This window comes from Physella acuta, unplaced genomic scaffold (assembly GCF_028476545.2).
Source record: "Physella acuta isolate Inbredline_101_S28 unplaced genomic scaffold, ASM2847654v3 ptg000872l, whole genome shotgun sequence".
NCBI classification, from domain to species: Eukaryota; Metazoa; Mollusca; class Gastropoda; family Physidae; genus Physella; species Physella acuta.
The window spans coordinates 1-124,783 of record NW_026732389.1 but is presented as its reverse complement, the minus strand read 5'-3'; the positions used below and the strand labels follow the sequence as shown (position 1 = coordinate 124,783).

The 124,783-nt window shown below is 38.2% G+C and overlaps 7 protein-coding genes across 8 annotated transcripts; 4 read left to right on the top strand and 3 right to left on the bottom strand.

The window, feature by feature from the left end:
• The first annotated feature begins 2,843 nt into the window (after positions 1-2,843).
• LOC131952386 (uncharacterized) lies at positions 2,844-8,852 on the top strand. The gene is made up of 4 exons (XM_059315012.1): positions 2,844-2,944; positions 5,616-5,695; positions 7,121-7,208; positions 8,054-8,852. The coding sequence occupies exons 1-4, from the start codon at positions 2,896-2,898 to the stop codon at positions 8,695-8,697; spliced, it is 861 nt and encodes a 286-aa protein (XP_059170995.1). The 5' UTR covers positions 2,844-2,895; the 3' UTR covers positions 8,698-8,852.
• Positions 8,853-21,921: 13,069 nt separating this feature from the next.
• On the top strand, positions 21,922-29,869 carry LOC131952390 (nose resistant to fluoxetine protein 6). Its single transcript, XM_059315018.1, has 17 exons — positions 21,922-22,042; positions 22,650-22,858; positions 22,953-23,049; positions 23,490-23,589; positions 23,675-23,836; positions 24,107-24,305; positions 24,873-25,125; positions 25,364-25,540; positions 25,737-25,830; positions 26,040-26,165; positions 26,542-26,707; positions 27,043-27,122; positions 27,511-27,609; positions 27,844-27,970; positions 28,507-28,699; positions 29,009-29,151; positions 29,530-29,869. Coding segments are annotated over exons 1-17 (2,397 nt in total). The 5' UTR covers positions 21,922-22,041; the 3' UTR covers positions 29,701-29,869.
• Positions 29,870-32,824: 2,955 nt separating this feature from the next.
• LOC131952394 (uncharacterized) lies at positions 32,825-39,450 on the top strand. The gene is made up of 2 exons (XM_059315023.1): positions 32,825-32,854; positions 38,464-39,450. Exons 1-2 carry the CDS (start codon positions 32,825-32,827, stop codon positions 39,448-39,450), a joined length of 1,017 nt encoding a protein of 338 aa, XP_059171006.1.
• Positions 39,451-74,914: 35,464 nt separating this feature from the next.
• LOC131952392 (bZIP transcription factor 8) lies at positions 74,915-79,506 on the bottom strand. Its single transcript, XM_059315021.1, has 4 exons — positions 79,453-79,506; positions 76,867-77,010; positions 76,173-76,292; positions 74,915-75,520 (listed from the first exon to the last, which is right to left on the bottom strand). The coding sequence occupies exons 2-4, from the start codon at positions 76,973-76,975 to the stop codon at positions 75,141-75,143; spliced, it is 609 nt and encodes a 202-aa protein (XP_059171004.1). The 5' UTR covers positions 76,976-77,010; positions 79,453-79,506; the 3' UTR covers positions 74,915-75,140.
• Positions 79,507-88,017: 8,511 nt separating this feature from the next.
• Positions 88,018-96,530, bottom strand: LOC131952389 (profilin-1). Of its 2 annotated transcripts, none has more exons than XM_059315016.1 (4): positions 96,395-96,530; positions 90,803-91,010; positions 90,234-90,336; positions 88,018-90,039 (listed from the first exon to the last, which is right to left on the bottom strand). In XM_059315016.1, exons 2-4 carry the CDS (start codon positions 90,998-91,000, stop codon positions 89,933-89,935), a joined length of 408 nt encoding a protein of 135 aa, XP_059170999.1. In that variant the 5' UTR covers positions 91,001-91,010; positions 96,395-96,530; the 3' UTR covers positions 88,018-89,932. The 2 variants fall into 2 exon arrangements, with proteins under 2 accessions (XP_059170999.1, XP_059171000.1); XM_059315017.1 differs by lacking the exon at positions 96,395-96,530 and adding an exon at positions 94,107-94,226.
• On the bottom strand, positions 92,372-92,761 carry LOC131952393 (profilin-1-like). Its single transcript, XM_059315022.1, has one exon. The coding sequence runs from the start codon at positions 92,759-92,761 to the stop codon at positions 92,372-92,374; it is 390 nt and encodes a 129-aa protein (XP_059171005.1).
• Positions 96,531-109,843: 13,313 nt separating the features above from the next.
• On the top strand, positions 109,844-124,698 carry LOC131952405 (ataxin-7-like protein 3; the record flags this gene model as incomplete). Its single annotated transcript, XM_059315034.1, has 12 exons — positions 109,844-109,977; positions 112,088-112,190; positions 113,107-113,222; positions 113,391-113,407; positions 114,078-114,246; positions 114,769-114,860; positions 115,000-115,071; positions 115,657-115,734; positions 116,443-116,468; positions 116,732-116,775; positions 123,849-123,917; positions 124,562-124,698. Coding segments are annotated over exons 2-12 (868 nt in total), but the record flags the coding sequence as incomplete, so codon positions are not given.
• Between the last annotated feature and the right edge of the window lie 85 nt (positions 124,699-124,783).

The window sequence follows — 124,783 nt, the reverse complement described above, 5'->3', positions numbered from 1 at the left end:
TGTGATGTTCCTCAAAATGGCGGGCTTAGCTTCTCCTGTCTTTTGCTGTCGAATGTATGGGTTTAAAGAATTTCGTTTTTTTTGTTTTGTCTTTAGAAATGTGAAGCTGTTTCTGGCAATGTCGCAGGTCTATCTTTAAGCAGAGCTACACTTATTAGAAAGGGGAGGGGGTTGGCAGTGATTTCATATAGCTTTAGCACAATTCAATAAGGACCAAAGTACTTTGTTTTTTGTGGTGAGAAAAATAATACCCACCAATTCAGCGCCACTCCCCTACCCATTAACCTTCCAGACACAACAGAACGACCACATCTCCCTCCCACGACCCTCCCCCCCCCCATGACACTACTATTTTCAAACTCAGTCATGTGACTTATATGTAACACATTTCACGAATAAATATAGGTTAGACGTATTTACCATAACCAAAGTACGAGTTTCGAGCAAATTTAAATTTAAAAAAAAAAAAAGCAATTTGGGAGAAACAAGATTAAAACCAAGATAAGCAAGGGTTGGTAAGTACGACGGGCAAGCGTCACACAATTGATGTTTGAGAACTTGTGTCTGTCAGGATTCGAGGCAGTGGCGTCACTAGGTTGTCTGACGCCGAATTTGGTGGCACCCCCAACCCTAATGTCGCATTGCAGCTACAGAAGTATAAAATCTTAATAGATTTTTAAACTGACTATGAAAAAAGGAGTTTCTCGTTAAAATTAGCAGTGTATCGGTTTGGTGTCACCCCCTTGGATGATTTCATCTCCTTGGATGGAATCACCATGGTGGATTGTGTCACTCCCTTGGATGGTGTCACCCAGAGGCGTAGCGATGGGGGGCAGGGGGGTACATATGCCCCGGGCGCCGACCTTAGGTGCGCCAAAATGGGTTGTAAAAACAAATTAAAATGTCATTTTCGCTGTATTTTTGCAGTTTTTGCATAGATGGAATCACCATGTTAGATGGTGTCACCATGGTGGATGGTGTCACCCACTTGAATCCTTGGATGTCGTCACTCGTACGGTTTGCACTCCCCACACCAGGGGCGGAACTACAGTGCCGCCAGACCCCGCAATGCGGGGGGGCCCACGCCGTTTAGGGGGCCCACAGCCGGCCAAAATAAAAAATTTTAAGTTAAAATTAATTTTCTTGCCTTTTTGACCTGATGGTTGTTTTGAAAAAGAATAATGTAGCTGCGGTTGGACTTTTTTATTCTATAGACACCATCCCAAGCTCTTGTATATTCTTTTTCCTACAATCAAATACAAGCTGTTGTCGGCAAAATTCTTTTGAAAAAAACATCAATTGCGCGAGAGGCCGCTAGACATTAAGACGGCTTTTTGAGACCATCCCAAATTTGGTACTGATGGATAAAAGCACATCGGTGCTTTGTTGTCCCTTTAAGTTCCTTTCTCAGACCTCCCCTCCCGTTCTTAGCCTTACAAGAAGCGAATATATAGCGCCTCAACAACTAAGCTGGCTCGTATCGGTGGTAGTGTAGACAAACTAGCGCTCCAACAACTAATATCCAAGAAATAAAGTGCCGACATTGTTTACATTTAATAACCACTGTTCTAGAAAACAAGGCAAACGTCTCAAATAAATACACGAATGATAGCGTGTTATATATATATATATATATATATATATATATATATATATATATATATATATATATATATATATTAGTTTCGTCACTGGCACCTTGATAGTGGTTTTGTAAATAACAAACAAATAACAGATCGAATACATTAGTAATAATATATTGTAGCTAAGACATGCTGTTGCGTATAATTTTTTTTTAAAATATACACATGAGCTGTAGTGTGAAAGATAGGCAAACGTTCAAACCACTTCCATAAATTATTTCCCTTTTTAAAATACTGAAAAAGGGCTGCTCATAAGCTCCTTTTAATAGATTTGTAATAATCAAATTAAACAGCAATTACTTTTCTTAATTATTATTTTTTTAAAAATAAGTACTAAAGAATGGTATAGTATAATAATGAAATGTAGTTAAATCTAATAATATAAATAAAAAAAAAACATAAAAATAAACATAAAACTAGACACCATTACTTATACAAAGCTTCATGATTTATATACTTTTGACCGACTTCATGATTAGAAGTATTAAAGCAAACATAAATGAAAACAGATTTTCAATACAGACCAATCCACTCATACACATGACATGTTGTGATTAGATTTCATTAAAAAAAATTTTCAAAAGCCGATCAGGCCAGAAATGAGTATCCTATGTTCGTATTGTATGTTTATATATATATATATATATATATATATATATATATATATATATATATATATATATATATATATATATATATATATATATATATATATATATATATATATATATATATATATATATATATATGGAGGGGGCCAAAAAAAAATTTTTGCGGGGTGGCCCATTTTTTCTAGTTCCGCCACTGCCCCATACCCACCTTTCGAAGCTACTGGTCCGAGGTTCTAAATCTGCCCAGGAAAGTTAATCAATATTGCTACACTCAACATTTTCATAAGCGTAGTCCGAGTAGAGTGGACCTGATTCTTCAATCACCTCCCAACATTTAATGTATGGCTAAACTACCACAATATTGTCTGATGACCATATGCTTCTTATATTAATTAATTGAATAATATTTTTGATTCTCTGATAAATTATATATATATTTGTTTCACTTTTCTGCACTGTAAGTTTAGAGTAAACATTCCTAATTTAGTTTTATATTTTTTTACAATCATACACCATAATGTAGGATTTCACGATAAGAACGGTCACGATTACATTTAAGTAGGTCATTAATTAATGATTGACGAAGTAACTCAAATCTTCTAGATCATTTCACCTGGACCTTCTTCCAGAACTACACCATCATGCATGTTACTGTACTCACGCTGCTGGCGTGTGCTCACCTGTCTATAGGTAATATGTTCACTCACGTGTAGGTTATATGTTCACTCATATGTAGGTTATATGTACACTTACGTGTAGGTTATATGTTCACTCACGTGTAGGTTATATGTTCACTCATATGTAGGTTATATGTACACTTACGTGTAGGTTATATGTTCACTCACGTGTAGGTTATATGTTCACTCACGTGTAGGTTATATGTTCACCCACGTGTAGGTTATATGTTCACTCATGTGTAGGTAATATGTTCACTCATGTGTCGGTTATATGTACACTCACGTGTAGGTTTTATGTTCACTCACGTGTAGGTTATATGTTCACTCATGTGTCGGTTATATGTACACTCACGTGTAGGTTATATGTACACTCACATGTAGGTTATATGTACACTAACGTGTAGGTTATATGTACACTCTCATGTAGGTTATATGTTCACTCACGTGTCGGTTATATGTACACTCACGTGTAGGTAATATGTTCACTCACGTGTAGGTTATATGTTCACTCACGTGTAGGTTATATGTACACTCATGTGTAGGTTATATGTACACTCACATGTAGGTTATATGTACACTAACGTGTAGGTTATATGTACACTCTCATGTAGGTTATATGTTCACTCACGTGTCGGTTATATGTACACTCACGTGTAGGTAATATGTTCACTCACGTGTAGGTTATATGTTCACTCACGTGTAGGTTATATGTACACTCATGTGTAGGTTATATGTACACTCACATGTAGGTTATATGTTCACTCTCGTGTAGGTTATATGTTCACTCATGTGTCGGTTATATGTACACTCACGTGTAGGTTATATGTACACTCACATGTAGGTTATGTGTTCACTCACGTGTAGGTTATATGTACACTCACGTGTAGGTTTTATGTTCACTCACGTGTCGGTTATATGTACACTCACGTGTAGGTTTTATGTTCACTCACGTGTAGGTTATATGTTCACTCATGTGTCGGTTATATGTACACTCACGTGTAGGTTATATGTACACTCACATGTAGGTTATATGTTTACTCACGTGTAGGTTTTATGTTCACTCACGTGTAGGTTATATGTACACTCACGTGTAGGTTATATGTATACTCACGTGTAGGTTATATGTTCACGCATGTGATTAGGAAAAAAAATTTGATTTTTTTAATGTCGAAAAAATAACTATAACTATACAACGGTCTAATTTTTTTAAATTCGGCTTTCTGTATTTTTTATTATTTAATCAAATGTTTTTTTCTTGATTAATTTTTGTAAACTAAGAGCTGTTTTTAATTTTTATTTTAATGTAGAAACGTTAATCTATAATATAACGCTGCTGGTAGTGTGTCAGTCCTTCCTTCCTCCCTTCCTTCCTTCCTTCCTTCCTTCCTTCCGTCATCGCTATAGATTTTGGAACCATAAAAGTAAACATTCGCACCATGCTGTGCTTTTCAGTGCACCGCAGTGTCTTATTATAAGTATTAGAGTAGGGTTTGTTTATATAGCGGCATAGAGCTATTTTATAATTGCCACGGTTTTTACTCTTTCGCATAACGTCAAGAAAATATTAAATACACGCAAACTGCTAAAACGTATTAAAAAGATTAATGTCAAATATCATTTTCGTTTAGGTTCCCAGAAAAAGTGGATACATTTTAATAAGATAATAACAGTACGGTAGAAAAATCAAATTAATTTAACTCTTTTCTAATTTTGACAAAGGAGGTAATTTAAAAATACATTAAACTCACGCTAATAAAAAATGTAAATGCAAATATAGGACCTACGTTCGTCATAGAAGGAATTAGTGTTGCAATAATATAATTAGCAAAATGTGAATGCAAATTATTCGGATGTGTAAGAGGAAATTATTGTTTGAAAATTATAATTAGCATGGATTGATAAAAGGCAATCTTTTATTTATTTTATTCACTGAATGTAGGCCCTACTGTTTATTACTTATAATTTTTAATCAACTATTCAGCACTATTATAGACGCGTCATCACGTTCATTAGGTGCGCAATGGTTTTAGTTATGAAACTCTATTGTAAATTTTTAAAATTTAAAGTACTGGAAAAAAAATGCGTGAATGGGTAAAGTGAAATATTGTATATATTATAGATACTGCCTATTATTTATACTGTTTACTAATTATTATTCTATCTTTCGGGTTTTATAGGAGAGGCGTAGCGAGAGGGGGGGGCATATGTCCCCGGGTGCCGACCTTAGGGGGCGCCAAAGTGGGTTGGAAAAAATTTGCGAGGGGGGAGGGAGGTGGTGGAAATCGAAAATTTTAGGGCGGGGGGGGGGAGGGGTGCAAATCGAAAGTTTGAGGGGGGTGCAAATCACCGGAAAGGGCGCGATTTGGCGCTACGGGCTAGACTGTGAGCAATATGCCTTTATGATTGCATTTAAATTGTGTTTATGTTATGAGTGTTGTGTTTGTTTTTTCGTTTTTTTTTTTTTTTTTTTTTTTTTTTTTTTGCGTTCGTTTGTTTTGTGTTTAGTTTTGTTCTGTTGGTACATTTAAAAAAAGATTTACCGTGGCGGAGCACGGGATGCAGCTAGTGTAATATATTAGTAATGTTCGAGTAAAATAAAAGTTTATATGAATAAAAAAATATTTTAAAACTTTTCTGAATTGTGCCAACGAATGTGATGTGACCTTCATGATTTCATTCAACAGCTTCTAAGATCTTCTTCACCACCACCTCCAGCACCATAGTCCAGGACGCTGGGAGCGTCAAGCTGAGATGTGCCCTGCTGGTGAGTTACAACTCAAAGTTGGTTCTAGACCAGATCTCATTTTTTTTTTCTAGACCAGATCTCAGCTTCTTTTTTCTAGACCAGATCTCATTGTCTTTTTTCTAGACCAGATCTCATTGTCTTTTTTCTAGACCAGATCTCATTGTCTTTTTTCTAGACCAGATCTCATTGTCTTTTTTCTAGACCAGATCTCATTGTCTTTTTTCTAGACCAGATCTCATTGTCTTTTTTCTAGACCAGATCTCAGTTTCTTTTTTCTAGACCAGATCTCATTGTCTTTTTTCTAGACCAGATCTCAGTTTCTTTTTTCTAGACCAGATCTCAGTTTCTTATTTCTAGACCAGATCTCATCTTCTTATTTCTAGACCAGATCTCATCTTCTTATTTCTAGACCAGATCTCAGTTTCTTGTTTCTAGACCAGATCTCATCTTCTTATTTCTAGACCAGATCTCAGTTTCTTGTTTCTTTGTCGGCTGTTGCTTGTGCTTTTTTTTTAAAAAGGCTTTTATTTTTAGCTTGCGCAGTATGTGTGTGTCTACGTGTGCGTGTGTATAAGTATGTGTGTGTGTGTGTGCGTGCGTGCGTGAGTTTGCGTGCGCGTGCTTGTGTGTGTGTGTGGCTCCACAAATATTGGAATCCTAATTAAAATCTGAGTTGTTGTTTTTTGCACAGTGGTAGATTTAGGGAGACAAAGCAAGAATATCGAGTTTTTAATATAATACAATAGACCATAAGTTATTAAAATGTGATTTAAAAATGTAAAAGTTACTTTATTTTAAAGGTATATTCCACAAATCTTGGAACCTGAATTGAACCAACTACACATTGTCCGACTGAGTTATAATTTGTATGATGACACACTTTTACATTTTAAAAAAAAATAATGTTAAAAACTTAATTTCAGTGATTATTTCAATTTTTTTTTTTTTTTTTCGTAAATTTTAAACACAGTTTGATTAATATGTAAACCCTTACAAAGAAATCACTATTTTTACAAAATTTAAAAATCAGAGGGGTGCTAAGCTGGGAAGTGACTTCATTTTACAAGGAAATGGGGGGGGGGGGGGGGTGTTTGGCTTTTTCTGGCAATATGTAATAGTGAGTAAGGGGAGGTAAAAATCGTTTTAAAAAGCTTGACGTAGTTGATTGACAATCCCTTGGCCCTTACCACTAAAATAATGCCCTCTGTGTATGACGTTTTATTTAAACCTAAATCTAGAGCTATATCGATCCAACTTCTGCGAACAAAACTCGTAGTGAAAATTCTAAAAATATGTATGTCTATAAATAGGTGCTAAATCTGACAGGATGTGAGAGGATATAAACACGTTGCGTGTTTCCTCTACCGTTGGCGGATATAAGCACTTCCAACAAAACTGGACACGTTCTATTTTTATTTATTTTTAATTTTTAATGTACCCCAGGAAACGGGAGGAGAAGCAGTTGTTGGAAGAGCCGTATCTAACACCAGCTATGACGTACAGATTGTCAATTCCATCATTGTGCTCAGAGGTCGGTAGCTTTTGTTGGTCTTTTTAGGTTTTATTACGACATCAAAAAATGTCGATGTCGTAACTATGGCAACAGTGTATAAACTTCAGCAAAACAAAGATAGTTTTTAACTATTAAATCCTTTTGAAATTTTAAAAATAAACACACTAAATTCTACGATAGCCTAAAATTAAAAAAAAAAGAAGCTATTTTTAAAAAATGGTAGGCTTTATTCAGTTTTATTCTTTCGGCTGCTAAGGCATAGATCTAAATAAAATGTAATTGGTTATGCTGGCTGCTTTCTTGTTTATAGTTTAACAAAAAAATTTGACGTGCAGAATACAATTTTGTTGTTGTTGAGTATTGTCACTCACAAGTCTTAGGCACCAAGGTAGTTTAAGCGTAGGCGGAACTTGAAACAAAAATTTGGTAATCTGTCAAACATCATGATGATTGACTAGTTTGTCTTACCATCCCCAATGGTTATCTCTCAAACATCACGATGACCAGACTGCCCAACCATTGGCTGTGGTAATCTGTCAAACATCATGATGTTAGACTAGTTTGTCCAACAATCGCCTTACATCCAATTACATTTGTGACTGTTAACTCACCTTACATTTGCTTACACGTGTGACCAACTCACCTTACACCTTACACCTGATTACACTGGTGACCAACTCATCTTACATCTGCTTACATGTGACCAACTCACCTTACTTCTACTCAAACACGTGACTGTTAACTCACCTTACATTTACTTACACGTGTGACTAACTTAGCTTACATCTGCTTACATGTGTCACCAACTCACCTTACATCTACTTCCACACGTGACTGTTAACTCACCTTACATCTGCTTACAGGTGCGAGTGAGATCGTCGCCACCATCGTCACCACCAACCCCCCTGAAGTCAAAGCAGACGTCGGTCTTCTAACCGCCACTGGGACCCTGCACCCCCAGGACCCCTCCGACCCCGAATACCTCGAGCTGACCTGGTCAAACCCCGGGGTGAACCAGGCCAAAACCTACACCTGCGAGATCAACGCCCTTGACCTTCTCGGGCGAGCCGTCACCTTTGAAGAAACCTTGACCTTGGACTACAAGCCCGCCGACACGCACGTCAACGTCACTAACAGCACTGACCTTGAGACCACGGTCAACCAGCTGAAGGCCGAGGTCGCGGAGATCAAGGCCGCGCTTGAGGCCCTCAAGGTTCCCCACTTCGAGGAAGGGTTGGTCGCCTGTGAAAACTCGGATTCTTGGAGCTCCACAGGGGTCAGCGGGTACAAAGGCATCACCAAGAACGTGTTCTTCAGGTCCCCGTACAGGACCAAGCCCATGGTCAACGCCGGGGTCACGGTCATGGACATCACCTCCAGCCTTGACATCCAGTACAAGGTCATCGTCCGTGACGTCACGACCGTTGGGTTTCATCTGGTCTGCGAGACATGGGGGACAACCAAGGTTAATCTTATTTCAGTAAGATGGACGAGTAATGTCGCTTGAACTGTCTCCCCTGTTGTTGTGCCGATATGATGCGCACATGTCTAAAAAATGCCGTGTACTACTCAATCGTTGGTATATTTTATGACTGTAAATTGTGAATGTTCGCTCTCATTTATATGCGGGTAAAGGATCTTAATAAAACGATGACGAATCAATATTTATATTGAATGAGAATATGCCTTTGTAGCATATGAATGATTTTTATGTGTATGTATTGTTATTGTTGCAATATACTAGACTAGTAAAAACTTAACATTAGTTTTTATGTGGCCAGAACAAACTGGGCAAAACAAAGCCACACACAAATAACATAGCAGAAAAAAGTAGAACAGTATAGTGGTCTGCAGTGTTTCTTCCAGACTTTTTTCTCCCGGGGAGGGGGCGGGGGCACTTGAAAATTTCGGGAGGAGGCGGACTAAAATTTAGGGGGGGGGGCGACACTGTTAAAACTCTGATGGTCTGTCTTTAGATGAGCATGCAATAATTCCCGTTATTTGCAACTGCATGGTTGATAGAATGTAATTACAAAGTTGTTGTTTGGCGGAATGAATAGAACAAAACAAAATACAGAACATACTATGCCAGAACAAATTTGTTGAAAACAAAACAAACAGAACAATTAAAAGAGAGCTGAACAATTAAGAGAAAACAGATTTACTATCTATTGGCAAATGAGGTAGATAAATAATTATTTTGGATTTGGATATCAATAGGGCAGATGAAGTAGAGTTCACCTGTTTCTGTGCACTCGGTAAAGGGATAGTGTGTTCAGTTCCATGCTCAGCCGCTCCAACTTTCCATTGCGTGAGTGGGATGCCATTAGAGCTGGGTGGCCTCATGGCGTCTTGCAAATACGAGCCATGGGTTTAAACCTAGAGACTTTCGGGTTAGCATTGGACGCCCTACAGTCCGACCCTGAAGTCTCATAACAATAGATTTTGTCAACTTTGTCAGATCTACGGGTGTTAAGGACTTCATCCAACTTTAGATAAAATTCATTTTAATTCTACAGTTCTTCAGTTGTTCAAGTGAAGCCCTACACTATATTTGTTTGTGTTACGCTTAGTGCATCAGACTTTTTGTCCCGGGTATATTGTGGACCGTCTTTGTATTTAACCTGAATTAATTCAAGCGTGACACCTTTAAACTAAACTGATTAAAAACCAACAACAAAAAACTACGGCAAATGTTCATGTACTATTGTATTCACTGTACCTAAACATCACTATCCACGAAATAAAAAAGTATTTAGCAACTTCAGTTATGATTATACTATTAATACTATTTTATGTTACGAAACTTACTACATAATCAACCAACATTATAACGACCTTTATTACTTTCAAGGTCAAACATCAAAAAGTCAAGGTCACGTTTCGGACAATGTGACTCAAGTCACGTCGAGTACCTTCACTAAGCTCATTTAACAAAGGAAGTGAAAACGGGCAGTGAACGAACGGAGCGACCTTTGACCGAGCCCTATTGTGCATGTCTAACACAGGGGCGACAACGCCGCGAGTACGCCAGGAGATCAATCAAAACAAAGGGAAACAACCTACGTCCGGGACTTAAGGGGAAACGACTCGAGTCACCTTGACAGAGAAAAACAAGTCTAACTACCTCTACATTGTCGTCGTCCCCCCCCCCCCCCCCCCCCCCACCGTTCTTTAAAGTCGCGTACAGTGGTAGTTTAAATTCTACCCCCCCCCCCCCATCCCCAAATAGGGGGGTTTAAATGACAGACATGAAATAGAAGAAGAAACGTAGTACCACAGGCCTGTCTGAAAACCACTGTTTCCTTTCGTTCCGCTTGCCTAGAAAATCCGTTCGTTCAGCACGGGAAGGTTAGTGGGGTGATAACGTTTCGCCATTTCCACGGGAAGAATTGCGCCAAGTGTACGTGTTTTTAGGACACAGTTTTTGTACATCCAGGAATATCGCAACTACGGTATTTCTAGGATTGTTGCAGTTTTAAATTGGATCTAATTTTCGCATTAAAACCTGAAGATAGGTAAGTAATGTGCTACTGGTATACAAAAACCACGTGATAATCCCGCCGATATTTGTGTGAATTTTCGTTTTCTTTTGGTGTAGCTACTTAGGCCTTAGTTTACACTACAGTTATCACAAAACGTAACCGCTCTTCAGTTGACGGAGTACCGATTTATGCCACTGGCTCTTCAGACAATAGAACACTAAATGTTACAAGTGATTGTTAGTTTTAAAATATGCATAGAATTAGAGGACAGGCTAGATTTATTGCTTTATTCAAGTACCTGGGTATAGCGGCGTCGCTAGGTCGGGTGTCACCCGGTGCGGCATTTCGTGGTGCCACCCTCCCACAAGAAACAAAGTATATATATATATATATATATATATATATATATATATATATATATATATATATATATATATATATATATATATATATATGTCGGTCTACATAGGCCTATAATTTAAATATGTACCACATCCGGGACATCCGGGTACATAAATGTGTATAAGCTTTAATCACTGCAGACTTAAAAGTAACGATGTTTATCTATAGCTGTTAATAATACAGTTGGATGTACCATTGTTTTATTTATAGTTAGCACGTGTTTACGTCATGTTGTCCCGTCCCCCCCCCCCCCCCCCCCCCACCTTTTTGTAATAATTGTCGATTTGTATTGAAAAGACTTTAATTAATCACTAATGGATAAAAGGCATTTTTCTTCTTTACATTTTGCAATTTTTTGCCTTGGTGTCACTCCCCCCCCCCCCCCCAATGGTGTCACCCGGTGCGGTCTTCACTTTGGTTGGTAAGCCTGAGGGTAGGGATCTAGAGTCAAGTCATTTTATAATCTTTTTTAGCCGTTTATTTCGAATAAGCCGACCCGCGGCATATCATACGCCACTATTTAGTTGTTTTATTTTATACTTTTCAGTAATTCATAATTTGTGAATTCAACAGTACCAACGCTGCCACTGAAAATATTTCTTTAAAACACTATAAGTAGCTCGTTAAGGACGATAACCCCCCCCACCCCTCCCCTCCCCTCCGTTAAAGTAAACTCCACTTAGTTACCCCCCCCCCTACGTTTAAAATCGTTTCAAACTAAATTATCTGCCCCTAATAGTCGTCACTAAACCCGGCTCTGCTTGTAAACATTTAGCGTGAACCACAGCTCACCAGACCATGTAGGGGTGGGGGTGGTAGGGAGCGCGCTTACAGCTTGTAAGAGAATTATATATATAGATAGATTGTCTGGTTAAAGTTTTTTTAGTGGTTATGAGTTGGGAGACAGAAGATTTACCAAAATTAGAACCCGCGTTTCATCAACAATGAGACGCTTTCTAGCGCAAAGAGTTGCGCGGAAAGTTGAATATAAAATGTAGGCTTACAATCTACGAGAATAAGAATCAAATATAAATAAGTTTCTTAGATTATGAAACAGCGGCACCTGGTAATATAATGGATGTATAATTATCCACACACATTTTTCGGGTGTTTTCATCTAATTTAAAAATGGCATCACAAGCTAGGTTTGGTGTGAACACATAGGGTGACACCATTCAATGCAAGACACCATTCAATAGGGTGTCACCATTCAATAGGGTGTCACCATTCACCTCATTCAATGGAGTGACGCCATTGAATAGGGTGACACCGTTCATGGAGTGACTCCAGTGAATAGAGTGACACCTTTCAATAGGGTGACACCATTTCATAGAGTGACACCATTAAATGGAATCTCCATTCAGTGAAGTGACATTATGCATTGACTGACACACAAAAAATGGCATTCTTTAATGCGAGAATCCGCATTAAGTTTACGTAGCAAAGCATTACAGATGCATACATCAATCAGAAATGCGATACGGTCAGGTATAATGAGAGGGGGGGGGGGGCAGCACAAAATTCTCTAGTTTTACTATGGTTTGCTAACTTAAAGTTTTGTAACACAATGCTTAACGTGTGTGGGTATTGGCCCGCTTACAAGTAGAAACATTTGGGGGAGGGGGGGACACAAGATGTTTTAGATTTTCACAAGAGCTGCGCTAACAAAAAATTAGATGCTGTAATGGAGGGCTTAAAATGCAAATAGTTAAGAAAGATTGAAATTCAAACAAATGAGGGGCTGGGGGGGGGGATGGAAATGATTTTGAGAAAGCATAAAGAAGTCTCTATTCGCTATGATCTATTTATGTACATCACGAATTCCTGTCAAAAAAAAAACCTGAGGCTTTTCTGTTTATCCCTAGATCTAGTTCTGCGCATGCCCATCAAAACTGCACCGATCACGTGAAGAACGGCTTTAAGACAAAGTGCACGCACCCTGTGCGTAAGTGCAAGTGCAGCCCAATTCTTTAGCTTTGAAACTCATCGTTGCTTCGGGAATTCCCACAGAAGCTGTTGGTGACGTCATATCATACCTCACATTGCTATAGAAAACGACCTTTGGTTTTTACATTCTATTATCTCCTAATATTCCTGTTATTTAGCCTACACTTTCTTCATTTTAAACACAGTAGTAGACCTTGCAATTGGTTACAACCTAATATACAAACTTTTATTTCTTTTTAAATGATTTGATGCTCATATTATATTTATAACAACACACACTTTTTCTAGTTCCAAATGTGTTATAGGCTAGAGGGTTGTTGACATAAATATGTTATAAGACGTGCAGTCGTGAGAGACATATTAAGTAATGTTGAGTGTGTTAAAATATATCCTGTTTGTAAGATTAGTTATAATCAACTGTATGTTATAGTATCTCGTAAAAACGGGTATATAATTATAATACAACACATAAAAAGCTTGCAGTAGGTAACTCTTGCAGTTTAGGTTGTTGTTTTTTATTTCAGCACAAAAATTAAGTTTTGGCTGATTTTAAACGTTTCTTGGCTTTACGCAAAGTAAGGTTGGAATTAATTAGACGGTAATTAAACGGTAGACGACATCAAAGTAATGGCAGCATCGTGGAATGGGTGGGTGTGGGGAGGGGTGTTAACAGTTCTGTTCTTCATCCCTTAGTTATCTAGGACAAGGTCTGGCTTTCGTCAACAGAAGTAGGGGTATGTAGGTCACAGGTAGGGGTGAACTGCTGGGTAACATATGTCTTGGTTTTATAGATTTGTGTCGGCATATGTGTCTTGGTATTAAGGATTTGTGTAGACATTTGTCTTGGTATTATGGATTTGTGTAGACATATGTCTTGGTATTAGGGATTTGTGTAGACATATGTCTTGGTATTATGGATTTGTGTAGACATTTGTCTTGGTATTATGGATTTGTGTAGACATATGTCTTGGTATTATGGATTTGTGTAGACATATGTCTTGGTATTATGGATTTGTGTAGACATATGTGTTTTGGTATTATATATTTGTGTAGACATATGTCTTGGTATTATATATTTGTGAAGGCATATGTGTCTTGGCATCTAGATGTATGTAGGCCACAGGCATGTGTCTTGAAATCTCTGTAGGCTACAGTCATATGTGCCTTGGCATGTAGGCTATGTCTAAATAATCGATCCATTATAGACTACTATTTTATAGCTTTCCTTAGTATCTGTTATTTCTTTATATTTTATCTACGTGATTCAACATTGCGTAGCTTTTATACAATAGCAGTCTTGCTGTGTGCGTTGAAGATTCCATTCATATGTGCCATGGTATTCCGTAAGCAACAGTTCACTGCTGTGTACCATATGTACCGTGACATTCTCCTCCCTACCTGCGCGTCTATCCCCTGTTTAAGTTCCCTACCTTATTATAACCTATCACGTTCTTCAATGATGCTAAGTTCCCTAACTTATTATAACCTATCACGTTCATCAATGATGCTAAGTTCCCTAACTTATAACTTATCACGTTCATCAATGATGCTAAGTTCCCTACCTTATTATAGCCTATCACGTTCATCAATGATGCTAAGTTCCCTACCTTATTATAATCTATCACGTTCATCAATGATGCTAAGTTCCCTACCTTATCATAATCTATCACGTTCATCAATGATGCTAAGTTCCCTACCTTATTATAGCCTATCACGTTCACCAATGATGCTAAGTTCCCTACCTTATTATAGCCTATCACGTTCACCAATGATGCTAAGTTCCCTACCTTATTATAACCTATCACGTTCACCAATGATGCTAAGTTCCCTACCTTATTATAGCCTATCACGTTCATCAATGATGCTAAGTTCCCTACCTTATTATAACCTATCACGTTCACCAATGATGCTAAGTTCCCTACCTTATTATAGCCTATCACGTTCATCAATGATGCTAAGTTCCCTACCTTATTATAGCCTATCACGTTCATCAATGATGCTAAGTTCCCTACCTTATTATAGCCTATCACGTTCATCAATGATGCTAAGTTCCCTACCTTATTATAGCCTATCACGTTCATCAATGATGCTAATATCACACCACAAGCCTTATAGTTCTAAACGGTGTCTCAGACCAGCCACCTTAGAAAAATAACCTTTGTCGCCCCCCTCCTCCTCTCTAAGAACGTTCTACCCTATCACGTGCATTCAAATGAATGACAACCACAAGTCAAGTTTAAAAAATGTAATGCTCTTCAGTGCCAAGAAGTAAGAATTGCATTGTTATATATATTAATTATTGTGTACTCATTTTTCACAGACCAAAAAAAAAACATTCGTTATTAGTCATGAAGTGAGTTCAATTTTAATCAACAATTATTTTTTTGTAAAGAAAGAGACATAACTAGAGGATGCTTTTAAAAAAAAGTATCGTTTAAAGCATTCGCACATTAATAATACATAATACACATTGGCGTAGCTTGGAGAGGGCGGGTGGAGTTGCCGCCCCGATGCCGACCCCTAACGGGGCGCCAAAAACGTTAGAAAATAAATGTAAAAGCTCATTTTAAGCAGGGTTATTAAATTATATGCATAATTATTCATCAGTTGTGAGGTACCACAATAGAAACCTTTACGGATAGTTAAAATTAAAAGCGCCATCTACCTTTCCAACTGGGTGTGGGAGATAGACCTTAATATGAGATTTTCACACCAACAACGTTTATTCCCTAATTCACAACTCTTTTCCTACAACAATTCGTGTCTTTATTCTCGAGGGGCGTTGGTCTAGTAAATATCATATCACGTTATATGGGGTAGGGGTGGGTAAACATGTCTTATTTTTCTGTTATATAATATGTACGTGACTTGTAAAATGCGCATCCTTGAAATTTTATATACACGTTCATTGAAAATAAAAACATATGGCTATGTAATAACCGCGAGTGTGAAACTCAAGTTAACCACATTCCTCGTATAGATTCAATAGGATTTGTTTAAACGAATACCATCAATGTTAATAGCAAGTCAACGCGACATTGGTAGTTTGTGAAGATACAATTAAATGTAGGCTAATCTTATAGCATCAAGCGGACGGGCACTTTTACAACAGACGTTCATAAATTCATGAAATGTATTTGGGTTAAGGTTGAATAATTATTATAGTACAAATAATACTAGTGCACAGTTGTTGTTTTAATAATAGCTTTTTTGTTTTGTATTTGATGAAATACGCAGGCCAAATAAGGGGCGTGATGACGTGAATGTTGATTGCTTTTGTTTTGTTTTTTAAACTATGCGTCAAACCTACGCCTGGCTCCAAAAATAACAAGCTCTACTTAGCCTAATGCTTATCTGTGGCTGATTAACAGAAGGCTTTTTATTGCTCGTTAATAGCACCATCTTTATCTAGCTCATTCCAAGTCCGCTTAACGGGCGATGAATCAGTTTTCCTTCTGCTCACTCACTCACACACACGCGCACACACACACACACGCACACACACACACACACACATCTTGCCCCCACATCGCCAAACAATCCCAGACTTCCTAGCGCGTGCAGCCGTATGACGTCAAGTGTCAGCGCGTGAATTTTTTATTCAACAATTCATTGTAATCAAATTTTCCGAAAGCTATCCCACGTTTTTCGCACTCCTCCAGTCTTTCTGTTTCTTTATTTCTTTCTTTCTTTTCCCTCTCTCTCACTCTCTGTCTCAAAACTTGTACATAGAGCTTTATGTTATTCATGATTTTTGTTATATTTTAAAATTATCTTTGTATGTGAACTTAAATAAACTGAGCAATTCACTTATGAATAATTTTAAAAAAAAAACGAATCTGGCGTGGTCGAATGGTAGCGCTTACGACTGTTAACCCAAATGTCTCGAGTTCAGATCCCGGTCTCAAGACTGTAAGAGGTCATTGAGTCACTGACGAGCACACGGTTCACGTTAGGGGAAATAAAGGCGGCTGGGCTTACTTTTGCCAAAAATATTCTCCTGTATGCCGAGGTCATTGAAACAGATGCCCCGTATGCACAAAAGGGAAAAGTGATGATGAATACAATTTAAAAAATCATTATTTTTAAAATAGTGATCATTACGCGCTTGTGACCATTTATGTGTTGTTAAGATTGCGTGACTCACTTATCTGTTGATAAAAAAATGTTTGACCTACTAAAGTGTTGAACACATCGAACAGTTTGTGTGACATTTAATCTGTTGATAATATTATTATTATTTTTTTACCCACTTAGGAGCCCTCCCCCCCCCCCCCCCCCCCCGAAGAAAGTCTACCGCCCCCCCCTGCCCCGAACGAGATGGATTTTATATAGTAAACATATACTTTTACTAGTGTCCGTCCCCCCCCCCAATGTTGACCCCCCCCCCCCCCCCGAAAATTTCAAGTGCCCCCCCCCCCCCCCCCCGGAGAGAAAAGTCTGGAAGAAACACTGCCAACTAAATTATTGGTGACATTAGTTGTGTGTTGTGTAGGTAATATATAATACGAGCCGACCCGCGGCGTATCATACGCCGCTATTTAGTTGTTGTTTTTTTTCTACTTTTCAGTAATTTATAATTTGTGAATTCGAGAGTACCAATGCTGCCACTGAAAATATTTGCTTTAAAACACTAAAACCCTTCTTTTCCCCAACCCCTACCCCCCCCCCTCGTGAAAGCAGCCTCCTCTTAGTTACCTCCCCTAAGTTTAAAATCGTTTCAAACTAAATTACCTGCCCCTAATAGCCGTCACTAAACCCGGCTCTACGATTGTAAACATTTAGCGTGAACCACAGCTCACCAGACCATGTAGGGGTGGGGGTGGTAGGGAGCGCGCTTACAGCTTGGTGTTTTCTATCGTCTCCAAGAAGAGAATTATATATATATATATATATATATATATATATATATATATATATATATATATATATATATATATATATATATATATATATTAGACCTGTGTCGCCAATAATTAATTAAGAATCAATCTTAAGTTGTAAAATATCATTTTTACCAGAGTTTCTTCCAGTCATCTCGACCGCCCCCCCCCCCCGAACGAAATGAAATGTATATAGAAAATATATACTTTTAACAGTGTCCGCCCCCCCCCCCCCCCCCCCCCCCCGAAAATTTCAAGTGCCCCCCCCCCCCCCCCCCCCCGAGAAAAAAGTCGGGAAGAAACACTGATTTTTACACGTAATGCCTTTATACTTTCAACTACAGTAAACGATACACAATTTTATAAGAAACTAATTACCGATAGTAGACAAAAGATGGGCGTACGCTCTGCAATAGGTTAGGTTAGGAAAAGTGTGAAAACAGGTTGACATTTCAAGAAACTATCTTGCCAAGAAAACCAAGGACGCGTATTCTCCAGTTGTGACGTCATAGCATACATCATTGGCGTGTTTCATTATCGAGACATTCTAGTTACTGAGGGAATGATAACAGTCCCCAAATACTAGTGGCGTTTCCGTGGGGGTGTTTAAAGGGGGGGGGGGGGACAGAAACGGAGCGACCCTTCCCGGCGCCCGGGGACAAACTTTCGACTTGCACCCCCTCTATTTTTCTATTTGCAACCCTTCTCAAACTATAATTTGTTTTTCCAACCCATTTTGGCGCCCCCTAAGGTCGGCGCCCGGGGACATATGTACCCCCCCCCCCACACCCCCTCGCTAAGCTTCTGAGGGGGGGGGGGGCGTTTATAATGAGGAATACGGGTCATACGACACAATGCACAGTGCCTGTTTGAGTAAGGTGATAATTTGGTTATGGGGGGTACTTAATTTGTGGTCTGAACAAGTGTACCAACAATAAAACAGGTTCTAAGCTGTAGTCTACCATTGAACACAAACTCTTTTGGATTTAATTGTATTTTGTCAAACTTTCTGTCCATGTACAACGTCACAATTTTAGACGGAGGGGGGGGGGTGAAATTTTGTGACGATGTGTGAGGAGGGGGAGCAGTGTTTCTTCCAGACTTTTTTCTCCGGGGGGGGGGGGCACTTGAAATCTTTGGGGGGGCGGTATATTTTCTATATAAATTATATAAATTTCATTTCGTTCGGGGGGGGGGGGCGGTAAAAAAAATTCGGGGGGGGGGGGGGCGAAGCCCCCCCGAAGAGATGCCTGGAAGAAACTGAGGGGGAGAGGGGTGTACAGAAGGTGTGACAACACAAATTTGCATTTAAGAAGCAAAGTTAGAGACTAAAATGTAGCCGTTATTTCGCGTTTTAAAGGCTTTTTTTTATAAATTGTAATATGATTGATTGATATACACAATGTTGACTGAGTTCAGAGAATATTTTAGAAAAAAAAATTGTGTTTTATAAAATAAAACTTGTGGGGTGTAAGCTGAGGTGTGACGCTATTTAGGGAGTGTGGGTCTGTCTTTTTGTGGCCTTGTTTGACGATGGGGAGGGGATAACATTGTCCAAAAAGCATGCCATCATTTATGAATGACCCCCTACATAGGCAGAATTCTGAACAGAACAGAAATAATAAAACAATCTGTATTAGCCTCATCAGTATCTAAGCCAACAATGCCGTTACATCTAGTGGTCAGTGTGTGACTCGCATGTTAGAGCGGGTCATTTCACGACAGAAATCTTTACCCTATAGAGTGAGCATGCGCGCGAATTCGTAGTGAGAATCGGGGAATGCAATTTTCCGATGCAAATAAGGGTGGTAAGCGCGAATGAATATACATAACATTACAAGCAGTTGGATTTTGTTGCTGTTTGGGCCCAAACTAACATTCCTTCGTGTTTTGTTTTTTTTTTGTAGAGATGGTGTCGTTTTTTTTTTCCTTTCTTTATGTGTATGCTGCGATCTAATTAGGCTACTTTTAAAATGTTTATTAATAACGTTTATTATTTATCACACTAATTTTAATCGCATAATACGGTGATAATATTAATACGACTAAAATGCATAAGGTTAATCACCTATCAATGAATAGTTTCAATATTAGACTAGTTGCACAATACTCCACAGAAGAAATGTGAATCTAGATCGAGTCTTTATAAGGTTAAATGATTTTCATTCGCAGTAAACGTCAGATAAACTAAATTTAACCCCAGCCCTGATAAAGAAAATGTGGTGGGGCTGGGGAAGGGCTGAAACAGCTCTTGTGCAATGTGTCGTTTTCTTTTTTTTTTATACAAGGGGAAGGAACTCTCGCTAACTTAATGGGACACTGAGTTCACATTTCGGATCGATATCATATTAATGTATCATGGGAATTATTTTAGTTACAGAATTGTATAGGCTTCAAATTTTAATTATAATTTACGTTTAGTAAAATATATTTATTCAAAATTGTTCAATATTTATATACTAAAGTTTCTACTGACGCGTGTCTCGAAATCTAGAAATTTTGTAAAAATTATCAACATATCGATTACGTAAAGATTTAGAGCGATATTTGTACTGTTTGCAGTAACAGCAGTGCAAAGTTGGCAGTCTTTTTAGCGGCTGCTGTCAATCTTTTAGTCTCTGGGGACTGCAGTTATTCGAATCTGCACAAAGAGTAGTTTATTACAAGATCTAATTCATTTAAAATATAACTTGCGGTCAAATTAATTATAAACTAGGCTTAGGTAGCTCAATTTATTATTAATTAGTATTTTATTAATTAATTTGATTTGAAATTGGTAGAAGTCTAGAAGACTACTCTTTTCTTGTCTACTCTACTAGATCTAGAATCTAGATCTAGATCTAGATTCTAGATCTAGCTGCTAGCAGAGTCTAGATCTAGATCTAGATTCTAGAGTTTTTTAGTCTAGACTAGAGCCTAGAACTAGAGTAAATAATATATTAAGTTCTCTTAGTCGTCTTAAGTTACCATAGGCATAGGTCTAAATTAAAATCTAATATAATTTAATTAATAATTAAATTTAAAAAAGCTGCATTTTTGCATTATATAAATAGTTTGAGGGGGAGGTGCAAATCTAAAGTTTGAGGGGGGAGGTACAAATTGAAAGTTTGAGGGAGGGGGGGGGTGCAAATTGAAAGTTTGTCCCCGGCCTCTGTTAAAATGTTAAGGCTTTAGAGTCTAGTTTATAGATCTAAAATCTATATCTAATAGATTACAATCTAGATCTAAGATTGTTATACTCTATACCAAAATGTTACAGTATTTCCATCCATAATAGCTGCCAACTCTTAGATAGGCCCTACAGCTTAGTAATAGATTTTATATTTTGGACTACAAAATCTTCATATCCATGTAAAAGGCCTATATTATATTATTTCTATTATTGTGTATTGAGATTAAAGAAAATATTGACTAATAATAAAAATGTGATTATAACTGATTACTGACAATTTTACATTATTTTTCTTCAGAATATGAAAGAAACTGGAGCTCAGTAAAGATGATATCACTTGTGTTCTGCGTCATTCTGTTTTTGGGTCCCAGCGTCTGCAAAGCAGAGGCTTTTGACAATTTTGAAATACCCAGGTTTGATGTCATAGCAGATTTAAAAGAAAGAATCGATGAGCATAGTTCAGCCAGCTATTTAGTACTGCCGCATATCTACAGGTATATCATTTACTTTGTATTAGGGTTATTTATACGTCTTTAAAAGACACCGGCTAACTTCATTAAGGGGTTTAAACTAGCAAGACTCCAACTTAACTTTAAATTTTTAGATTTTTAAAGGACTATAGGTAGCATTAATCAGGGCATAAGCCTTATTATAAATGTTTACAATTGTTAGGGATTAATTTAAGGCTCGTTTAACGTATAACATGTTAGCACAAAAGTTTATTTTAATTATTGGTGCAAAAAAATTTAAAGATTCTGGTGTGTTTGTCATGTTGGAAAATGTGTTGATGTATATTCTAACTAATTGTGATTAAATATTAAAAAATCTTATTTTTAAGAGCATTCATACATGCAGGAGCAGCGGAAAACAATACCCACAATTACACTGCATCAGAGAGCTGTCAGAAAAGTTTAACACAGTATTATCATGCCTTGCAGAGGAAAGAAACATGGGCTTGGAAAAGTTAGTTTTTTTTATTAAATGTATTCAAGTCATCCTTATGTAACTATTTTTATACAATTACTTTTGATTTTTAGATGCTTTTAATTCCTTTTTTACCTGTACCATTGAGTAATTTTATTGAAATTATCATAAATGTCAGTTTGGCACATCCGCACCACTATCCCATGTTTTAACAGCTGGTTAATCCATAGATTATCCAGCATGTTTTATTATCCATTTTAGAAAACATGATGTTTATTGCATTTGAAATAACCCTAATTAAGTGTTGGTCATGTATGTCAAATTAGCTTTAATCAACTATGGTAATTAATGCATTCATTTATTTTAGCCTGATGGATTATAATCATGTGTAGTTTTAAATTTGTCATAAAAAAATAATATGTCTCTAAAGTAGTAAACTTGATATAACTGTATAGAATACAATTTTAAAATTTAAATATTTTACTCCAAGTAGACATGCTATTGGTTTTGCTGAAACATTTTTTTCTTGTGTGACCATAACTGTTACACTTATTTTCCTTAGTTGTTTCATACAGGTACCCAAGTTTGAAGAACAAGTCCCATCATGTGAATGTATTTACTTACTAACATGTACCACATGTTTCAGTGTATGATGCTACAGGAAAGCAGTCTTCTGGAATTTTCTGGGGCGCCACCACCTGGACTGGCAACTATGAGGAGTGTCTGAATATCATGGTCGACCAGTGTAAGATGTACCAGGGTGGGGCTTGCTCCCACTTGTCACAGCCCGCCCCCCATTTCTGCAGCATCCACATGAAGAATGCACCCTGGATGCCAAAACTCATCTCATCTATTGTAAGTTAGCTTACCCTTTTTTACTTGTACTTGAGACACAGTTTAAACAGTATAAAACTCATTAAACTTTTAACTGTTTTCTTCTCCATTTTAGCACCTGCCATTCCCTGTCCCACCAAGCCCATTCATTGTTGATGCATGCCTACCTGTCAACTGTACCTCCAAAGATATTCACAGTATTGTGGATGCCTGTAAGTTAATCCCTGTTGATTATTTCATAGATATTGTGATATATTTATGTATAATATGTCAATGCTATATTTTCTTTTTACTTTATGAGCTAATGCAAGAAACCCTTTGAAAGCCAGCAAGATTTTTTTTAACTTTAGAGTATATTTAAATCATTAATATAATGAATGTGGTAGATAAATTCAGCACAGTCCAGTTTATTTACCAATGCATGAACTACATGTTCATTTTTAACAAACATTAGCTGACATGCAAGAATCATATCGATTAATAATCTTTTAAGCCTTTGAATTTTAAATTTTAAAAAAAAAACAGTTTGTTGAGTATTTTCTATTTACAAATATTAACATTTTTTTCACTGACTCACTTTTGATTTGCCTCTTCAGTTTAGAAGAGGATGTTAAAATAAAAACTAATAATTCATGCATATTTTTTTCCCCAGTTTTAAGAATTGATGATTTTAATGACAACATCACAGTGAAATCAGTCCTCTGTCACCATAAGACTAATATAACAGAGGATGCTCCAGCTTTTATTTGCTTGTAAGTATTGTCAAATTAACTTGACCTTGATTAATTTCTGTTGAAAAAAACTGAAGAACATTGTTCATTTTTTTTATCTATTTAGGATTATTTTATGCATAATTTTGGCCATGGTTGTGTTTGGAACAAGCTATGATATCTATCGTCGTCGAAACAAACTTCGCATTAAACATGGCCCAGAGATCACAATAGGATATGATAAAGAATCTGAACATTATGGGATTTTAAAGATACTAGTGAATCCAAGGTATTGTTAAGTTATAATTTTGTACTAAATCAAATCTTTCAATTATTGTAATAAAACTATATTAATTGAATCTAAAAAAAATGCACTTCATTTTAGACCAAATTTTCTTTACTCGATGTACTTTTTATTTAAGTTTTTAATCTATTTTTCACGTCTATAAACAAATGCATTAAAACAACACTTCAGTTTTAGAACATATAATAGTTAAAAAATTGATTATTAATTTAATAACTTAAATGACATTATTAATCACATCTAAATGTATTGCAGGAAACGCAGACGCCGCCGAGCTACACTATCATCATCTGATCACATGGATCATGAAGTAGACAAAAGCCAGCAGGGAAATGGCGGGGCAAGTTTTAAAAGTATATCAGAGGCCATCACAGCAGAAGAAACTGTACAGCTGACATCTTACAACAGATCCTTGAGCACCTCACCCCCTCATGGTGGACATTTTGAACTTGAGGTAACTTGTTTAACATCCATTACACAAAACTGCTGATCTTATAAACCGAATTCATCTAAGAATACATGTAATCAATACTAACTGTTGGACCTGTGAAGGACAAGTAAAAATGAGTTAATTTATGTATCAAATTGTAATTTCTATTTTCATCACTTGGAAATTATTGTTTAAGAATAAATTTTTCATAAATTTTTCATACTTTATTAATCTGTAAATGCTTTTTCAGCAACATAAATACCCATTTTCACCAAAGCTATTGCTTTAATATATCATACCTGCAATGAATTAAATCACGTTGGTTAATTCCACTAGATTCTCCTTGAACCATTTTTTTCCCCAGAGTTCATAAATATTTTGGTTTTATATTCCTTTTATAACCCCTACTGATTTTAAAAGTTGATGCTTTAGTTGTACGTAAAAATTGCCACTAAACTTATATTTTTCCATTAACAAAGTGTTATCAATTCATCCTCCTATTTTTGTTTCTTACTTTTGTTTTTCTAAAAAGTATAAAAATGAAAAGTCAGAGGTTAAATTTCTAAGAGCAACCAATGTCTTGTACCCTAGGACATTCCAGAGGGGAGAGAACTGAAAGACAAAAACCAGAACACCACAACATCTATGAACAATGTCAACGGCGCTGATGGTGATGGAATTGACATGATGTCAGATGACGGCTTCAGTGATGTCACTGATACCACAGAGAAATCACCAATGGCAGGTGAAAGAAACTCCATTGTTTTCACACCTAAAGTCAACAGACAGCATAGTATTGTTGAGGTCAGGCCTTCACATCGGTCCAAGAAACTTTCATCCTCAGGTCAGTATTGTTTACATTTTTGCTGCTATATTTAGTGTATATTGTGTTAACATAGTACATCAAATTTGTATAAGGTACATTTTTATAACTGTTGAGATTATGCGTATATCGCTTTGCATAGTACTAGCAATCTAAAAATTTATCACAAAGATTCTCTTTATTTTTAAAAGGATACAATTTACTAAAAATTAAAATTTACCATATTTGTACTAATTTTATAAATGTTTTTTTGTTTCAGATAATATTTTTACTGACCTGCTTTTGTCATTCTCATTTCGTAAAAATACCCGTCACATATTAGCCGATGGCTCAGTGGATACGTTGTACTGTCTGAATGGTATCCGTGTGTTGAGCATTGCCTGGATTGTGTTAGGGAATGTGTATGGCACAATTTTCCAGAACCCTGATATTGTAGGCAAGTCTTTTAATATTTTTTTAAATTCTAATTAAAATGCAGGCCTTATATTTCATTTTTTAAGTCATGTGTACAAAATAAGATAATTTACATATGATAAATACAACCCAAAGCTTACTGATAAATGTATGATCCAAATGTGTATGAATACAATATTTAATTTTTTTTAAATGTATGAAATTATTTTAAAATGCAGACAACCATGTTTCCGCTATCAAACTAACCCAGACTTGGTGGATGCAACTAGTCATCAATACAACTCTAGCAGCAGATTCCTTCTTTGTTTTGAGGTATTTGTTTACTTACTGGTATTTCTTTACTGTAGTTAACTTGAAAATATAGCACAGTTAACCCAATTAGTATAAATTTAAATGTACTTTTTTTAGATTATGTAACAATTTCTTTTATCATTATTTAATAAACGTCATAAATGTTCTGCTTTTAAAGAAATCCTTAAATATCCTTGTGATAATTTTATTTTTGACATGGCATAACCCAGTGGCACCCTTGGAGCTTACAACTTTTTAAAAATCAAAACAAAGGCTGGTAAAAACAAGGAGAAGGACTGGAGGAAAGTTATGAGCATCAAGGAATATTTCTTCATGATTGTGCACAGGCTGGTCAGGTGAGGGGCTTTGTACAGCATAGAAAGGGCAGTCGTAATACATTAGTTAATTAGAATAATAAATGTAGGTTTAACATTAAATTATATAGTAGTTTTAATTTTTTATTTTGACTTAAAATTTTCTGTTTGTTTATACAAATCAGTAAGAAAATTATGTTACTCTTACTTAAGTAAATAAATTAAAGAATAACTTGAAATATGAATAGAACTAGTTGCCTACACAACTAACAAAAGTTCAAACCATAATTATAGTTGTCTTGATTATCTCCTACTACTAACATTATTTGACAATAAAGAGCCTTTTGTTAGCAATAAATTAGATTGTCTTAAATGTTATGTTAAAATATTTTTAAAAAAAATCTATTTGACGTTTCAGAATCTTACCATGCTATGCTGTGCTGTTGATGCTGGGGACCAACATGATGCCGTATCTGGGTGAAGGACCTCGCTGGTCAACTGAGATTAAGAACGTCCAAGTCTGTAAAAAAAACTGGTGGTCAAATGTTCTATTCATCAGCAACTTCTACCAACCTGATGACATGGTAAGCCTTGTGTTACTCTTGTATTGTTACTGGTAATGTTATCTCTACTATTGCAATCTGTTGAGGCCAGTTGTATACATATTCCTAAACAAACTTAGGAGCTTTCAACTAATATCTTAACAATACATCCTTTAAAGCTGAATATATACTACAGATTAAATTGATTATATACATATATATTTTACTAAAAATAATTTAGATCTTAAAAATTTGGGATACATTCCTCCAATACCGCTAATTAAATTTACTATCCATTAGATTTTGTGTGATTATATTTGTTGTGTTAAGTTTGGTGATGCCTTGCTAACAAAAAGTTGTATTATTTTCTTCAACAGTGCCTTCCCCACACCTACTACCTGGCTAATGATTTTCAGTTCTTCCTATTGTCACCACTAGTTCTTATACCACTTCTAATGTAAGTCTTCATTTGGTCTTAGCGCACATGCTTATTAAGTCAAGGTATTTTAGGTTTATAAATTAGTTAAATGAAGTTTTAACTCATTCATGTTGACAGAATCAAATATAATAGGGTCAAGTTTACATCAGTTTCATGAAATTCTGTTATTAAATACCATTATTTTTCTACTGATTATTCAGTGGTTTGGAACTTAGGCTGTGTATATTTTATCCACTAATTCTAGTAAAAATGAATAACTGCTGACAAGTGCCCTATAGTAAACAGATGGAAGAGCTAATATCTAAGTTACAAAGCGAGAGTGTAAACGAATATTTTTTGTCTTACCATACTGCATTGAATTTTCTATTTGCTAATAATTAGCTTCTGTTTTTTTCTGTCCCTGTAGCTATCCTAAAATTGGATTGTCCTTGATAGGATTTTTTGTAACAGTCCAGATTGTTGTGGTCAGTGTCCTAAACCAAGGAATCAATGGCAATGTGTTAAAGTAAGTCAACCCTTTCTTTCCTGTCCACTTCTCTACTATTCTCTTAGAATTAAATACAAAATACTCATTAATTAAAACCAGTTTTTTGTGTTAGATTGCGCATGAACAACTACTGGTCACTGGTCTATTAAAACAATTTTTCGCCAATCTATTAAAAAAGTTTTTTTTTGCAAATAGGTTGCACATGAGTAACTACTGGTCACTGATCTATTACAACAATTTTTTTGCCAATAGGTTGCGCATGAACAACTACTGGTCACTGATCTATGTGAAACCTTACAGTCGCATTGGGATCTACTGCATTGGTCTTGGACTGGGTTATTTCTTATTTGTTTGTGATAGACAAATGAAGTTTAGGAAGGTAAGTCCTACCTTTTTGTTGCTAGCTTCTACTGCTTGTATGGCTTAACTCTGTAGAAGAAGCGTTGTGATAGTACTGTAACATAGTCAGTTTTTAGTCAAGATATATATTTTTTTTCTTAATGCTCTTACAATATTGCCTTCATTTTAGAAAGATATAAGGATGAATAGATTCTGTACAAGGTATAAACTCTTTCCAAATATACATAGGTCCTCTCTCTTTTAAAAACGCCATTATACTTTGCTGGGTGACATTAGCTATCTGCAAGTTTGTCACAAAGATAGGTTAATGTCTTAAGATTGGTTTCTGAAAGATAAGTTTAATGCCTGTACTTCAAATTCAAAATTATTAAGGTGGTGATAAAACATTCCACTAGTCTGATCCTTAATAACGTGTTGGCAAAATAAACTTGACCATTTTTAAAATTATTTAATCTTTCATTTATTTCTAAAGTTGTACATTCCAGTAGCAAATATTTTTAAAATTTAATGTGTTTGTGTGTCAATTACATTGACTGATGTATCCATTATCCATAGTTTATCCTGTATGGAGGCTGGATACTGTCCTGTTTAGTCCTGTTCATGTTGCCCTACATAACCCACGTGGAGAACAGGGAGGGTGGTCAGCCATGGACTGGCATGCAAACAGCCATGTACGAAGCTTTCTCTAGACCTGCGTGGGCTTTTGCTCTAGCCTGGGTTATATTTGCCTGCAGTACTGGACAGGGAGGTAACTCATTGTTTACTTTGGAGGAAGCCTATATTGCCAAAACAGAAGTTACAAACTGATTTAACCTTTAAAAAATTATTAATTTAATACAAGGTATTTTAAAGTATAATTTTAGCAATTTCTGTTCTGATAGTGTAACTACACCTCATTAGTCTTATTCTAGTCAGTTATTCACTATTTTAACTATATCTACTCATTTCTAAAAAATTAATGTTTAATAATGGCAAGGTTATGGCAATTTACAGAATTTTATTATTTACATACTACGTTTTTACCTGTGTACAAGCTAATTTCTAGTTCTGTTTCCAGCTTTTGTGGGAAAGTTTTTATCATGGAACCTGTTTCTTCCTCTCTGTCGTATCACATATGGTGTTTTCCTTCTTCACCCCATTCTGATACACGTGGTCATTGAGTCTTCATATCATAACTTCTACTTAAACCTTGGACAACTGGTAAGTTGACATATTTGTGTTTAAAGTTTATCTAGCAAGTATTGTAAAAACAAATATTTGAACAAGATTCTGAGTTAATGGTGTAATAAAGCTGTAGAGTATAATGTTCATGTTTGTTAATTTTGTAGTATAGAATAGGTTAAAAAGGGGGCTATTGGGGAGAGGGGGATTAATGTCCTCAACCTAGTAGCCTTATTCTAAATGTTTATCAAAACATGTAACATTCTAGTATGGTATAATTCAATTATCTATGTGAAACATTAACTAATTTTCCAAAAACATTCCTCCTGTACACCTACATCACACTGTTTCTGTGTTACTATTGGCTAACCTTTCTCTTGTTGTATGTAAACATAAATGCCTTATTTCCCTCTACAGTTATACACCTACATCGCACTGTTTCTGTGTTCCTATGCACTGGCCTTTCTCCTGATCTCATGTGTGGAGTGCCCATTCACAACCTTTGAAAGCCATGTCCGTCTGAGGTTCAAAACCTGGAGAACCAAAAGAAATTTCAAAAATCTTCAGCGCCGTTGCGACCCAGCTTAGAGTAAGCAACCAACAAAGTGTAAAAGGGTATCAATATTTGTTTGTGTTAAGCTATTCAACTCCTAAGTTATTTACTAAATAACTTTGTGTGCTGTATCATACTTAAATTGTTTTCTGATTTCTGTTAGATGTTTTTACAAATGGCATTTTATACATCTATGTAAGTTTTATGCACTGTATGTTCATGTTTTATTCTTGTATTCAAACAAAGGAAAAGAATATGTAAAGATAAGTTGTTTGTTTTTAAATTTTATCATTTAAATTTCTAAGGGTTCAGCTTTTTATCCATGTGTATTTAAGGTAATTTCCTTTATCCTCTTTTGTGTCAGATTACTGAAGATTTTATCCATGTTCAAAGTAATCTGAATAAAAGGAATACACAATAAAAATAGATAAATACTAAAAATATTTATTTGGATGAAAAATAAAACAAGTGTCCAAGTTTGTAAAAGAAAATTACAAATGAAGATTGAATTTGCTTGCATATGCTAGCCTCACTGTTCCATTAGTCTTCCATTTTTAGTCTTCTACAGGTAGGTAACTCTAAAATACTGCTTGAGTTATCTCATTATGTTTATTTACACTGAGAGATAACTCTAAATTACTATCTAGAGTTATCTCAGGCTGTTCCACACTGTTTATTATTATCTTTTCTACTCACCATTGCTGCCTTCACTGTTGCACTGTTCATTCCATGTGTAAAGCACTTCTATGATAATCTAGTGGTTTTCTTTTAATCCCACTTTATACCGGTACCTAGAATTTTCTACTGTTAGCACATTCCAATCCAGGTTTTTTTTTTCTATCTCTCTTTAATATTTTTTTTTAGTTTCACATTTGATAATTAAATTTATATTTTTATTTTCTTATTAAAAAAAATGATAATCATAAAAAAAAAAAGTACATTTCTTTTTTATTTCTAAATCTATGGGATATTGACATATAAATTCAATTGTTTTTGGCTGACGCAGCTTTCTGGTTTTATTTAACTATACAAGATTGCTTGATAGGAAAAGTTAAACAGCTGTTGTGTCACTGAAATGGTTGACCAAGAGTGGTCTCATTTATCAGGGTAAAACCTATCACCCACTGTCTCATATTTTAGCTGTAACTCAGCTTGCCACTATCTCACTCATAGTAAAAAGGTTATTTTTTTTTAATCTTAAATTATGGTTTTGTTTCACCTAAATTTCCAATCTGGATAAATCCTATGTCAGCTCTATGGCACTTATCCTCCCACTTGTGAGTCATGTTATAAGTTTTACAAAATGTTGACCAGAATCAAATGATGACCTGTTTGATTAACACAGAAATCCTAGCATGCTGTATCCTCATTTAAAGCTATGTTATTGATTTACTTTTTGTTATCTTGTATTTTACAAACATTAACAAAGTGTATCCATGTAGAGACTTTACTCTTTTGGTATTTACATAGCACTGTATGAGTTGTTTTAATTCTGTGTTTAGCTTGGCTTAGCAAAATTTTAAAAAATGTCTTGAGTTTTAAAAAAAATGATTGCATTTCTTGATAGAATGAATGTTGATGATGTTAACGTACAACAAACAATAGTAGCTTGTCATATTTTTATTGGTTATGTTGGGTTAGGTTTTAGAATGTTTTTCTACTGCTTATAATTGTTTAATTTTTGCTTCTTGTATAATTATATTAAAATCAATGATCTTATTTGTAGATTGGAAATGTGACTACATTTTTTTATATACAGCTGAACTTTGTTGTTATTTGGCCAGTCCGACATATATCTGTAGACTTCAGTAGTTGCTATAGAAAAAAAAATATCACCACCTTTCTCATTCAATACATCATACATCTCCACATTTCTCATGCAAACACATCACACGTCAACAACTTTCTCATATAAACATCTCCACATTTCTCATGTGATGTGAAATTGATTCCAATTACCTTACCTCCACATCTCACAACCACCACAGTTTAACCGCACACAATCATCACAGTTCAACCATACGCAACTGTTAGTTTAACTAGAAATCTGTCATAGTTCAACCATACAACAATCAACTATTCAAACACACAACCTTTATAGTTTAACCACACAACAATCAGCTTAAGCTAAAAACCATCTCAGTTTAAACGCACACAATCATCACAGCTTAATCATAAAACTCATAGTTCAACCATACAATGATCACAGTTTAACAGTACAACGATCACAGTTTAACTGCACACAATCATCATGGTTAAACATACACAACTGCCAGTTTAACCACAAAACTATCACAGATTAATCTCAAAACATCTCAGTTTAACCAGACACAGCCTATATTCAAGCAGCATTTATTTTCACAAATTTATTTAATTTACTTGTTTGTTTTTACTTGTTTGTTTTTAACACTGCTGGGCATTTAATTTTGTACTGTACTTCATATAAATAAAATCTAAGCGTTTGTATTTTCATATTTTTAAACTGTATTATGACTTACGGGAACGCGTATGTGGTTTGTATGGCAATAATGAAATCATAAAATAAACAACGAAAAAAACATGTAATTCTGAAAGATAATTTCTTTAAAGCAGGTCTAAAAACAATTTTTTTTGTTTCATTTTTTTTCTAGGTACTTTTAGTAGTGTATTATTTAAGTTTTATCTTTTGAGTGTCAGCTAACACATTCTCTTAACTTTTATCAGTGGCACTATTCAACATGATGTCTTTATGAGAAAATAAATTGGAATTCTACTCACATTTTTGCGTTTTTGTCTTTCTTGTGTGATGAATAGTTGTTTTTTTTATCAATGTTTTAAGAAGAAAAAAGTCCCCTGTATTTGATATGTTAGTCTAACTATTTGAAACATTTTGTCATGTACTGCTTCCGTGAACCTTTATTTTAAACATGGGGTTAAATTTACGTTGCGGATAAATCTAAATTAGAACCTCAAGGGAAGAAACACAGTCCTATTTCTGTGATTCTTACAATGTTGATAGCCTCCCTTGGAAGTTAATACGAGTTCACGTCGCCATTTGAACACCCTTGTTCAACACTTACAAAGATAGATGAACACCTCTACCACCCCCGCCCTCCTCAATAGTCTTTCCTAATGCATCCGTGAGAATTGTTTATTTTTTTGTACAATGAATTCCCTAAAATGCCTAAAAGATCCACCACGTACAAAAAGGTAAATTTTTAAAATTCAGGGGAGATAAATCTAGCTGTTCTTTTTTAGTTACACCTCTCCATTTTATTTTTTTTTAGCTTATTTTATTCTCGATGACGCGCAATCTGTAAAACGAAAAAACCGGACGTAGAACTCTGTAGCTTAAAAACTTTAACAAGGTTTAAAACCGCGGAATAATCCTTAAAGACTTCATACAAAATGCATTGCTAGGGCTCGGCAGCGGTCTGCATCCATTTTCTTTTTGCCCCAAAGACTAAAACGTTTGAATCTAATAAATGGTTGTAAAAGGGATGAGTTGTCGGTCCTGGAAAGCCGATTGCTCGCCCCTTTCTGGCGCTTAATCCCCCGCGAACCCCTCGTAAGCCGTATTAAGTTTTTTCCCGCCGGGCCGATCCATAGTCCGGTCGGCTCCGGTTATCGCTGGTTTAAAATGTTGTTCGGATGCCCCGTCTTCGACCATACATTACCGCAAGCGGCTGCCAGGCGCTAGGGACGGGATCAGATTTGGTGGGGGGGGGGGGAGGGGGGGCTCGTATTAGAGTTGGAATTTTAAATGACAAAAATAATTGCCTGGAAAATTTGGTTAAATTTATTTCTTGTTTTTAGATTTGCATTGTTGTATGTAAGAATGGAAGCAGGACATTACCCATTACACTCATTCGTCCCCCAACCCAGCCGTTAACCCCAATACTATTAACCCAATTTTGATTACCCTCAAATTTGATAAATTTTATTAAAATAATGTAATATTCACGTTAGGGAAACTAAAAGCGGCTTGGCATAATGCTGACCACACTATCCCTTCATATGCCGAGGTCACAGAAGCAGGTGAACTCTACCTGGCCCATGATTCGTCAGGTTCGAAAAGGAAGTTTAACTTTATTTTACGCAGCACGCTGTGCTCTGGTTAGGCTTATAAATAAACCAGACTAGACTAGGTCTTAATGTACCATAATCCATGGATTACAGTTTTATAATTAACTGTGTATTGATCAGATCTAGTCATGTTTGTTTAATTCTATTGAATCAAATAGGCCTATTCTAAAAGTTGGTGGTAGACATCATACAATGTAGGGGGTTAATGTGAAAGGTCCGTAGGTATACAAAGACTATCGCCTTCTGAAAAATATGTGTTACATGTCTAGTGGGTTGGGGGGAGAAATATTACTACATATCTTTCTTATAGTTATCATAGATCAAAAACAAGAAAAAAAATTAAAAGAATTCTGGTATTTTGGTATTTTTAAGTATATGTAGAGCTTTGGGGCGATATTTTAATTTTATGGAGATTTTTTTTTTGAAGGTGGTAGAAGGTGGTTGGGAAGGGGTTCTAAAAATGTTAAATTTTTTGGTGTTGTGAGTTATGGGTTACCCTATAATTTGGTAATTGTTTAAATCGTCGATAAGAGGCAGACAAGTCTGTGTTTTTTTAACACGTAAACCCTAATTCTTTTCTTATCGCTAATCTTGACAATTTATAGCGTTATAAAATGCGATATTATTGGGTGTTTTTCTTTTTATGAACCACAAATGTCCAAAAGGTACGTAAAATAAGAGGACATCCATAAATTTCCAAACATTGAATTTTTTTTTTTTGTCAATATTTAAAATTTTAATTCTGATTACAAAATACAAGGTGTAGTATTTCCAAATAGACATTTAATGGAATCTCGCGATTTCATGAGAAGGTAAGGGGATGTCAGCTTATCGTCTGATCCTCCACCCCACCCCTCTTAATGTTTGTGCTCTTATGTTAAATGCATTTTCCCCTTATCAAAACAAGAACTGGAGATACCACCATCAAGCTATGAACTATGATATCCATTATTGATTTTCTGACCGATCAGTACAGTTTTTAAAAATTACATAGTTAAATTCACTACTCACGGAGAATCAAATTGAATACCAACCCATGGGGTACAGTTCGAGTTCGCGAGACTAGCAATGTTCCCTCTAAGTTGTGTTATTTCTTGGCCGCATACTCATTCGTAAACATGTTACGGGTTTTTTTTTTTCAATTTTTTTTTCGTAAAAATAAATAAAACCCCGTATAATCAGAGCACAGTGCACATTATGCATATCAAGCACACAAGCATTTTTCTCGTTGGAGTGAGACAACTTTTTAAACATTTACGGTAATTCACAATTTTTATTTTAGTTTTTTTTTAAAACGTGGATATATTTTGTTCCGTTCCCAAGTACTGGCATGAAAGTTTTTGTTTCACCAACCAATATTATTCAACTATTCCCCCCCCCATCCCCCCCCCCCTCCGACCATTCCCCAGTCTGTTTTAGGAAGTTAATAGTCTGTTTATTTTTGTCTCAGGCACACGATGAGTAAATCACTAGACCGCGAAATGACGTAATGAAACGAGGGCACAGCGACATGGGGGAGGGGGAGATGTGGCGTAGGCGCGTACAAAAATAGATTTTTTTTTTACACGTAAGTACGCGCAATACCCACAATGACCCATATGGCCCACTTGATAAACGACTGACAAGACAAGCGACACATGAATGGCCTATAACACATCAAATACAAATGACTTATATGACACACAAGACAGATATGACACATGACCCAGATGACACATCCCATATGACACATGTCCCATATGAGGCATGACTCATATAACATATGACTCAAATGATGACACATTACCCGATGACACATTACCAATATGTCGCGTGACCCATATGACACACAACCCTTACGAAAAATTAACTACACAGACTACTACTTCAGATCAAATTTAAAGTCGAAAGATTCAACCAACAACATAACGATGTTAGCCTCTGGTATATAAACATCACGATGCTAGCCACACAACTAACAACATCACGATGTTAGCTACAAAACTAACAACAACGCGATGTTAAACACACAATTAACAACATCACGATGTTATCCACACACTAAACAACACCACGATGTTAAACACACATCAAACAACACCACGATGTTATCCACACATCAAACAACATCACGATGTTAAACACACATCAAACAACACCACGATGTTATCCACACATCAAACAACATCACGATGTTATCCACACATCAAACAACATCACGATGTTATCCACACACCAAACAACATCACGATGTTATCCACACATCAAACAACATCACGATGTTATCCACACATCAAACAACATCACGATGTTATCCACACACCAAACAACATCACGATGTTATCCACACATCAAACAACATCACGATGTTATCCACACATCAAACAACATCACGATGTTATCCACACACCAAACAACATCACGATGTTAAACACACAACCACTTCGCTATTGACCAACATCTCTGAAACAGACTCTAGCTGCGCCGCACGCTTTAGCAGATAGCTGCTCAATGCTCTAACACATTGTGGCACGTTTAACCATCACCCAACATCTTACACAAACTACACAAAAACTGAAAAACAAAACCGCGAAAAGGGAAGACAACTCCGAAGCACGACCACAAACCACTGACATTGATCTTAGTTCAATTGGTGCTCCATAGCTAATGCGGTGATAGCTAAGGGCAATACCTCTACATGTCGATACATGAAATGGTTTGAAAAATAAAATTGGGCAATAAATTATTCCTAATAGCATGATATCATGTCTTCACTTATTTTCTCTGTTTACGGGGGGGGGGGGGGGGGGGGGTATGTTGTACTATCAATAATAACGATATTTCCTAACACGGGGGGGGGGGAGATTACTAACCAATCATCGTTGAGAATCTATGTCACGTGACCTCGAAGGGTTGCCCCGTGTTGTAGAAAGTCGAGCAATCTCCGAGGTTTGTTGTTGCTGAAATGTGTACGTGAAAACTACGTTGTGTACACATCAAATCGACTCAATTGTTGGGTGGAAATATGCCATACAGTAACACGACCAGTGATTCTTTCAGGCTTTTTTTTTCTCCGAGGGGGGGGGGGGGGTTCACTTAAAAACTTTCGGGAGGGGGGTACACTGGTAAAAGTATATATTTTCTAAATATATTTATATTTCGTTCGGGGGGGGGGGGGTAGGGGGGCAGCGTTTCCCCCGAAGTGATTCCTTATAAGACACACTAGACACGACCAATATGACATATGACATGAATGGACACGATCCACTTCACACTTACAACCCCAGTCCTACACCCCCATCCCTACACCCCCATCCCTACACCCCAGCCCTACACCCCCATCCCTACACCCCCCATCCCTACACCCATCCCTACACCCCCATCCCTACACCCCATCCCTACACCCCCATCCCTACACACCCAGCCCTACACCCCCATCCCTACACCCCCATCCCTACACCCCATCCCTACACCCCCATCCCTACACACCCAGCCCTACACCCCCATCCCTACACCCCCAGCCCTACAACCCACCCCTACGCTTCCTGTCTTGCACCCCATCCCACTCCTACACCTCACCCCTCGCCCCACCCAAAAGTCGGATGAATACAGAAGTACCGCTTGATAAATCTTTTGATTATGTTTTAGCACTAACCATACATTGGTATCGCTAATTACACCAGTGAAGAAACTTGTACCCCACCATTAACCACATTCAAAAGACTGAAGTATCATCAGACTTGAGTACGTGAGTCTTGCTGATCTTTAAAAACAAAAATGATTTACAGTAGTCATAAATTGCTAAAATTCAACGTTTTGCTTGTTAAAAATCTTAACCTAGAAGCAATTGAAAGTTTAGAAAAAAAAACCTCAAAATCTTTTCAATTTTCAAATGCGCAACGCAGTTTTACATTGAACATTGATAACATGATTATAAAAAAAAAAATCTTTCAGAGAAAATCCCCCTACCCCCACGCACCCACCCACGCTTTTCTAGTTCCATCTGTCTCCTTTTCATAAGAGCGCAAGATGCAAACAAAATGGAGATGAATTGACCAATGAGAAGAGGTTTCAACCATTTCTCCTCACGAACTGTAAAACTGCTAAAAATTTGTTACGGCTTGAAAAAATTTAAATCTCCAAAAGAATTAAAAAAAAAAAAAGCAATGGCATTTTTTCTTCTTTTCCGTTAGGAGGGTTAAAAATTTAGTCTCGAACCACTGAGTCTTTCGTTACACTTTTAATTAAATTCTTAATTATAATCAATGATTAACAGGCTGCTGAATTATTAGAACATTAATTCGGGAAATCTTAATCAGGAAAGGAATGTTCCATTTCTAACCAATGATTTCATTTTATAATCAGTCACTGCGTCATTTTGATATTTAGGTAACGTCATCACAAAGTATTTTGGTAAAAGTCGTCCTTGTGGTAGTTTGGTTTAAGCAGTTATTTTGGTATTTCGGTAACATCGTTATTTTTGGTATTTAGACAACGTCGTTGTTTTGTTTTTTAACGCCGTCAATTTGAAATTAGATGATGTTGATTTAGATTACCACTGATTTCTGTCTTTCATTTAGTTGCTTTGTGTACCTAGTAGAAGAATAGCAACATTAGACTCATTGAGTAGCGGGGTAACAGTAAATTAATTTTTAAAAATTAATGCCAAATTTGAATTATCACATTGTGATAAATGTGAAACTATTATTGATGTTTCATAATCTGATGCTATACCCCCATCCCTACACCCCCAGCCCTACACCCCATCCCTAGACTCCCAGCCCTACACCCCAGCCCTACACCCCAGCCCTACACCCCAGCCCTACACCCCAGCCCTACACCCCAGCCCTACACCCCAGCCCTACACCCCAGCCCTACACCCCAGCCCTACACCCCAGCCCTACACCCCAGCCCTACACCCCAACCCTACACCCAACCCTACACCCAGCCCTACACCCCCAGCCCTACACCCCCAGCCCTACACCCCCATCCCTACACCCCCATCCCTACACCCCCAGGCCTACACCCCAGCCCTACGCCCCCAGCCCTACACCCCCATCCCTACACCCCCATCCCTACACCCTCATCCCTACACCCCCAGCCCTACACCCCAGCCCTACACCCCCATCCCTACGCCCCATCCCTACACCCCCAGCCCTACACCCTCATCCCTACACCCTCATCCCTACGCCTCCAGCCCTTCGCCTCCAGCCCTACGCCCCCAGCTCTACACCCCCAGCTCTACGCCCCCAGCCCTACACCCCAGCCCTACACCCCAGCCCTACACCCCAGCCCTACACCCCAGCCCTAAACCTCCAGTCCTACACCCCCATCCCTACACCCCCAGCCCTACACCCCAGCCCTACACCCCAGCCCTACACCCCCCATCCCTACACCCCCCAGCCCTACACCCCCAGCCCTACACCCAGCCCTACACCCCCAGCCCTACACCCCCAGCCCTACACCCCCAGCCCTACACCCCCATCCCTACACCCCCATCCCTACACCCTCATCCCTACACCCTCATCCCTACACCCTCATCCCTACGCCCCCAGCCCTACGCCCCCAGCTCTACACCCCCAGCTCTACGCCCCCAGCCCTATGCACCCAGCTCTACACCCCCATCCCTACACCCCCAGCCCTACACCCCAGCCCTACACCCCAGCCCTACACCCCAGCCCTACACCCCCCAGCCCTACACCCCAGCTCTACGCCATTGTTTCATGCTGTTCCAAGTTTAAACACACCTGCATTGTGTTCTACCTTGAGATGTTCTTGACGCTACTCTGTTCTAGAAAACCCCGTTGCCCAATGCTCAAATAAAGTGGGTGGAGAAGCTTCAATATAAAAACCCGTGGGCTGCCCTTATCAGCCGCGCAGTTTAACATTCCTGTGTTTCACTGGCGCAATTTGCGTAGCTTAAACAACGCGGAGTTTGTACGAAGGAAACGGCCGAGGAAGCTTGGACCTTTGGGGTCGGACGCCAACGATCGTTTGCCTGTTACTATCTTGAGCGAGGGAAATCTATCAATTAAGGAACCGGAAGTGGACGTTTTGTGATGGGATTCGGGTTGGGACACACACATTCTGCGCATGCGCATTAGATTGGTTTGTCGGTGAAGTTGGATCATTTCAACACAAATGTGGGGGGATGGGTGGGGGGTAGAGATTTGCCTTTGGTTATGTATGTGAGTGTGGGAGGGGAATATAATGTTATATATAGGAGGGTTTTAAGTAAGTGTGTGTTGATTGCATTAAAATACGCAATTTTTTTTTTAATTTAATTTAAAATTTTAATTTTAATTTAAAATTGTTCTTATCAATTGCTTATTGGCCGTCTGGTAAGCAGTGATATTTATAGATTTTGTTTAACAGCTTGTTGTATAGATATGTTGTCTAGACATGTTGTTAGTTAGATATGTTGGCTAGTGAATTTATCTAGACAAGTGAACTAGACATGATGTCTAGACAATTTGTCTAGACGTTTTGTCTAGACAAGTTATCGAAACAAACTGGCTACAATTGTTGACTAGACATGTTGGCTAGACAATTTGTCTAGACATATTTTCTAGACGTGTTGTCTAGACATACTGACTAGACATGTTACACTTGTTGACTAGACATGCTGGCGAGACAATTTGTCTAGACATATTTTCTAGACATGTTTTCTAGACATACTGACTAGACATGTTACACTTGTTGACTAGACATAGACAATTCGTCTAGACATGTCTAGACGTGTTTAGGCATACTGGCTAGACATGTCTAGACGTTGTACTTTTCCAACTAATGTATTATCACCACTTGCATTGGTAATACCAACAAGAAGTTTGTGATATGTAAGATCTCGGAATGTAAAACTCTACAGGGATTGGGTTGTGTGGAAGAGGTTACCACTCTCTGATAAAACATGTCAAACATTAGACAAGGTACCAATAGCACTGACAACATTCTTGCAGCTTATTACGTGGGCGTATTTTTTTCCTCCCCCCCCCCCCCCACTCCATTTTAAAGATCCCCCCCCCCCAATAAAGAAAGGAGAGAGCGCCACCTTCCGGTTCATCAACACGATAATTAGTCGAACCCGTCGACGTCACACACGCTCTTATCGTTGATTGCTCAACTCTGTAAAAATATCGTTTTTTTTTATCAAATAATTTTATTTCCTTTTCATTCATTTCTCATTGCTCAGTTCTATTGGGTCTTCATTTGTGGAGGGGGGGGGGGGTGGGTGGGGGGATCTTTGAAATAAAAAATAATAGGACATGGTTTAAGAAGGGGCCGCTCACAAAGATATCGTTGAAAATACATAGGCCAGGATTTGATCTAGATCTATATAAAAAAACCGCGAGGAATTTTTTTTTTTTAGAATGAACGTTTCCTTTTTTTACGTTGATGTTTAAGTATATTTCTATACCGTTTTAACAAAATAAGACATCGTGAATAAATCGACATTGGTACACTTTTAAAATTGAAAACCTAAATTAAATAAACAATCGAAACAAATACAAAAAATATCAACTGCTTGCACTAAACATACAGTACATTTGTTTAGTTTAACTGCAACCTCTTGTTGTTTGATAAGTGTCCACTGACACACACACACACACACACACACACACACCAGCTTTTAGTGACCGTGTTAGTTTAATGTCAAGTAGCTGGACTACAGCCAGAGGCGTCGCGAGGGGTTCGGGCTGCGCCGGGTGACACCCGACCTAGCGACGCCACTGACAACAGCATAAGGTCAAGCTTCTCACTCGCCAACACTGCAGTGCCCAGTTGTAACCAGAAACGACACTGACCTCCAATAGGTCACCAGTAGGTCAGTGACCTCGATTACAACGTCCGGTAACTCAGTGACCTTGAACCCTACGTCCACTGGTCAGCGACAATAAATCTGTCGTCGCCCCCCCCCCCCTGTCAATCCCCCTCGCATCACAGAACACGTGACACTACATTACTCATACTCCCGAAATATCGAGATGTCCATTACGCCACGATTTATCGCCTGGCAACTTATTAAAAAACATTTAGGACACGGGAGAATATTAAGTCTTTCCGCCTAGCCTGTGTCTAGATGGAGGAATATTTAAGTCTTTCCGCCTAGCCTGTTTCTAGGTGGAGGAATATTCAAGTCTTTCCGCCTAGCCTGTTTCTAGGTGGAGGAATATTCAAGTCTTTCCGTCTATCCTGTGTCTAGAAGGGAGAAATATTCCGGTCCTTCTGCCTAGCCAATTTTTAGTAAGGGGGAACATGAATCATATATAAGCACGGTTTTAAATTTTAAATTTAAAAGTTGTCCAATGGTTAGAACAAATTTAAATTGTGATAAATATAAACTTGGTACATTTGTTCAGTTATATTTGGACACTAAGGGCTCGGCGTGGTCAAGGCGGTAAAGCTCATGGTTGCTAAACTGAAAAGTATCGAGTTCGAGCCCTCGTTAGAGACTACACCAAAATCAAACAACTGCTGCCTTGTAGTTTGTTCTTGGTTGGACTAGGCTATGGCAGCAAATCCAAAAAGAAAGTAAAAAAAATGTCAATAGTCTCAATGGCGCATAACCATTTGAGACGTTGGAGGGGACCCTTCACACTAAAATTAAGAACGAAGAAGAAAGAAGATTTGGAAACCTTCAAATGTGTTGCATACGCCTAGATACGTGAAAGCAGAGAGGGACATGTACAAGTAGGATTGTGGCCTATTTTTTATCTGATTATTTTAGCCCAAAAATTTTTTACTTTTGTTATCAAGGCAGAAGTTTAGTAGCCGATGCTTTTATTTACTTTTTATAACCCGTGATGTCGTGGGCAAGAAGACAATCGTAACCTATTGGTCGGCGTGGTCGAGTCGGTTAAGCTCATGGTCGCTGCACCGAAAAGCCCCGAGTTCAAATCCCCGGGCAGATGAAGCGCAAGAGCTGGGGACAGCAACTTTTCTAGGAGAGACAACTCCAAAATCAAACAACTTCTACCTTGTAGTTTGTTCTTGGTTGGACATAGGCAATGGAAGCAAATCCAAAAAGAAAAAATACTTAAAAAAAACTTTTTAAAAAACCACGTTTTTCTTGTGGACTAAAAAGTAGAAAATAACTATTTACATACATTTGATGACAAAAAACGTGGGTACGTTCACCATCAAATTTCCCGACCCATCTGCCCGACCCACGTTTTTTGTCATCAAATGTATGTAAATAGTTATTTTCTACTATTTAGTCCACAAGAAAAACGTGGTTTTTTAAAAAGTTTTTTTTAAGTATTTTATTTTCTCCTTTTTAGTCCGTTGCTACACATGAAAAACGTGGTTTTTAAAAAAGTTTTTTATATAGTTTATTTTCTACTTTATCTAATGACTTGATTAAGTATGAATTGACTAAGTGTTTATAAATACACGGACTAAAAAAATCTTGAGCGACCAGGATTCGAACCTGGGTTGTCGCGGCCACAACGCGAAGTACTAACCACTATACGATCACGGCCAGCGCGCTCACATCGATTGGGGCCGAAGTAACTGTGTCAACAAGCCTCCAGTCTTGTCGGTATCTTTAGAAATCATGTCCTCAATTTTATGGTCCTTTGGGCGTAATTAAATTAAGCTAATTACGGTCTCTAATTGCTAGTTTTTATGATTGCATCTGAAATTGTTAGGCGAAAGTAGCATGCATGCCAAATTTCAGGTCTCTAGAGCAATCAGAAGTGGGCTAATTTTCGATGTCAATTTTAACAACAAACAAATCCACACATCCACAAACGCGAAGCTGAGTTAAGAATAAAATACTTAAAAAAAAACTTTTTAAAAAACCACGTTTTTCTTGTGGACTAAAAAGTTGAAAATAAATTTTTCTTTTGTGCTTCCTCGAGCTGTGCAGGTTCTTGTGATGACTGACAAAAAACGTGGGTGCGTTCACCATCAAATTTCCCGACCCATCTGCCCGACCCACGTTTTTTGTCAGTCATCACAAGAACCTGCACAGCTCGAGGAAGCACAAAAGAAAAATTTTTTCTCTACTTTTTAGTCCACAAGAAAAACGTGGTTTTTTAAAAAGTTTTTTTTTAAGTATTTTATTTTCTCCTTTTTAGTCCGTTGCTACACATGAAAAACGTGGTTTTTAAAAAAGTTTTTTATATAGTTTATTTTCTACTTTTTCTAATGACTTGATTAAGTATGACTTGACTAAGTGTTTATAAATACACGGACTAAAAATCTTGAGCGACCAGGATTCGAACCTCGGTTGTCGCGGCCACAACGCGAAGTACTAACCACTATACGATCACGGCCAGCGCGCTCACATAGATTGGGGCCGAAGTAACTGTGTCAATAGGCCTCCAGTCTTGTCGGTATCTTTAGAAATCATGTCCTCAATTGTATGGTCCTTGGGGCGTAATTAAATTAAGCTAATTACGGTCTCTAATTGCTAGTTTTTATGATTGCATCTGAAATTGTTAGGCGAAAGTAGCCTGCATGCCAAATTTCAGATCTCTAGAGCAATCAGAAGTGGGCTAATTTTCGATGTCAATTTTAACAACAAACAAACAAACAAACAAACAAACGCGAAGCTGAGTTAAGAAAAACGTGTTAAAAACGTGTTAAAAAGCAGGATGTTATGGCGCATAACAAGTTGACAAGTAATCATCATTGTGTTGGAGGAAATCCTTACCAACACTAAAATTAAGAACGAAGAAGAAAAGAGCTTCCAGCAAATGGTAAAGGGTAGGCCTACATGTTTTACTTCTTAAAAATGTAGAATGCAAACTAAATAAACAGCTATACGTTTTTAAAAAAATAGGAAAAATGGAAAATTTGAAACTTTATAAACCAGCAAATTGAAAAAAATTATTCTAGAAAGTAGAGAAGTTTCAATTATAGCAAGTAGAAAACACTAAAGTAAGTGTAAAAGATTTATACTGGCAAGTAGAAACGTTTAAATTTCAGCAAGTATAGACATTTCAATGCTGCAAGCATAAAAGATTCACCCTTGCAGGCATAAAAGATTCACCCTTGCAGGCATAAAAGTTTCAACATTGCAAGTATCAAAGTTTCCGTGGTCTGTATAAGTTGCTGTAGATCACAGCAGACGATATGAGTATTATGAGAGACACCCAGACGAAGCCCGCGCGCCGTCGACATGAGCCCGAGTCGATGCTGCTTTCTGATTGGCCGGTTCATCGCGCATGCGCTGACGTAAAACCACCTTCCTCTCCAGCCGGCTTTTATCCGGCGACCCGCGTCTTGGCAGAACAAAAGGATAGTTTAGTCTCTAGCAGTCTCTAGCAGTCTACTAGTTAACCATGTTTCCAGATTTTTTGCTAGGGCTGGCGAAAAGTTTATTGTTTCTCTGTTTCCATATTTCTCTGGCCGCCGTGTGTTTCACTTCTCACTTCTCACCTGTGGTCAACTGCTCTGAGAACCAGGTAGATCCAGAGTTTATTCTTCCAGACAGACCAGGTCCGGATGTATCAGACGATAGGAACCACCTACACAGAACCGTTGCCGGGGGTGAGGTATTCACACCTGACGGAGTCGGAGACCCAGGAACGAATCCAGTTTTAGCGGACTTGATTAATTTCTTACAAAACGAGAATTTAGACACGGTTTTTAATCCACTTCAAGAAATGGATAACTCAAAAAGTACCTGGAGACAGCGAAATTACCTTACGAATTCGTTTACCTTCGATGGCGCGGCTAATCAAAACAAAGGTGAGTCAGGTCTAGACGCCGTAGACGTGCCGCTCCACAAGAGGTCGTGGTTTCATTCCTGGAACGGGAAAAAACGGAGCCACCCGACTCTCGAAGAAGCAGGCGCGAGGTACCCCGACCCGCCTGAAGCAGACGATGATGATCTGTCGCCCCAGATCGGTGACAACCGGGAAATAATTGACGACGATTTCCGCTCCCCCGAAGTTCGAATTCTGGATCGTTACGACCTACCACTGCCGTTGGTCGTCACGCTCTCGCAGATTCTCGCCGACCGTGAAGTTCACGAGAACGGGTTTTTGTTGCACGGTGTAAACAGCAAAAGGTCGGTCGGGTCTGTCCTAGGTTCGAATCCCCAGCTGAAAGACATTTTACTGAGCTCGCTCGGCGGTATTCGGGTCAAGGCCGCGACCTTGCGACAGCTGATTCCATCAACAGAAAGTCGTCTGCGGACTTTGGCTATTTTTAAATCGCTACTTAACAGAATGTCTAGCGGGGAAGTGAAAACAGAACCAAACCGAAACGAAAACGATAAATTCGATAAAACCACGGATTCTGATTTGAAGGACATGTCCGCGACATACTGGACCCACCGAAAAAGGCCCTCGTTTCACTCGTGGAGCGGCAGAAAAAGAAGTTTGCTCGGGACAAATTCAATCACCAACACGGCGGCAGCGGAGGGCGATGGTAAAACCTTATCAACTGAAGAGCTCCTGGCGTGGCTCACCCCAGACCATAAAACACAACTCAGGTCCAGGAGAAGTCCGTGGACGCCAGGCCAAAGTGACCCCAACACGGTCATAGATGACGGGAGCCGCGGTGATAAATCTGATGACGTCACGGGAAATTTTCCAGAAATTGACATTTCGCCCGCCGCGCTCAAACAGCCGAATACAATTGTATACGGCGGTAATTCCCAAAGTCAACACAGTAAAAGTGTCCGGGGGACCTCAGCCAATCAGCGCCAACTTGCTGTCGTCACTTCCGGCGGGGATCGGCTCACGTCTGACAACTTCAACTCCAACGATAATCGCGATGGAAACAAACAGTTCCATGCGGTTGATAAGGAACCGGCAGAACTCACCGGCAATGACTCTGGAGCAAGCACCCGACCGGAAGCAGCTAAAAGGTCAATTCGGTCTTCAGAAATGAAGAGTGGCGGGCTGGATGCAAAAGACAAATACGACATCCGCGCGCAGATAAGGACACAATTACCAGAGTCGGTTGAAACAAAATCTAAATCGGACAATAAACAAGATAAATTTCAACTTAGAATTGTGAAGGTTTGGACAGAAGAAGCAGGGAAACAAAATACTTTAGAACCACTTAACAAAGCTGAATCTACCAATGAGAACAGTTCGCACGCTAAAGACCAGAAAAACGGCTTTTTAAAAATTGGAAACAGCGAAAACACTAAACATGAACTCACGCGGGAAAAACGAGATTTCGAAGAATCGGATAGTTCTAGAACAAAAATAGGAGAAGAGCTTAACGATGATTTTCAAACTTCTTCAAATACCTTTGACATTATTGCGAACGAGGGTGATTCTTTAGATAATAATTACGATGAAAATTCTTCAAACGGGAGTCCGGAATTTTTGACGTCCGCTCGTGCGCCCGAAAAACGTCCGGCCTTCCATTCCTGGTCGGGGAAAAGAAATGGCGTGGTGAGATTCGTCGACAAGCGCACGGCCTTCCATTCTTGGTCGGGAAAACGGGGTGTTGGTGAAATTATGCTAATTAAAAGGCCATCTTTCCACTCATGGTCGGGGAAACGAAATGGCCAAACGGTTGGTATCTTTAAAAGGCCATCATTTCATTCTTGGTCAGGAAAGCGGGATTTATCAGAAATACCTTTTGAGAAAAGGCCTTCGTTTCATTCTTGGTCAGGAAAACGGGATTTATCAGAAATACCTTTGGAAAAACGTCCATCATTTCATTCGTGGTCAGGAAAGCGGGATTTATCAGAAATACCTTTCGAAAAACGTCCATCATTTCATTCTTGGTCAGGAAAACGGGATTTATCAGAAATACCTTTTGAGAAAAGGCCTTCGTTTCATTCTTGGTCAGGAAAACGGGATTTATCAGAAATACCCTTTGAGAAAAGGCCTTCATTTCATTCTTGGTCAGGAAAACGGGATTTATCAGAAATACCTTTTGAAAAACGTCCATCATTTCATTCTTGGTCAGGAAAGCGGGATTTATCAGAATTACCTTTTGAGAAAAGGCCATCGTTTCATTCTTGGTCAGGAAAGCGGGATTTATCAGAAATACCCTTTGAGAAAAGGCCTTCGTTTCATTCTTGGTCAGGAAAAAGAAGTTTTTTGGAATCAACCCTCGACAAAAGACCCGCCTTCCATTCCTGGTCCGGCAAGCGGTCAGGAACCCGGACTGACCTCCAGGATCCTGTTTTCTCATCGGTGCCGGACATTTCCGGCGCTGCAGACGACACCCAGACCGGACAAGAACTCTCCTTGAATAAAAACAAGACATTGGATTTCACAAACCCAGACAAATTACCGCAGACAAATGTCTACTTTAGGTGAGAGGTTCATTCAGTTTTTTCATTCAAAAAAAATTCGATTTCAATAAGGTTCAAAATTGTCTACCGTCTTTTAATAAAAATGTCGATTCGGATAGACAAAACTACGGCACCGAAGCTGATTTGATTTATATGGTGTCAGTGATTGGAAATTCTGCAGCCAAATATAGAAACAGATACATTTGATGACTTGAAATGTGCCAACCAAAATTTCAACCGATAAATTGGGTGTTTGTTGTTGGAGATTCAGTAATAGAGACTGAGTTCAATAAATCTTTCGTTCATAATGGGCCTTCTTGTTGTTGGCGTTGTAACTGTGTGATGGTGTGATGTGGTGATGTCATGTTGTTCTGTGGTGATGTTAATATTGTATGATGATGTTATATTATTGTGTGGTGATTTCATGTAGCTGCGTGATGATGTCACTTTGTTGTGGGATGATGTCATGTTTTTGTGATGATGTCATGTTGTTGTGATGATGTCATGTTGTTGTGGTGATGTCATGTTGTTGTTTTGATGTCATGTTGTAGTGATGTCATGTTGTTGTGTGGTGATGTCATGCTGTGTTGTGATGTCATGTTGTATGGTGATGTCATGTTGTGTGGTGATGTCATGTTGTTGCGGGGATGCCATGTTGTTATGGTGATTTCATGTGTGGTAATGTCATGATGTTGTGGTGATGTCATGTGGTGATGTCATGTTGTTGTGGTGATGTCATGTTGCTGTGATAATGTCATGTGTGGTCATGTCATTTTGTTGTGGTGATGTCATGTGTGGTGATGTCATTTTGTTGTGGTGATGTCATGTGTGGTGATGTCATGTTGTTCACTATCTGTTCGATGTTTAAGTATACCTTCCGGTTGATATACTACCTGAAAACGTAAGAAACATTCACAGATGTCATTTCTGGAAGGTACCTGTAGTTAAACACTTTGAAAAATAAATTTCTTCATTAACCTATTTGTTTATAAATAGTTGCATTTTTTGTTGGTTGACACAGTGGTGTATCCAAGATATTAGTTCGCTAGAGTTTGTAGCTTTCTCTAATCCTAAGACTAGACTTAAGCTTAACCCTAGTCTGATCCTATCTCTCAGCTTTGGCAAAAAACAGTAACCTTATAATCGATACTGTCAGAAAAGCCTCGATACGATACTTTATTGACAAACCACGTTTGTAGATAACTAAATGCTATTTATCGTCGGAAAACAATGTTTGCTTCATAGAACTTTTTTAAAAATTCCTACTTACTAATTTTTAAGTTTTCATAGAGCCCTCAAAATATTGAAAGTCTCTTATATTACAAGATGTTCCAATGTTTAATCAACTTGAGGAAAACAAATCCAAAGTTTAGAGAAATTTTAGATAAAATCTTGAATCATAATTCTACGGAAAATTTCAAAACAAACTTTGGTAAAAATATTTTAAAGTAAGAACTTACTTGTATAATACAGTTTTATTCCAATTTTAAATTAAATGTTTATTCAAATTTAAAAACTAAATTTGAAACCAAATTTAAAATTAAATTTAAAACCTAATATAAAACCAAATTTTAAAATAAAATATGAAACACTCTAAAAAAATTGAACACAACTTGAAACAAATTTTGAAACAAATTTTAAACCAGGTTTGCAAAAGCGATCTCGAGTACGTTTTTTAACAAAAATTCGAGAACAAAACTGGCATTGACATGAATCTTTAAAAATATCCAACAATTCTTCAGAAAAATATTTTTGTCTGACAAAAAGCGTGACACTTGAATTTTTGTCAGACAAAAAGTTTGACAAATTTCTCGTTGAAGCGTAGACACAGAAGGGCTTCCGCTTGTGACGTCAACAATTTTATTAACAATTTTGTTAACATTTTTGTTTTACACTTTTGTCAACATTGATCTTTTATTTAATTTTTTTTTACATATAATTAAAAAGGCGGCTATTATGACGAAATGATCACTTCTAAAAGTCTTAATTCAACACTTGCTGTCTAAAAAGTGGGAAGATGGGTAGAGGGTTGTCATCGGGTCAAAAATGTTTGAATTCAAAACGTTATGCACACATTACTTTAGGCCGCTCATTGTACATGATGTTAGAAGATTAAAAACTAAACGTAATGTGGCTAGTCTAAATAGTTGACACAATAGTTTGGCCAGAAATATATTATGTCTCTGTTTTCTTATCAGTTGTTACATAAACTCACATTCATATATAAATATATAAATATATAAATATATAAATATATAAATATATAAATATATAAATATATAAATATATAAATATATATATACGAGAAAAATGGCCCGTTGAGGAAGGGTACAACGGGCGCTAGGCTGATAGTGCTGTCTCTTTTCTCTAAACTAAAACCAACCCACCCCCCACACACCACCCCCACCCCACCCCCCACCCCACACACCACCCCACCCCCACCCCCCACCACACACCACCCCCACCCCCACCCCTCACCCCCACACACCACCCCCTCCACACACCGCCCCCCACCCCCCACCCCCCCAAAAAAAAAAACATGTCTACCGTCCCATTCAACGAAATATAATTATATACTTTTTCCAGTGTCCGCCCCCTCCCAGAAAATTCTACCCCCGCCCCCGAAAATTTCAAGTACCCCCACCCCTCTCCGGGGAGGAAAAAGTCTGAAAGAAACACTGAAACCAACCCACCCCCCCCCACACACCACCCCCCACCCACCCCCCCACCCCCCACCCCCCCCCACACACCACCCCCCCCACCCCTCCACCACCCCCCCACCCCCAAAAAAAACATGTCTACCGTCCCATTCAACGAAATATAATTATATACTTTTTCCAGTGTCCGCCCCCTCCCAGAAAATTCTACCCCCGCCCCCGAAAATTTCAAGTACCCCCCACCCCTCTCCGGGGAGGAAAAAGTCTGAAAGAAACACTGAAACCAACCCACCCCCCACACACCACCCCCAACCACCCCCCCACACACCATCCCCCACCCCCCCACACACACCACCCCCACCCCCCCCCCCACACACACCACCACCCCCCCCCCAACCCTCCACCACCCCCACCCCCAAAAAAAACATGTCTACCGTCCCATTCAACGAAATATAATTATATACTTTTTCCAGTGTCCGCCCCCTCCCAGAAAATTATACCCCCGCCCCCGAAAATTTCAAGTACCCCCCACCCCTCTCCGGGGAGGAAAAAGTCTGAAAGAAACACTGAAACCAACCCACCCCCCCCCCACACCACCCCCCCCACCCCCACACACCACCCCCCCCCCCCCACACCCCCCCCCCCCCACCCCTCCACCCCCCCCCCCCCCCCGCCCAAAAAAAAAAAACATGTCTACCGTCCCATTGCAAGAAAACCACTTTTTAGATTAGACACATTAATTAGGCGGTAATTTTATTATAGAGTATCGATGAAGAAATTTCTTTTGAGTTGGGGAGGGGGGGGGGGGGGGGGGCTCAGACGTTCTTACGCGGGGGGTGGGGCTTCGCCCCTACCCGAAGAATTGTATGCAAGAAACTCTTCACGCAAACCATTTAGATTAGACAACATTTCCTTGTTTTCAATGTTTACGCGACAATCAATGACGTCATATGACTGTGTGCACTCTCTGGTTTGAGATTATGTTCTACTCTACGCTAAATGTGTCGACGTCATATTTCGTTTTTCGAATTACTGTGCATGTTTTTATTTTGCTTGTGTTTTCTCTAGAGCGTTCTTGTCAGACAGAGCGTTCTTGACAGACAGCGAAACTATTATTATAGACTAGATAAATGGCCCGTTGAGGAAGGGTACAACGGGCGCTAGGCTGATAGTGCTGTCTCTTTTCTCTAAACTAAAACCATCCCACCCCCCCCCACACACCCCCACCCCCCCCCACCCCACACACACCACCCCCACCCCCCCCCCACCCCCCCCACCCCCCCACCACCCCCCCCGCCACCCCCCACCTCCCACCCCCCACCCCCCACTCCCAAAAAAATCATGTCTACCGTCCCATTCAACGAAATATAATTATATACTTTTTCCAGTGTCCGCCCCCTCCCAGAAAATTCTACCCCCGCCCCCGAAAATTTCAAGTACCCCCCACCCCTCTCCGGGGAGGAAAAAGTCTGAAAGAAACACTGAAACCAACCCACCCCACACACACCACCCCCACCCACCCCCCCCACACCACCCCCCACCCCCCCCCACACACCACCCCCCACCCCCCCCCCACCACCCCCACCCGCCACCCCCCACCTCCCACCCCCCCACCCCCCCCACCCCTCCACCACCCCCCCACCCCCAAAAAAAACATGTCTACCGTCCCATTCAACGAAATATAATTATATACTTTTTCCAGTGTCCGCCCCCTCCCAGAAAATTCTACCCCCGCCCCCGAAAATTTCAAGTACCCCCCACCCCTCTCCGGGGAGGAAAAAGTCTGAAAGAAACACTGAAACCAACCCACCCCCCACACACCACCCCCCATCCCCCCCCCCACCACCCCCATTGCAAGAAAACCACTTTTTAGATTAGACACATTAATAAGGCGGTAATTTTATTATAGAGTATCGATGAGGAAATTTCTTTTGAGTTGGGGAGGGGGGGGGCTCAGACGCTCTTACGCGGGGGTGGGGCTTCGCCCCTACCCGAAGAATTGTATGAAAGAAACTCTTCACGCAAACCACTTAGATTAGACCAAATTGCCTTTGTATTGAATGTTTACGCGATAATCAATGACGTCATATAAATGTGTGCACTCTCTGGTTTGAGATTATGTTCTACTCTGCGCTAAATGTGTCGACGTCATACTTCGTTTTTCGAAATACTATGCATGTTTTTAAATTGCTTGTGTTTTCTCTAGAGCGTTCTTGTCAGACAGAGCGTTCTTGTCAGATAGACAGACAGACAGCGAAACTATTAGTATTAACTAGATAAATGGCCCGTTGAGGAAGGGTACAACGGGCGCTAGGCTGATAGTGCTGTCTCTTTTCTCTAAACTAAAACCAACCCACCCCCCACACACCACCCCCACCCCACCCCCCCACCCCCCCCACCCCCACACACCACCCCCACCCCCACCCCCCACCACACACCACCCCCAACCCAACCCCTCAACCCCACACACCACCCCCACCCCCCACCACACACCACCCCCACCCCTCACCCCCACACACCACCCCCTCCACACACCGCCCCCCCACCCCCCACCACCCCCCCAAAAAAAACATGTCTACCGTCCCATTCAACGAAATATAATTATATACTTTTTCCAGTGTCCGCCCCCTCCCAGAAAATTCTACCCCCGCCCCCGAAAATTTCAAGTACCCCCACCCCTCTCCGGGGAGGAAAAAGTCTGAAAGAAACACTGAAACCAACCCACCCCCCCCCCCACACACACACACCACCCCCCACCCCCCCCCACACACCACCCCCCCCCCACACACACACACCACCCCCCCCCCCACCCCTCCACCACCCCCCACCCCCAAAACATAGAGGTATCGATGAGGAAATTTCTTTTGAGTTGGGGAGGGGGGGGGGGCTCAGACGTTCTTACGCGGGGGTGGGGCTTCGCCCCTACCCGAAGAATTGTATGAAAGAAACTCTTCACGCAAACCACTTAGATTAGACCAAATTGCCTTTGTATTGAATATCGATAATCAATGACGTCATATCAATGTGTGCACTATCCGGCTTGAGATTATTTTCTACTCTGTGCGCTAAATGTGTCGACGTCATAGTTCGTTTTTCGAATTACTGTGCATGTTTTTATTTTCCTTGTGTTTTCTCTAGAGCGTTCTTGTCAGACAGATAGATAGATAGATAGATAGATAGATAGATAGACAGACAGCGAAACTATTATTATAGACGAGAAAAATGGCCCGTTGAGGAAGGATACACCGGGCGCTAGGTTGATAGTGCTGTCTCTTTTCTCTAAACTAAAACCAACCCACCCCCCCACACACCACCCCCACCCCACACACCACCCCCCACCCCCACCCCCCACACACACCACCCCCTCCACACACCGCCCCCCCACCCCTCCACCCCCCCCCCCCTAAAAACATGTCTACCGTCCCATTCAACGAAATATAATTATTTACTTTTTCCAGTGTCCGCCCCCTCCCCGAAAATTCTACCCCCGCCACCGAAAATTTCAAGTACCCCCCACCCCTCTCCGGGGAGGAAAAAGTCTAAATTAAAACCACCCCACCCCCCCACACACCCCACCCCCCCCCCTCCTCCCCCCTCCCCCCCCCCCTCCCCCCCCTACCCCCCCCTAAAAAAACATGTCTACCGTCCCATTCAACGAAATATAATTATATACTTTTTCTAGTGTCCGCCCCCTCCCCGAAAATTCTACCCCCGCCCCCGAAAATTTCAAGTACCCCCACCCCTCTCCGGGGAGGAAAAAGTCTGAAAGAAACACTGGTGTTGCGCTTAGCCACTACGCGAAGAATTGCATTAAAGAAATTGCGAGAAAACCACTTTTTAGATTAGACACATTAATTAGGCGGTAATTTTATTATAGAGTATCGATGAAGAAATTTCTTTTGAGTTGGGGAGGGGGGGGGGGGCTCAGACGTTCTTACGCGGGGGGTGGGGCTTCGCCCCTACCCGAAGAATTATATGCAAGAAACTCTTCACGCAAACCATTTAGATTAGACAAAATTTCCTTTTTTTCAATGTTTACGCGAAAATCAATGACGTCATATTACTGTGTGCACTCTCTGGTTTGAGATTATTTTCTACTCTGTGCGCTAAATGTGTCGACGTCATATTTCGTTTTTCGAATTACTGTGCATGTTTTTATTTTCCTTGTGTTTTCTCTACAGCGTTCTTGTCAGACAGATAGATAGATAGATAGATAGATAGACAGACAGCGAAACTATTATTATAGATACGAGAAAAATGGCCCGTTGAGGAAGGATACACCGGGCGCTAGGCTGATAGTGCTGTCTCTTTTCTCTAAACTAAAACCACCCCCCACCCCCACACCCCCCCACCCACCCCCCACCCCCCACACACACCACCCCCCACCCCCCACCCCCACACACACCACCCCCCACCCACCCACACCCCCCCCCCCTAAAAAACATGTCTACCGTCCCATTCAACGAAATATAATTATTTACTTTTTCCAGTGTCCGCCCCCTCCCCGAAAATTCTACCCCCGCCCCCGAAAATTTCAAGTACCCTCACCCCTCTCCGTGGAGGAAAAAGTCTGAAAGAAACACTGGTGTCGCGCATAGCCACTACGCGAAGAATTGCATTAAAGAAATTGCAAGAAAACCACTTTTTAGATTAGACACATTAATTAGGCGGTAATTTTATTATAGAGTATCGATGAGGAAATTTCTTTTGAGTTGGGGAGAGGGGGGGGGGGGCTCAGACGTTCTTACGCGGGGGTGGGGCTTCGCCCCTACCCGAAGAATTGTATGAAAGAAACTTCACGCAAACCACTTAGATTAGACCAAATTAGACCAAATCAATGACGTCATATCAATGTGTGCACTATCCGGCTTGAGATTATTTTCTACTCTGTGCGCTAAATGTGTCGACGTCATACTTCGTTTTTCGAATTACTATGCATGTTTTTATTTTCCTTGTGTTTTCTCTAGAGCGTTCTTGTCAGACAGATAGATAGATAGATAGACAGACAGCGAAACTATTATATAGAATATATATATATATATATATATATATATATATATATATATATATATATATATATATATATATATATATGCTTATTTATATATAGCCTATACATATTCTGCGAGGACTGTGAGAAAAAAGACAATGTTTTAAGCCTGCGAAACTTAGAACAATAAATCGATACCAAAGTGCCGTGTAACCTATCACTAGACCTAACGTGAGAGAGCTATCATTTTAGGGGTCAATTGGGGGGATGGGGGATCTACTGGTTTTGCTCTTAATATTACGTAATTTATGTTTGTATAGGTATGGGCGAATTTGAGAGGGTCACATAGGCTTCCTCCACCCACAAATAATCACTTATTTTAGGAAATATATTGTCCCCACCCCATACGAAGAAAACTGAAAGCTACATCCACGTCTGCTTAAGGCCGTCCTGTTCTTATGACACATTTCTAGGAGCCACCGCTCCCCACACATCATCCAAATAATAAACAAACCAGTTCTCTCAACCACTTGGTATCAACCAGTTTTGTAAACCACTTGTGTCAACCAGTTGTGCCAACCAGTAGTATGAACCAGCAGTACCAACCTGTTGTATCAACCTCTTGTATGACCCAGATATTTCCAGGTTGAGTAGCTCGCGCATACTTTAACCTGCCCTTATGTCACATTCATTTATCGCTCAGCTAATTACACATGCTCAAAACAAACAAATGAGAAAATATTTTTGTTTGCAACCAAATAACGACTAAGATCCAAAAGATTCAGATTGCGAATATTGAGTAGAAATTAAAATATATAAGCAATTAACTAAACATTTATTTTTGAAATATGTACATTAGAGATAATATTTGTTACAAGAATAACAAATCGTTCAGTATTATTTAGACACAATTCAATATTGAAAAATAGTTTTGCTTTACATTGAAAATTACTTTTTGTAGCTACTTCCCTTTAATAAGTTGAAAATAAACATGGGAAATTACCTATCAAAATAATAGATTTCAAAAAATTACAGAAAATAAAAAGTATGGATCATTTATTTATATACTATGAAACACGTACACTGCACAAATTGTAGTACTGTTTGTCTAGTGTTTATATCTCACAGATTGTCTCATTTAATTTATATTTTAGCACCAATACAAATGTTGAAGCTAAAATACTTAATCTCTACACAATGGTGTATTATCTGTTTGTAGTGATAACGTTTATGTTGTTTTCTCGCCACCATAACAGTGAGAAAAATAAGCTACAAGTTTAAGCCCATACCCCTCCTCACCCCACTGGCCCACATACACGCATACACACCACAACATTGCCTTTATATATCAGGTTGCGACTTCACCAGAACCCTTCCGAATATCCACGCAAATTAAATCACCATTTAATAAATTAATTACATTTTCAGCTTTTTAAAATTTAAATTGAATTCTGCATAAATAACTTTCAATAAATGAAAGTACGAGTTGGAAACAAGTATTGCTATTTCTAAATCTGACGTCTTTCACGATCTCTATGTTGTCACTATTTTAGATCCAGTAAGCCTAAGTATGCGTCTATTCCGTTATCAACGAGCAAATTCAGAGTATGGATGGGGGTGGGGTTGGGGGGGGGGGGGGGGGGGGGGGGGCAAGGAGTGGGGTAGTGTCAAATTCACAAATTATGAATTGTTGATAAGTAGAAAATAAAACAACTAGATAGCGGCGTATGCTACGTCGCTGTTCAGCTCGTACCAGGATAATTTTCTAAAATAGGGGCCTACCAAGTTAATAATTTGCATCTAAATGTTAAGACAATGATTTAATTAAAAAAACATATCAGTTTCTCTTTCGCCTTTCGCGAATTACACTCTCGTTTTTTTTCTTCGTTTCTGACATTTTGTTTTGTTTTCATTTTTTATTCCAAGTTTTTATTTCGCCTAGTTTTTACCCTAAATATTTTTTGTCGTGTTGTAAAGTTCCTCCCCTGAAGAGTTTCGTACACTTGAGTTCCGACAAGACTTGAAATTCGTGTTCCCATTTTTTTTTTCTATGCGAAACCATTCGAGTGTTCCATAGAAGCCTTCACGGAGTAACAGCCAAAAAGTGAAGTTATGAATCAAGGGGTAAAATTTTCAAAATTTGTGACATCACTAGGTTGGGTGTCACCAAAGTTCCATTTAAGGGAAAAAAGTTAGTGTGCAGCGTGTATTTTGTGTGCGCGGTGTTCTAAAAGTCTTGTACAAGGATGTTTGTATTTTACAACATGACTGCGGCAGGTTGCATACTCATGCGTGGCTGGGCGACTGCGCAGCTTAGAGGAAACAGCTTAGGGTGTCTCTTGGTGTGGTAACTGAGTGTTCCACCCCACCCCATTTCCGTCAGTTTTACGATTTTTTTTAATTCAGTGTCTCCCCTCTTCTACTATCTTATTATACTAATTGGATTAAAAACTATTGTGACAGTAAATTTTACAAATGTTCTATGTGATGTCAAATGGGATTTGCGGACCACACCCCGTCCCTTCATTAAGATTCAACTAAGTTGATACCAATTAGTCTGTTGCTAGTGGTCGCCGCTAAACGTAACTTAAGTAAGACATACACCCTCCTCCTCCCCTTCCCCCCCCCCCCCCCTAAAAAAAAAGCTGCAATAATTCAAGATCATTAAATTTTTTAAAAAGTGCGTTTTGAAAGAAAACAAAATCGAAAGATATACAAAAACATCATAGCGCACGTTTTTCAGCCTACGCGATGTTACGAATTTAAAAAAAAAACATACATAATGAACCAAATGCAAGGTGTACATTTTTGCACATTTTTCAAAAGCAAGAGAAGAAATAAAATCTACATACAGAAACTGGCGTGCAGACGATGTGTGTGTCGTCTGCTTCCTGCAACTACTGGATCATGCTTTCTGCTTCAGTGTGTTGGTGGGTTCTACATCATCATACGTCAGCATCACCATCATCATCATACTTCAGTAAGTTCAACACCACCACCATCCGTAAGAGACTTATACATCGTCACTATTGGGTTGTGTTGTTCTGTCTTGGGGTATTCAGAATAACATAACGTATTATGTACGATACAACATAATAAATAACACTGATGATAATGTTAAATAATACTAAGGGGTTTAATATATCTATACGTAAACAATACTACAATAATTATAAATAATAATAAAAAGTATACGACACAAATTACGATACATAATACTTAACACACTCAACGTCCTCCTCCTAACCCACACACCAACCAACAGCCACACACCCTAGCACACGCTCTGTCGCCCGTCAACTGACACACCTCACGTGAACACTTCTCACTCCATGTAAACACACTCAACCAAGGGCGACAACTATATACAAAAAAGGGTACCTATTGTTCTAGTACACAACATACACAATCTGGGGACGCTACTTGTAAGGGAAGTAACTGTCACCATCCGACGGAGACTTAAACATCATCACCATCCGTCAGAGACTACGACAACATCACCATTCATCAGAGACTGAAACAACATCACGTCACTATTTAGTTATTTTCTACTTCTCAGTAACTCATAATTTGTGGATTCAACACTACCAATGCTGCTACTGAAAATATTTTGCTTCAAAACACTATCGGTCGCTCATGAAGGAAGATTATCCTCACCCCCCCCCCCCCCCCCCCCCCGTGAAAACAGTCGTCCGTGACGACAGTTTACGGTGACAATGGAAAGACCAAGCAAAACTTATTACCTCCACTTCGTTTCAAATGTAATAGTTTAAAAACTAAATTATCTGCCCCTAGTAGCCGTCACTAATTCGACCCGGCTCTAAGATTGTAAACATTTAGTGTTAACCACAGCTCACCAGACTAGTTGGGGTGGGGGTGGTAGCTATACCTAGAGAGCGGGGGTGTAACGGCGTGCGTTTACATGGTGGTGTCTCGCATGGTCCCCATGAAGAGAATTATATATATGGATAAGAAGTGGAGAGTCTAGGGGCGTGGATCCGGTGGATCTGAGAGTTTGACCAGAACTATTATTATATCATTTAGCGTAATGCATTGTCCAGCTGTCCATTATGTCGTCATTAGATTTGCTAAAATATAAATTAAACTTCCCCAGTTGAAGAAAATAAATGCTATATACGTTATAAGAAATGTCGCGCGCACTTTTCTTTTAACCATTACGTGATAATCGAGTCCAATTTATCGTCGGAAACGATACTAATAAACAAATCGTATCATAGCATAATCATAAACCTAATCTTGTAATGTTTTCTTCTCTTTCGAATATATGGAGCAGTCAACGGAGCAAGCATGATATCGACGATATAATTAAACTTTACAGGTTTGAGGTAGGTCTACAGAACCGATACAACATTTACACTGTATTAGCAGGATTTAAGGGACTAATACCTTTTTTCCTTAAGAGATTAAAGGTGGGGATAGTGGGGATTAGATGTAAGGGGCGGGGGGATCTTTGTAGCTGGTTTCAATACCAAGCCTCTCTAAACACAGGTAAGGATAAGATGAAATTAATTACAACTTGTATTTATCACCAAGCATACAACTTTATTTTTTTTTAAAGAACCAACACATTTATAGGAATATTTTATAGGTCAGATTGGCAATTGAAATATCTTTGAAATAAACAGTGTTCATTTATTCCTTTAGATTTAAACTAAAACAGTGGTTTCAAACTAGACTAAATTATGCTTTCAGGCTAGACTAAATTATGTTTTCAAATTAGACTAAATTATACTTTCAGACTAGATTAAAATATGTTTTCAAATTAGACTAAATTATGCTTTCTAACCAGACAAACTTTATCACTTTAAGACTAGTTCAATACCTAAATATGATGACTCAGGTATGTAAAAAATATGCTGTCTTCAAACTTTCAGAAAGGTTTGTCTGGCCGGTATATGTAGGGAGGGGGGGGGGGGGGGGGGGGGAGAGGAGTGGGTTGGTCGTGCGAGGCATGCAACTAGATCACGTGACCATGTCATACACTATGTGCCTGAAGTGTAGACATTGGCTCAGATTTCAACTTTACCTTACACGCGATAAAATGTTTTCCCAAACAATGACAGGTGAGTGATGTTAAAGGGATTTGCGGACATTGGCTTTCACTTCTCATGTAACACGTTTTCCTTGAGATTTAAAACACATTTGATGCACACGTTGAACCACCAAACCCCCACTTCTCAGTCCATCCTGACCCACCGAACTCTCGACAGTCTACCCTGAATCACCCAGCCCTACCCCCCCCCCCCTTGCATACTGAACCACCCAATCCCTAACACTCCATCCTGAACCACCCAACCCCCTCCCCTCCCACTGCCCATCCTGAACCACCCAACCCCCTACCCTCTCACTGCCCACCCTGAACCACCCAACCACCACCCCACAGTCCATCCGGAACCACCCACCCATACCCTCTTCCATATTGAACCACACAACCCTCCACAGTCCATCCTAAAAAACGGTTTCTCCTCCCCCCCCCCCCCAGTCTATCCTGTACCACCCAACCCTTCCACAGTCCATCTAGCCATACAAATGTCAAACCAATAATAAAAAAACCAACTCCTCGTCACATTTAAAATTTTATCTCCATATCGTTCGCCCACCAACAGAATCCCATCATAACGACACTCTTAGCGTCTTTAATTTCCCTCGTCAATTTACACGCGTTTTGCCCAAATGAAGTTAGAAATATGAAGATAAAAGACGCCCTAGCAATGCCCAATCACTTTTTCTTCGAGCGGCCATTTACGATGTGACGTCATCAAATCGAAGTATGATGAAAATAAAAAATATTTTGATCAACTTTTGAAGACAAATTGGATGGACGTTTAATTACCTGGTGATCGATATTGATGGACGTAATGTCTTTGATCTTGTACCTTCTGAGCGTTGAAATGGTTTCATTCTGTCGAGAAATTATGGTGTTTATTCCCTGACTTATCCGCGATAAACATGAAATTGTGACACATTGATACGTGATAAAGTCGTTTCACACACTGAGCCGTGTCAACATTACAAGTTGTTTTTTTTAAAGTGTCAAGATGGTCAGTGGTCGTTCAGAAATGACGTCACACGTGGGTGTTGCTATATTAAGATTTTAAATTAGCATATATTAGTTTATCTTTAAGGGGGAGGGGTCGTCAATAAATGAAGTAATGATATTTTTGGGCTGATTATTAAATCCCCCACCCCCAAAATAGTCACGCACACACACACACACATATATATATATATATATATATATATATATATATATATATATATATATATATATATATATATATATATATACTCGAGTGAAGCTTTTTCTATTATGAAAAAAATATCTTTGTTTTACCCAGATTTTTTTTTTTTAGAAAACCCTGTTCATAATTAGGTAAAGTTCCCTTTTCGAACCTGACGGTCCATGGGGTCAAGTGGACCTGTTTCTGTGACCTCGGCATATGAAGAGATAGTGTGGTCAGCGCTGTGCCCCGCCGCCGTGGATTTTCCTAACGTGAGTTAGGTACTCATCCGAGTTGGGTGGACATTCTACTGACTTGAACACGGATTCGAACTCGAGACTTCCGGGTTAGTAGTCTAGCGCTCTACCGCTAGATCACGCCATCCCATAATTAGGTACACTTATAAATGTGTATATTACATATATGGTGACAGACCCAGAATACATATTTCTCGCATTTTAACCCCCCCACCCCACCCCTTTAATTAACCTTAAATACTTGGATGTTAATTACCTTGTTGGCTAGCTGTAGAGGCATGAGTTATGTTTCTTCATCAAGATTTGTTTCTTAATCCAGAGTTATTTTTCTTTATCCAGAGTTATTTTTCTTTATCCAGAGTTATGATTCTTTATCCAGAGTTATGTTTCTTTATCCAGATTTATGTTTTCTTCATCAGACAAAAATATGGATGACGTGTGCTATCATTTAAATGAGGGAGAGATGCCAATTTTTTCAGTGTAAGAGGGTGTCACTTTGTGTACATGTACGGCGTGTCAACTAGTGTACATGTGATAGATTGTAGTCCCGCGATCGAATCCAACTAGATTGTAGTCCCGCGATCGAATCCAACCCAGGGGAACGTGGCATTTTGCTGTGACTACATGTCAAGAGTCACATATGACACCAGACGGGGGTTACGTATGTGGACTGTTCTTGTGATGGCGTCACAGCTACATACGTAAATTAGATGTACGTCTACCCCCAAATCCTCATGCCCCTACTCTCACATATTGTTTATGCCCCTGCTTCCCATCAATTCCTACTTATCATTTGCTGGGGTTTTAGTCCTGGTTAAGCCATCGTACTAGTCCCTTAGCCCAAGAGTCCTAGGGTCCCCGAGTCCTTGTCCTAGAGCCCTATAATAATAGAGTTCTAGCCCTATCCCTATCCCTATCCCTAGCCCTAGCCCTAGCCCTAGCCCTAGCCCTAGCCCTAGCCCTAGCCCTAGCCCTAGCCCTAGCCCCCAGACCCACACCCAGCCCCTGCCCTACCCCTAGTCCCCCCCCCCCCTTGAACCAATAGAACCCGACCCTATTATGATAACAACATCAACCGCCGTACCCCGCCGACGACTCTCTGAGTTATGAAAAGCTTCAAACCCCAATTTAACGGCTTCTGAACTCATGAAAAAAGCAATTTCGTGGCATCACTGCCCATCCCCCCTCCCTCCCTAGTCATCCAACCCCACCCCCGGGTTTTCTTTATCCCACCCATCATGTCGGTGTTTTTATTTGTGACTCCCATAATGTTTTAAACGTAATCAATTAGAGACCCTTGCAATCAATCTTTAGGGGTCACAAGAGTCAGAAGAGATGCCTCTTGTATCACTGACGTTGAAGCATCTGTCACTGTTCTTGTGTCACTGACATTGGAGCATCTGTCACTGTTCTTGTGTCAGTGACATCTGTCACTGTTCTTGTGTCAGTGACGTCTATCGGTCACCATTCTTGTGCCACTGCCATCCTGTTTCAAGCATTTTTTTTACAAATTTTTGTCGTTGACATTTCAGTTATAGTTTGTGTTTTTTTGTTTTCTTCTATTCTTTGACATTTGGAAGCCAATCCATGTTTTTTGTTTAACTCTTCCGCGTCGTGTATCTCTCTCTGTAGGTGAGTATTGATCAACACAGTGGTGAGATACGCTACGGCTCACCAGAATCAATGATGTGTGTCCAACACGTGACCATCTGTATGGGGGGGGGGGGGGGCATCTGTGTCATATATGTAAACATTACCTGCTTAGTATCCCTACATATCGCGAAGTCATAGAAACAGGTGAACTCTACTTCACTTGCCCCGTGGACCGTCAGGTTCGAAAAGGGAACGTTACTTTTTACTTACAAGGGTTGGCTTGGTTGAGATTGTGTGTTGGGTGGGTTGGTGTGGGGTGGGGTGTACATTGTGTACTGATAGCAACATTTTTTAATTTAAAAAGTGGGCGTCAAATTCTACGTCAACTGTCCTACACACACTCGCAACGTCAGAACGTGAACTCCAATATCAACGTCACAACATCAATTTTAATATCAACGTCACAACATCAATTCCGACACCACCAACGTCACAACATTAATTTCAACACCATCAACGTCACAACATCAAAGCCACAAATTTTTCAGACATAACTGATTTCTCAGTATGTTTTTTAAACTCGCTAATAACAAAATCACATAAATTTGACTCTAATAACATCTCCCACTACCAATTCTAACATCTGTTACACACAACATCACTTGCAATAAGTGCTAACATCATCACATCTATTCTTATATCATCAACCACCAGAATTCCCTACACCAACATCTCACTCTCCCACACACAAGCCCTCACCCCACCAGAATTCCCTACACCAACATCTCACTCTCCCACACACAAGCCCTCGCCCCACCAGAATTCCCTACACCAACCTCACACTCTCCCACACACAAGCCTTCGCCCCACCAGAATTCCCTACACCAACCTCACACTCTCCCACACACAAGCCCTCGCCCCACCAGAATTCCCTACACCAAACTCACACTCTCCCACACACAAGCCCTCACCTCACCAGAATTCCCTACACCAACCTCACACTCTCCCACACACAAGCCCTCGTCCCACAACAAGGAATCCATACAGAAGAAAATTATTCTAAAGACAAAAATTATTTCTAATGCTCGTGAAATGGCCGCAGGGGCGCTAACTCTAAGTGACTGGGTAATTTCGCGCCAGGTGAAATAAAATCACAAGCGCGTGGCCCACTGATCATGTGACATACGCCATTGCTAGTCGCATGCTGAGGGCTAGGATGATACAGTAGAAAGCTGCAGGAAAGATTTGTTTCTTTTGTTTGACTGATTTGCTTGCCAGATCAATCAAGAGTTGTCCGTGTGGCAACTCTGCTCTTTAAAGTTTTTATTAGAACTCTTGACTTTAGAAACTAATTTACGTTTACTTTTATAGCCGTTGTTTAAACGAGAAGAAAGGAAAAGCCTGGTGAAAACAAACAGATCACAATGGCTGGATACTTAGTTAAAATAAATTCTCTATGTACTATCATGATGCGGTTCGCCTGTTTTAAGTGTATAGTTCAAACTGGAAAAGAGCAAATCTATTATTCTATTGGGTAAAAAATGGGGGTTTTTTTTGTTTTTTTTTATCCTCTTATTTTGATTAGGAGCTGATTATCTCCTTGTATATTATAGACTAACTGCCAAATAGGAACATGCTCATTTTCAGACATTTTCTGAAGCAACAGTTAATGACACAAATCTACATCATTAATACAAAATAAATTATTATGTGCAATAAAAACCTACATCATTAATGCGAAACAAATTATTGTGTACAATAAAAATGTAATCAGCCTAACTGTAAGGTGTAGCTAGAGTCCTAATATATATCAAGCGCTTTCTGCATTAACTGGTTTATTTATCAAGTAACAAGTAGGCCTTGTAAGCTGGGGGGAAAACGATAGACGAAATTTCAAAGATATAATTTTTTTTTGGACATATCACTATCACCCATTAATATCACTATGCTATCAATAATTCTTGGTACTGTAAAGGCAATTATTATACAATATCAGTGTTTAAAACATAACTGTTGCTGTTATAACTGAGACAGGAAGATTTAAAAACATAATTGTTGCTGATATAAGTGAGAGAGGCAGACCTATTATTTTACAACATCGGTCAATGGGATGCGATATTAGCCAATGCGTGCATTGGCCGACTTCGGGCTTTGACCGTAACATATATATATATATATATATATATATATATATATATATATATATATATATATATATATATATATATATATATACTTATATAGAAGATATTACAAATTCGGCGCCTTTTTTTGCTATTTTCGCTCCCCCTACACCAGTGGTCGGCAGCCTGCGGCTCGCGAGCAGCATGCGGCTCTTTTGGTGTCACGGTGCGGCTCTCTAGCTCCTTGCACAAATATTAATAATTATATTATTTAATTTTCAAAACTCGTAACAAATATTATACTGTAAGGATACACAAGTTTAAACAGGATAAAAACACTCAGCCCTGTGATAACAAATTCCATTCTTGCCACTGCCCAGGTGCCGACTTTTTCGAATATAGTTAATTGGGAATGTTAATTTAGAATGCATTTCCCTATCTGTCAGTAATCATTAATTTGACGTGAGTAACGTAGTTATAATTAGCTTCCTACTGTTGAGCCGGGTACAGGTCGGTGGGGTACGAGCCTACCCTTGGCTCTGTGGGGTGGAAGATAAGCCTGGTGAGAACCAAAGGACAGAAGGGACCGATACTCGGTAATCAAGCCGATCAGAGTTTCTTCCAGGCATCTCTTCGGGGGGGGACGAAGCCCCCCCCCCCCTGAAAAATTTTTACCGCCCCCTCCCCCCCCCCCCCAACGAAATGAAATTTATATAATTTATATAGAAAATATATACTTTTAACAGTGTCCGTCCCCCCGAAGAAAGTTTACCGCCCCCCCCCCCCCCCCCCCCCCCGAAGATTTCAAGTGCCCTCCCGGAGAAAAAAGTCTGGAAGAAACACTGAAGCCGATATCCAAGCCAGTAGGTCGGCGTTTGCCGTGTTGAGGCCTGCCTACTAATGGAAGACACCTCCTAAACCGGTGTTATCCGTAAAAAAATTTTTTCTAATTAACAGCTTCTAAAGAGGATTGGGATAGTCCAGGGGTCGGCAACCTGCGGCTCGCGAGCCGCATGCGGCTCTTTAGATGTCAAGATGCGGCTCTCCAGCTCCTTGCACAAATACTAATAATCTTAATAAAAAAAAAATACTTGAAATAAAAAATTGTTAGTGGCTCTTTAACACCAGGGAAATTTTGAAAATTGTAACTTTTGGCTCTTCCGCTTCAAAAGGTTGCCGACCCCTGGGATAGTCCTACATTTTTTTATTACTAATTTCATTATTCTGCCGAAACATGTGTATGTTTTTTATGAATAAATATTATTTCATATTTAAAGCTATTTATTTTAAATAACAAATCATTTTTTTTTACCTAATCCAAATAAAATAATAAAATATTGAAATAAAAATGTCAGTGGCTCTTTAAAAACTGGGAAATAGTCAAAATTTTAACTTTTGGCTCTTCCGTCTCAAAAGGTTGCCGACCCCTGCCCTACACCGAAAACCTGGATACGCCTCTGTACGGAGTAGACTACATTTTTTTTGTTTACATTTTTTGTGTAAGTTCAATTCTTTTTTTTCCGATACATTTATTAAGAGCAGACTGGCAAAAAGGCCTCGAAGAAACATACCTCCACGTGTGAAGTAGATTAAAAATGACTTTTTACTTATTTCTACATACTAGAATTTGTCAAGACTATTCGTTTTCTTTTTTAATTTATAACAACTCATAATTCTACAATTTATAAAATATTAAAAGCAGACAAAGATTAAATACAGGTTTATATTATATTTTATTTTATAAATCGTATATAAAAATTTAAAAATTGTATTTGTCAATATTGAATCAATTAATATTTTAAATCAATTTTGGGAATTTCGTAATTGGTGATTTCCCTTGGAGCTCTATGTGTACAGATGGGAAGTAATCAACAGCAATTGTTAGTTAATTTTTATTTTATTTTTTAACATTACGATGCTTGAAAACATTATACACTGACGTATTGAACGACTGTAATGATTATTGAATTTAAAAAGTGTCAAATTTATAATCGAACTATCATTAGATGTTGCCATTTTATTAGTGGTTCTGCAAACTACAGTATAATTAAAATATTTTAAAATCTGTTAATTAGTAGATATGTATCGAAAAAATCACGCAATAAAAGTTCTCTGGGGCTAAAATGAAAGTCAATAATTATTTTATTGCTAATAGCATGTAGATCTAATCCCAATTTACTATGAAACGCGAATGAAATGTATGCCACCTTGTGATGGAATCTCTGTGTGTTCTAAAACAATGTGATGCCCTCAAACACGCCAGAGCTATTGAATTTACTCACAGTTCTGACGGCTAACAGCCAGCTACATTTTGCGGGTAAAGATTCGGTGTTTAGAAGAAATAATCCGGGGGTGATCTCCCCTTACATGTGAAATTTCATTTATCTATCTGAAATAGTACTCAAGTTATAGGCTTTTGAAAATTTCAAAGTAGGAAAAGTACCACTTCCGGTTATCGGAAATCTCTCAAAAGTTGATATGGATCTACGATATTGATAAAATACTTATATATGAAATTTCATCAACCTAGCTGTAACGGTACTCAAGTTATCGTGTTTACACACACAGACACACACACAGACATACAGACAAGATTGCAAAATTATGTTTTTCCGTATCAGTGAGGTGTCAAACGTCCAGATTTGTAAAAAATTCGATATTTTTTTTTGCACGATTACAAGACTTTCTCTATACTTCGTATATACGAGAAAGTAAAAAAGGCTGTCTTTCATGCGCACACTGTCGTTTTGTCTTACGCAGGGTGCCGTTTGCTTGTTTTTTGTAAAGATTAGATTAAAATGGCATGATGATAGGGTGGTGGATTAGAGGTGAGAGTTCTGTCTCGGTTGGCAATTTGTATGTGTATAAGGGTGAGTGTGTGTGTGTATGCGAGTGTGTGTGAGCATGTTCGTGTGTGTGTGTGTGTATGTGTCTTTATATGTATGTGTGTTCGTGTATATGTGTTCGTATCGCTGTTTTCGTGTGTATTCGCCTGTGTGTGTATGTATGTGTGAGAGTGTGTGTGAGTGTGTGTGTGTGAGTATGTTCGTGAGTGTGTGTGTGTATGTGTCTTCATGTGTGTGTATGTATTTGTGTGTATGTGTTTGTATCTCTGTTTTCGTGTGTATTCGTCTGTGTGTGTGCGCGTGTGTGTGCGTGCGTGTGTATGTGTGTATGTATGTATATGTGTTTGTATGCGTGTGTGTGCGCGCGCGTGCGTGTGTATGTGTGTGTGTGTCAAGAATGGCTAAAACGACCCAGATACAAAACCTACACCTATAACGATCATTCAATTAAAATAAACGTATATAACATGCTCCTATAGTAAATCAGATGGTACACATAACTTAGTAAGGAGACAATGTTTCCACTTCACCACGTCCAGAGCTGTGATTCATATCCACTGAAATACATCTAGATCAATGGTTCTCAACCAGGGTTCGATCGAACCCCAGGGGTTCGTTTAGTTAATCTCAAGGGTTCGGCGGAGATCAAGACACACATCCGACTCCTATGATTCAAGGTCGGATTTTGTCAGCGGGGACTATAAAACTAGAAGGTATCGGTGAATGCGTATATGAAACTGGAGTGGTTCAATACCTCCAAAAAGATTAAGAACCACTAGTCTAGATCAAGTATGATCCACTGCATGAAACTTTTGGGGAATTTTTTTTTCTCGCACGGCCCAATGTGTTGATTTATTTGTATGCAGATCCAGTTCACAGTGACCATTTCATGTCCGGGTGAAATGCTACCCATAATTCCATTTCGTCACTGTCACATGCCTAATCATATTTGCTCTTCATTGACGGATCGGACTCCGAAAGGGGAAGCAATTCACCCAAGTCCCGTAACTCCGAGAGAGAGTGAAAATTCTTGGACTGCCAGTTAGGTCCCCGAACGTTGATACGATAACGCGGCACACATTCCGAGATTCATGTCGTGTCACCCCCCACACAATAGTCTCAGTTTCTTGTCTCCAAGATGGCATTACTCGGCTCTCACGTCGATCGCATAGTTACTTCCCCTGCTTTTGTTTTTTTTATTGTTTTTTTTTTTGGGGGGGGGGGGGGGAGGGGGGTTGCTGATTGGAAGAATATTTTAGTTGCTTTTTTTCCACTCCCACTATCTATTGTTTTTGCATGTATTTGTTATATATTTCCTAGATTCCACCCCCCCCCCCCGTTTCCTCCACCTAAGCCCTTCCCCTTACAAGAGCAGTATTCACTCGCCTCCACTGTATTTCTTTGCCCATTAGATTTGTCCTCAGCGCTGAACTCTCGTACCCTCACCCTCCTCAATTGCCTGGAAGAAAAGTGAAATTATTTGTCCAGAAGAAAAGTAAAATCATTTGTCCAGAAGAAACTTGAAATTATTTGTCCAAAATAAAAATGAAATCATTTGTACAAAATAAAAATGTTGCTCACCATGTTTACTAATTTCACCGCCGACGGAGGTAAGGTGGGGTCAAGGTTGTAATTTTTTGGACAACTATGATCGTTTTTTTTTTTATCATTATGAAAGGTCAGTAATAATACTGGATAGCCAACAATACTGAATGGACAAAAATAATGGATGGCAAAAAATACCAAATGACCAACTGGATGGCTAACAATACTGGATGGCCAACAATACCAGATGGCCAACAATACCAGATGGCCAACAATACCTGATGGCCAACAATACTAGGTGGCCAAAAATAACAGATGGCAAACAATTGTGGATGGCCAACAATACCAGATGGCCAACAGTACTGGATGTGCTGGGTCCTGCATGTGACCTTGTGATGTATCCTACATATGACTAAGTCCTACATCTGACCTTGTATTAGGTCCTGCATGTGACCTTGTGATGTGTCCTATATATGACCTTGTGATGTGTCCTACATATGACCTTGTGATGTGTCCTACATATGACCTTATGCTAGACTCTGCATTTGACCTTAGGCTACACTTACCTCCCACTTGCAATCTCAGTCAACACTGCATATCAAGTTCATTAACCTAATTTATATTAAATTGAAAGTTAAAATACAGGTTATAATACAAGTTAAAATACAAGTGAAAATAAACGTAACAATTACTTAGAGATAAAAGTACGATACTGCCTCCTACTGGCGATTTAAAAATCTACAAGTATATCGTTAAGGTTTTTAACCTTACTTCACCAATTACTAAGGCAGTTAATGTCGTCGTTCTGTGGCCATTGTTTTCTCTATGACATTTTAAAACACAACAAACAACTCCTACGTCAGGGTGTCATGGCGGCGGATCACGTGTCGTCCATTGAGAAAATTAGTCCTTGATTGATAACTCAATATCACAGACTACATGTTAATAACTAGACTCTACTTCACGGGGTTAAAATGGCAATCAAGCAGGGTAGTAACTAGCTTATAAACTAGCATTAAAACTTGGTATTTTCAAACTACGCTATCGAAAAATAAGGGAGGTAATTAATATTTTTTTATGATATTGACATTCATATTAACTGACTCTTATTAGTTATATTTAAAAACAAAGTTTTGAATAAAAAAGATTTTTATTATTTTTGTAAATATAATGTCTGAGATAAAGTAAAGATTGGAGTGGGTTGTAACAAAAATGTGTAGTTATATTTTAGGGAAATAAGTAAGTTCATTACCTGTAAACGTTTAAAGATGAATGTACCTTGAAGTAATCAATGTTGCAACATTTCAAGTGATTAGTAGACTGAACTCAAAGATTACTTCGTTAAATTTGGACTACATACAAATTAGACTTTATATTTAGACGTTTTGTATTAGATCTGTGTATAAGTAAACCATCTTAAATGAATAAAAGTAGGCTACAAGTGCGAAAGAAATATTACTATTGTAAATCTGTATCCGTCCTCACAAGCCGATGATGAAAACTGTAATACTAAAGCGAACACACAACTGACGCTATAAATTACGTGTCTGAGGCAAAAAAAAGAAAGAAAGAAAAAATACAAATTAGACATAATATGGTACCCTTACACTGAGTGAGCACTAAACCTTTACGCCACGCCTCCCCCCCCCCCCCACACACACACACACCAACCCATAAAACATGTTAAATAGCTAAAATTAAATTACAAATTATCGTTTTTTTTTTTTTTAAAATAGTAATATTGTTGGTCGTTCTTACCCCTCACAAACCAACTTCACTCAAAGATGCATTCATTAAAGATGTTTGTCTTACATGTTGGTCTAAATGTTGGTAGTGTCTATGCGTGGAAGACACTGATGGGATGGGTGGCACACTTGGGTGACACGTGACAAGACGTAGTTGGCTCTCGATAATTTGCAGCTGTTGGCGTCTTATATTTATTTATAAATTACCAATGTCATTTTAACTACAATTTTACTCTCTAAAAATGATTAGAGATTTTATATATATGTATGTATATATATATATATATATATATATATATATATATATATATATATATATATATATATATATATATATATATATATATGTGTGTGTGTGTGTGTGAGTGTGTGTGTGTCTAATATTGAGTAATTATTTGATACACTCCTCATGTCCAATAGCTGCCTACGCCATTGCGTGTGGCCCATGGTCAAGGTGGGTGGTGACAAACTGATTTACCGCCCCAGGTGACACCTGTTCCCTAGCGACGCCCCCGTGTGTTTTTTCCCTCGACATCTGATTGGCCAGGTGCTCGCTCACGTCGCGCGGTTAACCGGCCTAAAGGGCAGTAATCCTCGATTGATGTATGGTTGAGTCACGTGATTGTTTTCCCCTCTACTCTCTAACCGCGGCAGCTAATCTATAAATAGTTGATTTATTGACCCATGACCTAAACTAACTACCGTGAGTGGTTGAGTGTAAATGCAGACTATCCAAGAAGATCTTAAATCTGAGTAGTCCCTGGTTCAAGTACTGCCAGGGCGGAGTTTTAAGAAAACTGTTCAAAACAATTTCTCTCTATGCTTTCGCTGGCATAAATCAGTAGAAATCTGCCACTTCACGCCAAATAAGTAAATCTGATGACGTAGAGATTATCTGTTTCTTTGAACTCAGCATATTATATATATATATATATATATATATATATATATATATATATATATATATATATATATATATATATATATATATATATATGGATATGGTAGTCGGCACTATGCCCGGCCGCCTTTACTATCACCAACGTGTCACATACCCATCAGCTGTGTAGATTCAGAAAGCTCTAGACTCAGGATCCAGACTTGAAACTTTCGGGTTAGCACTTGTTCGCTCTATAATTCGACCCTTGCGCCCGTGAATCAAACAAAATAGTGCTACTGTTTCTATGACATCTGCCTATGACAGAGTTGCGAGGTCAGCTCTATGCAGTGGCGTAGCGACCCTTCCCGGCGCCCGGGGACAAACTTTAAATTCGCCCCCCCCCCCCGAGCAAATTTTGAATTTGCACCCCTCCCCCAAAAACTTTCGATTTGCACCCCCCCCCCCGAAAACTTTCGATTTGCGCCGCCCCCCCCCCCCCCCCTCCTCTCAAACTATTAATAATGCAAAAATGCAGCTAAAATGACATTTTAATTTGTTTTTACAACCCATTTTGGCGCCCCCTAAGGTCGGCGCCCGGGGACATATGTACCCCCCCCCCTGCCCCCCCCGCATCGCTACGCCTCTGGCTCTATGACCAGCAGCCTTTATGACTTAACACAAACTCTAGCCCAGGAGCTGTGGAGTCTCCTGGTCAATGTGGTAGCACGTCTATCTCGACGCCTTAAGACTGCTTGTTAAAGGCTCTTTTAAAAAGTCCCCCCCCCCCCCAACCACAGAAGCAAGTTCACAGCACTACGAACGAATAAAAGATGTATATAACTTAACCCGGAAATTTAAGATCGCCCCCACCCCACCGCAAATAAATGTCAGAAAGAGACATTGATCAAATAGATCTATAGAAATTCTATTAGAATACAGATATTTTTGTTTAAGAAATGGACTCATTGGCGCCCGCTGAATGCGAATGACAGCTAGAGGGAGACAACCGATTTAAATACGAACCTGAATAGTTTGTGAAGTAGGTTGCCTCCCTTAAAATGACCATGAATGCGCCTAATGTTTTTGACAGGGGGTTACTGCTTTGACGTCCCTCGGGTTATGACCCTTTCAGTGGCGTAGCGGGGGGGGGGGACGGGACATATGTCCCCGGGCGCCGACCTTAGGGGGGGCGCCAAATTGAAAGTTTGAGGGGGGGGGGTGCAAATTGAAAGTGTTTGAGGGGGGGTGCAAATGAAAAGTTCGAGGGGCGTGCAAATCGAAAGTTTGTCCACGGGCGCCGGGAAGGGTCGCTAGGCCTTTGGACCCTTTACTAAATTACTCTCCCTTTCAGGTGGTGACTTTAACAGTCTCTGGCAGGCAGTGACTGGTCAGTTTACACTTAACCTCCAGAACTCAAGAAATCAACTTTACAACTAACATATGGTTGTGTCTTATGATAAAAGGCAGAAATGACACTTCATTGTTTGATTAAAATGTAAATATAATTTTGATATTACAAGTAATATCTGCTAATTAAATAACTCATGAAAAAAATTGAGAGAGTATGTCAAGGTCAATAAATTAAAATTTTATTTTGAGCAGGGCTGGCAGCTAAATGTAAATATTTGATACACTAACAGTTTCATGCTACAGCTTCTGTTAGATAACTGAAAATTTTTTTTTCAACTTTTAAAAAAATTTAAAATATGGATTCAGAATGTAATTATGTTTTACAAAATAAAAATAAAATTATCCCACAGCACTTGTGTCAATAAACTGTTACAGTAGGTCCAACTAGTAATACATTGTATATTGTGAAAAAACAATACATTAAAATTAAACATTAAAAATGTACAGGGTCAAAACAAAATAATAGCTGCTGAAAGAAATGAAGGCCAAACATTGTTTAAAAAATACACAATAACAAAAAACTTAACCAACAATATTCCAAAAATACAATTCAAAAAAGCTGATTTTTTTATTTCTAAAGAGCTAAAATTTTAATTCTTTAAAAATTATCTTTTATTTTATATAATTATTTAGTTTGTTTTATTCTAAAAGTTTTAATAATATTTTGTTATACTACTAGATTAATAACAAAAACAATAACATATGTACACATCATCTCATCAATGTATAACAAATATAATTCTGAACATTGAGCAAAAATACCCGTAACTCCTGAATATATTAAGGCAGTTTTAGTTAGATGAAAGGTTGTTTTTTTTTTTGTTTAACAGAAATGTTTAGGGTGGGAAAGTTTTAGAAAAACTGTGAAACTACCTAAGTTTAAGTGGATAGAAGTGTGGGTGTCTGTACAAGAAACATGGAATGTTTACCTCCCCTGATTTGACCCACTTACAGGCACAGAGCTTTGGTTGGCCTGCAGGTTTTGTTGTCTGCCCATGGCCAGACCCTGACATTTGGCCACCCACAGCTCCCTCAACTTCATGGCCTCCTCCCTCATCGAGACGATCTTGACCTTGAGGATGGAGTTGTCCCTCTCAAGGTGACTGGCCCTCATGGCTAGCTCATCCTCCCTCTGTTTTCTTGCGTCTCTGGATTTCTTCGCCGCCTCGTTGTTCTTGCGCCTTCTTTCGTAATATTTATCATCTTTCTGCTCATCGGGTATGGGTTTTTTCTCACCTCGTGGTCTTCTGTTTTTGTCTGCGTTGAGAGCGTTCAGAGCTCTGGCTAGTACAGGGCTAGAAAGGCCTAGGATAAATGGTTATAAGTTAATTATTTTTTGTGGGTTTTTTATAGCACACGAGCCGACCCGCTGCGTATCATATGCCGCTATTTAGTTGTTTTATTTTCTACGTTTCAGTAATTCATAATTTATAAATTCGACAGTACCTATGCTGCCACTGAAAATATTTGCTTTAAAACACTAACCCCCCCCCCCAAACCCCTACCCTACCCCCCCCCCCCCCCCAACTCCCAACCCCTACCCTACCCCCCCCCCCCCCCCCCCCCCCCGGTGAAAGCAGCCTCCTCTTAGTTACCTCCTGTAAGTTTAAAATCGTTTCAAACTAAATTATCTGCCCCTAAGCTCTACGATTTGTAAACATTTAGAGTGAACCACTGCTCACCAGATCATGTGTGGGTGGGGTGGGGGTGGTAGTGATAGTGATAGAGAGGAAGAGAGGGGACTGCAAAGGCGCGCTTGCAGCTTGTTTTCTAACGGCTCCCAGAAGAGAATTATATATATAGATTGTTAAATTATGTTCTGTGATAATATAGCCATTCTTTAATTGCTTTTTGAAGTATATTGTCAATTAGTTGGTCAACTTATTTTGTCAATCAATTGCTAAACTTATCAAGTCATACAGCTAGTCAACAGGTCCACGTAATCCTCACTACTCACCATGCAGTGATGATCCAGGATGGTACCTGAACAGATCTGGAGAGGATGATAATGAATAATGGTTGCCTAGGTGATGATTCAATGACGGACCACCATCACCAAAATAATAGTCTTGATTATCTGAAGATAAAGTATTGCACATCTTAAACAATTATTTAAAAAATAGCTAGATGTACATTTTTTTTAAATATCTTTTTATGCAGCAGCTCAAACTCAGGGTCAACTATGTCGACTATGTGTTTAACATTTTTTGATAAAGGGAGGCTACTAAAATTTTAAATTGTGATAGCTTCCCTTGATTTTTTCAAAGTAGCTATCTTTCTAACATCAATATCCTTTTCTATAAGTTAAATTACCATATAATATGGATGCTTTCAATAATACTGCCGATTTAAGTAGTCATGTAGTATATACTTTTTAAAATTCTCAGCCTACAAGTTTAATTGTATACGGTTAAATAATTTGAAATATAAACAAGCTTCTCTATAAAAGGGTAAACTAAAAACCCCTTGTATTATTATGTAAATTTGAAAGCTCTGTAATGTAAATATGAAAGCTGCGAAATGTTAATATGAATGATGTGTCACTTTGTGTAATCTAAATATGAATGTTGTGTAATCTAAATATGAATGTTATGAGCTTTATGTAGGTATGAATGTGAACTTTATGCCATGTAAACATGAACGTATCTCACAAGATGAACACGACTCCTGCTCCTTCAGAAAGCTGCTGTTGGAGCTGTTGACAAAACTGGCGGTGTTGTTCAAGAAGTTGTTCACAGAAGATGCCGTGTCATTGTTCATTCTTGTTTGACCATCAGAGATTATAGAGCTAGAACCTGCAAGATTTAAGGAATTTTTTTTTTTAGTAAAGGGGGTCATCCATAAAATAAATGATGTCACGCTTTTTTTGGACGATTTTTACCTCCCCCCTCCCCTCCGTCACACAAAGCCAGACCCCCGCCCCCCCCCCCCCCCACCCCTCGAAAATGACGTCACACCTCAGCCTACAACCCCCCCCCCCCCCAAAAAAAAAATTTGCTGTTGAGTTTTTCTTAAAACATCGTTATTTTTCCCAAATTCTTGTCAGAACTCTGTCACCATCGAGTATTTGAATCAATTCATGTTACAATTTATTAAAACCGTGTCCTAAAACGCGAAATAACGGCTAAAACTCGTTTTCTAACATTGATTTTTTATAATGCAAAAAGTGACGTCCCACCCCCTTCCCCTCATCACACACCGTCACAAAAATACGGACCCCCCCCTCCTCCCCCTACGAATGTGACGTCATTTTAAGGACGACCCCAAAGTTGTGACTGGTATCCGTTTTATGTCGCTTATGATGATGCGCAAGTTTGGGGAGGGGTCGTACATAAAAGATGTCACACTCCTAGAGGGAGGGGAGTTGTAATTTTGAGACGATGTGTGATCAGAGGCATCAGAGGGAGGGGGTTCGGATAGTGTGATGTCACACTTGCATTTAAAAAAATTAAAGTCAGAAACTGAATTTTAGCCGTTATTTCGCGTTTAGTAAATATTTTTGTAAATAGGAATAGAAATCGATTAATATACTCAATTACTGAATGAGCTCAGTAAATATTGAAAAAAATAAAATCAATGTTTAAAAAAAAATTAGACTGCAATCTAGAGGGGGGGGGGGGGGGGGTCGTAGGCTCAAGTGTGACGTCATTTTAGGTTGATCTGACTTTTTGTGACGGTGTGTGATGGTGATGTGATGATGATGTGGTGGTGATGTAACGATCTGTGATGGTGATGTGACGATGTGTGATGTGATGTGATGTGATGGTGATGCGATGGTGATGTTAAGGTTGATGTGATGGTGATGTACGATGTGTAATGATGATGTGATGGTGATGGTGATATGACGATGTGTGATGGTGATGTACGATGTGTAATGATGATGTGATGGTGATGGTGATATGACGATGTGTGATGGTGATGTACGATGTGTAATGATGATGTGATGGTGATGGTGATATGACGATGTGTGATGGTGATGTATGGTGATGTGGTGGTGATGTGATGTGATGGTGATGTGGTGGTGATGTGAGTGGTTATGTGACGATTGCGATGGTGATGTGACAATGTGTGATGGTGATGAGGGAAATAAATCGCTGCTAGAACAGCAGGGTTTAAGTAAGGCTGAGACGATAGATAGGCAGTTGTATAGAGGTCAAGGTCAAATAAGGGTGATTTTTCTGATGGATTTTCCAACACTGCTACAAGCCGAACCGAGTAAATAGAATAGTAAATGCCATTAACGTTGAACAGAGGGTCTTCTCTTAACTCTAGTCATTAAAACCAAAAATAGACGGCCTATGTAATATTTCATGTACTGAATACTACAGAAGAATAGCTGGTTTGTGAGAAAACATCAGAAATCGTACACTAAAATTTAAAAAGTCGCTAGTAAGAGCTTTTTTTTTTAAAATAAATAAAAGGCTACAAGCTAAAAACCCGTAGATCACGCGTATTTTAGGTAGATAGAGAAGGGGAATGGGGTGGGGGAGACACAGGTCAAATGACTGAAGTCTGCCCTTAATGTGTCCTGTAGTAAAGACCGCTGTGTCCTTGGCTTATTAAGTAAGATTATATGGTGTTATTATAGCAGACACGTTCACTACGAATAAGATTGTAGGCAAACAGTCGCTACAACTTGACATAACCAACGACGTTGGTCAAATTTTAGAGTTCGGCCGAAGAGCTAAGCCAAGTTGTAGCCATGTAGACTAGCAGCCGAGTCGGTGAACCTGATTGGTTCATTCGTGTTGATTGTGTATTACAGTATAATTCATTGAATTCAGGCATTTGTTCGGTGTAAAGTTGAATTAAACATGTAATTAAAAACGTGTTAAAATGTTATAAGAAAAGTTTTTAAGCAAAAAAGTACCTGTTTTTTTAATGAACACACAATGGTTCGAAATGTGTTACGTCGAACTTACCCAACAGTCAACAACCCGTGCTGAGTGTGTAGCGCTGACCAGTGGTCAGACCTTGACCTGTTCGCCTAACATTGCGGCTTGTTACATTACAACCGCGCCGTATAAACCGACGCAATTGGACTCCAGCACTTTTCCAAATAGGGGAGTCAGCTTGTCCGTATCTACCCCGATCTATTTTTATCTTTCTGTCACAAAGGCGCCGTTAAAAATTCTTAAAATAAAACTTTTTTTTTAAATAACATTTTTTTACGTCTACTTTAACAAGTTAAAACATTTGAGAGATTAATAGATCTACCTTGTTCAATTCAAATTTACCTGAATAAATACAATATTTCCATGTGTTGCTGATATTCAGTCGCCCATCGAGTAGTGTCAAACGCGAGAAAGGAAGGTGGGGGGGGGGTGGCATTACACTCTGGTAGACTACACTGACTACTTTTTTTTCCAAATGGTAAAACATTTATTAAAAGACAGTTGATTAATTCACGTAAGACATTTATCAAGAGAACGAGGAATCGGGCCATCCCTTTGGTGATCACTTTTGTAACTAAAGCATTGTTGTTGACATGTGCAATTTTCTACTTTGCTTGCTTGTTGTTGGTTTTTTTTTATTTTTTTGGTAAATTTTGTTTTCTGTGTAACTTTGCTTTTTTTAATATTAAAATTAACATGCAGCGTCAAAACGGCTAGTGACAATACGGCCCCGATAAAGAACAAATGGACCCCGTCATAAAGGCTCCCGACAAATAGATCCTTGTCATTACAGTTCCCGTAGAGACTAAGTCTCCTGGCGAAACGGTCTCATTGTACACGACACCTGGCAGTGGGACCCCTTCACGGTTAGCTAAGCCAACATCCGTCAATAATACAACGTATTTAACTCTTGTTCGTTACCAGTGGCGTCGCTAGGTCGGGTGTCACCCGATGCAGCACTTCGTTGTGTCAACCCCCCCCCCCCCGCAAACAAAGTATAGCTATATATATGTTACGGTCAAAGCCCGAAGTCGGCCAATGCTAGGATTGGCCGGCCAATCCGCGCATTGGCCAATATCGCCTCCCATAGGTCGGCCAAAGTCCGAAACTTTGCTTCATTTCGGCCTTTGGCCGGCCAATCCGCAGACTGGCCATTGTGGACCGGCCAAAGTCTGAAATAGCTCTTGATTTCGGCCTTTGGCCGGCCAGTCCCGGCCAGTCCGCGGACTGGCCATGGTGGACCGGCCAAAGTCTTAATTAGAAGATCATGAGCAGATTTTGGTTTTTTTTATGCCGGTAGGATCATGCAATTAAGTCTTTATTGATTATTAATTAAAGTAAATGACATAAACATTCAAATTTTTTATTGTACTATAGTCTCAATCAATCAATATTATCATTTGTTACAACAAGTTGAACTTTTGTGGCATTTAGAATTACATAGCAGCTTGTTATTTTTACACTTGCAGCGATTTGTTGTACACTTGGTTGTGCAATTGCAGCGAGTGTAGCCTTGGCCCCCAGTCAATGATTGTGAAGATGCGATGAAGATGCGATGGTTCGTAGTGATTTTTCCTCAGTGCCAACTGACGACAATAAGAGCAGTTTTTCGTGAAGAATTGAAAACTCACTTCTAGCATACAGTTGTTTTAGAACACCATGTTCGGTTCCTAATTTGTAGAAACCGCCCTCGACGCTCATGACAACTGCAATCACGCTTCGGGGATCACCGCGACCTCTGTCAACATCTGGAACAGGGATGCGTACATTGTCACCCACTTCACCATCTTTAAATTTTGTATTTGATGTTTTAAGCATCTTAGCACCTTGATTTTGCAAGCCAGTATGAGCTGTGTTCCATGATGTCTTGTTTGTTGTGACACAATCTGCAGGTAATGTTCCCTCCGTACCCTTCGTCTGCTTCATTGGGTATTCCACAAATAGCATGGACATCTTTGCCACAGGATCCACAAGAATGAGCTGCACTACAATGTTTTTCACAAACTATACAGAATCTGTTGGCCACATTATTATCACGCAACTGGTCTGGACGTTCCGCCACGGCAGTAGATGTGTGAGCTGAGGATGTAGTTGCATTTATGGCAACCTCCGTTTCTTGTTCAATGTTCTCAAGATCTTCCTCAGTAGCTATTTTATTGAGAGCCTCTCTTGGTAGATTTGAAGTGCTAAGTCCCACTTTTGCTTTGCATCCAAACAAGGCTTCGTATGGTGATTGTTGGATTCCTTGATGAAAAGAACGATTTTTCATAAATTGAATGAATTTGAGACTCTCAGCCCAATGAGCTGATTCATTTGTTTGCATCCATGTCATCATCATGTTTTGAACATCTAGGAACGCGGAAAAGTCTTTTGAACGTTCCGTCTTGTTGCACGTGGTCGGTGACGCCGACTGTCTTTTGTTCTTTGATGATTGTCTCACCTCGTCATCATAGAGGAGGCTGTCACATACAGTTGTAGCCCATATATTGAAACTAACATGGATTTACATTTTTTTTCTTTTGACAGCCATTTGCTATGTCTGTCTCATGGTCTGGCGGCCCTTTTGATCCATGTCGCCTTGCATATATAATGCTATACAAACAAGAGCTAAACAATACGTTACTCACAATGAAACCGCACCCAGAATAATTAAAACGCGCTCACAACTTAGTCTAGATACAACATTGGCCAGGTCATCCCGGCCAATGCGCGCATTGGCCGGCCAATGTACAAAATACGCTGTCAAGTTTAAGTACTTCGGACTTTGGCCAGTACGTCCCGGCCAGTGCGCGCATTGGCCGGCCAATGTACGAAATACGATCTTAGTTCTAAGTTCTTCGGGCTTTGGCCAAGAGAGCCGGCCAATCCGCGCATTGGCCGGCCAATCCGGGGTTTGGCCGCACTTTGGGCTTTGACCGTAACATATATATATATATATATATATATATATATATATATATATATATATATATATATATATATATATATATATTTGTGTGTGTGTTTATACGTCGGCCTACAGACTTAATAGTAACGATGTTTATCTATGGTCTGAGCTTGCTTTTAAGCAACAACTATTTATGGGGTTAATAAAAAATTTAAATAAGTGGCACTTCTTTATGAATTGCTGTTGTTTCAATAAAAAAATGCATTCAGGCATTTAAGAGAGCTTTAAATTATAATGGTGCTGGAGGCAGAGGCGTAGCGAGGGAGGGCGGGGAGGGCGGCCGCCCCGGGCGCCGACCGTAGGGGGGCGCCAAAAGGGGGTAGAAAAAAAAAATTAAAAGCTCATTTTGAGCTGCAATTTTGCATTATAAACAGTCAATAAAAGACATTTAACGGCGGGGAGCCTTTGCATACTGATTTAACTGTTTTCTACATTGGTTGTGTAACTGTAAAACGTATATTTTTAAAAAACAGTGACCGGAAAAACCGCTTTCCAGCTTTACTAGATGAGGGGGGGGGGGCCTTTTCGAAGACTAAAATCTGAAAAATTCACACCGGATTAAGGAATAAACCGATATAACCCAGAAAAGAAACCCATTGAACTAAAGAGTATTTTACGATTGGGTAACATAAAAAAGATTAAGCAGACTGTCGGAGCGGGTGGATGGGATGTGACACTCTTTGCCAAAATTTTAAGAGAGAAGAAAATTAGTATATTGTACTCAATGGCGTAGCGAGGTCGGGAGTCACCCGGTGCGGCACTTAATGGTGTCACCCCCAGAGGTGTAGCGACCCTTCCCGCGGACAAACTTTCAAACTTTCGATTTGCACCCCCCCCCCCTCAAGTTTTCGATTTGCACCCCCTCCCAGGGGCGGAACTACAGTGCCGCCAGACCCCGCAATGCGGGGGGGGGGGGGGGGGGCACGTCATTTAGGGGCCCACAGCCGACCATAATATATTTTTTATATTTAAATTTTTAAACATTTTCTTGCATTTTTGACTTGATGGTTGTTTTGTAAATAAACCGGGAGTGATCTCCCCTAAACTTTCTCGAATATTCTTATATAAAATAACAGGGGATGGGAACTCGGGCTATAGACATGATTTTTAATCCATTTTAAATTACTTAAAGTTTTAAAAATAGAATAAAATCTCGTAGACAAATTAATTGCACACCAAGTGAACGCCAAATAAAAAAGCGCATAATAGTGCGCAATATTATTAGTACTTTTAAAATTTACATTAGTTTTTTGAGAAATTGGAAGTAGCGTAAATTACTACTTCCGGTCAACGGAAATTACTCAAAATTTAACAGAAGGTAGAGAATTAGATCTTTTACTTACATGTGAAATTTCATTTATCTATCTGAAATAGTACTCAAGTTATAGGCTTTTGAAAAATTCAAAGTAGAAAAAGTACCACTTCCGGTTATCGGAAATCGCTCAAAAGTTGATACGGATCTACGATTTTGATAAAATACTTATATATGAAATTTCATCAACCTAGCTGTAACGGTACTCAAGTTATCGTGTTTACACACGGACAGACAGACAGACAGACAGACACACAGACATGCGGACAAGATTGCAAAATTATGTTTTTCCGTATCAGTGAGGTGTTAAAACGTCGAGATTTGTAAAAATCTCGATTTTTTTTTTTTTGCACGATTACAAGACTTTCTCTATACTTCGTATATACGAGAAAGTAAAAAGATCACCGTAGCTGCGATTGGATTATCTTAATTCTATAGACACCCACCCCACGCTCTTGAATATTCTTTTTCCCCCTTGTTTTTAAATCACTGTGAAAGCCGAGTCCTCTTTCTCCTATAATAAAACGTATCAAAGACAAGCAAACGTCCCAAACCACTTTCATGACTTATTTCCCTTCTTTAAATTGTCAATGGGGGGTGCTCTTACGATCCTTTTAATAGATTTGTACTAAACAAATTAAAAAACAATTACTTCTCCTTATTTTATTTTTTTATAAAGTACTTACTAAAGAATGACATTGTATAAAAACGAAATGTATTTAAAATTAATAATATAAATACGAAAAAAAATAAAAATAAACATAACACGACATACCATTACTTATACAAAGCTTTCACGGTTTATATACTTTTGACCGACTTGAATTGAATTTGTCTTATAGCAGAAATAAAATAAAACTGATTCTCCAAATAGACTAATGCGCTCACACAAATAACAAGTTGATGTAATTTGTTTTAATTGAAAAAAAAAACATTTGCGTTTGTATATATATATATATATATATATATATATATATATATATATATATTGGGGGGGGGCCTAAAATTTTTTTTTGCGGGGTGGCCCTTTTTTTTTCCAGTTCCGCCACTGCCCCCTCCTAAAACTTTCGATTTTCGGGGGGGGGGGGGGGGTGGGGGGGGGGCGGGGAGACTTTCTTCGGGGGGGGGGGGGGGGGGGGGGCGGACACTATTAAAGGTATATATTTTCTATATAAATTATATAAATTTCATTTCGTTGGGGGGGGGGGGCGCGGTAGAATTTGTTCGGGGGCTTTGCCCCTTCCCCGCTAAGAGATGCCTGGAAGAAACTCTGGTCTTGACATCCGCGGAAGCCCTGAGACTGAATTACCAAACCTCTCGGGTTCGATGGAGCCCACTGTTCTAAGCTCTTTTGATTTTCTACTTTTTATTCGTTTCGGCATCTTAAGGGGAATTTAATTGGCGTCCAGTGAAGTTTTAGGGAACGACAATCAGCGTAATTGTTAATTTTTTTTTCAGACAAACACACACGCATATATATATATATATATATATATATATATATATATATATATATATATATATATATATATATATATATATATATATATATGGGGGCGCCAAAATGAAAGTTCGCCCCGGGCGCCGGGAGGGGTCGCTACGCCTCTGGCTGGAGGTAGGAACTGCGTGTGGTTGGTGGGTTGTATAAAATGGTTACGACAGAGGCGTAGCAAATGGGGGCCGGGGTGCGGACCGCACCGGGGTGACATCATTTAGGGGGGGGGGGGGGGGTGACACAAAGGGAAAAAATAGCAAAATTTATAGAGAAAAACGAGGGGGAGTGCAAATCGAAAGTTTGAGGGGGGGGGGGGGTGCAAATCAAAAATTTTGAAAGTTTGTCCCTGGGAAGGGTCGCTACGCCTCTGGGGGTGACACCATTAAGTGCCGCACCGGGTGACACCCGACATCACTACGCCACTGGGTTAAGATTATACTAAATGTGGTCCTAGTATTTATTTGACGTGAACCAATATGTCGTGAGCCCATTTGTCGTGAACCAATATGTCGTGAGCCCATTTGTCGGGAACCAATATGTCGTGAGCCCATTTGTCGGGAACCAATATGTCGTGAGTCTGTATATCACGAGTAAGGGATCATCCATTTATTTTACGTCCACATTTTTTTGGGATTTTGCCGCCCCCCCCCCCCATAAAAGTCCACACAATTTCCTATTAAAAGTCCACACGCGTCCGCAAAAGTCAATTTTTTTCGGGACCCCCCCCCCCCCCCCCCCCCCGTCATTATAGGATGACCCCTAAGTATAACGGGGGCTCATTTCACAGGGCACAATATGTCTGTGCCCTTTTGTCAGGGGCTTATTATACTGTGTCGTTCTGTCGGGGGCTGGTGTGACAGGGTCGTTAAGACGAGGTCGTTTTGTCTCGGGCCGTTTTGACGGTGCAACAAAGACACTATGAAACAGCCTACTGTAACACTCTGTAACTACTTACTACTTAGTTTGATTGGTTGTTTAATTACACCCCCCCCCCCTTCCCCCGATACTTTTGTGCTTATCTCTTCCAGTAATTTAAAGAAAAATGTTCTGGCTCTATGTAACGACAGAAGCGTTAGGTGATTAACAATAATCGTTTAAACGCCCCCCCCCCCCCCCGAGTTTCTTCCAGGCATCTCTTCGGGGATGAACGAAATGGAGTTTATATAGAAAATATAACTTTTACCAGTGTCCGCACCCCCCCCCCCCCCCCGAAAATATCAAGTGACCCCCTATAGAAAAAGTCTTGAAGAAACACTGTCTCCCCCCCCCCCCCCAATACCAATTTGCTTCATTGATAAATTTATAAGACACCCAATCAGAATTCAATTTAAAAAAAACCCAATCACCTCCATAGTCCACAACTTTCCCACGTGAGACCATAAGTTCCATTGACTTCTTTGTGTAAGGCAGGAAAGTGATGACTCATCGCCTGCGCGCGTGCGTGCGTGCGTTCGTTATCAGCGCTGACGAATGGTATTCCGCCTCAGGAATGTTACTATTTTAATTTTTACCCGGGCCTGTACTGTGTAATGAATTCCACGTGGTTTTCACTTCACCGACACGAAGCCAGGCGATAATTTGACCCACCGGGGTGTAGGTGGGAAAAAAACGAGTGCTGTCAGTTATTTTTCATCTATTAACTGTAATTTATTATTTTAAACGAATCACCTCCCTAAAAGAAATAAACCGGGAGTGATCTCCCCTAAACTTTCTCGAATATTCTTATATAAAATAACAGGGGATGGGAACTCGGGCTATAGACATGATTTTTATTCCATTTTAAATACTTAAAGTTTTAAAAATAGAATAAAATCTCGTAGACAAATTAATTGCACACCAAGTGAACGCCCAATAAAAAAGCGCATAATAGTGCGCAATATTATTAGTACTTTTAAAATTTACATTAGTTTTTTGAGAAATCGGAAGTAGCGTAAATTACTACTTCCAGTCAACGGAAATTACTCAAAATTTAACAGAAGGTAGAGAATTTGATCTTTTACTTACATGTGAAATTGCATTTATCTATCTGAAATAGTACTCAAGTTATAGGCTTTTGAAAAATTCAAAGTAGGAAAAGTACCACTTCCGGTTATCGGAAATCGCTCAAAAGTTGATACGGATCTACGATTTTGATATAATACTTATATATGAAATTTCATTAACCTAGCTGTAACGGTACTCAAGTTATCGTGTTTACACACGGACACACAGACAGACACACACACACACACACAGACATACGGACAAGATTGCAAAATTATGTTTTTCCGTATCAGTGAGGTGTAAAACGTCGAGATCTGTAAAAATCTCGATTTTTTTTTTTTGCACGATTACAATACTTTCTCTATACTTCGTATATACGAGAAAGTAAAAAAAACAACCACTGAATCGATTTGATAGTATGCGTCAGTGATAGTCTCCCTTTGTTTAGCTATGGAATGCTCTCATCCTATGAATGAATCATTTCTCATTGTGTATGCCCTTGTTATTTTTACCTGAGTGTTTCGAGTTGAATATCTGTAATGTAATGCCCAAAGGAAACTTTCCTGTATCACCACTTCTGTCGGTCTCTAAACTAAACACTGGTCCTTTTTACGCTTACTCATCACAAATCAAATGTTTCTTTTCTGCTTATTTTAGTTTAACTAACGGGACTTCTATGTTCGGATACCGAGCACGCACATTATTGGTGTGAAATTCTCCTTGTTCAAATTCGGTTGAATATCAAAAAAATGCCCCCCCCCCCCTCCTTTATCTGGGCTGAGAAATTATGTTGATTTTTTAAAGTATTTTTCCATCAAGATTTCAATAATTTATTGGTACAGGGTAGACATAAACAGACAAAAAATATAATTACTCCTATGTCTGATTAGTAAATTAGCTTGGTTGATTGTAATTTATTTAGCTTTTTAGTCAACAAAGTTAATGAAAAATTTTCCACTAGTTTTTAAATCCTGGTTCAATTGAAAATGGGTGATCAAGTTCATCAAAGATCAATAAATACACCAGGGTGCTGGTGAACTTTGTTGTCACTGAAACAAGTGTTTAAGAAGAGGATACTATACAGGTCTAACTAGAAGTATCATGGCAGTAATTTGTGGCTTTATATTTTTGACAGTGACACATGCATCTTAAATGACTATAACTAAGTAGAATAAGAAACCATGTTTATTTCTGAACCAATCAAAACAGCTGTTACAAAGTTTTAATTTTGAAAACAATGTTTGTGTAGCAGTAAAAAACAGGACTTTACCACCAGCCTAACTACCAATTGGCTATCTGCCTACAAAAGCAATTTTTTCAAGCACAAACCAGGAATTAGCTTGAACTATGAGTTTTACTGGGAAATTCAAGCCTCAATCTGGAATAATGTACACACATGTGCTGTATACAAATTTAGCAACATTAATATTAAGAAACTTGAAAGTTACAATTTATAAAGAGAACCCAAGAACACTATTGGTATGGATAGATATAAATAGGATCAGGAAGCATTAATGCATAGACCATTGTATATTACTTTAATACATTTCATCTAGAATCTAGTATTTTTTCATGAACGGATTTGCAGTCCACTATTTGAATTTGCTCTAATTGAACAAGTAACTAGATAATAAAACAAGAGCAAAATTTGATTAGCTGTTTACTTTTATTATAGCTTTTAAGAGTAAACATTTTACTTTAGTGTTGGTATGCTGTTAAAAAAAGCTATCTGGTTAGCATAACTGAAGATAGCATGAATCCTCAAACAGATTTAAGAAGAAGCACTTATACAAAAAGTTGAAAAGACAAAACACAATTTGTGACTGAATATTTTCACTCTCATTCATAAGCATGTTTATTTTTTTTATTGTGTCTGCATTCACTTTGTGTTCAATAAAAAAAAAATTACAATGATTCAGAAATGAGAACAGTGTTCTCTACTACTCAAAGTTTACAAATGGTGGAGTACAGATAAGATAGTTGGTTTATCAAATATGTGAGCAATATTGTACATGAAATAGAAATGGCAAAAAAAAATGAACAGAGCTGTCAATTTTCTTTCAAAACGTCCGCGCTACATGCAAACATGTGGAGGAGGCTTCATTAGAAGAAAAACCTGAGCATCAACAGGCACAGCGCAAGTAGGTCAGGGTAAAGTTTCCAATAGGTGATTAATTTAGTACTAAACGTGATGCAATTTTCTTTTGCATATTATAAATTGAATTTTTTAAAGATATTACTTTAAATACATTTAATCAACAGGTAAAATTTAGAAAATACACTATGAGGTATGATTTAGCACTTAAATATAAAACCAGATGTATGTAATGAATGCCTCCAGTCAAAACATTCGTTAAAACCATGCAGTCACAAACAATAGCTATATATAGTTCTAATAAAGCCCAGAGATTGTTTTTTCCCCCAGGAAAAAAGCAAACAAGTGAAGCATAGAGCCAGAGGAACAGCACGTGAGGCACCTTCACACCAGATCTATCTACTTGTGTCCCTTGTTCAATCAACACAGTCTGGCCAAAGTTTTCAATACTGGACGTGTCTGTCTCCACTGATTAGCTCGAGTTTTAACTTCTATGCCAAAACAATGCCTTAAATACTTAAAATCTGGTACAATATTAGCATATGTCATATAATAAAAAGAAATGTAAGTAACGCATATAAATTATATAATGAAAATTTTTTTTTTGTGTTTAAAAAGATACAGCTAATAGGAAACTAAAAGCTAAAAATGTTATGAATTACAGTGAAATGTATTTACTTCTTATTAATTTAAATAAACTAGGTACATAATAAATAATCTATGCTATAAACCCTCCCATAATATCCCAGGATACAAAATTTTGAAAAGGACCTGCTGAAGGGCATTGAGTAAGAAATATTGAACTAAAAATAACTATTCAAACACAAACTTGTTAGATTAAAAGTACATCACCAAATTTACCAAAACTTAAAGAGAAAAAAAGATTATATTTTGTTTGGTTCCTAAAAAAAAACCGCCCTTACACAAATACTACAGTTATCAATTTTTAAATATTGGCTAGCATTTAACATGTTAAAACATGGGCGTGAATCAATAGCCAACACTCTTCAAGTAATCTTTCATTACTTCTACAGCCTCGCGCACTTGGGCAGCCTTTATATCTGCATCAGGATTAAAACCAATGATACCTGCTTGGTCTGGAATAAAATAAAAAAAAATTGAAGTTCAGATGGCTAACCATAATTAAACTGGAAGTACCAAAATAAACTTCTTTGCAAAGTTTATATCTTGAAAAAGTTGCATTAATAACATAATATTGATTGTACATGCTATTAGATTCTTTAATGTCTTTAAAATAATATGAAATAGTTAAAAATTTCTTGTTACTTACTTGAGAGACTTACTACTAAACTATAATCTTTGTAATCGCCTTTGCCCTGACAGATAAGTATGTCTGGTTCCATTCGCAAACATGTGAATTTCAGACCCCCCATCTGAAAAAAACAAAACAAATTGAAACATGCATTTCAAAGCCCCCCATCAGACAAAAAAAATTATCACTAACATTTGTGTTCATTGTTCTTCAACACAAGTGACCTGCTTGGACTTTGACTACATACAGAAATGCGAACAATGTCAGAAAGCAATTTAACTTATAATGAATAAACATAGGTGACTGTACAGTTAGAATGGAACTAAGGTTACATACAGTGCAGGCTATGCTTATTAAGTAATAAGAAAACTATATATAACACTACTTTCTAAATATAAGATTATAAGAAGATAGCTGCAATGTTTAATGACCACTACACATTATAATAGTAAGCTTAATTTGTAGAAACAAAAGCAGGTCCTGCACTAGATCTTTAATGGTTTCTGGACATCAAATAAACTGGCAATAATTTATAGATTTAAATAATAATTTTAGAGAATTGATAAAGCATATCCAAGATCACTTACCGTAATACCTGTGCCCATTACATTCATGTCTTGATTAGTCACAGCACGTAAGACGTTCGCCACCTCATCAGCAGTTACTGGGAACATAGATTTGTCTGCAGACTCTGCCCACACTCCTCCTTGCTTCCCATAAATACCTGCATATTTGCACCTTCCCTTTCCAGTCTCAAGATTTGTTACATAAGCACCCCAAGACATGATGATTTATCTGAAACGAAAATAGTTTTTTTTTAAAAAATAACAGATTTTTTTCATAATTATATTGTTCACTTTTTTCCCTTCAATTTAACAACCACGTTAAAAGCTAAGAGTAAGTGGGTACATGAATATAATTTTTCTAATTTGAATTGTATATATTAATTTAAGTGTTAGTGACTACAGTACCAGATCAAAAAATAAATTGATATTTGCTACCTTATTCTGGAAGTTACAACCAGCAAGCACATCATGAACAAAACATCCTACACATTTTAAAAGTTTTTCAGTGCAGTAATGAGTATTATTATACACAGTTGTTTAAATAACACAGCTCTTTATAAGAGCCTTGAAGTGAAACATCAGACTTTTGTCAATTTTTAAGAATTGAGTTTTAGTCCATGGTACAACACATTTATAACTTTGATAGAACTTAAGCTAGTAGTACAAGAACAAAAGTACTTTTGAAAACAAAAATGGCATAAACAGTTTATGATACAAGCTAATGACTTGTATCTATGAATTTTAACAAAACAAAACATAAATTGACATAAAAAATGAAAAAGAAACCAAATCACAAGACAAGTGGGGTTTTTCTATCTTTAATTTTAAGAAAATATTGGCAGAAATAAAATGTATTGGGTTTAACAATAAGGAAAAAAACATACACAATGAAAAATAGTAATCAACAATTCAATCATTCCATAAACCATGTTTACAGAAGCATTTTTACTATTTTCAAAGACAATAAATTACAAAGACAAAACATGCAACTGAGAATTACTTGGTTGATTGAATGTTCTCGATAGATGCAAATTTGTTCCTTAAAAACTAAAATAAATACAATCTCTGTATTGTAGAGCAATACAAAAAATAAATTTGATCTTTTAATTTTTTTTAAAATCAATCAAACCAAAATAATTATATCTGTAATTGCCTAAAATTATTGTTAGTTGTTATTTTTTTAAAAACCTCATCATAAAAAAAGAATACCTTACCATAAAAAGAATAGTCAGTGAATTACAAAAGCTAAAATCCTCTATACCAGGAAGTTAATTAAGTAGCCTACTAGGAAGTGTTTTATTAAAAGAGCACATCATGACTATGCTCTATGTCAGTAGAGATAATGACAAAAACAGAATTCAAACAATTGCTGATACTTTAACAAGATATAAATGATAGAATTGTCTTTTTTGTCCACTTCAGACTATCTTGTAATAGGCATGGCTAAGTAGGCATTACTATATAGTAACAAAACAATTCATAACAATATAAAAATGTTAAAATTAACTCAGCAGACCTCATTAGTATTACAGTAAACCTACTGATCATCTAATTACAGAGAATACATAGTACTAATGACTGCTAGGGTCTTCAATAGTTACTCTTAACCAAGTAATCCCTGATGTCCTCTACTAGTTTGGTGGTGTCACGCTCTGATGGACCACACATCCCCCCAATAATGATGCAGGTTTTAGCTAGAGCAGCATGTACAAGGTAGTTTGCTGAGGTATCTTCAGCACCTCTGCACTTGGCTGTAACTGTGTCAGGGAGCATACGAATTACAGTGTAGCGTAGACCACCAATGGTAATACCATTGGGGAACTGCTGGCCTTGTATCCCTGTCACAATTGCAGCGACCTCTTGTTGTGATGCTTTCATCTGTGGTGACTGAGCCCATGGCCCTCCTTCAAGACCATATATCCCACAGATCTGAAGACCTGAGGCCTGCATGTTGGTAATGTATGCATCCCAAGCACTCATTTCTAGGTGATTTGACTAACCAAGGATAACAGAAAACTATGCAAGTTCCAGAGCTAACAAATAGTTTTTTGCTGAAAAGACAAAAATAAAAAATTATAAGTAACGGTATGCAGAAAAGTTGTGAATCTAATGTACAAATCAATTATATGCAACATATCCTTTACGGGAAAAGTGCCAAGAAAATTTATGAGAAATGACTATCAGTAAAATTTACTTTAAAAAAAAAATGTATTATTACCCTTCATTCTTTAATGTTAAATGCATGCATCGTATAAAAACTAATAATAATATAATTTCGCAACTATACTACAGTAAATATATTACCATAGATCTGTGTATAATGTTCACTACTAAAAGCTAGTAATAGAGCATATTAGAAGCTAATAATTTCTAATTAAATATGGTAAAAAAATATATAAACCAAAATGTTAGTAAAAAAGTAGTAAAGAAAAAGCTGTTTACAATAAGTAGTTCTTTTAGTATAGATTAAAAGTGTCCAACATCCAACTATGCAGTTAAATTTTATACAAGAAATAGAAATTAAAAATCAATAAAAATCATGCAACAGTGAAGTCAATACAATAGCTGAATACAACAGAACACAGACTACACATTAATTTACACTGGATTGCATAAGACAAGCAAGAAAAATCTACAACCACTAAAATTTCAAGCAAGAAATCGGTCCCAAATATGTTTCCATCCATATGTCGCCAAATATCTTACACATTTTAAGTATACATAAGCCATGCATGACAAAAAGCACGAAACTTCCAGCACTATAGAATGTTACAGAATTTATATATAGTGCATGCAATAAAGTATAATTACCTGTAATTTTATTGGACCTCAACAGCAGCGGAAACCAGCATAACCAATTCTTAACAAAAAAATATCTAGCACGCACATAAATTTTTACAAATGTATGTCAATGTTGGACCATAGACATAATTGTGTGTGTAACTAATACATACACTGCAAAACATGATTTAAAATAACTAAAGATAGTATGTAAAGTTATAGCATTGTTTGGTGAAAAAAGCAACACCAACAGAATAATTCAAAATACAATAACAAAAAAAGTCCAGCTGTGACAGTATTCACAGCTCTGTTAACTGCAGAAAATTCAGTTCACACCAAAATACTAATAATTAGAGAATACTTATTTACATCTATTTAGTTATAATAATATTCTAATGGAAACAAGCTATTCCACAAAACAGGATTCCAAATAAGCACATGTCCAGCTCACACTTAAGAAGAATTTCAAGCAAATACATTGGCAGTCTAAAAATAGATGCTCCTAATCTCAAAGCAGGTGAACTTTCTGTAGCATGAAAGTTACCTGCAGGATTCATAGCATGAAAATTACTGTAATGAGGTGAAATGTACTAAATGACTTAAATTTCCTCTTTAACAAACTGTGAATGTTAGAAATAAACTTTCAACACAGACATTGGTAAACTACTAATTAACAGATACAATTTTAGTACCAACTTGCTCTACCTTCCACATTTCCTGCCATTGTTTAGTCCACTTGTACTATTTCCTAAGCAAACTTGAAAAACACTTTAGCAATAAGAGCACACAATCCAAAAAGAAACTTTTACACTTTTTACAGAATGTTAGTTTTAATCAATTGGTCAAAACAGCAAAGTCATCAGAACAGTGGCACAGACAACCTCACTAGAAATAACTAGCTTAAACTTTGGAAAAATATTCAATGAAAAAAAAAAAAACAAGTTACAAAACTGATAAAAATACCACAATGGATTCATCAAACTGTTGGTATAATGGTTTTCTGGGAGTAAAGAAAGCACTAAGAAGTACTTCTTTAAATATTTTAAATTATTTTAATGCAAAAGTACATGGTCTATTTATTACTCTAAAACAGTGCTTGTGCCTTCCATATTAATTACTTTTAGGCTACATGGCAATAACTAAAAATAAGATAAATAACCATAATTCTTAATCTTTAAAAAAAAAAACTATTCAGTTAACATAATTAAAATTGATTAATGAAATAATATCCAGCTTTAATATAGGCTGTTTTTTTGTGAAGGATTTGTATTTTGCCATAGTAATCTAATTATTGGAATTTTCTTTTTAAAACTCAAGTTAAAAAAAGTAGGCATACCTATTCCCTAGGGGTATTCCTATTTGTATTCAGCAAGGAATGATTGCTGCCTGAGAAATGCTCTATCTGGGCTATTCCCAGTCTGTTGAGAATAGCCTTTGCCTCAGTTTAAAGCTTTATAGGAATATATTAATAACTAACAATAAAACACCCATACATTCAATCTTTAATTTAACAATGGTTCTTGATAAAAAACACACAAGTTGGCTGAACTTATGTCCGTAAAAGGTGTAACTATTGACCTGACATTCAACCAGGTTAATAATTATAATTAGGCTAGACCATGATGAATAAACTTTTTCTAGCTATTGTTAACAAAAATCTAAATTAATGAAGATCAGTTACCTAATGATAATTAAAAGATAATATAACTGCAGCCAAGTTGAATACTAAATGGCCTACAGCCTGCAGTTTAGTAATTTGTGCTTTATAAAAAAAAAGCCCTATGTGATGAAGGAATGAACATTTCTGAAAAATCATATTGTTTGACCATACAGAATGTAATGAAATAAAGGTGGTTGTTTGCACATTGTAGAATAAATCAGCCTTGAAGTTTGACCATACAGTCACATCATATTGAGTGTGGCTCTTATTATACCACTAAGTCAATGCTACTGGCCTAGTTAGTTCAAGACCAAGAGGCAGGCCAACACATAGTGAAGTTTTTGTGTAGGCCCTAATGAACAATGATATATATTTTCTAGATGTAGATAATAGGTATACATGGCATGTCCTAAGTCTTAAGGCAAAGTGACAAAAATCTGTATAAATTTTCCAAACCTAGAATTTTGACAATTTGGATCTAGAGATCTAACCTAGATCTAGACCTAAGACTAGAATTAAAAGAATTGACTAGATTCTAGATCCAGATCTTAAAGAATTAGATTCTATTTAACTAGACTAACTTAACTAACAAGTTCTAGGCCTAGCCTATGCCTATACAAAACTTGTGCAAATACAATACTTTATTCCTGTGTGATTGTGATAAACAAAGGACAACCCTAAAAATAGATGTTTTAAAAAAAAGTGTAGTTTAAGTAAACAAAAGTCAGTGGAATCAATGGCTGGACAGAAGTTCAGGAAAAATTACAATTAAAATTCCTTGTCTGGGTCCTTCCCTTTTTTAACACCTCTTCCGGGCTCCAGTAAAGAGATTAGATCTTGACTAAAATAGATCTAATTTATCTACAGCATCTTACGATTGCTACAAAAGTGTAACTAGATCACTTTTGTTTCCAATAAGGGTAATTATACAATTCAATTAAGTATAATTATAACTGAGAAATGTAATAATTTAAAGTGGTAAGTCAATCATGATGAGTCAGTCGTGGCCAACCGGAACTACTCATGTGTAGTCTAGTAGGAAGGTCTACCTTCTTGAGACATTTTTTCCTTGGATGTTTTACGGCAATACACTAGTTAATTCTATCTTATATGAGTAATAACATTCTAAAAAAGATGTACTGAATTAAAACTTTAAATACAAAATAGCTTACCGTAATAGCCTTTTAGAAGAAGCCCAACAATAGAGTCTTGTCTAGGCAGACGAAGGCAACGATGAATCGGTGTTCGTCAAAGATGGATGATCGCACACCGGGCAGCGAATAGAAGAGTGGCACAAATGGCTAAATAATATCCAATCGCATTGCAGGACCTTATTTGCTGCCTCAAACTTGTATTCCCTTGGCCTAGGCCTAGTGGGTTGAAATGAATAAGAGAATCACATGATCTTTCAAGTGCCAAGGGGTGGGTTTTAGCTGGTGTTAAAAGTCACAACACAGTTAATAAGAAATAGTGTAGGCCTACTTTGTTGTCACCATTATAAAAAATATTGACAAAGTAATATACATAGAGAAAAAACATGCAACATTTTAAAGCGGAATTAAATTCAACAGGCCACATGTTTCTTCTTTTTAAAGTTGAGCTAACAGTTGTACAATATACAGTAAATAATGCGCATACGCCGCTATAATTAAATAAAAAAATATAGGCCTAATCTTAAGGCATAGAATCTATAGATCTAATATTTACCGAATTAATCTAGTATTTAATAATAGAAAACCTTTTCTATGACTGCATCATTTTTTTTTCAACAAAATATCCACTCCTTCTTTGAATTAAATGCAGAGTTTCTTCCAGGCATCTTCGCCCCCCCCCCCCCCCCCCCCCGCGAAAATTTTTTACCGCCCCCCCCCCCCCGAACGAAATGAAATTTATATAATTTATATAGAAAATATATACTTTTAACAGTGTCCGCCCCCCCCCCCCCGAAGAAAGTTTACCGCCCCCCCCCCCCGAAGATTTTAAGTGCCCCCCCCCCCGGAGAAAAAAGTCTGGAAGAAACACTGATTAAATGTTTTAATTCAGTTAGATCTAGATCTAAATACTTTTCACCAAAACCAGTATTATCAGTATGGTATTTATAATACGTTTGAAATTCATTTTAGAATATATTTTTTAATCTCCAAAATCTAACGAGAAGAAAAAAAAAATTAAGAATCACGCTAGTGACACAAGTCTTATATTAACAGCTCCCCGCTACCACCCCGTTAACATTAAAATATTTTTTTTAACAAAATAGGCTTATGAGAAAAGTGATCTTGAATAGTCTTGAAAATCTGGTTCCAAATGGTTCCAAATTTGTGTTACCAGAAGGCATATTTTAAAAATAAAATTGAATATTTTATAACATTTGTGTAACAATATTAAGTACAGTATTTTATCATGGTAAACAATTGTTCTGAGTTTTATTGTTTTACTACCCTGGCCCTTCCGGTTGACTTCAATGTGAGGTTGAGGGCAGTTTTTGAAAACATCAGTTTAATCGATGGTTCCCAAACGACTTTAATTTTTACAATTGTAACTATAATTTTATCGCTTGCGATATTTTTAAAAAGATTATTCAAAAATTTAGTATGATTATAGGCCTACCATGAAAAGTAGGACTACTCCTTTATTACAACTTTTGGTTCACTTGCTCCCGAGTCATAGCAGCTTAAGTCGGTCATTTTCATCTTGATTTAGATCTATGTTAAGATCCTATAAAATGCAGTAACAAAGTTTTGACAAAATTAGGTTTTTAATTTTTTTTTAAACAAAATTAATAATTGCGGTATAAACGATATAAAGTAGCATATTATCAGTGTCGCGCTTTTGCACACATATATAGTGCGTTCAGTTGACACGCAATTTTGTTTTAGAAAACCCGCAGGCTCAAGTTATATTATAGCTCTTCTTTTTTTTAGCGCAATTTCCATACTGGCAATTGTTTTAGCGCAATTTCCATACTGGCAATAGCGTTTAATAATGCGTCATTTCTGGATGGATGGATGGATGTGTGTCCGCAGCTTTAAGTCGTATCTCCTCCTCAACGAAGCAATATCGAGGACTAGTTCCAAAGCAAATATGTTAAGCAAGTTCCAAGGATGATTGTGGGCCAAAAAAACTCCCGGAATTCCTTCCTGGATTTCCCGGAAAAGCCAAAAAAAAACCTCGAACAAATGCAGTTTTTGCTCCATATCTCGGCAACCAGACCACTTAGCGACTTGAAACATTTACCAATCGATTCCTGCCATAATTTAGAACAATATTGCCGAAGAAAGTTTTCAAAAATATCCTTTCGTTCGGTCACAACAAAATAATTAAGAACATTTAAACTGAGCATCGTGTAGGCCTAGGATGATATTTACTACTTTTTTAAAACTGAGCATCTTGTAGGCATACTCGTTAAAATAAAACTATTTCCGTTGATATAGGTTAATATAGTTGTCTTTTTTTTACTTATTAATTCAAACGTTATTTTTGTACCCTATTAATTTATTTATAATTTTTTTTTATTTCACCCAATGTTCTCACTTTGCTTGAAGGGTGGCCCATCTCCAAAATACTTTGTTATCATTACACACGGCAACGGTGAAAACATGCGACTAGAGGCGGCTCCATCCCACAATAGGCGGCCCCATCCCACAATAGGCGGCCCCACCCCTCAACAGGCGGCTCCTTCCCAAAAGAGGCGGCCCATCCCACAACAGGCGGCCCATCCAACCAGAGGCGGCTCCATCCCAAAAGAGGCGCCCCCCTCCAAAAAGAAGCGGCCCCATCACTAAATCCTGTCATGAGATTACCAAAGCCGCTAAAAGTGCAGCGAAAATTAAACAAGATTTTTCTAAAAAATCACCTAAGATACCGGAAGACAATTATTTTAGACGCATCGCCAACCGCCATTGAGGAACTTCAACACACGAGTCAGATGACACGTAAACACAAAGCAAAAGTCAGCAATCGGCATCTTATGAATCCACCATACAAGCAATGAATACTTTAAAAATAGAAATTCTAAAAACGATACATGAACTCAGTCCGATTTCTAATTTCTACAAAAGGAAGTACAGTATCGCTTCGAGTTTTTACTGCCGATATCTCTGTTATTGTTATGATTTGGACAAGAATGTAGCCTTTTTGCAGGATAACATTTTTAAAAAAAAACGACAATACAATATGTGTCGCGTATTTTTCTTCTATAAAAAGGAAAACAGGAAAACTAACGAAGGCGTGGAGGCGTACAGCAGAAAATCCAAGTGAGGTGTGGAGGCAGAGGCGTAGCGACCCTTCCCGGCGCCCGGGACAAACGTTCGATTTGCACCCTCCCTCAAACTTTCAATTTGTTTTTCCAACCCATTTTGGCGCCCCCGCCCCCCCCCCCCCCTTGCTACGCCTATGCGTAGAGGCATACAGCAGGAAAGCAACTGACAAGAGCCGTACTATCTTGCGGAACTGCGAAGAAATATGCCAGAGACCGTCAATAGTTGAAAGAACTTTCTTTGGCGGTGCAATGTGTCTTGGGCACTGAAGTGAAAAGATGATGATGGTTATCTCTGTTTATGTTTACGATTATGATAAGAATATTGCCAGTTTTTAGTTGTTGTTTTTTTTTTTTTTTTTTTGTTTTTTTTTTTTTTGTTTTTTTTTTTATAAAAACAAACAAACATTACAATCTTATGTCGTGTTTTCTCCACAGGTGTCGCTGTTAGAAGTTGGTTTACTGAGCAATAAGGTCACGCTATCCGTACTGTATCATTTCAACACAAAACTGTATCCAATCGATTTTTTTTTTCAACCAGTAGATTTTTTTTTTGGTTAAGGGTTTGGACAAGTGACTTTAATAGTAAACAAGGTCTATACTATAATAAAATTATAGCTCATGTTCGTGCCTATGAAGGTTACTGCCAATAAAGGCAGCAGCTATGAACGATATAACCCAAGCCGGTTTTGCGGGCTGCCCTCTACTCCTACCTCACACGAACTTACCTTGGTGACAAGCCCCAATGATTCGCTTGGTTGCATGTAGATTTCAGCATGTTTTATACGCCAAGTAGACTGTAAAACCATAATATAAGCCCACTCTACAACTCAGTGGGATCGAGTCGTCTATTTATAATGTTGATATTGTAAAAATAAAATGGACTTTAAAAAAATACAGGTAATTTTCTGTTATCCTCACTCTTATTGCTGGTGTCAGGTACGGTTGGATCAAGTTTAGCTGTTAGGGTTAGGGAATTATCAGAATTAGGATTATCTATAGGCCTATATCCAAGAGCATAGCAATGGACAGTGGTGAATCAATTAAGGAGATATGGTTATTAGAAACAGTGGGCATATCTGGCAGTAAGGGATAAAAAAAAGCCTCAGTCAAATAAAACACAACTTGACATATCTTCCACTCCCTCCTACACTGACACGCACACATATATTATACCTTTAAAATTGGCAAGGATGAAATACATATAAACTACACGTATAACACTAATCCATACATAAGCATAGGTAATACGGTAGATGTGAAAGGGGTGGGGTTGGGGTGAATTCATCAAAATGCCAAAAAATTCAATGAAGTAAATGAGATGCTGGAAAGTTTTGAGAATTCTCGCTACTCTCCTGTCACTTATGCTCTGCCAGTGTGCCAGAACACAGAGGATATCATCCTAGTAGGCTGTCCAGTGCAGAAAAAAGTTTTTCAACAATTATGATAATTACCTTGCGTAATAACCAGTGGCGTAGGCGGGGGGGGGGGCGGTTAGGGGGGTCATACCCCCCCCCTTAGACCCCTAGGTATATATATATATTAAGTATGAGGGGGGTGCAAATCGAAAGCTTGTCCCCGGGTAAAAATTGGAACACCCCCCCCCCTTGAGACGATCCTGGCTACGCCACTGATAATTAATAAATAATAATAATAGCCTATATTATACGTGAAAATAAGAGCAATAATTACAGAATTGTCTCGTTTTTGATGATGATGTTTAGTATTTAAAGAACATGTTATCATCTGGTCACGACTAGTAGCGGAAATATAACGGTTTGGAGTTTATATTTAAATTCTTTAATAAAGAATAGGCTGTGTTTTAGTTGCACATTACCAGAATAAATGGCGAAATCTCTTTGTGGGTTTTTTTTCTGGAAAAGGAAGAAGACAAGTTTTAAAAACCACAGGGAAATGAAATAGTTCAAAGGATTCAGTTTTTTTTAGGAAGTGAATTTTTTTTAAAAAGAGAGCGAGAGAGAAAGAAAACTCTATTAAGCTTTAAAACGGTCTTAATATTATATCCTGTTAGAGTTATGGCTTTGAAAAATCTGCAAATTTAAAATATGGTAAAATCAGACGCATATCTCTATACTATAATTAACTCCAAACAACTTTATTTTTAAGTTCTTCACAGAGCATAATAAAGTAGCACAAATTTAATTATTTATTATTGGTTACATTACATTAAATAATAACACGCTTGCTAAATTTCTAGACAATTATAAACTGCAAAAATATGTGTCTCCGATCGGATATTTTGATTTGAAAGCACATTTTCAATCACTTTACATTTTATTTTGATTTTTTTCCGGCCCACTTGTTGCTTATCTAGGTCATCATTCAGCACTTTCACAAAACCTGAGTGATAAACCATGGGAGGTCTCGCTATATAGTAATTCGATTTTTTTTACTGCTACGCTGTAATGTAACTTATTCAATAATTATAATTCTATAACAGACGATAGAGGGGGAGGGGCGCTTGGTGCTTAGTCTATGAATTTGTTCGGTACACACTGAAGCCAACAGGAAGTGAAATTGCGTAAGCCAATATCGAAAATTACACATTTGACTGTCAGCAATTTGTTTAGCAAGAAATCAAAACACTTTGTCTCGGCTGGTGGTTTTCTAGGTCGTGGTGTGCTCTGTATTCTGTGGACCACTGGTGATGAGTGGTGTGTGTGGGTTGGGTTGAAACGCTCTATTTAATCCATTTAGTATTGCAATATTTAACTGGAGCTTCTTCAGTCGAACTACGACTAAATTTATCTTAGTCTCCACCGGCGTACTTACAAGGATTGCGGGGATAAAAGTCACAGGAAAAAAAGTCACATGGAAAAAGTCACAACTGTTTATTTGCGTGGGCTTTGTTATACGTTTAACCAATACATTATGTCTAAAATCTGTCTAAGGTTCTTGTAATTTCATTAATGTAAAATGAAATTTAAAAAAAAAAAAAACCCGTGTTATTATTTGTATGAAAAATAATTTGTTAAAAACTTTGCAGGGGGGGGGGGGGGGGGGGGAGGTGTTAATTAAAAAAAAAACTTCTTACATTAGAGGGAGAAGAAAGCGTTCTAGCTTTTGTGACGATGTGCCGAGCGGGGGTGTATGTGTGGACGACGTGGCAAGCAAAGTACAAGTAAAAATATTAATTTTTGTTTATTTTATTGTGTGGTGTTTTTTTCAAGGGGAGGGTGGGGGAAGTGTGTTAACCAGTGTTTCTTCCAGACTTCTTTCTCCGGGGGGGGGGGGGGGACACTTGAAATTTTCGGGGGGGGGGGGGCGGTAAACTTTCTTCGGGGGGGGGGGGCGGGACACTGTTAAAAGTATATATTTTCTAAATAAATTATATAAATTTCATTCCGTTCGGGGGGGGGGGGGGGGCGGTAAAAAAATTTTGCCTGGAAGAAACTCTAGTGTTAACATAGATTAAGAGCCCCGTAATATAAGTTCTATAAGCTGTGGGGCTTGCTGTGACGTGGTACGAAAGAGGCTCTGGTAAAAATTCGTCTGAATCCTGCATAAGCTACAACCCAGGCATGTATCTCTTTTTAAGAAAACGCTGCAATCGCACTCGTCGATACCTTTTATCAGTTTGTGTGTATGCGTGTGTGTGTACGTCTGAAAAAAAAAATCTCATTGATAACTGGCACGAGGAATGTGATTATCGCTACCACCAAACCAGTTTGTTGCCACTTGACTGAAACATGTATTTCCGAAACGAGGCTTGGGTTTTTTTTTTTTTTTTTTTTTTACACTGGTGACTGTTATAAAAAGTTATATCAAGCGTGGAGGATCGTGAAGGACAAATAAACAACGCTGTGATATATTTGCGTCATGTCGCTATAATAGGCCTCCAGAAAATCCTGTGTCTGTTACACATGGTTTCAAGATGTAGAATGATTCGCTCTTACGCAGTGTTTCTTCCAGACTTTCTTTCTCCGAGGGTGCACTTTAAATTTTCGGGGGGGGGGGGGGGGACAATGTCAAAAGTATATATTTTCTATATAAATTCTATTTCGTTCGGGGGCGGTAGACTTTCTTCGGGGGGGGGGGGGGGGGGGGGGGGGAGTCCCTCCCCTCCTCCCCCCCCCCCCCCCCGAAGAGATGCCTGGAAGAAACTCTGCTCTTACGTAGGCTATGGACAATTCATGAACAAATCATAAACAACAGCCCACTGACATTCAGGCAGTATAAGAGCTTATCTGACACACGCTTGTGCAATACATTACATATTATAAAGTAGTACGCGTGGTCGTATTGTAGAGTGTTCAACTGCTAACCCGAAAGTCTCGAGTTCGAATCCCGGGCACGTGTCCGTAGGATGTCCCTTAGTCAACCCAGTTCTGATGAGTACCCGACTATACATGGAGCTGATAACACTTGATATGCCGAGGTCACTGAAACAGACGAACTCTACTTCACCTGCCACATGGACCGTACTGTTCTTTGAAAGGCTATCTTTTACGCTACCAATTTTGAATAGTATGCACTAAAGCACCCAAATTTAGACATGACAAGCAATAGGCAGACGAATCGTTCTGTTGATCTATCATTGTGACTCATGATATCGATATTCGTTTCATCAGACTGTGCAATAGACCATACACATTAATATACAGCAGTACGATGCAGTGTAGGCGAAGTAGTAAAGTGTTCACGTGAGGCATGGCAGCCAGAGGCGTAGCTAGGGGAGGGCGGGTGGGGCGGCCAACCCCTAAATGGGGCGCCATACCTGGAAGAAAACAAATAATTAAAAGCTTATTCTGAACTGCATTACTGCATTATACACAGTCGAAGTTTTTACATCAATTGTGACATCAAAATAAAGATTGTTAAGAGATAGTGATTGGTAAATGGGGGAGGGGTGCACTTTTTCGAAAACGCCCCAGGCGCCTGGATGCATTGCTACGCCTCTGATGACAGCCCACATGTAATTGAACAAGAGTTATCTGTTTCTAATGATCTATTTTACAATCGCACTGATTGCAATGATAGCATGCCGAGGGCGGGACATTGTGCAATAATTTATTTACATTAAAACCGTACAGTACACAATAGCGCTATTGTATTGTAAAGCAGCTTTTCTAAACCTGACAATCAATAGGACAGATAGAGTTCACCTATTGCTCCCCCCCCGAACAAATGTCAAAAGCTATATAATTTGTATATTTATATATATATATATATATATATATATATATATATATATATATATATATATATATATATATATATATATATATATATATATACTTTAACCAATCCGTTCCAAATGCCCCTGTCTCTCCCCCCCCCCTCCCCCGGAGAAAAAATGTCTATATTAATATGCATAATCTCAAATGTATTTCTAAGTTTTCCACGAAATCTCTCCGGTGTAATTTAAAGTTTTCTATAGATCTCAATGTTCAATTGAATGACTTTTAAATACGAAAATCCCAATGTAAATAATTGGCTTTACTTATTTGCATGTAAAACGTGAATGTTTGTCATTAGCGTGATTGACATATCTATTCTTATCCTCACACCTGGTACTGAAATCAAACCAGTACAAATAATACTGGTATAATAGAAGCGGCTAGCTGAATTGGTTTGTTTAGGATTAAAGCATTGGGAGTCGTCTCCCCTGCGATATGTGTCACACCTTTCGCACAAATAGTGAGTGCTGTAGAGCCGCTGGTAGGGGTGGGGCTCTATGTTGTGAAAGTGTGCTGTGTCGGGAAGGGGATGTTTCGCAAAAAGTGACGAATTCTTTATTTTTTAGTCTTTAGGATTGTAGCTGTTTTGGTTATTTATAGACGACGTGTGATAATGGGGGAGGGGGGGGGGGATAATCAGCTGGGAATTCATTACGTCACATATGAACTAGTCCGGGCGAAGGAAAGAAAAATACGGGACGGGTGGTTGGGTGGGGAAAGGGGTGACAAGGATCGATAATGACTGAAAGTCAGCGACATTTTTATTACCCTCATTCGTCACAAGTCTTTAGACCTCACCCCCCCCCCCCCCCCCTCACACACACACACACCCGGTCACGTGTTATAAAATTATTGACTTCCTGGATTCAAACCAAACAAGCAAGTCAACAATCGCAATTTGATTTGCAATTTCTGGGTCAGCTTACGGGCTATAACGGTTGCACTGTGTGCAACAAGCCTGGGGGAGGGCAACTACTGTAACATACATGTCGAGCATTAGGAAAATATTGAGGTGTTTCTTCGTATGCGGTTTCTATGTCTCCCATATTAACGCATCTCTCACGCTCCCCTCAGCTCAGCATGAAGTAGATTTGTCTTAGTATATTTTCTTATTTTGATAAAGGCTGATTAATATAGTGGAAGTATGGGCTGGTTTATTATTTGTATGTACGCAGAGGCGTAGCGAGGGGGGGTGCGGACCGCACCGGGTGACACCATTTAGGGGGTGACACCATTTAGGGGGTGACACCAAGGCAAAAAATAGCAAAATATATAGAGAAAAACTTGAGGGGGGGGATGCAAATTGAAAGTTTGAGGGGGGGGGGTGCAAAACGAAAATTTGAAAGTTTGTCCCCGGGAAGGGTCGCTATGCCTCTGGAGGGTGACACCATTAAGTGCCGCACCGAGTGACACCTGACCTCGCTACGCCACTGTATGTACGTGTTCTGGAGTTATCCTTAAATGACGTCACGCTTTTTTGATGATTTTTACCTCCACCCTCCTCACTGTCACACATCGTCACAAAAGCCAGACCGCCCCCCAAAAATGACGTCACGCCTCAGCCTACAACTCCCCTCAAAATAGCACTTTTATTATATCCCCCTTAGGAGTGTGACGTCGTTTCTGGAGTGAGTAATGAACAATATTATTTGCCTATAATCCTGTCTTTAACATCCTTCATGTTTTATTTTCACACTTTCTGCTATTGAGAACAGTTAACCTATGCATTTCTTTTTTTAAAGACTCAACGTGAGGATTTGCAATTGATTTTAGACAAGATTAAAATAATTTTTTTTTCTCCAACTCCCAACATTTTTTGCGTTAGGGTAGATAACTATCGTAGTAACCGAAGAAAGGTGTGTGTGTGTATGGGGTAGAGGGAGAGGGGTCAGGGTTCCTACAAAAGTAATAGTAACAACCTATGATATCAGATGTGGTGTCTATGATGTTATTTTACTTGCATGGGGTAGATCCAAAATGTCATACTTTTGAGTTATAATTATGAACACGATTCCCTGCGTTATAAATAGTGTGTTATTTTTTATAGACGACACTTGAACAAAGTATATAAGACAATAGAGTTTGGCGTGTACACAGGGCTAAGTGCATAGTATTAAAACAAGTTAATTAAAAAGTCTAGTGACAATTTTAGCGCAATTTCCTTATGTTATCTAAAAATAGCTCTGTCGAAGCGTAAATGAAGAGCAGGGTTAGTAAAACCATTGGTTAGTTATTAAAACGTTTTTTATTAATATTTTTTTCAGTATTTTACATGTTTTATTTACAATAGAGTTCAGTGGCGGAACTAGAAAAAACAGGCCACCCCGCAAAATTTTTTTTTGGCCCCCCCCCCCATATATATATATATATATATATATATATATATATATATATATATATATATATATATATATATATATATATATAAACACACAATACGAACATAGGTTACTCAATACTGGCCTGACCGGGGTTTGAAAATAACCAATTCTATTAAAACTAATCACAACAATATGTCATGTGTGTGATTACATTGGTCTGTTTTGAAAAATCTGTTTTATTTTATGATCGACTAAATACTTCTAACCCTCAAGTCGGTCAAAAGTATATAAATAATGAAAGCTTTGTATAATTAATGGTGTCTCGTGTTTTGTTTATTTTCATGTTTTTTTTGTATTTATATTATTAATTTTAAATACATTTCATTTTTGTACTCTGCCATTCTTTAGTACTTATTTTTCTTAAAATAATAATAAAAATAAGTAATTGCTGTTTAATTTGTTTAGTACAAATCTATTAAAAGGAGCTTATGAGCAGCCACTATTTGACTATTTAAAAAAGGGAAATAATTTATGGAAGTGGTTTGAACGTGTGCCTATCTTTCATACTACAGCTCATGTGTATATTTTTTTTTACGCAACAGCATGTCTTAGCCTAACCCTTACCCTAACCCTAACATCACTACTGTATAAGATGAGTTTGTTATTAACAAAACCACTAATCGTTTTAATCGTGTATTTATTTTAGACGTTTGCCTTGTTTTCTAGAACAATGGTTATTAAACGTAAACAATGTCAGCACTTTATTTCTTGGATCTTAGTTGTTGGGGCGCTAGTTTGTCCACACCATCACCGATACGAGCTAGCTTAGTTGTTGAGGCGCTATCTATTCGCTTCTTGTAAGGCTAAGAGCGGGAGGGGAGCTTTGGCAAAGGAACTTAAAAGATGTACTTTTATCCATCTGTACCGAATGTAGGATGGTCTCAAAAAGTAGTCTTAATATCTAGTGGCCTCTCGCGCAATGGACGTTTTTTTCAAAAGAATTTTGCCGACAACAGCGTGTGTTTGATTGTAGAAAAAGAATATACAAGAGCGTGGGATATGGTGTCAATAGAATAAAGATAATCCAACCGCAGCTATAGTATTCTTTTTTTCAAAATAACCATCAGGTCAAAAATGCAAGAAATTATTTTTTTAACTATAAAAAAATGTATTATGGGCGGCTGTGGGCCCCCTAAACGGCGTGGGCCCCCCCCGCATTGCGGGGTCTGGCGGCACTGTAGTTCCGCCCCTGATAGAGTTATATGACTAAAAACCATTGCGCGCCTAGCTACTGAACGTGATGACGCAGCCATTGAACGTGATGGCGCAGCTATTGAACGTGATGACGCGTGTGGTGTGGTTGGAAAAATGCCTACTAATTTGGTCCAAATTTTAATTAATTCAAAAAAAAATTGTGACCGAACGAAAGGATATTTTTGAAAACTTTCTTCGGCAATATTGTTCTAAATTATGGCAGGAATCGATTGGTACATGTTTGAAGTCGCTAAGTGGTCAGGTTGCCGAGATATGGGCCAAAAACTGAATTTTTTCGAGGTTTTTTGGCTTTTCCGGGAAATACATGAAAGAAACCCGGATTTTTTATGGCCTATGCTCATTCTCGTAACTTGCTTAACATAATTGCTTTTGGAACTAGTCATCGATATTGCTTCGCTGAGGAGGAGATACGACTTAAACCCGGACACATATTCATCCATACATTCATCCATTCATTCATCCATCCATTCCCAGAAATGACGAGTTAATAAACGCAATTCTCCAGAATGGAAATTGCGCTAAAAAATAATTAGTATTTCAATGGAAACGAAATCGATACTTTAGAAACGGAAGAGTGTAACCTTGTTTGATTTGTGGTGAGGGCTTTAAACACTGAAGACGAGACGTTTGATAGTCATCATAGGGGACCGCCCCTTCTCCGTTGCTCCCCTTCGACACAGCTAAAATAATAAGTCTAGGCCTACATATTTTGGGTGCTATGGCATGCTAGTTTAGTCGGTATAATTTGACTGAGTCCATGTTTACGTTTTGTCAAAATAATTACATTTAGATCCACACTCCGTAAAAAATAATGTCTTCCCCACATTAATAATATTATAAATTAATTAAAATAATAATTATTCATATTTGGCTACTTAAATGTTTTTCAATAAAAAGATCACTTATTACAATCATAGTATCTCAAAAAAAGCTCAGATGTATTAGCTAGATAAACAGCTTTAAAGATGTTAACAGTTTAATACTGTATTAAAACTGTAAATTTTAGTAGATGTTTACATTTTTGCTTATTTAGCAATTTCTCATCCAGGAAGAAATTGTTTTAAAAAGTTTCGCATTTTTAAAAGAATCAACTAGATCAGGGGTCTCCAAACTACGGCCCGCGGGCCGGATGCGGCCCGCGAGGTCATCTCATCCGGCCCTCGGAGATCTTTTAGCCCACGGAAAAAAAGTGTTTGTTGTAGGTGGCTAAGGTAAAATGCCACCCCAATGAGATGCCTGGAAGAAACTCTGGCCCCCGAACTTATACTTGATAGTTAATGCGGCCCTCGGGCTGAAAAGTTTGGAGACCCCTGAACTAGATCTAGGATCTAGGCTAAATTAAAATTTCCTTAAAATGTCCTTAAAATCTTGAATATTTGCTGCTTGATATAGCTTTAAAATTTTAAATGTAGATCTACATCTGGTGCTATTTTTAAATTATAAAATAAAAGATGCAAATTATAATTTTATTCTTTTCCAATTAATTAGGCCTAGGCCTTTTCTTTAAAACGTAGTGTACTGTAGGAAAAATATAACAACAGACTTAGGTAAAGCCCAATAAAGGGGAAATAATTACAACGGAAAGTTTTTATATTCCTTAGAGATTCCAGTCTATATTATTTATTTAGACTTTTTGAGTTCCAGATTCTAGATTCTATACTAGATTCTAGAATCTAGATCTAGAATCTATAACCATTCTCAAGGTAAACGGGGCACCAAAAATAAAATAATACTAGAATCTAGATCTAGCATCTAGAATCTAGATCTATAGTACAGTAGTGTAGTTGAGACGCACTCTCTACTCTCGAGATCTGAGTCTTCTCTCTCTATTCTATACAAACCACACTGATGGCACTGTGTCACACAGTACAGTTGAGTACAGTGTAGCCTACAGTTACAGTGACTGTAAAAAAGTAGAAAAAATTGAATGATGTTTTTTTAATGTTGTAAAAAAAAACGTTGACTAGATTTCTAGATCTAGAATTTAGAATTCTAGGCCCTTGGCAAAAAACTTAAAAACAAAACTTCTTTCTTGTGAACAAAATGATTTTGAAAAGAAAATGTTCTAATCTAGTTTCTAGAAAGTAGAAATCTCTTCATCTCTATTCTATTCTAGATCTAACTAGATTACTAGATTGAAGATTGATCTAGAAAATCTAGATCTAGTAGTCCAGATCATAAATTTAATATAAATAATATAGAATAATAATAATATTTTATAATAGCCCTAAATTGCCTAAACCTAGATCAAAATATTTATAACTAAGCCCAAGGCTTAAATATTATGAAGTGACTACTCGGAAAAAGATTTTTCGCCCCAATGTCTCCACCTAGTTGGCAAAAGATAGTTCTGCGCATGCACAGTGACCTAGGGTTAGGTTTAGGATCAGGGATAGAGTTAGGGATAGTATAGGGTTAGGGCTAAAGTTCTGCAGTTTGAAACACATCCATTGCGCATGAGTATCTTTTTCCGGCTAGCATCAGCCTAAATATTATTAAATAGGCCTAAATAAAAATACTAACCTAGCCTGGCCTACTCCTAATCCTAGATCTCATACTTAATAATTATTGGCCCAACTAATAGGGCCTAATATTAAATATTAAATCAATACTAGGCCTATAGAAACCTAGTAAAAACTATAGTACTGTAGTTATAGGGCCTATATTCTAAAACACGAAAGTTAAGTGTACCTAGCCCACTGGTCAACTGGAATCTTTTAAACTTTAGGCCCTTGGCCTTATTATCATACAATTTATAATTTAATTCAGTTTATAATTTGATTAATTAATGATAAAATTTGTCTCAATCTAGTTTCTAGATTTATTTACTTTTTGACTCAGTGACTCTGACACAGACTGTACTGACAGTACTGTAGACAATAGGCCTGAATTGGGCAGAAACATCTGCTTACTTACTCAGTCATTGTTAGATTCTTGAGATTCAATAAGAACTATGTAGGCTATAAAGTTTTCTTGAAAATATGATTCCGCTCCCTACAACTATCATTTAACGTTTTATCCTCTAATGCTGTCATATTCCCTGAAGGTACCTTTCTGAGATCACCTTTTGAGGGTGTACTAAAGGTATTTCCTATTTGTGTCCCCAATGCTTTACTTGATGTTAACCGTTATCCTAATCATCTCATCTTTACCCATTTGTGCCCAAGACACATAGGGCAGATGATGTAGAGTTTATCTGTTTCAATGACTTCAGCATGCTGGGAATAATAATGTAGTCAGCACTATGCCCAGACGCCTTTGTTTCTTTAAGTCAGGTACCCATGAGAGCTGGGTGGACTAAAGTTTGAATCGTGATCAGAACTTGAGATTTTTGGGCTAGCAACCAAACGAGCTATTATTCAATCACAGTCTCTCAACCTTTCTTTTAGCCTGACCTTAACTCTAATTCCAACCCTAATAGTGCCAGTGGCCATAAAAAAATTACAATATATTTGCCCTGTGAGCAACATAGAAGAACCAGTATGACCAAGTGGTGTTGAAGACTGTTAATTAAATGTAATTTTTGGCTAACTTTTTCTTTCCTCTTCCTTAATATCCATATAGATTATCACATGACTTGGAACCTTTCTATAACCGCCTGCTACAAATAAATGTCATTCAAGGAGTATAAAATATTGATAATTTTTGTCTGTGTTAATACCTGGTAGAGATTTACGTCTGTATAAATAAATGATAACTGTTCTGTATAAATAAATGATAACAAATTTTATGTTAAATATTGCTCATTTATATTTGTTTACCCTTTGGAGTTTAATCAAATATTCTTAAAAAATATTTTTCATTAAATTTTAGCCTAATTGACTAATTGCGCTCAAGAGTTATCTTGAGTCAACTGATTGTCAAAGATATGGTGGAAGCTGATATCAGCCAGAATGATCTTGGTCCAGATACCCGGGTAAGTAAGACCATTATCTTTGTCATCCAACCAGTCATCAATTCACAGTGATAATAGCATAAACATCTGCACTTTGTTCCAAGATTAGTTCAGTCTGAATTTTTTAAAGTTAATGTATGTAGCCTACATGTTAAGCTCATAATAGGTACTTGATCATACAATTCAGTCCTAACACATCATCATCTTTTCCTGTTTGTGTCCAAGACACATGGAGCAGATGAAGTAGAGTTCAATGACCTTGGCATACAATGGGCATAGTGTGGTCAGCACTATGTCGCATGAAGGCTGCCTATTTTCCCTTATATGCGTCAGGTACCCATCAGAGCTGGGTGGACTCAGGATGTCCTATAGACTTGAGCATGGGATTCGATCTCAGAACATAAGGAATAGGAATGGCTTTCTTTTGTTTGTCCTTAGCATTTGAAACGATTATCCCCAATAGATTATCCTTTCTTCAACTATAATCAAATACATGTTATACATGAATAAACTACCTCGCTCATTCGAGTCTAGAAATGAAGTTGACACTTTTGGGTTAGTTATTGAGTGCTCTACCACTTGACCATGCACTTGCTGATAGAAAACATTAAAGAACTTGCATTTGCAACTTTTAATAAAATAGTGCATAAAACAGTTTACAATTTTATTCCCCAAATTTTTTTCAATGGACATGAACTAATTTTACATTCGAGCCCTTTTAAGTTTAAGTCAACATATTTTTTTTAGAACTTTTCGGTTTATATTTAGGATCAAAATAAATTAATATTTTATTTAGGTGGGAAGTAAACTAAAAAAAAAGTGTTTGACGTGCTGATTAAACTTAAAAACAAAATTACCATAATTATATATTCTATGGTGCATAAAAAATACTAGTATAGAAAGTTTTTTGAATCTTGTATTATTTTTTGTTGATCAGGCAGTGCTGGATACCATTGTTGAAGAGTTGATAGACGAGGTGGCCCTAGGCCTGTGTTTTGAGATACATCGCTCCTGTAAAGTTGGGAACATGTTCCTGAATGGCATAGATGATACGTGAGTTGAGCACATATTTAGCTTGATGACATTTAGAAGTCAGTTATTCTTTGGTTACAGTAATAACTATTAATAAAATGATAAGTTATATTTTTATAATATACCCTTATTTATCTTTGTTTGATCTCATAATGAAAAGTAATTTATTTATTTTTTGTTTTTTTTTAGATCCGATACAGAATATGGTAAGTGAGCAAGCCTGTTCCCTTTTAATGTCATTATATAAAAGTTTTAAATCATATTGAAAAAATGTTTAGTATTTTTTAAACTGCTAATAAATTTTTGCTGTAACCTCCGCATGTCTCCATAAAAAAATTGGAAAAATTAAAACAAAATCAAATGTAAAGAAAACTCAGAATTCAAAAGCTGTGTAAATACAGTAATTGGTTGTGTATGATGAAGCCCTTTAAAAATAGTTAAAAACCATATTAAACATCAGTACCAGAACCCAAGCCCAAATACAGTCTTGAGGCTATTCTTTTATACCATTGTGTGATAATTCCACAATATTGGACTGTTTTAAATACATGGTGTCAGGTTTGTAAACTGTTTACTAATATTAAATACTAATTTCAACAATAACTCAAATTATAATCCTCATTCTTATCCAACACTACTTATATATTACTGTAAACAAACACCATTATATTTTGAAAGACCCCATTGGTAGAGTTAATTTTTCAAAGCCTGTTTGGTCCTTTTATAAAAAGATTTCTGTTAACGAATATTTGTTCTGTGGCTAAAGGCATATACAGAGCTGGTATTGCCAACACAATAACAGATGAATTATTTATTTCCAAACCTGACATAGACCAGGTACAGCTTACATTCTGTAGTCCATTCTTTTGGTTTTAGCCATTGTGGACAGACCAGGGGTGGATGTGTTGGGTCAAGTCCAATCAAAGAAGAACTATGAGTGTGTGTGCCCCAACTGCCAGCGCCACCTAGCAGCTGCAAGGTTTGCCCCCCACCTGGAGAAATGCATGGGCATGGGACGGAATTCGTCTCGGATTGCAAGTCGAAGGTTTAACATTTTTGTTGTAATAAAAAGAAATCATTTACAGATTCTTAAATTATAAGTATGTCTTTATTTTACGTAAGACTTTTTTTGCATTACGAATGTGCCTATTATCATGCGTACTTTTTTACATCATATATTTATTTAGCCTGGACTATATACATAATTAGTGCATCATACATTTGTCTATATTCTCCTGAATAAAATTGTTGCATTACTAGTTTATCTTTCTTGATATATAATTACTGTATCATAAATTGGTTTTACATTATCAGTGTATAATTAGTGTGTTTGAAATTTGTCTATTCACTCCTGTAGGCCTATATAGCAGTCCTGTATTATAAATTTGTCTGTATTCATGTATATAGAAGTCGTGTATTATAAATTTGTCTGTCTTCATTTATATGGAAGTCCTGCATTATAAATTTGTCTGTCTTCATGTATATAAAAGTCGTGTATTATAAATTTACCTGTCTTTATGTATATATAAGTCCTATATTATAAATTTGTCTGTCCTCATGTGTATAGAATAGCCAACAACCAGAAACAAGGCAGTGATGAAAGTGGCCAGGAAGATGAACACGACAATGACTGGAACTATGCCCCGGAATCAAAGCGAAGTAAATGAAGTTGTTTGTTGCTTCTTCCTTTAGATGTGCAGCCTGTTGACATTCATCAAACTCAATTTTTTAAATGTGTTTTGTGTAAGGGCATCAACGAAGTTCTTAATGTTCACAATCTTTAATTTTTTTGTTTCAGTTAGGAAACTAAAAAAAGAGAAGTCATCCAACTCTCCACGCAATAGAAAACTGTCAAAGCTCAGAAATGGAGGTACAAACTTTTTTTAAATACAAAAATATATTATTGGTTTAGAAAATTTTCATTACAACAATAATAATGATAAAATTAATTTTGTCAAATTAAAATTATTTTGAATACTCCTAATAGATTAAAGGATATTTTAAAAATGAATCAATAAATAAAATATGACATTTTCCCATGAAAACAAACATAACATAACATTTCCCTGTAAAACTTTTACCATAACATGACATTTCCCTGTGAAAGTTAAACCATAACATGACATTTCCCAGTGAAAGTTAAACCATAACATGACATTTCCCTGTGAAACTTTTACCATAACATGACTTATCCCTGTGAAAGTTAAACCATAACATGACTTATCCCTGTGAAAGTTAAACCATAACATGACTTATCCCTGTGAAAGTTAAACCAGAACATGACTTATCCCTGTGAAAGTTAAACCATAACATGACTTATCCCTGTGAAAGTTAAACCAGAACATGACATTTCCCTGTGAAAGTTTAACCAGAACATGACATTTCCCTATGAAAGTTTAACCATAACATGACATTTCCCTATGTAAGTTTAACCAGAACATGGCATATCCCTCAGGTTCCTCCAATGATCTTGTTGCCGCCGAGTCCTCAGAGAGCCTGGAACCTGCCCCTGTCTATGAGTCAATGAGAATAGGTCGGTGATGATTTTTTATACTTGCTATTAGTAGTGTTTTCTATCTGTTGCTCTATGCTGTTTATGTGTGATGTGTTACACTACCAAATTCATGCGGTAACATCAGTGGGTTATGAGCAAACAATTGGCCAAAAAAGACCAAGAGGTTTGGTTTTTTATCCAATGGCTGTGTGCAACATTTCCACTAAGGAGCAAAAGAATCTATAAAGTAATTTAGTAAAGTGACGCTGCAGATAAAGTAGAGTTCACCTGTTTCTCTGACCTTAATGTATAGAGGAATAGCATGTTTAGTACTACGCCCAGCCAGCTTTAATGTGAGTTGGGTACCCATCAGAGCTGAGTAGACTCAGAGTATCCAATGGACTCAAGCTCTAAATCAAAACTGGAAAGTGGCCATGCACTCCACTATCCAACTATGCTGTCCCATAAAAGCATGTATGAAAATATATTGTGTTTGCACAGTGCTCTGAAAAGACTTACAAATTTATTTCTATGTTACAAAATGGCTACACATCAGGTTTACAATTAATGCTCAGCTAAGAGTTAACATTGGCTATAAGGGTAGTGGAATTAGGCATTCTGGCATACAAGGTTTTTTAAAATTGTTTTTAATAATGGATATCTTTTTAATTTATTAACAGTCTAAAATTGCAGAGATTTTACATTTAGTAATGGTTTTCAAAATTGTGTGCAATATTACATTTTCAGAGGAAAGGAAAGCATTACTTCTTTCTGTAAGTTCAAATTTATATACTACGTAAAAATTATGTTTTTTTTAATGAAATTTTAAAATGAAAAATCATAAATATACAATTGAATAAAAAAACTAAGTAGACAGGCTCTTTTTAATACAATTAAAATTGTATGTACTCATGATATTTGATGATGCTTGTAGATGTATGAGATTGTATGTACACATATGATATTTGATGATGCTTGTTGATGTATGAGATTGTATGCACACATGATATTTGATGATACTTATTTGTTCTTACAGAGTTGTGGTGTCATCTCAGAACACACCAAGCGCATGTGTACAAGGTCAGTTGTTTCATTGTTACATCATTTTCCATATTCATGCCACACCTGTCCCTTTTGCCACACCTGTCTGGTGCCACACCTGTCTGGTGCTATACATGTCAGGTGCCATACCTGTCCCTGGTGCCACACCTGTCCCTGGTGCCACACCTGTCCCTGGTGCCACACCTGTCCCTGGTGCCACACCTGTCTGGTGCCATACATGTCTGGTGCCACACCTGTCTGGTGCCATACATGTCTGGGCCACACCTGTCTGGTGCCATACATGTCAGGTGCCACACGTGCCTGGTGCCATACATGTCAGTTGCCACACCTGTCCCTGGTGCCACACCTGTCTGGTGCCATACATGTCAGGTGCCACACCTGTCTAGTGCCACACCTGTCTGGTGCTCAACCTGTCAGGTGCCACACCTGTCAGGTGCCACACCTGTCTGGTGCCACACCTGTCTGGTCCAACACCTTTCCCTTGTGCCACACTTGTGCCTGGTTTTACACTTTTCTGATGCCACACCTCACTGGTGTATGTAACACCTCCTGTAGCAGTTGTAGGTGCCACGCTTGTGCCAGGTGACACCATTGACCCTGTTGTGGCTGCCACATTACATCTTACACCAACAAAATGGTGCAGTCTATTACATAACTCCTTCCCACTCCACAGCTCTATGTAAATTACCTCTTACACCAACAAAATGGTACAATTTATCACAAAATTCCTTCCCACCCCACAGAGTTCAACACACTGAAGTAAACAGCATCACTTTTTTATGCTGACTGATCTAAAATATTCTTTTGTGAGGTCGATGACTTTACATAATCAGATTATAGTTAATCCTAATCTCATCCCTTGAAAAGAACATCCAAGTAGACTTGTATTCTTTGATGGAGTGTAAGGATGAATGGATGAAAGAGAGTGACAGTGAGAGGCTATGCTGGGGTTATATCAACCTTGTCAAAGGTTGCTAGTGCTAGTCGTGTCAGCTGGCTGAGTTGTTGTGTAACATTTAACAGCTGACATTTGTCTGTCAGGTTATGCTGCTGACCTGCTACCTGTCAGGTCATACTGCTGACCTACTTCCTGTCAGGTCACACTGCCGACCTACTTTATTTCAGGTCACACTGCTGACCTGCTACCTGTCAGGTCACATTGCTGACCTACTTCCTGTCAGGTCACACTGCTGACCTATTTCCTGTCAGGTCACACTGATGACCTACTTCCTGTCAGGTCACACTGCTGACCTACTTCCTGTCAGGTCACACTGCTGACCTACTTCCTTTCAGGTCACACTGCTGACCTACTTCCTTTCAGGTCACACTGCTGACCTACTTTCTGTCAGGTCACACTGCTGACCTACTTACTGTCTGCATGCCACAGTGCTGACCTTCTTACTACCTGTAGGTCGCACTGCTGACCTACTACCTGTCAGGTCATACTGCTCTGGTCACATGATAAATATGTATTGATTGCCAGCTTGCCTGTCGTCAATGACCACAGAAATAAGCGACTTGTGAAATTGTTCATTGCCTCTAGCCGTGAAAAAAGCGACCTCAACTGTACACTTGGTAGTCAGATTTCTCCTCTACAGTATAATCCTACGGTAGATTCAATATTTTATCAGATTTGGTTAGACAAGAGTATCCAACCAATATTATACCGGAGATAGTTTCTGTGCACTACTACGATCCATGTAAGAATGAAACCTGTGTATGCATGATTTACCTCACACAAAGTGCAGCCAGACAACGGAAGAATGCTGCGATAGACAGAACGTACTGGTGTCTGTATTGAGATACGGCAGACAGGAGAATCTCCAGGTGGCCACAACGTCTGCTGTACACGTTTGCTTAGTATAATAACAACATGGCCGCCGTGTTTGTTTTCATGTCAAGAAGGAGGACAGCGTGGTCGGGCGAGAGAGCGCACGATTGCGTTGCCGTAAGTCCCGGGTTCAGACCCAGATTAGGACTCATTAGCTGGGTCAGCAATCCGGCTAGGAGTAATCGCAAAGTATACAGATGTGTGATTGAACTAAGCACAATCAGCGTGGAATAAATCCACCCTGCTATTTCAATTAAGAACGAAGAAGAAGAAGCATTTGAGAAGAGATATGTGTGGTCGAGGTTAGTTTTTAAAGCCAGGTACGAGTTTCCACTCGTGGTTCAGTGTCAGGTTAGCTGAAAGGAATGGTGGCGACGGCGTACCCCAGGGGGCACCGCCTCCGCTACCCTAAGCTAGCGCCGCTACTTCGAAATTTCAGCGCAATTGGGACAGAAACTACATTTTTACTTTCTCGTATATACGAAGTATAGAGAAAGTCTTGTAATCGTGCAAAAAAAAAAATCGAGATTTTTGCAAATCTCGACGTTTTACATCTCACTGATACGGAAAAACATAATTTTGCAATCTTGTCCGTATGTCTGTGTGTCCGTGTGTGTGTGTGTGTGTGTGTGTGTGTGTGTGTGTCCGTGTGTAAACACGATAACTTGAGTACCGTTACAGCTAGGTTGATGAAATTTCATATACAAGTATTATATCAAAATCGTAGATCCGTATCAACTTTTGAGCGATTTCGGATAACCGGAAGTGGTACTTTTTCTACTTTGAATTTTTCAAAAGCCTATAACTTGAGTACTATTTCAGATAGATAAATGAAATTTCACATGTAAGTAAAACATCTAATTCTCTACCTTCTGTTAAATTTTGAGTAATTTCCGTTGACCGGAAGTAGTACTTTACGCTACTTCCGATTTCTCAAAAAACTAATGTAAATTTATAAAGTACTAATACTATTGCGCACTATTATACACACCTTTATTAGGCGTTCGCTTGGTGCGCAATTGTTTTTTACTGAGATTCTATTCTATTTTTAAAAGTTTCAGTATTTAAAATGGATTAAAGATCATAACTATATCCCCAGTTACCATCCCCTGTTGTTTTATATAAGAATATTCGAGAAAGTTTAGGGGAGATCACTACCGGTTTATTTCATTATGAAAGGCGTATATTATTTTTATAATTGTCAAATCTTTTCGTTGCGCATCAGTTCATTTCTTCATTGTGGTGTCGTGTTCAGTTGGGGATAGGGACCATGGTGATAGAGAACTTCCATTTCTTTTAACATTGTATCATATCGGTTCATTGTTGTGGGGGGGGGGGGGGGGGGGGGGGTTGGGAGGCGGGGGGGGGGGGGGGTGCGTGGCTAACGGTGCCTTTTATTGTTAGGGGAGGGGGTGCCTATCAGTGTCTGTTAATTGTTCTCTGTGTGTGTGTGTGGGGGGGGGGGGGTGCCAGCTCATTATGTTTGTGTATGTGGTGGAGTGGAGATCGCCTCTCAGTACCTGTTTATCGTGGATTGATGTCATCATGTGATATTAGAGGTTGTTTGTAGAATGAGTAACGGAGCTATCTACTTCCACCCACCCCCTCCCAACCCTTTGTAAGCTTCAGACATCCTTGTGTGTTGTCATATTTCTCTACAACAGCCATCTCATTTTGTATTCAAATTTCATATATTATTCATCACACATACAGATAGCTGAAAACGTACATGTTAGGCTATACGAGATGGTGTCGTGCCGCCTATTGAAAAGTCTTATAATGTGTCCCCGCCTTCCATTCGCCCGATATCAACACGCTGTGTGATACTGCAAGCGGCTTACGTCACGGCCTTAGAAACAACACAACACAAACATACAAGGAAATGACGTATCAGGCAGTCGCACCGTGTTGTTTTTTTGCCTCGGGTCATAGTTGACAAACGATACCAGCTGTGTAAGAGGCTAGCGGGTTCAAGTGTTGTGTAGGAAATTCATCTTAGTGACTGGTGTAGGCAAGTCATTAGGCGACGCTTACAAGCTTTTAGAGAGCGCCCGTCTGCTTGATGTATAAAAAAATTTGCTCGTATTCACAATACATTAACCCGTAGAAGCACACACATAGAAGGTCACACACATATATGCACGAACACACAGACACTTGTATAAACAATTTTAGAAGTGAATACATCAATATTGGAACCTACACATATGCACAAACACACAGACACTTGTATAAAATTTTTTAGAAGTGAATACATCAAAAAGTTAAGCCCCGCCACTAATGCAAAAAGTTAAGCCCCGCCACTAATGCAAAAAGTTAAGCCCCGCCACACTAATGCAAAGTTAAGCCCTGCCACTAATGCAAAAAGTTAAGCCCCGCCACACTAATGCAAAAAGTTAAGCCCCGCCACTAATGCCAAAAGTTAAGCCCCGCCACTAATGCAAAAAGTTAAGTCCCGCCACACTAATGCAAAGTTAAGCCCTGCCACTAATGCAAAAAGTTAAGCACCGCCACTAATTCAAAAAGTTAAGCCCCGCCACTTGTGCCCTATTTACGATGTCTAGACGACATTTGAACATTTGTAAATCGCACGCCAAATAAGCTTCTTGTCCTGCTCTAGGGTTAGGGCTATGGTTAGGGTTGGAGTTAGGTTTGAATGTACCAAAATACAGACCTTTTTATGCAAATTATTAATGACATGTCCCAATTTCACCCTCTTAAATTATAAAAGTAGCCTACAAGTTTCATATCATCTTTTTTATTATCTTTTTTTTTGTGTGGCGGGGGTTATCAAGATTCAAGATTTGTTTATACAATTTGGAGACCATCTTAAACTTCTACCAATGCTAACCAACACTAATCAATGTGTTATTATCGTATTTCAAATAACGTCTTGGTCATCTACCTCGGCCCATCACTCCACCAATATCACAACTGACCAGTATCGATTTTTTCTTTTTGCGATAATGAATCTTTATTACTTAATTAATACAAATTTTTAAATAAATTATTTAATAATAAGCAATGTGTAGGCCCAACTCATCGTTGGATGAGAGAGATAGACCTATGGGATGGCAGCCTATGCCTATGGTATATTTCAGCTGCTTAAGTCTATTGTGTATGTTAGGCCTACAGTAAGCTTTTTTTTTGTACGTCTGCTGTTTGACCCACTTAACGCTCGCTCACTGACCGTGTAGGAAGCACAAGTTACCGGACACTGTTAGACCCCCCCCCGCCCCAGGCTTAATGTGCCCCCTCTCCACCCCCACACGAAAATGGCGAGAGACAGGCCTACAGCAATGTGCTGTTTATCCAACGCTACTTTAAAAAAAATAATATCTTTAGCCTTGACTGAAGTGTAGTTGTAATTATAAGTGCTAATGACAAAAGGTAATTAACTCAAAACAAAAAGATGAGCTAGAACTAGCTTCATTATATAGATTTAATTAGTTAAGGCGTTCAACTTTTTCGCTATTAGGCAATCTTGTTACGTAACCCGACCCTATATTGTCAAATTCTCTCCTAGTTTTCTTGTACGGTTTCATTTTAATTTCTGCCATTTTATTGTATTGGTATTGTTTAAAATGCTCAGCTTTATTGTGCAAATATGGGGAAAGCAACGGCGGCCGGGGGTATAGTGCTGACCGCACTATCTCTTCATATGCCGAGGTATCTGAAACAGATGAACTCTACTACATCTGCCTCATGTGTCTTTGGGCACGAACGGGAAAAGATGATGATGATTATTGTGCAATGTGCACATAGGCCACCACTTAACAATTATATCACATGCGTAAACTACGCCCATAATACTAGTATAACACAATTCTATCAAGATGACAAACCACCCACTTCTCTCCCTCTTGTACCCGACCGTCTCTTGCTATAACTAAAGTAAACTCAAATGACTGCAACTTTGTGTTAGGACTTTTTGCATCTCTTAAACAGAATCTTTAATTTAGTTTTAAATACGATTTTGTGCACATGGCCAGTTCTAATTACCACATGGGGCGGTTCCCAATCAGCAGATTCTGACTCAGTGTGAGGCAGCTTACGTCCATAAATGCGAACTAAATATAACTTATTATGTCTAGTAGGACCTACATATGATTTTATATTTATTCCAGTCGGTCGGCCTGTTGTTACGTGTCATCCCCCCCCCTTTTTTTTTAGCCCTATATTATTATTTTTTTTTCTTCTTTCCCCGTTAACACGCTCCATGTGTTGTTGCCATGGCAAAAAATATCGCTGTGTTGTTTGCATTAGTGAACTGTTTGCATAAAGACACTTTTGGGAGTTAACAAAACAAGTTATTGCCCCTTCCCGCTTGGTGGCTCTGAATGCCAATACTACTAGCTACAAGGTTGAGTGTGGGATCCAGATATTACAGTTATGGCCGCCAGCCAAATTCAAACATTGTGCTGAGACGGGGTGGGGGTGGAGTTGGTCATATTGTAGGCCTAACTCATCCAGTATAATTGATTATTTTTTGTTTTTGAATTAGCTAAAAAAATAGACGCTGCATTTACGTATGGGGTTTGGGAGCGTCTCACGTTTTTGGACGATTACTTGGCCCTTCCCCCCTCTCCAAATCGTCACATTTCAAGCCTCTACTAAAATGACGTTCGCCCCCCCCCCCCACCCCCAAATAGCATTTTTGTTTTCTTATAAAGGGATTTTTTGGGGAAATATTAGATGAACTAGTCGAGGTCAATATAAATCTTTTTTTTGGCTTATTGATGTAGATTTTATTTTGGCTTATTGATGTAAATTTTTATTACAATTTCGAGTCTTTTTAAAAAACTTCTTAATTCCCTCCCACACCCCTCCCCCGCCCAGAGTTTCTTCCAGGCATCTTTTCGGCCCCCCCCGAACGAAATGAAATTTATATAATTTATATAGAAAATATATAGATCTACTTTTAACAATGTCCACCCCCCCCTTCCCGAAGAAAGTCTACCGCCCCCCACCCCCCGAAAATTTCAAGTGCCCCCCCCCGGAGAGAAAAGTCTGGAAGAAACACTGCCCCCACCATACATCGTAACAAAAGACTAACACTCCCCCCCCCCTCCCCTACACACACAACCTGCCTCTTAAGAGTGTGACATCATATTTGATTTACTGGCGACCTCCTAGCCTAGACTATTTCTGGAAGTGCAGTTTATGAGATGAAAAAACTGCACATGAAGCCTCTTGAATATGATAATATCAATAATAAATAATAGCAATAACAATAATAATACTTTAACATTTGTTTTAGGACAGGAAAATGTGTGCAACACACAGATGAACAGAGGCGACAAGTTCGACAACTTTTGCTTAGACAGAGGTAATGTTTTAAACAGATGTTGGCTTAAGATTTGTGTAGAGTGATTCTCATGGTGAAATAAGATTCTCAATTTAGTACCTATAACAGTACAGGAAATGGAAGCAGGTACTGAAATAGTAATATTAAACATATTGTATTTTACAAAGCTCAAAGACAAAGGTACATCAGAAAAGAGTGGGATTATAGAATGGTAGATGGATATGGTTATAAAAGCAGCAAAGATGCCTTCTTGGTTCAGATTTAATTCAGAAGGAAATTCACATATTAAAAAATCATTAACAATATTAACTGTGGGGTTGGCATGGTCGAGTCTGTAGAGCTCATAGTTGCTAAACCAAAAGGACCCGAGTTCGAACATCCAGGGAGATGGGGCTCGATAGCTGGGACAGCAACCCATCTAAGAGACAACTCCAACCAACAGGTTAACATGTAATACTTCATTGTGTTGGAGGAAATACAGTCCAACATTAGAATGAAGAAGAAGAAGAATATTAACAAAGAGATATTTAAAATCAAATTATCACATTACAAAATGTATTGAAGCTTAAAATTGCTAGCAAGAAAAAATATTTTATGCTAAATTAACAGTTGTATTTAGGCATATCAAATTTAAAATATTTAAAAATTATTTTTTTTAAAATTAGCCGAGCCCATGACCTTGAAGACATCCACATAGATATAGACACGTATGATGATGCAGAATCCCAATCATTACGTGAATCTCTTCAGTGGGAAGCCTCGTCCAACTCATCTCCAGCGGACTCCACGTCCACTAATAACAGTAAGTCATTAGTGCTTATAAATGGGTCCTAATACCCCCCACAATTATATAACAGTAAGTCATTAGTGCTTATAAATGGGTCCAA

What these genes read in the sequence shown, in the direction of transcription:
- LOC131952390 (XM_059315018.1), top strand. An exon ending in CAAAACTCATCTCATCTATT is followed by an intron (nt 22,859 to 22,952) that starts GTAAGTTAGCTT and finishes TCTCCATTTTAG; the next exon opens with CACCTGCCATTCCCTGTCCC. An exon ending in CTGCAGTACTGGACAGGGAG is followed by an intron (nt 28,700 to 29,008) that starts GTAACTCATTGT and finishes TTCTGTTTCCAG; the next exon opens with CTTTTGTGGGAAAGTTTTTA.
- LOC131952389 (XM_059315016.1), bottom strand. Translation starts at nt 91,000, where the DNA reads ATGTCTTGGGGTGCTTATGTAACAAATCTTGAGACTGGAAAGGGAAGG. An exon ending in TAATGGGCACAGGTATTACG is followed by an intron (nt 90,337 to 90,802) that starts GTAAGTGATCTT and finishes TGTTTTTTTCAG; the next exon opens with ATGGGGGGTCTGAAATTCAC. An exon ending in TTTAGTAGTAAGTCTCTCAA is followed by an intron (nt 90,040 to 90,233) that starts GTAAGTAACAAG and finishes ATTTTATTCCAG; the next exon opens with ACCAAGCAGGTATCATTGGT.
- LOC131952392 (XM_059315021.1), bottom strand. Translation starts at nt 76,975, where the DNA reads ATGAACAATGACACGGCATCTTCTGTGAACAACTTCTTGAACAACACC. An exon ending in GCAGGAGTCGTGTTCATCTT is followed by an intron (nt 76,293 to 76,866) that starts GTGAGATACGTT and finishes CTTTATCTTCAG; the next exon opens with ATAATCAAGACTATTATTTT. An exon ending in TCCTGGATCATCACTGCATG is followed by an intron (nt 75,521 to 76,172) that starts GTGAGTAGTGAG and finishes CATTTATCCTAG; the next exon opens with GCCTTTCTAGCCCTGTACTA.
- LOC131952386 (XM_059315012.1), top strand. Translation starts at nt 2,896, where the DNA reads ATGCATGTTACTGTACTCACGCTGCTGGCGTGTGCTCACCTGTCTATA. An exon ending in AGCTGAGATGTGCCCTGCTG is followed by an intron (nt 5,696 to 7,120) that starts GTGAGTTACAAC and finishes AATGTACCCCAG; the next exon opens with GAAACGGGAGGAGAAGCAGT. An exon ending in TTCCATCATTGTGCTCAGAG is followed by an intron (nt 7,209 to 8,053) that starts GTCGGTAGCTTT and finishes ATCTGCTTACAG; the next exon opens with GTGCGAGTGAGATCGTCGCC.
- LOC131952393 (XM_059315022.1), bottom strand. Translation starts at nt 92,761, where the DNA reads ATGAGTGCTTGGGATGCATACATTACCAACATGCAGGCCTCAGGTCTT.
- LOC131952394 (XM_059315023.1), top strand. Translation starts at nt 32,825, where the DNA reads ATGCCTAAAAGATCCACCACGTACAAAAAG. An exon ending in GATCCACCACGTACAAAAAG is followed by an intron (nt 32,855 to 38,463) that starts GTAAATTTTTAA and finishes CTACACCCCCAG; the next exon opens with CCCTACACCCCATCCCTAGA.